The sequence below is a fragment of the Tursiops truncatus genome, chromosome 3 (assembly GCF_011762595.2).
Source record: "Tursiops truncatus isolate mTurTru1 chromosome 3, mTurTru1.mat.Y, whole genome shotgun sequence".
Taxonomy (NCBI): Eukaryota; Metazoa; Chordata; class Mammalia; order Artiodactyla; family Delphinidae; genus Tursiops; species Tursiops truncatus.
Window position 1 is genome coordinate 69,950,385 of NC_047036.1, and position 144,179 is coordinate 70,094,563.

Here is a 144,179-nt window from a genome sequence, read left to right on the forward strand (position 1 = left end):
ACATACATGTGTTAATACATGATATTCATTTTTCTCTTTCTGACTTACTTCACCCTGTATGACAGTCTCTAGATCCATCCACATCTCAACAAATGACCCAATTTCATTCCTTTTTATGGCTGAGTAATATTCCATTGTATATATGTACCACATCTTCTTTATCCATTCATCTGTTGATGGGCATTTAGGTTGCTTTCATGACCTGGCTATTGTAAATAGTGCTGCAACGAACATTGGGGTGCATGTGTTTTTTTGAATTATGGTTTTCTCTGGGTATATGGCCAGTAGTGGGATTGCTGGGTCATATGGTAATACTATTTTTAGCTTTTTAGGGAACCTCCATACTGTTCTCCATAGTGGCTGTATCAATTTACATTCCCACCAACAGTGCAAGAGGGTTCCCTTTTCTCCACACCCTCTCCAACATTTCTTGTTTGTAGATTTTCTGATGATTCCCATTCTAACAGGTGTGAGGTGATACCTCATTGTAATTTTGATTTGCATTTCTCTAATAATTAGTGATGTTGAGCAGCTTCTCATGTGCTTCTTGGCCATCGGTATGTCTTCCTTGGAGAAATGTCTATTTAGGTCTTCTGCCCATTTTGGGATTGGGTTGTTTGTTTTTTTAATATTGAGCTGCATGAGCTGTTTATATATTTTGGAGATTAATCCTTTGTCCGCTGATTCATTTGCAAATATTTTCTCCTATTCTGAGGGTGGTCTTTTTGTCTTGTTTATGGTTTCCTTTGTGTAAAAGCTTTGAAGTTTCATTAGGTCTCATTTGTTTATTTTTGTTTTTATTTCCATTATTCTAGGAGGTAGATCAAAAAAGATCTTGCTGTGATTTATATCAAAGAGTGTTCTTCCTAAGTTTTCCTCTAAGAGTTTTATAGTGTCTGGCCTTACATTTAGGTCTCTAATCCATTTTGAGTTTATTTTTGTGTATGGTGTTAGGGAGTGTTCTACTTTCATTCTTTTACATGTAGCTGTCCAGTTTTCCCAGCACCACTTATTGAAGAGACTGTCTTTTCTCCATTGTATATACTTGCCTCTTTGTCATAGATTAGTTAACCATAGGTGCCTGGGTTTATCTCTGGGCTTTCTATCCTGTTCCATTGATCTACATTTCTGTTTTAGTGCCAGTACCATATTATCTTGATTACTGTAGCTTTATAGTGTTGTCTGAAGTCAGGGAGTCTGATTCCTCGAGCTCCATTTTCTTCCCTCAAGACTGCTTTGGCTATTTGGGGTCTTTTGTATCTCCATACAAATTTTAAGATTTTTTGTTCTAGTTCAATTCCTTTAGCATTTGTTGTAGAGCTGGTTTGATGGTGCTGAATTCTCTTAGCTTTTGGTTGTCTGTAAAGCTTTTGATTTCTCCAACAAATCTGAATGAGATCCTTGCCGGGTGGAGTAATCTTCGTTGTAGGTGCTTCCCTTTCATCACTTTAAGTATATCATGCCACTCCCTTCTGACTTGTAGAGTTTCTGTTGAGAAATCAGCTGTTAACCTTATGGGAGTTCCATTGTATATTATTTGTCATTTTTCCCTTGCTGCTTTTAATAATTTTTCTTTGTCTCTAATTTTTGCCAATTTGATTACTATGTGTCTCGGCGTGTTTCTCCTTGGGTTTATCCTGTATGAGACTCTCTGCACTTCCTGGAGTTGGGTGGCTATTTCCTTTCCCATGTTAGGGAAGTTTTTGACTATAATCTCTTCAAATATTTTCTCTGGTCCTTTCTCTCTCTCTTCTCCTTCTGGGACCCCTATAATGCGAATGTTGTTGCATTTAATGTTGTCCCAGAGGTCTCTTAGGCTGTCTTCATTTCTTTTCATTCTTTCTTCTTTAGTCTGTTACACAGCAGTGAATTCCACCATTCTGTCTTCCAGGTCACTTATCCGTTCTTCTGCCTCAGTTATTCTGCTATTGATTCCTTCCAGTGTAGTTTTCATTTCAGTTATTGTATTGTTCATCTTTGTTTGTTTGTTCTTAATTCTTCTAGGTCTTTGTTAAACATTTCTTGCATCTTCTCCATCTTTGCCTCCATTCTTTTTCCGAGGTCCTGGATCATCGTCACTACCATTATTCTGAATTCTTTTCCTGGAAAGTTGCCTATCTCCACTTCATTTAGTTGTTTTTCAGGGGTTTTATCTTGTTCCTTCATCTGGTACATAGCCCTCTGCCCTTTCATCTTGTCTATCTTTCTGTGAATGTGGTTTTTGTTCCACAGCCTGCAGGATTGTAGTTCTCCTTGCTTCTGCTGTCTGCCTTTGGTGGATGAAGCTATCTAAGAGGCTTATGCAAGTTTCCTGATGGGAGGGACTGGTCGTGGGTAGAGCTGACTGCTGCTCTGGTGGGCGGAGCTCAGTAAAACTTTAATCCACTTGACTGCTAATAGGTGGCGCTGGGTTCCCTCCCTGTTGGTTGTTTGGCCTGAGGCAACCCAACACTGGAGCCTACCTGGGCTCTTTGGTGGAGCTAATGGTGGACTCTGGAAGGTCTCACACCAAAGAGTACTTCCCAGAACTTCTGCTGCCAGTGTCCTTGTCCCCACAGTGGGCCACAGCCACCCCCCACCTGTGCAAGAGATCCCCCAACTCTAGCAGGTAGGTCTGGTTCAGTCTCCCCTGGGGAGTCTCCTTCCTCTGGGTCCCGATGTGCACACCACTTTGTGTGTGCCCTCCAAAAGTGGAGTCTGTTTTCCCCAGTTCTGTCGAAGTCCTGCAATCAAATCCCAGTAGCCTTCAAAGTCTGATTCTCTAGGAATTCCTCCTCCCATTGCTGGACCCCCAGGTTGGGAAGCCTGACGTGGGGCTCAGAACCTTCACTCCAGTGGGTGAACTTCTGTGGTATAGGTGTTCTCCAGTCTGTGAGTCACCCACCTAGCAGTTATGGGACTTGATTTTACTGTGATTGCACCCCTCCTACCATCTCACTGTGGCTTCTCCTTTGTCCTTGGACATGGGGTATCTTTTTTGGTGAGTTCCAGTGTCCTTCTGTCGACGATTGTCCAGCAGTTAGTTGTGATCCTGGTGCTCTCCCAAGAGGGAGTGACAGACGTCCTTCTGGATGCTGAATTTCATCAAAAGTTTCTTCTGCATCTATTGAGATGATCATATAGTTTTTAATCTTCTATTTGTTAATGTGGTATATCACATTGATTGATTTGTGGATATTGAAAAATCCTTGCATCTCTGGGATAAATCTCACTTGATCATGATGTATGATCCTTTTAATGTATTGTTGGATTCAGTTTGCTAGTATTTTGTTGAGGATTTTTGCATCTATGTTCATCAGTGATATTGGCCTGTAATTTTCTTTTTTTGTGATATCTTTGTCTGGTTTGATATCAGGGTGATGCTGGCCTTAAAGAGTGAGTTTGCTACCTGAGGAGACAAAAGACCTGTATGCAGAAAACTGTAAGGCACTGATGAAATAAATTAAAGATGATACAAACAGATAGAGAGATATACCACGTTCTTGGATTGGAAGAATCAACATTGTGAAAATGACTATACTACCCAAAGCAATCTACAGATTCAACGCAATCCCTATCAAACTACCACAGGCATTTTTCACAGAACTAGAACAAGAAATTTCACAATTTGTATGGAAACACAAAAGACTCCAAATAGCCAAAGCAATCTTCAGAAAGAAAAACAGAGCTGGAGGAGTCAGGCTACTGGACTTCAGACTATACTACAAAGCTACAGTAATCAAGACACTATGGTACTGGCACAAAAACAGAAATAGATCAATGGAACCGGATAGAAAGCCCAGAGATAAACCCACGTACCTATGGTCACCTTATTTTTGATAAAGGAGGCAAGAATATACAATGGAGAAAGGACAGCCTCTTCAAAGTGGTGCTGGGAAAACTGGACAGCTACATGTAAAAGAATGAAATTAGAACACTCCCTAACACCATACAAAAAAATAAACTCAAAATGGATTAAAGACCTAAATGTAAGGCCAGACACTATAAAACTCTTAGAGAAAAACATAAGCAGAACACTCTATGACATAAATCACAGCAAGATCCTTTTTGACTCACCTCCTAGAGAAATGGAAATAAAAGCAAAAATAAACAAATGGGACCTAATGAAACTTCAAAGCTTTTGCACAGCAAAAGAAACCATAAACAAGACGAAAAGACCACCCTCAGAATGGGAGAATATATTTGCAAATGAAGCAACTGACAAAGGATTAATCTCCAAAATTTACAAGCAATTCATGTAGCTCAATATCAAAAAAAACAAAGAAACCAGTCCAAAACTGGGCAGAAGACCTAAATAGACATTTCTCCAAAGAAGATATACAGATTGCCAACAAACACGTGAAAGGATGCTCAACATCACTAATCATTAGAGAAATGCAGATCAAAACTACAGTGAGGTATCACCTCACACCATTCTGAATGGCCATCATCAAAAAATCTACAAATGCTGGAGAGGGTGTGAAGAAAAGGGAAACATCTTGTACTGTTGGTGGGATCGTAAATTGATACAGACACTATGGAGAACAGTATGGAGGTTCCTTAAAAAACTAAAAATAGAACTATCATACAACCCAGCAATCCCACTATTGGGCATATACCCTGAGAAAACCAAAATTCAAAAAGTGTCATGTAGCACAATGTTCACTGCAGCTCTATTTACAATAGCCAGGACATGGAAGCAACCTAAGTGTCCATCCACAGATGAATGGATAAAGAAGATGTGGCACATATATACAATGGAATATTACTCAGCCATAAAAAGAAACGAAATTGAGTTATTTGTAGTGAGGTGGATGGACCTAGAGTCTGTCATACAGAGTGAAGTAAGTCAGAAAGAGAAAAACAAATACCATATGCTAACACATATATATGGAATCTTAAAAAAAAAAAAGGTTCTGAAGAACCTAGGGCAGGACAGGAATAAAGACACAGACGTAGAGAATGGTCTTGAGGACACAGGGAGGGGGAAGGGTAAGCTGGAACGAAGTAAGAGTGTGGCATGGATATATATACACTACCAAATGTAAAATAGATAGCTAGTGGGAAGCAGCCACATAGCACAGGGAGATCAGCTCGGTGCTTTGTGACCACCTAGAGGGGTGGGGTAGGGAGGGTGGGAGGGATGCAAGTGGGAGGAGATATGAGGATATATGTATGTGTATAGCTGATTCACTTTGTTAAAAGCAGAAACTAACACACCATTGTAAAGCAATTATACTCGAATCAAGTTGTTAAAAAATAAAAAATTAGAAGTTAAAGAAAAAAGAGTGAGTTTGTAAGTGTTCCTTCCTCTGCAATTTTTTGAGATAGTTTGAGAAGGGTAGGTGTTAACTCTTCATTAAATGTTTGATAGAATTCACTTGTGAAGCCATATGGTCCTGGACTTTTGCTTATTGGGAGTTTTAAAATTATTGATTCAATTTTATTACTGGTAATTGATCTGTAATAAAATAGAAGAAAAGTAATAAAATAGAGGAAAATAGAAAAAATATTTTCTATTTCTTCCTGGTTCAGTCTTGGAAGATTGTACCTTTCTAAGGATTTGTCCATTTCTTCCAGATTGTCCATTTTATTGGCATATAGTTGTTTGTGGTAGTCTCTTATGATCCTTTGTATTTCCGTGGTGTCAGTTGTAACTTCTTTTTCATTTCTGATTTTATTGATTTGGGTCCTCTCCCTTTTTTTCCTTGATGAGTCTGGCTAATGGTTTATCAATTTTGTTTATCTTTTCAAAGAACCAGCCTTTAGTTTCATTGATTTTTTTTTTTTTTTTAGTCTCTTTCATTTTTTCTGCTCTGATCTTTATGATTTCTTTCCTTCTTCTAACTTTGGGTTTTGTTTGTTCTTCCTTCTCTAGTTCTTTAGGTGTGAGGTTAGGTTGTTTATTTGATATTTTTCTTGTGTCCTGAGGTAAGCTTTTATCACTATAAACTTCCCTCTTAGAACTGCTTTTGCTGTGTCCCATAGGTTTTGGATCATTGTGTTTTTGTCATCATTTGTCTCTAGGTATTTTTTTATTTCCCCTTTGATTACTTCAGTGATCCATTGGTTGTTTAGTAGCACATTGTTTAGCCTCCACGTGTTTGTGTTCTTTGCAGTTTTTTCTTGTAGTGATTGAAAATAAGGAAACACAAAAGACCCTGAATAGCCAAAACAATCATAAGAAAGAAGAACAGAGCTGGAGGAATCACACTCCCTGACTTCAGACTATACTACAAAGCTACAGTAATCAAATCAGCATGGTACTGTGACAAAAACAGACACATAGATCAATGGAACAGGATAAAAAGCCCAGAAATACACCCACACACTTATGGTCAATTAATCTATGACAAAGGAAGGAAGAATAAACAACGGAGGAAAGGCAGTCTGCTCAATAAGTGGTTCTGGGAAAACTGGACAGCTACAGTACGTGTAAAAGAATGAAATTAGAATATTCTCTAATATCATATACAAAAATACACTCAAAATGCATTAAAGACCTAAATGTAAGACCAGATACTATAAAACTCCTAGAGGAAAACATAGGCAGAACACCCTTTGACAATCACAGCAATATTTTTTTGGATCTGTCTCCTAAAGTAAACAAAATAAAAGCAAAAATAAACGAACAGGACCTAATAAACTTAAAAGCTTTTGCACAGCAAAGGAAACCATTAACAAAACGAAAAGACAACCTACTGAATGGGAGACAACATTTGCAAATGATACGACCAATAAGGGATTAATATCCAACATATATAAACAGGTCATACAACTCAACATCAAAAAAACAAACAACCCAATTTAAAAATGGGCAGAAGCATTGAATAGAGACATTTTTCCAAAGAGGAAATGCAGATGATCAACAGGCACATGAAAAGATGCTCAACATCACTAATTATCAAGGAATGCAAATCAAAACAACCATGAGAGGGACTTCACTGGTGGCACAGTGGTTAAGAATCCACCTGCCAATGCAGGGGACACAGGTTCGAGCCCTGGTCCAGGAAGATCCCACATGCCGTGGCGCAACTAAGCCCGTATGCCACAACTACTGATGCCCATGCACCTAGAGCCCATGCTCTGCAACAAGAGAAGCCACCACAGTGAGAAGCCCACACACCACAACAAAGAGTAGCCCCTGTTCACTGCAACTAGAGAAAGCCTGTGCACAGTAATGAAGACCCAATATAGCCAAAAATAAACAAACTAATTAATTATTTTTTTAAAAGTCTGGGAGTTAAAACTTCATCAGGGACCAAAATTAAAAACAAAAAACAAAAAAACAACACCATGAGATATCACCTCATACCTGTCAAAGTGGCTATCATCAAAAAGAACAGAAGTAACAAATGTTGGCAAGGATGGGGAGAAAATGGAACCCTTGTACACTGTTGATGGGAATGTAAATTGGTACAGCCACTATGGAAAACAGTATGGAGGTTTCTCAAAAAACTAAAAATTGAACTTCCATATGACCCAGCAATTCCACACCTGGGTATAGATCTGAAATAAAAAAAACAAAAAACACTAATTCGAAAAGATACATGCACCCCAACGTTCAGAGCAGCATTATTTACAATAGCCAAGATATGGAAACAACCTAAGTGTCCATCAACAGATGAGTGGATTAAGAAGATGTGGTATATGTACACAATGGAATACTACTTAGCCATCAAAAAGAACAAAATTTTGCCATTTGCAGCAACATGGATGGACTTGGAGGGCACTATGCTAAATGAAATAAGTCAGAGAACGACAAATACTGTATGACATCACATATGTGGAATCTAAAAAAATATAACAAACTAGTGAATATAACGAAAAAGCAGACTCACAGATAAAGAGAAAAAACTAGTAGTTACCATAGAAGGGGGACAATATAGGGATGGGGGAGTGGGAGGTAAAAACTATTGAGTGTAAGATAGGCTCAGAGATGTCTATTGTACAACATGGGGAATATAGCCAATATTTTGTAATAACTGTAAACGGAAAGTAACCTTTAAAAATTGTATAAAAATTAAAATTTTTTAAATTATATAAAATGTGTAAAAGCTTCAGTACTTTTCATGTATTCAGAGAGAATTGTCTTTTGAATAGTCCTGTTGAAAAGCCTTCCCATATTTCTCTATGTCCCCTCATCCTTCTAATTCTTTTTTTTTTTTTAAGGGAAATAAACATTACTCATAGAGCAAAAACCCCTATGGTTAAAGGATCCCTCTCCCCTCAGGGGTAACCTGCATCCCGAAATTGGCATGCATCCTTCCCTGACATGTTTTTATACTTTTACGATGTAGTTATGTACCAACAACTTTTGCGTTTGCAGAGCTTTTTAAAAGAGATTAACATTACATTAATATCACATTTCATTTGCAATTTGTTTTTTTCATCCAACATTGCTTTCAAAACAATCCATTCATTTTTAACTGTTGTAGAGTATTTCATTGTAGGAATATGCCAGTATATTAATTCATTGTAGTCCAGACAGATATTTATGTTGTTTCCACAGCCCGTGTTACACTGTACCACATTTATCTGTTATATCTCTTCTCCCTGCAAGATCATGAGCAACTCTAGGACAGAAAACTTCCAGAATTCCTGTTCCTCTCCCTAACTTCCAGTACACCTGAGAATCACGGTGCACATAATGTGCTTTGCATGTAAGACGATGCTGTGTACCTGGCATGGAATAAGCACTCCGTATAAATGTGTTCAATGAATAAATGCTGACAAGATATTATTTCATCTTGTGCTCTGTACTTACCTCTCCACAGTGTTAGATTTGAGGGGGAAGTGACTCAGTTTTCACTAGAAATTCGTGTCGAAGTAGACATCTATGAAACAAAGTCACTTCACAATTATCCTGCTTTCGCATTAGAGGATCTCAAAGCACTACATAAACCGCGATTTCCTCCAGTGACACTTCCCTTCAATGTGCCTCAAGGTCAGTTCAGAGCAGTATTCAAAGCCTGAATACCCTTTTCCGGTGGCTGGCTGGCTGGCTGTAAAAGACCGGTAAATCAGAGTCTGGATGTAAGTTAACAGTAACAACCTACTACTCCCAGGTCTTGTTTTTTCTTCGAAGATTTGGTTTTTCTTTTCATGGGTCTTGTTTGCGCTCTAAGCGCTCAGCTGTGCCACTGGAGGCGCTGACTTTAAATGGCACACCTCAGCAGGCCTTGCGCCCCCAAGCCCTCTCCTCCACGCGCCCGCCTCTCACTCTCCCTGATTCTACTAAGCAGCTCTAACGCTGTTTGATCTCACCTCCAATTCTTTGCGGTTTAAGGAGCTGTGTAGCCTTGATGCACAAGACAAATACGCACTGTAGCTCTGGACTTACAGAATCATCTATCATTCTGCCTTTGGACATAACCAGTACATTGTGTGTTTCACAGAAATTAATCTGGTGCTTAGGAGGAGAAAGGCATTTCAAAATCAGTCTGCGTGCAGAACCTTCCTGCAGACCCTGCAGAGGCATTTTCAACGCCTTTCGCCCCGCCCCGGCTCAGCAAGTCTCAAACTTGACCTTCGAGAGGATTTCAAGGGTAGTGCTTTCCTCCCTTTCCCTCGTAGGCCTCCTTCTGGGAAACAGCTGCCCGGGACCAGAGCTCTGAGAACCGCCCGTCTAGGCGCTGGGACACGGCAGGGAAACCAGAGGAGGGGCGGGCGGGAGGTGGGGAGGGGACTGAGTTGGGGGAGGAGGACGTTGGGGGGCTGGAGAAGATGGAGGGAGGAGGAAGATCATCTGCATATGCATGAGGCACCCAGCACTGCCCTCTTCCCCGGCAGCTGCTCGGGGCGGGAGCGGAGGAGGGAGGGGGTGGAGAGAGGAAGAATGAGGCGGGGGCGGGGCGGCAAGAGTAGCGGCTGAGGCGGACTCAGGTTTGGAGAACGGAAGAGGTGATTTGCATGGAGCCTGGTGATTGGCTGTGGGCTGGAGGTTGGGCCTGAGAGGCGGCTCCTGAATGGTTTAACGGACAAATTACAGGATTCATTTGGCTACAGAAAAGCCGGAGAGGGCCAGGTCTGCGCAATATGAAGCCTGGCCGCGAGGGGGCGAGATGTCCCATCTTTGTTCTAGTTAAAGGCTCCTTTTCTCTCCTCCCCACAAGCCCTCCGCCCATCCGTGTCCCCACCCCCCACACACACAGACACGCAGAAAGTGCAGAGAAATCCTGTGATCCAGTCAACTGGCTCTGCCCCGTCTATTAAGAAAGATGAAAACTCCTTTCTCTTCCATCTCCTTCATGGGAGACCACTTTTCATTTCAGACTATCACAGCAATAAATATTCCTCAAGGAATAAAAAAGGCACTTCGCCAAAAGATAAGAGAACATATATGAAACGGGTGGATTATAGAGACAGACAATTCATGTAGGCAGGGGAATAGGCACACGTATGTAAATATGCACATAATCACCCTCAGAACACAAAACATGGAGGGGGGCAGAGACATACAGGAGAGAACACACATCACTCACAAGGTGCTCACAGGTTGTACACACTCTCCCATACACCCACTGACCAGCACACCACCGCACACACACACACACACACACACACACACACACACACAGACACGGACCTCAGAAAAGGCATCCAAGTGAATTCACATGCAGTGGAAAGACTGCCGACAAAATATGAGAAGAATTTAAATGGCTCATCCCCTCCCCCTCCAAAAAATACTCAAGCGGAATGATTCTATTTGCATAATACTAATATACACAGGACGCAGACAGAGGCAACAACAAAAAAAGGCTCCATTTGAGGCACACACCAGAGAATGCGTGTACACACGCGCGCGCGCACGCACACGCCCGCGCAACTGTGGGCGGGACACACCCACAGCCTGTGTCCTCCGCCCACGGGCACAAGCAGAAGGCAGATGCCATCAACAGCGCTCAGTACAGTTTTCCAGAAAACACTAACGCGAGAAAAACGTAAGAAACCCACCCTGCTCAGCCACAGAAGCACCATTAGTGAACCCAGGTTTTCTAAATACACACACACACATACACGCTTGTCAGACGAGAATTGGGTTCAAAGAAATAGTGGATGCACAATAGATAACAGAGCTAGAGCATGTCATCAGGTTAAACAATACTTTGAAATTACTTCAGCCTGAGATGGCTTTCTGGGATGCTCCTGAAAAATCATACCTAAGAAAAATCAAACATTTTCATTTATTCTGCTTTTCCTTTATTCTCCTTTCCTTCTTATTTTTAAGACAGAATAGGAGAATCCCCCTTCCGCAAAGGAGGATAGCCCCTGTTTTTGTTTTGCGAGCTCCTGAGCTCTGCCGTTGATTTCCCTGGGAGGAGAGTGCTAGGGAGCTGTCCTCTCCGCAGCCTCCCAGCCAGACAGCACCACAAAAGGCATTATTACACATTCCAAATAACAAGAGCTGTCTATATATTTACAAATCTGTTCAAATATTTAACCTCTTAACTTGCTAAATATCCCCTCTTCTCCCTTTCTCTCTTGCGCTCTCCCCTCTCTCTCTCTTCCTTTTCCTTTCTCTTTCTAAACAGGCTGGAGACGGGGAAGTGCCCTTCTGGGGTCCAAAATGTGGCCAGGGGTGCTGGGCTTTACCTGACCCTCTATGAATGCCAATTTCGTTTCCAGGAAATTGCTCCTTTGCCTGCCAAAAGATCGGGTTCGAACCACCAGAGCTACCCTTTCTAAAGGACAAGTTTTGATGTTGCCTCTCAGTTTTTAAACTGCCGCCAAAAGACAACTCCTAAATAGGAGGGATTTTCCTGACCCTTTGGAGTTGCCAGTGCCTCCAATCTGGGAAGTTTTCCTCTACACTGTACCTCAAACCCATCGAGGAACTGGTTAGTAGAGGGGCAACTTGTATAATCCAGAACCTTCTAAAGACAGCCAGGGAGTTTCAACAGTATTTGGTGACCCAACCAAGGCCAGGGTTTAGGCACATGCCTCTTGCAGGAACCAAACTGGAATGCCACCGTTGAGAATTTCTTACTGCCCAAATCTTTCTTCATGGGGCTGATAAACTCACTCATGAGGGCCAATGTAGAATGTAAAGTTGTATAGTAGTGGGCCTTTAATGCAGCATAAACCTTAGATTAAACCAAAATCCAGGTGTTCTTACTTTGATGCATAAAGGGAAAAGAAAAGTTGTGTGTGAGCTCAGCGGGAAAGGAGCAGGCGACCCGCTGGGGCAGGGACGCTGTTCACGCCCTACCCTCCAGGCAGGTGACCTGGGTAGACTTGCCTTTGAAGGACCCACAAGTACCCTTACTCTGGAGTGTTCCGGCTTCATCCAGGACCCTGCTGTGACACAATTTAAAGTGCCCTAAGGGAGCTTCTCCGCGCCATTCTGGGGTTTTCTTTTCGTAAAAACAAAGAATTGCAAGGAAAATCCGGTGCCTTTAAAGTTGACAGCAAAAGGACCACTTCCTCTGGGCACATTTCCTCTGGCCTCAAATAACTTTTTTATGTATTTTGTTTGTTTGTATGGGGGTAATGCAAAAAGTGAAAGTGCAGTTTGGCGAGATAATGAGATGTATGTCTCCATGTCAGATTTGTTCGGTTGACCATATTTCAACTTCACCATCTTCAGACGTCTGTTCACCTCTGAGGCGCCCTACCCACCAGTGGCCAGAGAGCACCTTAGACAAACCAGCCTTCACCTCGGACCCTAGCCCTCAGCGGACTCAAGTTGGGGATACACCTCTGAGTGGTCCAAGAATTCCTTGCCCTGGGTATCTGCCAGTCGCTGACTCTCCCAAAAAGCTGAACCGCGCCCGCCTGCGCAGTAATGACCTTTGCTCGCTGCTGTCGCGGCTGGCATGCCGAGCCAGGGGCACTCAGGGCCGCCCAGGGCTTTGGCAAGGGGAAGGCGGAGGGAGGGAGAAACTAAGGTGTACTTTTGTTTTAAAGAAGTTTGCTGAAAATCTTTACAAATGCTAAATAAGAGAAGGAGAAGGCTGAGTTTTGTTCTTTTTGTTTTGTTTTGTTTTGTTTCTGAAAAGTATGCTTACTCTTTGTGCCACGCCAAACCCGGAGGAAAACGTTGGCACTGCATTATTATGCTGTGTATTCTGTAAAATGCCATCTATTTGCATGATCATGAGATGGTCAGGACATTTCTCCCCTACTGCACAAACCCCTTAGGAAAACTGTGGGCAGTTTAAGAGTTTTCTAGTTTTACCCTGATTGGAAAAGATATTCATCCAGAGACATTATCTAAATCTGCGAAAGAATGAGGGCTGCTTGTTATGCGTCCTTCGTCTCCAGTAACGTGTGCCACCCAATTAGAAGCAATTTAAGCAATCAAGGCCGTTATGAGAGAAGGGGGTGTTAAAAATAGGTTTTCTATAGCCTCAGCACTCTAATTCGTAAGAAAATCTAAAATTACATATGTATCATTTCTTATATGAAATAAATATATAATTCCAGTGTCTCCTGTTCGCTCTTTTTTCCTCCATGGTCCCTCCCCCATCGCCTGCCTTCCTTTTGGAAATTCATAACAGAAGCGAAATGTAAAGCTCCGATGAAGAAAAGGGACTAGGGTTTCTAAAAAGTCTTTCTGAGACCAAAAGAGAGGTTCTGGTTGGGTCTTGGCCCAGACTTTCCCCGGGCTCCTCGCTGTTGTAGCGCCCTTGGTAGTGGTTGCTCTCTGACTTCCAATCCGTGGTGAGCGGAAAAATCCCAGAAGTAATGCCCAGAGCGGAGGGATCCCACTCCTGGAATCGAGCTATATGACCCCAGGGCTCCCGGGGGTCAAGGGCTGGCCGACGGAGACGGTGCGCTCTGGTCACTCGAGGCAAATCAGGATAGATGCTGACACACGCGTACATCTTGGGCGTTAGGGGTGCAGAAAAAGGGCAAAGAGCGTGTGTTGGGATACAGAAGGTAAGTAAAACAGGTACATGTTTCCAAACAGAACGGGAAAAGTAGAAATCAAAAAAGTAAATCAAAACAAAAGATAGACCGCAAAGCAATGTCCTCTAGCAGACGCAAGAATGCAGAAGTAGGGTGTGCCACTTCCCACGCATTTCCCGCGTTCCCACCGGGCCTGCGCGGGAGGAGGGGGTCCCGGACCAGGGGCAGGTGCGGGAGTGGCTGACTCTCGCGCCTCTTCCCCACCCCCGCCGAACCTGGCCCTCCCAGCACTTCGATTTGAGAGGCAGTTTTATCCTCCCCAGCTCTCCCCAGAGAGCTTTAGAGAGCCAGAGAGAGCGGGTCAGGAAACGGACAGAAGCGAAGCTGTCAGAACTTCCAGGAAGCGAAGGGCCAGTCCCCGTGCTTCCTGCAGGCAATGGGTCCGGAGTTTTTTATACCTTTGGCCACGCGGGCCCTAAATTCTCTGCAGCGAGTTGTGCTCAAAGCCAAACGTCTAGGACCCGAACCCTGAAAGCCCTGGCAGGGTGTGGGGGGCGGAGAAGAGTAGCACCCTGAGCCTAGCTCTGGGCCCAGAGTGGCAGGAGGTCGCCCCTGCACTCAGGAGCGTACAACAGCTGTCTCCAGAGGGCTGAAGGCCTCCAGAGTGGGAATTAATCACGTGGTAGTAACACCCTTCAGAACCCAGTCTTCTGGAAGGAGCTTAAGGTCAAAATAACATTCCCTTTCCAAAACTTCTAAGGGTAGAACATGAGTGAAATGCGGACGGTTCTTGTCTCAGAGGTGCCACTGTTTTCCAAAACAATAGAAGTTCCAGAGGAGGCAGCGATGCCTCAACAGGACAAGCTGAGGATCAATGTCTGGGTTTGTCAGAGTGTGAGCCACAGACCAACTACCACAAAAGCAGAGGCAGCCGCCAGGGCCCCTCTCCACCCGCGGGCGATTCTTCACAGAAGGTTCTCACACACAGCTATGAAACTACTGCAATATCAAAATCCTTCATAATAGCACCTAATTTATTTCCTATTTGTTCTGCTTGTTGGTATCTGTTTCATGAACCGAAACCATTTGATTTTTAGCAAATTGATCAATTTAATAATTCATAAATTATTTCTATTTTCAAATAATCTTCTCTGGAAAGTAATGATGAAAATTTTTTCTTGAACTTAAAGCTTCATGAAAATTTCTTTGAAAAAATAAATATACTCTATTTCTACATAATTGAATTAGAAATAGGTGACATTTTAAAATGTATAGATATTAAGAATATTTATGCTAATGAGGTTTTCTGATTTGATAAATATAGTTACAAGCATTTCTTCATTTAATTCTTCCTTTTGCTACCTAATGCCCTAATATGTTAGGGTAGAAATCAGAATAGATATTATTGACAAGTAATGGTACCCTTTAAAAAGTTAAATTTGTCCTTTAAATCTACTCTTTTCATATACCAGTTTGAAAGTTTAGTACACACATACACTTATATGCATAAAATATAGCATTTTCTCTGCTATAAACTAGCTGGGTGAACTTGATGAAGTCTTTTGTCCTTACTGGGTCTTGGCTTTGTTAATTTTGGGAGATTGAACTAAATAATCTACAGTTCAAAAACTGTAGAGTTTATGAAATATTTTACTTCAATATATTTTGCAGTTATATAAAATTATAGGACAATATTAATATCAAAATAAATATTTTCCTATTTTATACAAATAGTCTATATTTAAACTGTCTACTCTATGTAATACTCTATGTTTTAACTGTCTAAGAGAACTTTCTAACCTGATCCATCACCCCTAACAGTCTAAGGGTCCATGAATGTACAGGAAGGATCATAAAGAATTTTGTATCTTTATGCATATATCTACACTTCTGTAAATGAGGTCATATCTTCACTAAATTCCCAAAGTGATTCATGATTCTAAAAAGTTTATGAACAAGTGATCTATACTGGAAGATCTATACTGAACAAAAACACAACCACCACCCCAGCAATCCTTGCATATGCCTTCCTTTGCATGTACGAAAGGGTTGGTTCTTAAAGTAATTTATGGGCACCAAATGTTATGTGAACTTCTACAATAGCACCTGATCTAGTTGTGGAAATGAAGATCTCAGGAATGGTGTTATCTATAAGAATTGTATGCCCCTAAAAAGAGCTTAAATTTTTCCTCCAGCTATTAAGTTAGTGAATTAATACCTTTGATAATTTTACAACTTTCTCTGGAAGACAGCTAGTTTATTTCAGCAATTATGAGAATCAGAAACTATGCAGAGAATGTGGTCTCTGAGACTGTCCTTGAAATTTCTTTTTGTCCAATAATAAAGAATTTTTTCTCAGTTCTTTTCCTCCTCTCCCCCCATCCCTCCTCTATTCCCAATATCCAGTCCACATTTAGGACCATTTTTCCAGACTGACATGAGCTTATTTAGTCTGAGCAACATTTTCAGGGCTCATCAGCAGCAAATTACACCAACAAATTTTTTTTTTTTCAGTTTGGCCCCAAGTCTATGAAATTAATTTCTATGTCAACCATTACAACACTTCCCTTGGAAATATCAGTGACTGCACAAGCCACAGACAGATCAAGTGTAGGTGCTCCATCATCTGAATGGGGTTGGGTTATGTTTTCAATTGGAACAAGGTATTAAGTGATTAAACTGTGCCAGCAGACATAGCACTTTTATCAAGTCCTTTTCTTTCCAAGCAGGCACAGGGATAGTCAATCTCTGGCCCTGAAAGTCTCCAAGGAAAACTTGGAATGCTTCAGGAAATCATGTTTGCAATTAAAGCACGGCATTTTTCTCCTCATCACAGAATAAAAGCTGAATACCATTTTTGAAACTTTACCTTTTTTTTTTTTTTAATTTCAATAAGCTGCTTAAGATCCTCCTATTCATTGACAGGATTTTTGGCACCATTCTGCTGCACTAGTTCACAACCATTTAATTGCTAAATGTTAACAGATTACAAGTGACTTAACAGAGGCACATTCAGAATTCCAGACATCATTATCTTAATTCCTACCACAGCCATATTCACACAAGACAGAAGATTAAATACCAATTTGGGCACCATATTTTGCCTGCCCTTTTGTTGACAGAGGTAGAACGCTGGTATGTCTTCACCTTATTTCCATCAGCATACCTGGCACAAGGCTCAGAGAATAAGTGAATTAGTAAATGAATGAATGAATATGCAGGCTACGGACTTCCCTGGTGGCGCAGTGGTTAAGAATCTGCCTGCCATTGCAGGGGACAAGGGTTCGAGCCCTGGTCAGGGAAAATCCCTCATGCTGCAGAGCAACTAAGCCCATGTGCCACAACTACTGAGCCCATGTGCCACAACTACTGAAGCCAGCAAGCCCAGAGCCCATGCTCTGCAACAAGAGAAGCCACCGCAATGAGAAGCCCACGCACCGCAACAGAGAGTAGCCCCCGCTGGCTGCAACTAGAGAAAGTCCGTGTGCAGCAACAAACACCCAACGCAGCCAAAAAAAAAAAAAAAAAAAAAAAAAAAAAAAAAATACAGGATACCTAATGTCTATTTGACTACTTGGAACCATAGGAGAAGTGGCAGTTTTTTAGTGATTCCTATAATGGGTCCTTTATTATAAGTGCTCTTACATGAAAAATACAAAACGAACACAACAAAATACTAAATACATATCATAAATCTGAAATAAAATTGTTAAGCTGTTCATTATCATAAAATTCTTTTTAAGTCTTCCAACCGATGGAAATGGGGTAAGTAAAATCTAAACTTCCTTGGGAAGATCAGGAGGTTATAGTGTCAGGCATTGTTCTTAGTGCTTTGTGTGGATTATCTCATTCCATCTCCCAGGAAAACCTCTGAGATATGGACTATTATGACCATTTTACAGGTGAGGAAATTGAAGCCCAGAGCGGTTAACTTACTGCTCAGCATCGTATGATGCTGACGACTGGTCTATGTTGGAGCCAAGATTCAAATAGAGGCAGTTTGATTACAGAGACAGAGCTCTTAACCATTAGATGGTACCTAACACAAAACAGTGTTAAATTGATGCTCATATAATTTGTTGAAAGAAATATACAAACATGAGAACTAAATAAATACTCAGAAAAATAGCAGGTACTTGCTTCCAAGAATCCAAGGATTACACTTATATTGCTAATGGCAAATAGGTAGGTAGGTAGGTAGGTAGGTAGGTAGATAGACAGGCAGCATAGCATGGACTGGAGAGTCAGGTGAGCTGGGTTCACATCCTATACCCCCCATCCTCCCCACAGCATGTGGGATCTTAGTTACCCCCAGTGACTTAACCCATGCCCCCTGCAGTGGAAGTTCAGAGTCCTAACCATTGGACCACCAGGGAATACCCTGGATTCACATCCTTAACTCCCCATTTTTTGACTGTGAGACCTTGGGCCAGTTACCTAACTTCTCTGAGCCTCACTTTTTCAACTGTAAATTGGCATTAAAAATACCAAGCCCACGGAATTGTAATGAATAAACATAATGGATACAAAGTACTTGATATGAGTATATAATAAATGTCAGTTATTATTATGTAGACATAAAAGACTGAATTGTATCCTAATTGCAGCTCTATTTTGAAAATTGAAATGACAATATTCAGTTAGGTTAGGCTCCCCTAGCTACTTCTACAATATCCCATGTTTTTTTACATTCTGATATTTTCATAGAATGTTACACTTAATATGTTCTGTTACACTTAACATGAAACCAAACAGTTATGTTCTTTGTATGTCAGAGATAAATTTGCAAACAATCTCCCTGCCTCCTACTAAAAGTACTGTCTTGGAAGTGTTAAGAATATCTCATCTGGAAGAGGCCTGAAATATAAGGAAGATTTGTGCAAGGGCATGAAGGAGCTTGAAAGGAAAGTAGACAGTCTTCTTAATCTGGTCATTAATTTTCCTGTAAGAAGAGCTCTCTCTGCCCCTTATTTTTTTTATTATATTTATTTAATTATACAATACTTACTTATTTTATTTTTTATTTATTTATTTATTTATTTTTTGCGGTACGCGGGCCTCTCACTGTTGTGGCCTCTCCCGTTGCGGAGCACAGGCTCCGGACGCACAGGCTCAGCGGCCATGGCTCACGGGCCCAGCCACTCCGCAGCACGTGGGATCTTCCCGGACCGGGGCACGAACCCGCGTCCCCTGAATCGGCAGGCGGATGCTCAACCACTGCGCCACCAGGGAATCCCTATTTATTTATTTTTTTGCCATATGGCAGGGCTCGTGGGATCTTAGTTCCCTGACCAGGGATTGAACCCGGTCCCTTGGCAGTGAAAGTGCCGAGTCCTCACCACTGGACCACCGGGGAATTCCCATATTTTAAATTTTTAATCAAAGTAAAGCATATGCATGGTTTTAAAAAATAGTATATAAAATGAAAAGCCACAGTCTCCTGCACTAACTTTCTCTACTTCCATTATAGCCCCTCATAAAGAATAACTTTAAATATTTTAAGCTCTTTCTGGTTGTTCTTTTGCTGGTGATTACCACCATATTGTTAAATGTTTATACATCTACCATGGGAAATGTAGATATAGGTTACTATCCCACACCTTTTCCCAATATAGTTTCATCACTATTTTTTAGTTTCTACATTGTTTGCCTTTTAAATTCTAAATAATACATTTTCACCTGTATTTCTTGATACAACAACCTCAGACAATATCCTTTCATTTCACACGTTAGCTCTCCTCCCATCTTTCACAACCCAATTAGCATTCTTTGTATTTACCTTAACAAAATAGATGACATTACATTCTGCTTTTTTATTTTTTATTATTTTTTTATTTTGCAGTACACAGGCCTCTCACTGTTGTGGCCTCTCCCGTTGCGGAGCACAGGCTCCGGACGCGCAGGCTCAGCGGCCATGGCTCACGGGCCCAGCCGCTCCGCGGCATGTGGGATCTTCCCGGACCGGGGCACGAACCCACGTCCCCTGCATTGGCAGGCGGACTCTCAACAACTGCGCCACCAGGGAAGCCCTACATTCTGCTTTTTTAATTCATAAAATTAAGTTTATGAACATTCTTTTTTTTTTTGCGGTACGCGGGCCTCTCATTGTTGTGGCATCTCCCATTGCGGAGCACAGGCTCCGGACGTGCAGGCCCAGCGGCCATGGCTCACGTGCCCAGCCTATCCGCGGCATGTGGGATCTTCCCGGACCGGGGCACGAACCCGTGTCCCCTGCATCAGAAGGCGGACTCTCAACCACTGCACCACCAGGGAAGCCCTAATTGTCTTTTTCTGTTTCTGAAATTCCTATTTGTTGGGAAAAGATTAATTCTTTCTCCCTCACATTTTCATTATTTTTTTCCATTTATTTTTCTACTTGTTTTACTTTCTTTTAAATTAAATTTACTTAATTTTATTATTCAACCAATTGATTTTTTTTAGTCTGATAATCACATTTTTAGAATTTTTTAAATTTTTATTATTATTTATGTATTTATTTTTGGCTGCGTTGGGTCTTCGTTGCTGTGCGTGGGCTTTCTCTAGTTGCAGTGCACGGGCTTCTCATTGCAGTGGTTTCTCTTGTTGCAGAGCACGGGCTCTAGGCGCCGGGCTTCAGGAGTTGTGGCTCGCGGGCTCTGGAGCACAGGCTCAGTAGTTGTGGCTCACGGGCTTTGTTGCTCCGCGGCATGTGGGATCTTCCCTGACCAGGGCTGGAACCCGTGTCCCCTGCATTGGCAGGTGGATTCTTAACCACTGCGCCACCAGGGAAGCCCTGATAATCATATTTTTAAATAGCAAGAACACTAACTTGATCTATAATTTCTTTTTCATAGCATCCTATTCTTTTATGGATGCATTATGTTTTGTAATCTTTCCGTGGTATGAATTAGAATTTTTAAGGGTTTTTTTTGTGGCTTTTCTTCCTGAATTATCTGTTTCCTTCAGAATGTTGCCATCTCCCTGCCTGTTTCTCTTTTTTTTTAATGACTGGTTTTCTTGGCCTTTGTCACTTATATTGCTGGCTTTTCTCAAATGATTAGAGATACTTGTTTCTGTTTATTACTAGGAAATAGTAAAATGGCTCACTGGTAAGCTCTCTGAACACTGGTAGAACCCTTTTTACTAGCAGTTCAATAAATGAAATGTGATTGGGCAGCTGGCCATTTTATTGAAGAACACACTCTTGCCATAATTCAAAGGCCTTGTTCTGGGGTGTCACTGCCTGCACTTTGACAATTTCTCTTGTGGAGGCTCTTCATTGTATTTGCATGAGAAAGGTATAATTTCCTGTACTCTATACACTGGGGTGGGGGCTTTGATGGTATATATAATCAATTAAATGCCTGTTTTTAGTCACACATCTCACCCCCATCCTCCCTCACACCTGAATTTCTGAGTTCTGAGCCTTCCAGGGTTCCACAGGGCAGACTGGCCCCATCTTTGCCTGATTCACTTCAGCATATATTCTAGGTAGTGGATGCTTCTTTCCTGGTACATCAGTTGCCACTCCTGCATCTGTTTTTCAGATTCTAGAACATTTCAAAATCTCTCTTTTGCTATTAGACTCTTATGTTCTTTAGTTTATACTTTTAAAGATGATTTTCTATAATTTATTAATGTTTTAGGAGGGTTAGACTGCCATACTGAGTCAGAAGCTTATGTTTAAAAAGTTAAAAGCTTTTTTATATTGCTTATACTTATTTCATACTACACCTGATTTATTGCTTTTTATTGGCAGTTTCTATTTAATCATGAACCCGAGTTTAATTTACAGTATAAATTGGAAAGAAAGTTAGTTCTAAGACACAATCTCTGATGATTTAAATGACCAAACATAACTCTTTCTTTTTCAAATTTATGCTTCATAATATAAAATGGATATGAAATATTTATTTCTAGGGGGTCCTATGTTAGTGTTAAGAGCCTAGAAAAGACAATGTTGGATTTATTGAAATTTAGTTATACCACACATATTTCAAAAGCTACTTAAAGAAACTAGAAAATCCTACTTGTAGCAAAAGCATACACACCAACAGTTGGCATTCCATTACTAGACAGATGTAAGTCTGCTTATCAACAAACAGAGAATACTGGATCCTTCCTCAAAAGTAACTTCAGTACCATGACAATGGTCACAGCAGTTTACTTGATACTACAAATGACACACATTCTTTGATCCTCATTCACTTATTCACTTTATAGATCAGTTCCACAGGGATTGTGGTCACATCTATTTTTCACTTGTGCATCTGCAGTGCCTAGCACAGCTCTTGCACATTGTGGTCAATTGATAAACATGCATCAAGTAAACGATGAATGAACTATGTGTCCAGATGAGATCCTAAAACTGACAATCCGTTTTGGGAAACTAGATGTATTAAGATGTATTAGGAATAAGAGTCTGCAGTGTGTGATATATGTTATAAGGGTCACCTGAGCAAGTGCAATAATAGGCATTCAAAGAAGGGAAAGATTGCTTTAAGCCAGGATGATTGCAATATCAAGCAGAAAATGAGGGATAGGATTTTGATAGGTAGAAATAAGAAGGGAAGAGCTTTACATGGAATAAAGGGTTTAAGTCAAAATAATATCTAGCTTATAAAATGTTTGTAGTCATTCAATATATTTAACTTAAAAAACAAAAGCCTGACTTACAGAATTCAAAAGTAATAGTTTCATAAAGAAGCACTGAATACAGATCAGATTTTCTTTCTTAGATCAAAGTTACTGAATCGACATTTAGACATAATCATCTTGGTATATAAAACCACATTCCTGAGGCAAGGTTAAAGAGCTTCATACCACATCTGCTTGGCTTTGGGGCCGAATTAAAATATACTGCTAATTCAATATGCAAATGTCCCTTATAGTTTTTTTGTCTGCTTTTGAAAGAAGGACAAAATCTCTCATTCCTGATTATTTTACTAAGTTTTGGCAGTTTCAATTTGTAGCTCTTAAATTTTCTTAATGAAAACAGAATGCCTGGATATTTTAATATTTGTTTACAAACATCCAGGTGCTTGCACGTTAATCATATAAAACAGAGTGGATCAGGCAGAACTAAATGAATCTGGCTGAAATTCCTCAACCAAGCACTGCCCACAACAGACTGTGACGTTCAGCTGGGTGGGTGCACACACTTGCAACAGTATTTATGATCTGGGGCCCATCTGGAGCAGAGTTGGGAGTCACCATCAATTTTGATTTTCTGATAAGAGAAAGCACATCTCAAAAAAGCTATATTCTAACATGTTAAGTCCTCTCCTAAAAGGAGTACATCATGCTTTTAAATAAAATGAATGATCAACAGTGTGGTGGTAAAAAGCATACTGGTGAGATAAGTCTTGAAAATGTGGACTCTAACCTCAGCTCTGGCAAGAATCACCTATGTGAGGTAACCAAGATTTTTCAAGCACTCTTAATGTTACCAACTACTCACATACTAGACAGCTACCAAAGGCCACCCTCCCCCCATCCCACTGCTGAACTGGTTATGCCTTGGAACTCACTTCTCTGCATTTAGTTTTTCCGGATTTAAGATTACCTTCTCCTTAATGAACTAGCTGAGTTCTATCAATACAACTCTAGCTCTAAATAAATTAAATGTTGTCCCATTTACAGCCATCACATGGAGAAGTCATGTACTTTTCAGGACACCTCAGCTGTGTAAATCCATTTTAAAAGGCAGAATTATACACGTGCTTTAGCGGAACCCCACATTACAAGTCAACATCTAAAGCACCTGGTCATTTTAAATTTCAAAGATTATGCCTATTTTTCCTATTTTACATAAGCAGGGCTTACTGTTGCTCTAAGCATGTAAATCAAAGTCCAGCAAAATAGTGTAAGCTAATGGCAAAGCAGAAAATTATCATTAAAACCTGCTATTACAAAGTTACTGACTCTCTCAAAAGTACCAACTATTTAAACATTAGTCTCCATGCGCCTCAAAGGGACTAAAAAGGTCATCTTCTCATCTTTCAGTGTCTCAGCCACCTTGCCCACTCTTATCCCGCTTATTTTCCACTCCACATATACCTACACCCATTCAGACACTAGTATTCCAGTAGTTTTTTAGACCAACAGTTTATAATTCTGGCAAAGCCATAAAACAACAGAAGGCTGCTCTGGAGTTTGCAGCACTGCCAAAATGACACCCATGTGTGAGCTCTTCTTTTGTGGCATGCAAGTCTCCAGAACAGAGGCTCTGCTGCTGTTAGCAATGCAGTATCTCTGGGGGGAACACTCAGAGCCCCCAAGTGTAAAGGAGCTACACCTGGGAAGATTATGAGAGCATTTGGAGGCTGTGCATAGTACTAAAAGCTCTGCCGAATTGTTCCACTGCAGCTGCAGTCAGCAACAAATTGAAGCACTTTATAAAATTTGTAGCTCTTCAATAATTTTGAATCACTTTAAAGTGCTCATGCTCCAAACCATAAAGTCTTTCTTAACCATTGCAAGCTTATGAAAGGCACATCATCAAAATGACAGTAATCAACTCCTTCAATTTTAGGTGTGAAATTGTTCTATGTTTTTTCTCCTTGTTTTCGTTGTTCACCAAGTGCCAAAAGAAAAAAAAAAATGGTCATAAGGACACAATGTAAAAAATCTCCATTTTTCAACAGCACCAAGTAATCAAAATTCTAAGAAGTTCTCAGATTAAGAAATATTCAATTTTAGGTAAGATCCCTAAGGGGGGAGAAAGAGAGACAGAGAGAGAATTATATCTGTCCAGGATCCTAAATGAACAGAAAGAGGCAATTCACAGGTACAAAGAAGACTGTTGATGCAAGTTTTGGGGAATGCCCTTGAAATAACATGCTCCATTTGTCAGGGAAAGTAAGAGGTGGGATGACAAAGGAAATGGATTATGCACTTTATAGTGTATGAGTTTCTTCTTGAGTTAAAATAAATTTCCTATGGCTTAAACCACCAACTGAAGAACACTAAAACTCATGTTGACGCAATTTTCTAGTTTGCTTTTGTCTTTAAATTATTGAATTGATCCCATTCAGATTACGTCCTTCTAGATAATGGATTATATCAGCCCTGGTTCAAACTTGTTCACTACCAAACCAAGTAAATCCACACATTACTTTCTAAGTGAAGGTGTTGCACCAGACTAGTGTAATAATGTCTTCCATTTCCTGGGACAGCTAGAAATTATCTTAGAAACATTCTATGTCCAGTTTCAGCACAACTCAAATTTAGTTCACTTGAAAGCATGTATTAAAATGAACATATCCTTACAAATATGAGGTTGCAGTGACACATCACTTCTGCTCACTACTCTAGCTCACCCTAGTTGGCAGAACGAGTCACATGGCCCTGCCTAACTGCCAGAGAGCTGGGGAGTATGGGAGAGCACTTACATAGTTGAGAAGCAGTAAATATCTCTGCCATGGGTTCTACCCAAAACAGAGCAGATGTACCCTACTAATTTTTAAAATCATACCAAGTTTTTATACAGAGCTTACTCTCAAGTCTAAGATGACCTTTTTTTTTTTTTTCCAAACATAACATTTGTTGAACCTTATTTTTCCTTCCTTTATTTATATAGTTGGTGGAACTAGGAGCAGATTCTTTCTCATCTAAACAAGAGCTCAAATTCATTAAGGGCAAAACACAAGCAACTTTTATTCTTTTGAGTCCCAGTGTGCAATGGACTAACTATGTCCTTCCCCAATTTTATGTAGAAATCCTAACCCCCAATGTGATAGGAGGTGAGGCTTTCGGGAGGTGGTGATTAGGTCCTGAGAGTGGAACCCTCATGAATGGGATTAGTGCCCTTATAAAAAAGATCCCGGAGAGCTCTCTTGTCCATTTCCTCCCAAGTGTGTGCTAGGACACAACTCAAAGACAGCTGTTTGCAACACAATGTGGGCATTCTGATCTCAGACTACCAGCCTCCAGAACCAAGAGAAATAAATTTCTGTTGTTTATATATGGCCACCCAGTCTATGGCATTCTGTTATAGCAGCCCAAACAAACTAAGACACAGTGGGAAAGAAACAGATCTCTAGCTGAAGGGTCTGGCCTCTTCCCACTGCACGTCGGCTGGTGTTCACACCAGTGGTAAGAAAGGGCGATGAACTTCTTCCACAGCCTGTGGAGCCTGAGAGAACATGACCCTTCCTTGTCTAATCAGGGAAAGAGTACTGCCTTCAGCACATCAGCAGGTATGACAGGCTTGGGCCACCAAGGAAAGAGGGCCCTCAAACCTTCTCTATTTACAAGCCTACTGAGTATAGCTCTGGCTCTTAACTAGAAGTTGATTTGCCCAAACCCAAGTAATCTACCACTGCTATGAAAATATATAGCTAACAAGCCAATAACACATATTATATATACAGTATTGGGGCCTTAATTTAAACTAATAACCCAGTTGCTTCAGACAGCTTTGTATTTATGACTTGACATATTTCAATTAATTTAAGATACATTTCAACAACAGAAGAAAACCTCTTTTCAAAGCAGCGTTTGGATTTGGGCCTCCGAACCCCCCAAAAAATCAACAGCCGACATTTACCAACCCAAAAGCATGTAATTTTTTTTATCAAAAAATAACATTGATTTGACAAGGCTAACACACTTGAGTAGAACAGACTGATGTAGTAAAACTGTTCCATGTAAGTGAGTTTTCATGTGAATTAGTGTGAACCTAAGAATGTAGTGGGAAACAGCTACTATACAAGTTGCAAAGAGCTCCAGGGGTTCTCAACTACGGGAAGGGTGCCTTCCTAGGAGGCAGCTAGAAACATATAGGAGTTCTTTGTTTTTTGCTCTTCAGTTATCCCAAGTTTTTTTTTTTAGCAGGGGACCTTCAGTGGCAATAGTGAGTGGGGAGTCAGGGATACCAAATATCTTGCAGTGTGTGGACAGTCCTACAATAAAGCATTTCCTGCCAAAAATACTGAGCTAAACAAATGCAAAAACTTAGGATAAAAGAAATCAAGCATGGACTCTTTTATATTCTTCTTCCAATGAAGCAGAACTCTCCCTATCACATACCCAGAGAAATGCAGATTAGTCTCGAAAAAGATAAAACGCATCAAGAGATTGGAGAAATGTGAGACAAAAGTTAATAACATCTTAAGTTAGTTTTTATTCAGACATTTAAAAAGTAATCTTTGATCCCCTCCTCTTCTCGAATGTGAAGCATTAGGTGGGCTGAGCAAGACAGACATCCATGCTGGGAAGACGGGGCTCTGCCATTGTCAGTATATATCAAAAATAAATGAAAATAAATATAATTGCATTTGTGTATATACGTTTTTGTGTCTGTGTGTGTGCGCGCACTCATACTCCTATATTCCATAGCTCTATCCATTGTCCACTGAGAGGGCTTGGGAACGACGACAATCCAACAGCAATAAACACAACTAAATGCTCATCTCATGGTTTCTAAATACCATTCCCCACCAAAATAAACCAGGATTTCTTAGAGAAATGATTGATACCAGAGTAGGGAAAGTATGAGTCTGGTATATCTTCCTGCGCCAGAGTGTAAGGGAGCTCAAAGAATGATGCGGACGTGTCAAAGGTCAGAGAAGCTAGCTTGAAGAAAATTTCACTGGCAACATCTGGGACAATGAGTATCAAAATATGTAACAGATAATGAGTGGCTCACTTAATAAACATGAGTCTATATGATTTAAATAATTAATGAATTATAAGTTTGGTGAGGACCAGGATATTTATAATGTTTCAAGGTACCTCTCCACAAAATACTTATTAATTACAAAAGGATAAAAACATCTTTACAGTGGCAGATATCACCTTAAGGGATTACAGAGAAAATCATCAGGAACTATGTGTCAGCTGATAGGCAAGACTCCACTTTTCTCATAATCCTGCCAAAGTTGAATAACCTGAATTTACTCATAAGGAAACATCAGACAAATCCAAACTGAAGGTCCTTATATAACCTAACTGGCGAATGATCTTCAAAATGGTTAAGGCCATGAAAGCTAAGAAAAGATTAAGGAGCTATTTCAGACTAAAGGGATGACAACTAAACTCAGTGGATGATTCTGCACTGGATTACATACAGGACATCATTGGGACAAGGGGCAAAACTGACTGTGGTCTAAAGTTTAGATAGAAGTCACATATCAATATCAAATTCCTGATTCTGATGGTTGTATTGTTATATAGGAGAATGTCTTTGGCAAAGAAACACACTAAAGTATTAGTGAGTGAGGGGGCATTTTGTGAGCAATTTACTACGAAATAGTTCAGCAAATTAAGAAAAAACAAAACAAAACATGCCCTTTGTTCTGTACTCAAAACTGTGATGTAAATTTAAGAGTCTCAAAATAACTAACAGTAATAATAACCTTTCTTTTTTAAAGGGTTTGTTATAAATCAGGCTATTTGCTAAGTCCTAGGAATAATACAGGAGCAGGAAAAAAACCCTCAGTTCCCGCCACTTAGTGCTTATAGTCTGGCAGGGAAAGCAAGAGTTGAACAAGTAATTATAAGTGCAAGAGAGGAAGCTGTTCAACTGTAGAGACTGAAGGAAGGTCCCCCCTAAGAAGGTGATCTTTATGCTAAGGATATAATGATGTACAGGATTAGCTGGGTGATGGGTGAAATGTGTACTGTGGGGCATGAAAATTTTGGACTTTGGCAACAGGTATCACTGGTATGATATAGCTGTGTAAAAATCACCAGACATGCAGTGAAACTGATTATTTACAATGTTCACCATCAATACCAAAGGACTTTAAAGTGTAGAAACCAATAATTTAAGCTCTTCAATAAATGATTAAAATGAATTTGAGATACGATTATTGTTTAACAATAATGTAACAATAATGTGTAAAGAGTAGATTAAATTTTAAAAGAAAAATATGCTATAACATCTTGATTTTAAATAGCTCCTGCCCTCAAAGGAATTCAACATATTTTCACTTATTAGTCAAATTTTAAGCATTATTGTTAGGGAGTGGTTTATCTATACTATTTTACACTTGGGGAAACTGAGGCAAATGACTTTCTCAAATTCATATCATTTATCAGTTGTAGGGCAAGGACTATGTCCTTAATTTTTAAACTCCTACTCTAATGCTTTTTTAAATTACTTGCATTGAAAATATATTAGCCATATTATCATGGCATAAAAAAGAAGAAAATATTTTATACTTTTCATCATAGAACCAAATATATTTACAAACTAAGAATAGTGCTGAGTACTCAGTACAAATATAGAATTACTTTAATCAATGTCAATTTGATTATTTTCTCCACTATAAGCCTCACTCTCTTCTGTCCCAGCTCTTTTCTTTTTGATGACTATTCTAGAGAATTTCAGACTTTTCCCTTTGCAACTCATTCTCAAACAGAAATGAGCTCCTTCTTCAATGATTCTTAACCTATTTTTAGCCACAGATTTCTTTGAGAATTTGCCAAAAGTTATGAACTACTTTCTCCTCAAAATGTTCACACACAGAAACATTTGCATGAAATTTTAAGGAGTTTGCTGAGCATTCTCCCTTCTCAAGGTCATTCATGTACCTCAGATCATGTGTCAGTCACTGATTATTTCAACTTTATTTTCGTGACAACCCTGCATGGAAGGTATTGTTATCCTCATAATACAGAAGAGGAAACTGGGCCATATGAAGCTGTATAGCTGGAATTGGAATCAATGTGTCTTTCCTTCCCTAGGTCCTTTCACCTACATATTCTTACCTACAAAATAGGCCTCAAAACTCACCCAACTAAATCTAAAGTCTTACATTCAGCCTTCACCCATACAATAAGCTTCCTCCGCATGCCAAATATTTTAACCATTTTGCCACTCATCTGAGAAAAATCAAGTCTAGGAAAGCTGCCAAACCTCTCAAGAGGTTTACAGAATTATTATTTTAATGGTTATCCTCATGCTACGTGGTCTCTGGAGGCTGCTTCCTAAAAACCAGTCTAACTTCTAGGGTCCCGGGAAGCTAGTTTTAAAAGCTGCCCAGTGAGGAAGGTTCCTTTGTCCACAGCTTCTATTTATAACTACCATGCTGACGATAACTAGGGATATGGCTTGGCTTGGCTTTCTAAGTACTCAGCCTCCACCTTCTGACCTGTTAATCTCCTTGGTGACAAAGTGCCCTCATCTCTAGGACCATTCCTGCACCTCTCATCCTCTCTCAGTATTAAACAAAGACGGAACTATATGGCACTCAGGCAGCATTCTGGAATAATTGGCTACACATAACTGAAACTCAAGTAGGTGAAAACACTACTTCAACCAGGCAGTTACTTTTTAAAAATTTGCATGTGTAAATGTGAAATAAAAATGTTACCTTCTTGTACTTCTGTGCTTTAACAGGCAGAGAGACAAATTATTGTTGTTTGATTGACTGACTACTAGAGCAGAAGAGTGAATGAGCTGAAGTCCCATAAATGAATTTAACATGGGTAGATTCAGGTTTTGTGGATCCTGAAGCATAAACAATTTGGGGGACTTTCTTTAAGAAAAATACATAATTATGTATAAAAAATTAGGTTAAAAAGTGAAGTTACTGGGAATGAAAAATCACATCAAATCACAATTATTACAACCTTGAAAATAACACAAATGTCAAAAAATCCAGAAAAATAACATAATATTTTTATTAGGTGACATACCTCTGGCCCATCTCATGACATGATGCTGGATGAGTCAGCATAGTGGGAGTTAGGCATATTCTAGAAGTCAGCCCTATACTTTGATGGCCAGCAATAATTATACATGGAAGTGACAGAAAGCCACATAAACATACCCCACTAAACCTGAAGGACACGTATCTGTAATTCAGCTCCCCCTTTAATGGATGTCCCAGACACTCCAACACCATCCAACCTCAGGAACAGTGTAACAAGGGGAAGTCTGAGTTTGAGCCAACCATCTTAAACAACTGCATATTTTGCAGAGAATGTTTAACTTTGGAAGAAATACAGGAAAACAAGCTGCTACAACTTGAATTTTGTCTATTAGAAAATAATTGTCTTCATTTCAGACCATCACATGACCTTTGCCTTGGCAATGAATGTAGAAAGACACTCTGCTGTTAGATTGCCCCTCTCTCCTCTGCAGGACAGAAGTCATCCCTTTCCCTACTGTCCCTAATCTGAATCCCAAACCTAGGCTCCATTATCTTTGTCTCTGGACAAATGTATGCCCTATACATTTAGTGTTTTCTGCTTTTTCATTAGCAACTACAAAGATAAAGAGATTTATTGACTTTTCTCATGGAAATAGAACCAAAAATCCTAAAATTTATATGGAACCACAGGACTCTTTTTTTTTTTTTCTTTTTGGCTACATGGCACAGCATGCGGGGGAATCTTACTTCCCCGACCTGGGAAGGAACCTGCGCCCCCTGCAGTGGAAGTGTGGAGTCTTAACCACTGGGACCACACCATAAAGCTGGAGGTATCATACTCCTTGATTTCAACAAAACAGCATGGTATTGGCAGAAAGATGGACACACAGATCAATGGAACAAAATTGAGAGCCAGAAATAAACCCACACATATACAGTCCATTAATTTAGGACAAAAGAGCAAAGAAGATACAATGGAGAAAGGATAGTCTCTTCAATAAATGGTAATGGAAAAACTGGACAGCCACATAAAAAAGAATGAAACTACACCACTATCTTACACCACACACTAAAATTAACTCAAAATGGTCTAAGACCTGAAACCATAAAAATACTAGACTAAAACATAGGCAGTATGCTCTTTGATATCAGTCTCAGCAATATCTATTTGTATATGTCTCCTCAGGCAAGGGAAACAAAAGCAAAAATAAACATATGGGACTACATCAAATTAAAAAGGTTCGGCACAGCAAAGGAAACCATGAACAAAGTGAAAAACAACTTACTGAATGAGAAGATACTTGCAAATCATGTATCTGATAAGAGCTTAATATCCAAAATATATACAGAACTGATATAACTCAACAACAAACCACCCAATTAAAAAATGGCCAGAGGATCTGAAGAGACATTTTTCCAGAGAAGACATACAAATGGCCAAACACATACATGAAAAGATGTTGATCATCATCAGAGAAATGAAAATCAAAACCACAAGGAGATATCACCTCACACCAGTTAGATGACTATTATAAAAAAAGCAAGAAACAACAAGTGTTGGAGAGGATGTGGAGAAGAGGAAACCAACATACACTGTTGGTGGGAATGTAAATTGGTGCAGCTACTATGGAAAACAGTATGGAGATTCCTCAAGAAATTAAGAATATAACTACCGTATAATCCAGCTATTCCACTTCTGGGTTTTTAACCAAAGAATACAAAAACACTAATTTGAAAGACATATACACCCCTATGATCATCACAGTGTTATTTACAACAGCCAAGATATGGACAAGCCTAAGTGCCCATTGATGGGTGAATAAAGAAGATGTGGTATATAAATATGGGGTACTACTCAGCCATAAGAAAAGATGAAATCTTGCCATTCATGACAACATGCCTGAAACTTGAGGGTATTGTGCTAAGTAAAACAAGTCAGACAGAGTAAGACAAACACTGTATTAATTCACTCATATGTGGACTAATAATAAAAAATAAACAAACCAAAAAAAACCAAAAATAAACACAGATACAGAGAACAGAGTAGTGATTACCAGCAGGGAAAGGGTGTCAGGGGAGAGTGAAATGGTTAAAGGGGGTCCACTGTATGGTGACAGATGGAAACTAAACTTTCAGTGATGAGCATGCTGTAGTATATACAGAAGTTGAAATAAAATGTTGTACAAATGAAACTTACATAATGTTATAAACCAATGTTACCTCAATTTAAAAATAAAAATAAAATAAATAAAATTGATAAATTAGGGAAAAAAAGGAGTTTTAGGAGAGGGATTCTGAGATAGACCGTCTCTTCTTTCCTCTTCATTCATAAGCATTTCTGCTCAAAGCAAATTGATAATTCATATTCCCAGACTTCTAAAATAGTTTAAACAGTATTTCATATTGTTATCCCCATCTGTGATTCTAGAATATATCTTTTCCTTTCAATATTACGCCAACTGCTAAGTTTGAGGCTTCTGCCTTGATTGCTCTTAACATTAAGAGTATTGATAATTCTTAACATCTTGATTTTCTTAATATTTAGCAATTTAGCCACACAAACTCCAACTTTCAAAGCAGCTTTTGTCCTTCATGAAGTTTTCACCAAACTTACATTAATCCTTAACAAAACACTTACCATCCTATATGGCAATCATGTCTCTCAACTAGATTAGGAGCCACTTCAAGGCAAAGAATGTCTTGTTCACATTTACCTGCACATCACACATTACAGTGGCAAACAGTAACCACTAAATGTTTGCTCGGTAAACTAATGCACATCTGACTGAAGGATACACATCACTAAAACATACACTTAGTTTATAGAGGTATGACTATCAATGAGAACACCTGAAATCTTGCCTTGCTTTTTTAATTTGCTATTGCCACACAAGGTAATAGCAGTTGTAGTAGTTGATGGAGGTTTAAATTATTATCAGATAACCTCCAAATATTAGTCAGCGGAACTTCCAACTCTTGTAATCTAAGAAGAAAAAAAACCCTAGCTCACTACATCCTAAAATCCAGACTAAAAACCCATGATTAACATTTTTTGGGTTTCATTATGGAGAGTTTTCTAGCACTCACCTTCTGAATCCATTGCCCCGAGATGCCACACTCTCTAGGGCCTTCATTTCCTACCTCACTGATGAGTTGATAAGAGCTCTTTTCTTGGATTCTGAACTTTGGAAGATCCTGGCATTTCCTTTCACTGCCGAATGCCAGATGAGGTTGCAGGAACTCTTTGCTTTTATTTGGTTCTTCTGCTTTTATTTCCTTTGCTCAAGAGCACCAGAAAGTATCAGAAACCTATATAGACTCTTAAAAATATGTACGGGTAGATGTAAGATAAACACCATAAAGCAATAGTATTTTGGCTGCTCTACTCAGGAGGAGGAGCAAACTTCTGTAAGAGTTTTCAGGAACTGAACTGGTAAAGTCTATGGCTCTCAGACTCTTATTTCAGGGACTAATAAACTTTTTATTGTGGTAGTATAATAGTAGACCAAATCTGCTATCAGTATCATTTCAAAGCAAAAGATATTTTAACATCTCAAACTCTAGAAACAATCTTAAAATAAATAATAGTCCTTTAAATTGTATCAACTTAGCTTCATGAAAAACAGATTACATCGTCCATTACATTCAGAAACCCAACTACGAGCTCTGTGCTTACCCACTTGGCATTACTGGAGTCTAATATTTACGTATTTTAAAACATTTAAATTTTAGAGCAATTTTAGATTTACAGAAACATTTCAAAGATAGTACAGAGAGCTCTACATACCTTATAACCAGTTGCTCCTATTATTAACATCTTACATTAGTATGGTACATTTCTCACAATTAATGAATCAATACCATACACTGTCATTACCCAGAAGTCTAGACTTTGTTCAGATTTTCTTAGTTTTTACCTAACGTCCTTTTTCTTTTCCAGGATACCAACTAGGATACCACATTTCATTTATTCGTTATGTCTCTTTAGTCTTCTCTTGGCTCTAACAGTTTCTCAAAATTTCCTTGGTTTTGATATTCTTGAAAGTTCTGAGACATAATGGTTAGGTATTTTGCAGAAGAATCCTCATTTGGGATTTTTGTGATGTTCTTCTCATGATTAGACTAATGTTAGGGATTTTAGGGAGAAATGCCAAGAGGTATACATGCCATTCTCATCACATTAAGGATACATACTACTAACTTATTGTTGATGCTAACCTTGATCACTAGGCTAAGGTGATGTTTATCTGGTTTCTCCACTGACAAGTTAGCTTTTTTCCCCTTTCCATACAGTAGTCTTTGTAAGGAAATCACTTTGCATGTATTACTACTCATTACTCTGCTGAGTAGTATTGCATTGTACAAATATACCAATGTGTTTATCTATTCTACTATTGATGGATACCTGGGCTGTTTCTAGTTGGGGCTATTATGATTAAAGCCGCTATGAATTTTCTTATCAAGTTTTTTTGTGAGTGTGTTTTTATTTCTCTTGGGTAAACACTTAAGTGTAGAATTGCTGGACTGCTGGGTAGCTGTGTTTTTAGTTTTATAAAACACTACCAGAACTTTTTATAAAGTGGTTGTATCACTTCCAATGTGGCTGCACCACAAAGTATCAATATGAAAGTTCCAGTTGCTTCATATTCTTATGCCCATTTAGTGGTGTCAGAGTTTTAAATTTTAATCATTTCAGTGGATACATTCTGGTATCTCGTGGTTTTTTAATTAGCATTTCCCTAATGACAAGTGATGTTGAGTGATACATCTTTTAAAATAATATATGAATGGAAGGCTGTCTCTGAACAGACTCTTGGTGGGGTAGAAAAGGTCCCCAGTAAAAAACTAAAACTTAGAAGCTGGGGCCTTTCACTTCCAGCCAAGGTGAAGTTAATAGAGAGCAGATGCACTTTTTAATTTTACAGAACTAAAAAACTGAACAAAATACATGAAACAACAGTTTTCAGATACTGAACAGGGAGCACAGGACAGTGATTCCTGAGGGAAAAAAAAATTACAAGGTGAATTCTGCTCCAGCTTACTGACTGAAGCGTTCAAGCCACAGCTCTGGGGGGGGGGGGGGGGGGGGAACAAAACAAAAAAACAAAACCTTAAACTGAGCCCAGTTGTCTCCGTGAGTTGTGAGAACCCGGTGAGGCAACTAGAAATCATAGAAGAGTATCAGAAAGGAGAGCTGTAAAGAGAATGAGCTCTAGAGATTGGCAGTTCCTTTACATCTTCAGCTGAGTTCTGATCAATAGATGCATTTGAGGAAATCACGCAATGTTGGGGGAAGAATCACCAGAAAGGAACAGGCACAAAAATCCTTAGGACTCAAAAAGGGGTAGGGATAGTTCCTGTTCCCACCAGCCAAAGTGAGAAAACTTTGCAACACATGGGGCATTGGTGGAATACTCAGAAGAGTATTTCCTCAGTAACGGGTAAAAATTAACACTAAATTAAAAGCTGCTCTCATTTTAAAAGCAAGCCTCAAAGAGTCAAAACTGTCTCCTAGGTTTCCAAGTAACTTAGCCACATTCCAGAACAAAGCTCAGAAATATTTAAAGAAATACAAAAATATCTAGTACCCAACAAGGCAAATTTCAGTGTCTGGCTTCTAGTCCAAGATTTTCAGGAATGCAAACAAGCAAGAAAATATGAACCACAATGAGAAGAAAAATCAATCAACAGGCACAAGGTTCAAAGTGATACAGAAGATGACATTAGTAGACACAGACACTGAGTTAACTGTTATAAATATATTCTATATGTTCAAGAAAGTACAGTATAAACATGTTAAGGAGAGACATGGAGAAAATAAAAATGACCCAAATTGAACCTCTAGAGATAAAAAATACACTGGATGAGTTAAATACCATATTAGACACTGAAAAAAAAAAAGAAAAAAAAAAGTAGTGAACTTCAAGACATAGCAATAAAAACTATCCAAAATGAAACAGAGGGGGGAAAAAGAACTAGAAAAAAATGAACAGGGTATCAATGAGTTGTGGGACAAATTCAACTTTTTTTTAATAACAGACAAAAAATGTTTTATTGTTCTGCAAGCCAGTTAAGTAAGTACAAACACCATACTTCCAAATTCTCAAGTAAAGTGACAAGACCAGAGAGTGGTCTTCCATTAAAATGCTAAAACTGAAATCTACTACTTCTGCCAAGAACTTTAATATTCTCAAGCAGAATCAATACTTTAAAAGGCAAAGAAAACTATTATCAAATTTACTGCATATGTCTGATCATATAATTGAAAAGCCTTTTGTGGCTGACCCAGGTAGTACTATTAATATTTTATGTAACCATCCTAACTTTTAAAGATCTAACACTCTTTTCTTTCAACACTTTCTTCTGCAGAAAAAGCTACCAAAAAATTATTGTAAAATCCAACAGTGCATTGCAACTGTGTTCCTACTTCTTTCCTCAGGATGGAAAAATTAGTCAGTCTTTAACTTGACCTGAGATAAAAACCTAGTGATCTAAGAACCTCAATGAACTCAGTGCAATAAATATAAGAAACTGTAATAAGGACTACCATATTAAAATTGCTAGAGATTAAGCACTTTTCCATGTGCTTTTTTGTTAACTGTGAAGTATCTATATTTCTTGCCCATCCTTTGTTTTGTTTTTTTTAAATCGTTCTTCATTTACCTTGAACATTAGTCCATTGTCTCACATTTTGCAAATATTTTATCAAACTATGACATGTTTATTTTCTTAACAGGTTTTTTGATGAGCAGAAACTTTTAATTTCTTTGAAATTTTATTTGGGCTGGCTAAAAATTTGTTTCGGTTTTTCCATTAACATCTTACAGAAAACCCGAACAAACTTTTTGGCCAGCCCCAATAGCACTAAAATAAACTTTCTGGTTAAAATGGTTTGTGTCCTAAGAAACTTTTGCCTACCCCTAAAAGTATCAAACTATTCTCTTATGACTTCCTCTAAAAACTTTATAGTTTTAGCTTTTACAATGAAAAATATGGTCCCTCCCTCTTGAATTAATTTTTGTGTGTAGTATGAGATAGGGATTGAGGTTCATTTTTCTAAATGTGGATGCCCAATTACTCTAGTGCCAATAGTTGAAATGACTGTTTTCCCCACTGTTGCAATGTTGCTCTTTTAAGATTTTACTACTAAATTTAAAAAACTGTTATTAAAATTTTTTAAATAAAATTTTGTTTTTTTCTATAATTCAATTCTTTTTTTTTTTTTTTTGCGGTACGCGGGCCTCTCTGTTGTGGCCTCTCCCATTGTGGAGCACAGGCTCCGGACGCACAGGCTCAGTGGCCATGGCTCATGGGCCCAGCCGCTCTGGGATGCCGGATCTTCCCGGACCGGGGCACGAACACATGTCCCCTGCATCGGCAGGCAGACTCTCAACCACTGCGCCACCAGGGAAGCCCTCTATAATTCAATTCTTTCTCTGATGTAGCTATTCCATTTCAACAGACAATTAAGTTGACAGACTATCAAGTTGACAGACTATCAACTTTAGACATCAGCCACTTGTCCAAAACAGGTACACAGACCATCTCCTATAATGATGGAAATTTAAATACGTGGAAAAAAATTACATTTCACGCTCTAAGGAATTGTTAAAAATAGAAAAGACAGAATGAGCTTACACATATAGGGTAAACAAAACACTATTACAATAATTCCTATATCTTATCATTACTACTTACTCAAAGTAGCCCTACTAACACAGTTTCATTTGTTTATTAGTCTTTTGAAATTTCCTATTCATAAGTACAAATTGTTTCACTGTAGAATTACAGAAAGAAAATACATTCCAAACAAACTAAATAGATTTTAAAGCTAATTTTTGTATAGAGCACTATTTTAGAAATATATATCTCCCTCATATTTAATACTTCAGCAATGGGTACTTAATATATTCAAACTGTGCTATATATGTATTTAAATTTTTGATAAGATGTTATTAATCCAAATTCGTCCTCAGCTATGCTACCCTTTGCATAATTACATTTGTGTAACAGATTATCTGACAGATAAAGAACTATGGGTAAAATCTGTCTGCCATATACATATCATATTGTCTGCCAAATGGACATATCTTCAACTCTTTTGCAACCCTTTGAGTCTTTAAAAGTTCTACTGAAATAAAATGTAAAAATGTCCAAATTAAGTTAAAAAGCACTCGACAGAAAAGCTATAAAAAGGAGACTCAAGAGATTATACTTATTGCATATTTTAGTTCATTAGTAAAGAAGCAGCATTTAATTCAATGGCTATAATCCTTCCTATACAATGCACCAACTGAAAAGGGGAATATACAATATTGTCCATTTCTTAAAACATTTCTTTAGTGACCTCACACTTAGCAAAGTCCAAGTAATCAGGGTGTTTTGCTGACCAACGAACCACAGTGATATTAGAAGAAACCCTATGATGGTACTCATTTTCTTCAAAACATTATTCAGAAATCATCTTCTCAGTGAGGCTTTCCCTCAATGCTCCATTTAAAATTTTATCCCTACCCTCCAACTTCATTTTCCCCCTTCCCTGATGCCCCCCCATCCCCTGCCTATTAGATCTTATCACTATCTAACCTATCCCACATGTGATTCATATTCATCATTGCTTAGTGCCTGCATTTGCCCACTAGACTCTTAGCTCCTGGAGAGCAGGGATTTTGATATGTTGTTTACTGCTGTATGTAGGGCAGTTTCTGGAATATTATAGGCACTCAATACATATTTATTAAACAAATAATTGAGTACAAACCAAAATACTCCCGGAGAAAATGTTCTTTGTAAAGTCATTCTCAACTAACAATAAATAAATGTCCTCTAACTAACATGATCTGTAACCATTCCTGAAGCCAAAAACAGCTATTCATTTTTCTCATGCTAACATAAACAGAAATAAATATCAGATTTGGAAATGTATAGCCGTACATTTAATGTAAACTATTTATTTTATTTTACATGTGATAAACCTGAGGTCAATAGTGATGGTAATTCAGTTTTGTTTAATTAGTATCAGTTAACGCCTAGTAAGTGCAAAAAAAACAGATAATTGCAGGAAGAAATGGGATGAGAAGAAATGCTTCCTGATTCTTAGATCAACATTCTTGCCAGAAAATTGTGCTGCTACTTCATTTATAAAATGGGTAGGCTTTTGCCAAATGGGAGAAAGGAGGGGAGTAGCTACGTACAGGGAGTTATAAGGAAAAGGAAAAAAGAAAAAAACAAAAAAAACAACAATAGGATAGAAAAATACAAACTCTCTGAATCATTAAAGATAGGCCCTTCCAATGTAATCTTCTGTAGCTAAAAAGGAGATCAATGGTAACAAAATAGAATCATATGAACAGGCTGTATCTGGTTTTCCTTTTTCTTAGGTACAAAATAAGTAAAGTGTTTACCATTTTAAAGAAGGGAAAGGTTACTAACACAACATTGTAAATCAACTATACGCCAATGAAAATTTTAAAAAAGAAGGGAAAGGTTGACATTAGCTCTTTGATCATCCTTAATGCCCATGTCAGAGTTTTCAGGGCGTATAACCAGCTCATCTATAAACTCAGGGTATAGACATAACGCGACAAATGGGAATTAAAAGATGAGATTGTATGACTATTTGAGACACTGAGTTCAAGCTCTAGGATCATAATCTGATTCTTTAAGCCACCTAAAGCTCTGTGAAGACAAAGGATGATCCACACTCAAAAATCACTTAGTTTTATTTTGCTGAATAGAGCCATATACCACGACAGACCATTTTCAATTATGTGATGGCTCAGAAAGTGTGTATGAATTCAGAGAATGTTGGGACCCCATGCTTTACAATACTGAGAAGTTAATCTTTCATTTGAAAGAATAAATCTATCCAGTGAAGTTCCAATTACAGATTTCATAATGAATTCTACTTATTGCTTCCTGGACCTATCAATTCCATTAATAGATGAATATCTCTTCTGAATCAAAACTCAAGAAGAAATGTCACTATTTTACCAATGATATTTATATTAGAAACAGTAAGACAATGAGCCCACACTGCATGGATGCACTGGTCATTTATGCATAACACTGAAATTCTAGGGAAAATACCAAAGATAATCAAAATGCATGCGGTATTAAGACAAAATTATATGCTTTTCATTTCAGACAAATCAATGGGAGTAGGAAGGAGAATAAGCTCTAATTTTTATAGTGCAATGGGCGGGGGTGGGGGTGGGGGGGTGGGGGGGTGGGGGGGTGGGGAGGGCTGGAACCAACAAGTTGTCAAGCAATATTCTACAGATCATAGTAAAAGCAAGATTTTACGGGTTCCTAGTTGACTTGGCAAAAATATAAAATAAAAATAACTGACTTCTGAAGCATTTATACTGACTAAAGCCCAATATAAAAAACAAAAGATCTACTGGCCTAATTTGGGGTATTCAAAAATATTATTTGCAATCATTTTGCAACATATACATGTATCAAAAATCATTATGTTGTACACCTAAAACTAATACAACATTATATATCAATTATATCTCAATTTAAAAAATATTACTTGGTTTACATAAAGTACAAACCCTTTTGCACTTAACATAATTCTTGGTACAAACACAACATGCTTAGATAAAAGTTAGTAGTCGTAACTATCATTCTCTCAAAATTTGCTTTAAAAGGCTAAAAAAACCTAAACCAACTCATCACTTCAGTTAACAAGCAGTTTGTGTAAGTTCATAATATACTTAGGGAGAATTCAAGTTTAAAAAGAGTCAATCAACAGTATTTCAAAAATACGTTATTCCATCCAATAATGAATTCTATTCCTTTCCCTCCATATTACTCCACTATACAATCACTGAAAATCAAAATAATAACTTTAATTATAACTTTCACAGTATAGCTTTTTAATAAGAATGGTTATAAATACCAGGTGAGATTTTTTGCAACTCCAACATGTAAGAACTTTCATAAACAAAATAAATGTCACACTTCACTGTAATCTTGTTATAAGATACTTATTTTAGTGATGCTGATATCTCAAGATATATTTGGAATGCTGCTTTTGGAAATACACATGAACTATCATTCTATATTATATTCACAATTCATTTCAACCAAAGAGTTTTATCCAACTTAAGCATTTACTTTATCACTCAGTCTTATTTAAAATATCATCTATTTTCAAAATATTTAACCTACACCAAAAGACAAGAACTTGCTGTACTGAGATTATTCAAATGAATATGAACCACAAGCCTTCAAAGTAATTCCAAAAGAAGAGTTTCAAAATTGCTTTCAATAGTGACAGTAGCACTGAAACATAATACATAGCCTCTCAAGACAGTTATATGAAAGAATATTTACCAGTAAATTCTATTCATTTGGGAAAAAACCCAACAAAACTGTTTATCTCTTATATTCATTCCCTATGGAAAAAAGCATCCCCAAAATTTACTTTTTTTCCCCATTTCATTTGAATTTTTCATTCGAATTACTTTAATTTCTGCCCTATAAAGTAAAAACACTACAAATAAAATAAATAAAAAATAAAATACAAACACTACAAATTAAAACAAGTCCTATTTAACATAGGTTTAAATAATACTGGTAAATCTGTCAAAAGGTTCTAATTATTTTTAAATGACAGAAAAAGAATTTTAATTTGGCAGCAACCACCTAAGTATTTATAAAATCGGAAGTACTCTCACACATAGGCAATACAAATAAATCGCTTGCTCAGATGAATTTTCAAAATGTATTTTAATCTCGTTCCAGAAAGAAAGAAAATTTCTAGATACAAATACATCTCATTCAGTCACATTTTAAAATACATTCAGCAACTTAAAATATTATAAGAACCCAATATTTTCATCTTTTATAATCTCAATATATTATATATTTAATATATAATATATATGTACAATACATACAGGTAGTCAGCAGGATTACAAAGTAATTTTTTAAAAGTTTGATCAATATTGATAAATATCTTTAGACTATTAAAAAGAACTATATTTAGGATCATAGAATAAAATAAAATATGGGCAGTCCAAACCTAATGGCAAGACTGCAAATGTTCATGTAGCCAATTATTTTAAAAGATCCCTCAAGTTGGCTAGAATGCATTTTAAAACAATATTCTTGCTACTCTCAAGCAGCAGTACTTGTAGATATTAAGCATGTACAACTCCATTAAATTTAAAATTACTATGCAGCTTTCTTTACTGTAATATACAGTAGCTATTCCTTTCTGTTGGATTTTGCTGTTGTTGCTGTTTGAAGGGTGACTCGCATAGTACCAACAGAAGTGACTTTAGCTTCTTTCCCTCCTCTAAAGCATGGCTCAGTTTGAAGATTGTTCTATAGGCAGCCATTATGAATATTAACAGTACCTTAATACCATTAAGAGCAACCAATCAATAACTGGAGTCATATGAGAAGTTTCAAAGACTGATGGAGGTTTCTGTAAACCAAGGTCATCAGAAGTATTACACTTGTAGATAGCTCTCTCACATCCATTAATACAAGGAGTTAAAATTCCAACGCCACAGTATAGCAGTTAACAATCTATTCTATAATTTTAAATATTAATACCATTAATCCACCCTGAGAATACAGAGGAAGTATTTGAAACAAGATATTCTGATATGGTTTTCCTTCCTTTGTATTTGCTTTCTTCTGGTTTTTGTCAGACCTTCAAGGTACGAGTATCTGAATTCAGAGTGTGACTTCGATATCCTTTTTTGTTAACTGAGATTCACGCCACAGTGAGATACTGGTGATAGAAAAGCCCAAAAAGGCTTGTAGAAAAGAGACAAGCAGCAATCCACCAGGTCAGAAAAGACAGAAGTCCTCGAAAAAGCAGAGGAGTGAAAATGTTTTTTAAGCTGCTCAGTGCCACTGTTATTTGTGTAACAGTTACCTTCATCTTCCCATCAGCAGATGGTAATTCAGAGTAAACAGAATTGGAGGGTGGACTATTATCCACTGGCAAGGTAGAGATAGATTCTGGATAAATCCCCCAGGAATGATTACCTAGAAAATTCAAGATGCAAATAAAACGTGAAAAGTAATTCCAAAGCTCGTTATTTAGAAAAAATAAATTCTTTAACTTATATTTAAAATTAAGAACAAAAAGTTTAGTGGCACAACAAATTATTCAATGTTGAAAATAAAGTAAAATAATAATCTTTCTACACACCTGGGGAAAATTCACTTAACTTGACCAGATTATAATCTAACCTTATCAGTAGAGGTGCACATAAAAGCTAAAATCTAATTTACTTTTAATTAACTGCACTAAAATCTGGTAAAATAACAAAAACATTTTTTTTTCTTGTATAATCTATGAATCAACTACCTCTAATGGAGTGACAAGGACAGACTCTATAACTTCTTAGAATCTTTTCTACCTCTAGAATATCAGAATAAATTCTTTCTCAGAAACTCTCTCTGATGTCAATGTGAGAGATTATTAATAGCTTCCAGAAATATTTTTATCATATACTTTCCTATTTTGGATAGAAGATGTGTCACAGAATTTACAACTGAGCTACTCTTTTATGTTCCATAGAGTCCTGAAGGACATTTACAGTTCTACTAAAGCATCTATAAGCCCACCCAATAATGCTTTTAGTTCCTTTGGCTTCTAAACCCCCAACACTGGCAGACTGCCTGACCTAAGCAAAGAAATGATCAATACAACAATAGATTCTTGAGTAACACCACAGATGGGCTGGATTGCTTAGTGAACAGACTTACAGAAGAACTTTGTTCTGCCACTGAGAAATCTTTACTCTATCAACGTAAGTTATCTGAAGCAGAACTCACCAAAGGGTTCTGTAATTCATAAGTTTACAAGTACCTTGTAATAATTTAAATGTTATGCACTAACAAAATCTTAAATCACTCTCTTACAACATAAAATATTAAGACAAAAAGTGCTCACTCCAGTTACTCAGAATTAACCTTTAGCAAACAATTCTTTTAACATTGTAAAACGATATGGGCCTGAATTTTCAAAATCAAGATGATCAATCAATGAATCAACTTCCACAGCTTAAAATTTCGTATGTATCCTCTTAAAATTTTTAAAGAGAAAAACAATTTTAAGAGGATTATTTCTTTGTAGGTAACAAAAAGCATTATTAACTGTAGGTAGAAAGTAAAGCAACAAGTTTCCCAGTTGTCAGGGTATGCCTACCTAGAGTTTTCAAAAGCAGGGTTGTGTGAAGCAGCATGACCAGAGGAGCCACATACTGCAGTGCAATGACACAAAGGTAATAAAAGACTCGAGCGACCTGCAACCAACAACATTCTTAAGTTTCTAACACGGTTGACATGTTATGAATGAATTAAACTTTCATATAATTGTCAAACTGAATTGCTTAAGAGATGAATAATCCTTTCATGAGAAGAAAGCTAAATGGTAATAAATTTGTACTTCATTATAAATGCCACCAGACTGACTTCAGAAAGGCTCAGTTCGAAGGTTCTTTAAAATGTGAAAATATTAAAATAAATTCCTTAAAAATATTTCTTAAGTGATTAATACAAATTGGAGAAACAAAACCACTAAAATTCAAATTGCTTATATTCACTTACTATTTCACATATAAAACAAAATGCTAAAATCTCTAAAGACAGACACCTAAAATATCAAACTAAATAACAATAACACTCATATATGAGCATAAATAAAAACATTAATCCCCATTTATATTCGACTGAGGTAAAACTACAAAGTATGAAAATACATGAAAGGTAAAACATAAAAAAAGTTGTTTGAATCTTGATAGATACTTCTTACAATGAAATTTCGAGATTAAAAAACAGAGGACCCAACACCACATTTCTTCAAAAAGACACGATCAGGTTATAGGTCCAGTCCATTATAATGGTAGATGGATTCCTAGCACCTTCCTTCTCTGGAATCCCCATTAAGTTAAATTTTATGCTTCATGTTCAAGTACTTGGAATAATGTTAAAAGGAATACATTTAGTCACTAAAACTAATATTTCCTACTCTTTAAGTCATAAAGGCTATACAATATATTGTGATGTCTTTCAAATCAATTAGGGGAGTCCCATTTACCAAAAGTAGATATACCACAGCTTTGCAACCCAAACTGTATGATACTTAATGTACTTAAGGCAAGAAGGGAATTGAAATCCTTTCTTCACCTAGCACCAAAATCAGATCAAAGTCTCTGACATGTCAGTCTAAGATTATCCCATCTATTTATAGTCATTTACAACTCAGTATTTGCTATTTTTCATTTTGACTGCAGTATAAAACTTACCATTTTCTGAAGCTCAACCGTGCTTATTCGCCCTGCTTCTTTCTTCATCTGATCCACACATTTCTGGGCTAAGTTTAAGTAAGCTTGCAGGTGACTACGCATCATGGCCAACCGCAAAGCACACAGCAGGATTATTAACCAGAGTCGCAGAGTATCGAATGTAGCTTCTGTCATTCTACAGATCAAAAAGTTGATATGGTGCTCTCAAAGACCAAAATATGCTAGCATGCTAGTTATATGTGTTAATGTTCATCATTTAAGATATAGGGAAATCTAGACTTAGCTACAGATGGAGATATAAAAAGTATCCCACTCTACCACAGACTTACCTGCATGATACTTTCACTTGCTTAACAGATAAATGTATCATGAAATAAAACAGTACGAGATAAATCTAGCAGAACAAAGTAGAGCAACACTTGGGATTCTTTTCTCTAACTACGCTCCTCCATGGGGGGGAAAACGGCTATAAAACGAAAAGGGAAGTTGGGTGCTCTTAAACTGGAGACTATGAGAAAGAAGGAAGGAAACCAGAGGAGCTTGCGGAACTATCAAGTTATCAACCCATCTATTTCTGGCTAGAGTTTTGTTTGGTTATATAAATACCTGAGTAGGATCTTTCACTCTGCTGAATTCCTGATTGGGATCAAGAATTCTGATATACTGACAAAATCAGATGTTCCCTAAAGGACTTTAGAAAGAAGACGTAAATTCTGATGTCCTTTTGGGGTCCACAGTTTCTGCTTTGATAAAAGATAACATTGTAATTTGAAAATAATGCCTACCCCATGCCTGACTCTATTCAAAGCTCTAGCACACATCAGGCGCTTAATATGTGACTGTTGAAATGTGTGAAATGTGTGATCTGCCAGACAGGATCTGGAATTTATAGGCGTCTCCCCCAAATTCTTAAGACCACGAGGGTAGTATGGATGGCTATAAAGAAGACCAAGTGGAAAAAGATAAAAAACCTTACAACACTTTGCTCCAAAATAGGCTCCATTATCACCCCTTCCTTCTGTCCAGTGTAAGCACCTAGGAAAGGGACTAAAACTACAATATAGAAGTTGCCTGTGGAAATAAAGTTGAAGAACAGTACAGGAAACAGAAAAGGCAGAGAAGATGTGAAAGTGTATAGTTTGGTTTGAACTACTTATGAAGTGGAGGGAAAATAGGGATGGAACAAAGGCTTTATTATGTATGTTCTCTTTTGGTTTCCTTTTTACAAGGTCATGAGTGAACATGGACATAAAGCTCCAATAGAGATGTACTGTTGGTTAGGAAGCATAAAGGCATAACTTTTTTTTTTTTTTTTTTTTTGCGGTACGCGGGCCTCTCACTGTTGTGGCCTCTCCCGTTGCAGAGCACAGGCTCCGGACGCACAGGCTCACGGCCATGGCTCACGGGCCCAGCCGCTCCGTGGCATGTGGGACCTTCCCGGACCGGGGCACGAACCCGTGTCCCCTGCATCGGCAGGTGGACTCTCAACCACTGCGCCACCAGGGAAGCCCAAGGCATAACTTTTTATCAATACATTTACACTGTAATGAACAATGAGATTAAGGTATCAGTCATGTGAGACTGACAGTACACAAAAGTCAAGACCATCCACAGCCTTGAACCTTTCCAGGGGCTTACAGACAATACTGTGCTCCCTGGTGTGGTATAACCAGGAGGCTTGACTGGCAGTATTCTGAAGACAGCTATTACGCATGCTTTGAGGGAGACAGATAACAGGAATGAAGTGAATGGTATAAGGCAGTGAATCAAAACATATCTGCTCTGTTTATGAGGAGTTCAGGATTTAGATAACAGTCCCTAATTAAATAGTACTGCTAACTCAGATTATTTAACCAACTTCATAAGGATTTGGTAAGTTGAAATGATGGGGTATCTCAAGAAAGAGTCTGAGCTGGGACAAAATATACAGGTAAAGAACAGGCAGAAGAAATTTCTCCAAATTCCTGAAGCCATTCTAGGGTTCACCACATATGTTCTCTTCTGGTTTTCTTCTCCCAAGGTTACCCACATATGGACTCTGCTTGCTCACATTTTATTTTTTTGATGCCGAAGCAGAACACATGGGTGGATGAGTTTAAATATATTTCCAGATTGAAACTGCATTCTATCCATTTTTGCTTCTGACTACAAATAAAGGCCTTTAACAAACCATTTAATCCACATGACAGACGAAGAACCTGGGATGACGGGCAGCCATTTCTAACATGGACTTTGGAGTTTAAACAAAAATTAAAAATCACCTGTCTAATCACTTAATGTAATGATCTGACAAATAAAAAAAGAATAAAATGGAGCAGAGATATGACTGTAATTCTGTTTCATTTATGAAGGTCAGAAAAGGGAATGGGACAAAGGAAATAAAGCTATAGGAAGAGGACTCTAGGTCTTCATGTGCAACAAAATTTTTCCTGTTAATTTAACATACCAAGGGGAAAATTCCTTCTTCCTACTTCCTTTAAGCATAGTATTCACTACTAATCTGTACATAGTTTTGTAGGCTACAAGTGGGGAAATGAATATTGGTATAACTACTAAATGCTTTACATACACCAGATCTGGCTGAATAACCTTAGCCAAATTATTTAACCTCTGAGTCTGTTATTTCATCTATAAAATGGAATGAGAACAGCGATCATAAATAGAGAATTACTGTAAGAATGAATGAGATAAAATATGTAAAATATCAATACCCAGCATAATAACTGGTATATGTCACAAATGCTAGTTTCCTTGTTTTCTTAATTAAACTAAGGCAAATATAAAATCAGAAAACATAATTACAGAAGTATAAAATCCAACTTCCATGATCACACTTCAAGGAAGGACTAGGAATGCTTTCAGCATCAAAGATGTGGGTTAAAAGTTTATCTGAGATTTGGTCTGGAACCCTACGATCCTTGGGATTACTTTTAAATACTCAGTGAACCTGTCAAGTTAAAATTACCATTAAAGCTTACTTGTGTGGGGGAAAAAATGTTATGACTTCAATGTATACTTTCTTAGTTCAATAAGATTAGGTGTTAAAAAAAAAATCATGGTCATCACCGATTCTACACTTCAAGACAAATTTGTACCAGGATCTAAAAGAAATACATAATATAAAATGCATACTGTGGAATCATTGACTAGTCAAGATTTTCTATTTTAATTTTGATGAGGCAAAGCAGTGAAAGGAACATTTATTAAGCACTTACTTCCAGCTGGTTGCATTACATGTGTTCTTTCATTTAATTCCAATGATAACCTTGTGAGGTGGATACTATTATCTTCATTTTCCAGATGGGGAAACAGAGGTTCAGTGAAGTAAAATAATCTCCCTCAAATGACAGTTTTAGTGAGGATCAGAACTGGGGTTTGAACCAGCTCTGCCTGAATCTTTTTATTACTCTAACATAGTTCCATAAGGCTAATGAGTTAACATATCAAGTATAGTTATTAATGCCTTTTAATAAATTGTTTCTATGTTACCTTCCTCTGTTAAAATACAGTTGTCTAATTGGGGAAATACGACCTAATATTTGATTAAAATGTTAAGGTTTTATTTTTAATTTTAATAGCTATGATGATAATATTGTCATGTAGAAAAATATCCTTATTTTTTAGAGATGCATACTAAAGTTCTTAGGGGTAAAAATGTTATGCCTCTAATTTACTTGCAAAACTACTTCATCAAAAAACAAAGCAAAAAACAGTGAAGCAAATATGGAAAATGTTAACAACTCTTAAGGGGCTAAATATATGAATTTCCATTTATACTACTCATTTTTTCCTCCATAATTTTCACAATTAAGAAAACAGTAGGAGAAATGTAGTGTCTTAAAAAAAGCAGAAAAACTTACAACTGTACAAGATAATATTAGTGCAGAGTAATAATCATCCAAAACCATTAATGAAGATCACAAAAGGTAAAATGATGACTTATAGTTTCTATTTTATAATATATTTTTAAACATTTCTATTCATGTTTTAAAAATAGTGTCCTAATGTTATCATTAAAAAATGTAAACACAGTAAATAACATTTTAGAAAAGTTTTGATTATATAATGAAATAAAAATTAGCCCCCAAATACCCATACTTACAAAGGGACACTTTCTTTACCCAATGGTGGGTTCATAATGTAGTCTTTGGTGATTGGTTTTACCCAGAGCAGAACCATAAATAAAGGTGCCAAGAAGTTGATATGAAGTAATGTTCTGAAAGTATTTAAGAAATAAACATAAAAATCCAGAAACAAAATACACTAATAAACTACAGAACCTTGGGACTTAAAAAATGAAGGTAGGAACTTATTTTCAGTATTCTATATTAAGGTACTATTGTCACCATTATTTTATATTTATCACTACTACTTAACACTGATTTGAGCCCTTGTAAAAATACCTCATTATTTTAATTGTTCAGAAGAGAACATTCAGATTGAGGAAAGTTAAATGACTTGCTCATGGCAATATTACAGGTTAGAAGGAGATCTAGCACTAAAATCTAAATCTGTTCACTCCTATTCTAGTGTTCTTTAACAATCTCCTACTGTATCCCTGATTTAATACACTGGTACTTAAATGATTCTCTAACTTTGCACAATCAATGAATCCAATGGATTTTCAGTATAGGAGTCATCTTTTGATACTTTTCAGTCCAGCTAAAACAAAGTGCCTTCTCATTATTTACAAGCAAGAGACAGTGATTAGCAAGGTCCATAACACTAGAAGGCATATGGCAGACGGAAGCTACTGCAGCAACTTACTTATAAATGAGAAAACTTTCAATATGTAATGAACATGTAAAAGGTCTTAATTACATTGTTAAAATCATAAATGACTCACATTTTTATTTCTTCCTGAAGCATTATGAACATACCTGAAATTAATTTCCCTATCCTATAAAAACCAAGGAAATTTATATTTCTCCTACAAGGCAAAATACCCAATACAGCAAAAGGTTTCAGGTGTGAGATGTAATGTCATTGTTAATTGTCGTCCCAAGTTTGTATCCTACAGAGATAGATGACTGGTAAAGACTGTCCTTATTTCAGAAAGACAAAATTCTTCAGACTATTTTATTACCATGTACTGCTTTTATTACCAACCATGCTGGGGGAGCTAAACTGGAGGGTTTAAAATACACACACACACACACACACACACACACACACACACACACACACACATTAAAATACCACTACAGTGCAAGTGATTTATGTGAGCAAATGGCCAGATCAGGAAACCATGAACACCTGACAGGGAGAGGTGGAACTCTGGTTCTAAGCTCTGGCACTAAAACAAGTACTACTGCCTGGCCATGGGGGTAAAGAGAATGCTGCTCTTTGTGCCAGTCATGCTGCTCTCACAACAAAACTAGCTTCCCACACCCTGTATCCGGGCAGGTGTGTGTGTGTGTGTGTGTGGCAGGGGGGCGTGGGGTTGGGGAGTTTGCAATACACTGCATCCGGGCAGAGGTGTGTGTGTGTGTGTGTGTGTGTGTGTGTGTGTGTGTGTGTGTGTGTGTGTGTGTGTGTGTGTGTGTGTGTGTGTGTGTGTGTGTGTGTGTGGCAGGGGGGCGTGGGGTTGGGGAGTTTGCAATACACTGCATCCGGGCGTGTGTGTGTGTGTGTGTGTGTGTGTGTGTGTGTGTGTCGGGGGGCGTGGGGTTGGGGAGTTTGCAATACACTGCATCCGGGCAGGGGTGGGGGGGGGGGGGGGCGTGGGGGCGTGGGGTTGGGGAGTTTGCAATACACTGAAAATAAAACTCCAAATTCCCAAAGGGAAAAATCTTAAGAAGCCACATTTTACTGAGAAGGAAACTAAAATGTGCCCCCAACCCCAAACCACCACTAAATGCTTTAAATGTTTTTATAAAGTGATTCTTTCATCCCACAGCCTGGGTAAACCATCGGGTGCAGGGGAAGAAAGCAGCAGTATTAGGTATGCAGTGTTGCTAGGGAACACTCTAGTATCAAGGAGCAGCCCACAGCGGTTTCAGTAGCTGGTGAAGGGCTCCCCTCCACCCACTCTTTCAGCTTATTTAAATCATAACACTGGGGTTAGTGGACTGAAGTGTGTGTGTAGAGAGGAGGGGGAGAATCAGGTTTTGTTTTAAAAGGAGCCATTAGAGAGACGGATGGTGGGAGAAAGGCAGGATGTAGCCAACAGCATGCTGAGTAAAAGGAGTGGAAAAAAGGGATGAAGGAGTGTGTACTGGGAGGTAAGAATAAATAAATACACACACAAAGCAAATAAAGAAAAATGGAGGTAAGGAAAAACACAAAAAACTTTCAAAATTAAAATAAAGGAAAATGACATAGGTAAGAGATAAGAATGTGAAAAGCCTAGAGAATCAGCATCATTAAATATCGGCTTTTAAAGAACAGAAATGTTAGGAAATATGATTACTCAGAGAAACTTAATGACTATAAATACATATAACAAAATGGAATATTCTCAACTTAGGCTTCTACTGCAAAACAAAAAGAGGACTTGGAAATTTGGATCTGGATATGAAATGAAGATAAAAATCTGTCACTCTGCCAAGGTGTCCACACCACCAACAACAAAAAATCTGTGACAACCACAAATAAGATAGTAAATGGGCTCTGAACAATATGCAGAGATTCGAATACGATTTCTCCATTTGAAAACTAAAATAGTAATCTATGATATTTAACACTGTACGGTATTAGCCATCCCGAACTAAAATAATCTTGCAAACAGATCAATAATATAAGGAAAACAAAACATTCCTTATGTATACAGATTTACTTTCAAAACATTTTTAAATAGAATACTTTAAATAAAAAATATTAAATTATTTAAATAAAATTATATGAAATTTAAATAAGTATTTTTAACTTAAAAATTCTGATTTAAAGAAATTTCCATAGATCCTTAGATTAGTGGCAAAGATTATAATATCATAAACATTCATCTCTGAGTTCAAAAGAACTAACATAAATACTGATATTTCCATTTTAACAGATAAAAGAGAAATTTAATAATTTAGTGGGGTTTTTTTACATAGGACTTAAAATTTAGAAGTGAATGAAAGAAGCTTGCTTATAGTAGAAAGAGGAAGAAGTGTGACATCAAATGATTATTAATTTTCAATACAATAATTTATGATTTCATTACAATAATATACCTTCATTAAGATGAAAAACATATATTTATCTGCATGTGCTTATGTACATTTTCCGCTTACTGTGTAATTTTTTCTGTTGCCAAATTCAGGGCATCCAGATGCATTTGAGCCAGCCGTAATCCAGGAAATGTCAAAAAAGCCCCAATGAGCGAACAGAAAATAGCCAGGAAAAATTTGAAAGTAAGTTTTGAAACAGGACCCCTAAAAATAAAATTTTTAAAAAAGCTGATAAACTTTTGAAGTTAACTTTCTAGAAATTTCCATTCTTCTAATCAATTACTTTACAAACCACAATAATAACAGTAATACAAACAAAGTAAACTCCTACAAAAAGACTGCTCTTATTCAATCATCCATAAAGGATTTTGATGAAGTATAAAGTAAATCAGACATCTCTTAAGCCACAGTTTTAACAATCTAACCTACATGTTCAACATAGAAAATAACATGCGATTCATAAATTTCATTTAATCTCTAGTAGAAGAGGAATTAAGTTAAATAAGAGCAAATTCAAATGAGAATTCTATAAAAGATACTTTATACAAATGTAAAAAACATGAGTAAGAATATTGCTAAAAAAGAGACAGTCCTACTTAAAAAAGAACTCCTTTCACTGATTAAAAACAAAGAACCACTTATAGTAAATGCTATTTTACCAAAAATGGAAAAAATTAAATCTGAATAATAATTAAAAACTTACTGAGATTCTAAACCTTGCTTTTCAAGAAACTGCATCGCACTGTCTGAAAAATTTGTAAACCCTGTAGGGGGAAAAAATTTACTCTTATCATAGGGGTAACACAGAATCTTTGGAAATAAAATGCTAGAAAACAGAACATCTTAAATTTTGAAATGATGAGCATAGCTCTTTTATGTGCTAATTAGTATGTCATAATGCAATAAAATTTAGTTATTAGGAGAAATAGTCTTTGAAAACATCCCTTTGATATTTGTACATTCCATGAGTATGCATAAAATTTGCATCTTTATCTGTGTGCATCTTTATCTAACATTAGCATTGGTGAAACTTATTTAACTTTAAGGAAAAAATGGGAACAGCATTTTTGGAAAAAGGTAGCAAAAGCTTAGCTAAAAAAATAAACAAAAAAAAGATCTTAAGAATAATAAAGGTTAATTATTTAGAACATTACAGAACATACGCCTCAAACCTAATTTTAAAAACTTAACAGATATGAAATTATTACCTGTTTCGAGTCCAAATTCCAGATAGTTTTCTGTTACAATCAAGACTGCCATTGCTTTCACAAAGAAAAAAAATCCAAAGGTAACACAGACTGATCTTTCACCACCATCTTCTACTTTAAAATAGTGTGTAGTTAATGAAAATAGAACTTTGCTGCAGAAGGAAAAGTTCAGGAAAAACCACAAATAACTTTGTGGAACTTAAACACAACCATCTTTACAGGGCCTGAACTCCAATAAAATTTGACTACAACATTCATTTTGATGCTACAACATGCTTATCTACAAAGTGCCGTTTGGAAGTAAGTGAAAAACTAATTAAAATCTGAATAGTCTTCCAGAAAATAAGACATAAAAACAAAGCAAATCTAAGTGAAGTTTATAACATTTTTAAATTAATAAAAAGTGTACATATATATACTAAGCTGTAATTAGGGAAAGAATGTATTTCTACTTTATCTAACTCAAATTTACTAAGAGGTTATTACAATAATTTTATGAAATAGGTTCTCAGTGAAACTATTATGAAATAGTTCTCAGAAAAGCCAAGGTACCAGTTATCTTAGGGAACTACCTTTTATTGGGTATATTTGTCAAGTAGTTTATATTTAGAATTAAACACACATCATAGGAATCATCTGTAAATCATCCACTAATTCAAATTTGAGAATTACTAATAGCCAATGTGTAAGCTGTGGCACAAAAACTAAATAAGCATCTAGGATCAGCATTTCACAGTATGATAAAACAAAATACTTTAAACAAGTTCCTGTTGAGTACTCAAAAACAACCAAAGGCTCAACATGCTCACCTATTTTTAAATATTTAAATTTTATATGAAAGTACTAAAGAGACTATTTTATCTGAGCCTTTCCCCCCTTAGTAATTAATCAAATCAAGAGCAAATCAGTGGATGATCCATAGCTAGAATCCAGATTTCCATTATACCAAATTGTTCTCCTTGAAAGCATAAACCCACCAACCAAAATAAGGTGCTTGGCCAAAAAAATCTAGAAAAGCAACTTTTACATTAATTATATATCAAGCATAGGAAGTAACAGCAGCTGTCATTTAGTACTTGCCAAGTGCTAAGCATTACCAATTAACTCATTTCATCCTTACATTAGCCAACTATTATCATTACTTTTCCAGACTTTAAAAAACTATGGCACAGATAGGTTAAATAGCTTGCTCAAGATCACACAGCTAGATCAGAGGCAGTTGGGATTTAAATCTAGGCACTCTGCATCCAGAGTATGTTCAGCTAACAACTTAGTATACTGCCTCTAAGATACTGTATACAGCACCTAAGCTATGTGGTAGTTAGCAGCAACACATGAAATCATTTTCAAAATAGAGCTGCCTTGACAGAAGTAAATAGTTCAAACATCCTCACAATCAGAAGTATTCTTTTTTTTTTTTTTTTTTTTTTTTTGCGGTACGCGGGCCTCTCACGGTTGTGGCGTCTCCCGTTGCGGAGCAACAGGCTCCGGACGCGCAGGCTTCAGCGACCATGGCCCACCGGCGCAGCCGCTCCGCGGCATGTGGGATCTTCCCGGGCCGGGGCACGAACCCGTGTCCCCTGCAGCGGCAGGTGGACTCTCAACCACTGCGCCACCAGGGAAGCCCAGAAGTATTCTTATTAAGGAATGGATGGGCAAGGATAAGGACGCTCGTCCTTGCTCTTTAAAAGGAAGATGTCCTTTGCTGCCTATTTAAAATATGCTAATATAGTTATTACCCAGTCTCTATTAAGATCCTACCTAGGATACTGGATATTAATGTAGAGTCCCAGCTGCTCTAAAGCTTACGGGCACCTACCCTAAGTACGCCAACATGAAGGTAATACAGACAGATGACTTTCTTGCATCTTTCAAATGCAACTTGAAATAAATCTCTACTAGAATGTAAACTCCATATCAAGGATTCTTGTCTCTTGCGCACTAGTTAGAGCACCAAAAGAAGTGCCTGGCACATAGTAGGTACTCAAACAATCAGTGAACAAATTTTGCCATAGAAATAATGTTTTACATGGTAGTTTAGGTAACCTGAAACTATTAATTCTATGCTTTAACGGTAAATAGACCTTTTGAAGAATGAGATAAAAACAATTCTTTCTCTGGGATAAGATACTCAAAGTAAAAAAATAATATAGAAAAAGTTTTAATCTAAGATCTGTTTTTATCAGTGGTAATAACAAAAATAAAAATTATTTACCACTCAGGGTTATAAATTTAAAGGATGTTCTAAGTTTTATAAAGGCTTAGGCTTTGTTTTCTTAAGGCTTATTTAGAAGATAGTTCCCTCTTTTAAATGTCAAAAAATAAAATGAAGTATAAGAATAGCTCATTTTTATCCACCTATTCCTGGGGCAACGAGGCCCTCAGAAGTGTGTGATGGGAAGTGTCTTTATTAACCTCCTTTAGTCAAGCACCTCATTTTTCAATGAGTATCATCCCCCTTCCTGACTTTCACTGTTCTCACCTCAATTAATCCCACTCTAGCTAATCTCCCTTTCACACAAACCTCTCTGCTCTTTCTCAAATTCCATGATTCAAGATAAATACTCGCTAAAATTTATTTTCCTAATTACTTACTAGCAATAGAATTATTTTCTTTGGAAAAATATGTGGTCTTGTGTGCTAATTATAGATCAAATGAACTTTCATGGGCTAATCTGAAAGGAGATGCCATTTATAGCATTATTTCTCTAAAAAGAAGATTATTTTATTTCCAAGCATTTCAGAATACAATCTACATGCAAGGTGAAGGTACAATCTAAAAATTGCTGTATTAGGAATTTATTTCAACTTCTTAATATATTTCTTTACAGACTACTATAATATTACTTATAATGCTACATTCTATAAATTAAGTACCTGATTTCCTTTTAAGACAAACAAAACCAGATCATGAAAAGCTAGATGATACCCTATTAAGTTTTTGATTAAAAAGACCTCTGCATGTTTTCATATTTTCTATAACAAATACATGCTTTAGGATCCATATAACCAGAAATACTATAGAACTTAGGCATACACCTGAAGACATTTACCAGGCATGTTACTTTCATTCTAAATGTCTTCTTAAATCAACTATACTCCAATGAAAATTTTTTAAAAATCAATACCTTTGTTATTACGTTTAGAGAGAACTATCTTTTTTAAGAGATTTGGAAATTAAAAATCCATATAGTTGGGGCTTCCCTGGTGACACAGTGGTTAAGAATCCACCTGCCAATGCAGGGGACACGAGTTCGAGCCCTGGCCCGGGAAGATCCCACATGCCATGGAGCAACTAAGACCATGCGCCACAACTACTGAGCCTGTGCTCTAGAGCCCACAAGCCACAACTACGGAGCCCACGAGCCTAGAGCCCATGCTCCTCAACAAGAGAAGCCCCCACTATGAGAAGCCTGCGCACCACAACGAAGAGTAGCCCCCGCTCGCTGCAACCAGAGAAAGCCCGCGCACAGCAACGAAGACCCAACACAGCCAAAAATAAATTAAATTTTTAAAAAATCTATATAGTTGAAAAAAATAAAAATGAATGTCTTCTTATATTTACCATAACTCAGGTTACACAGTCAAGTATTTGAACAAATTACTTCTTTTTTAATTAATTTTTTTATTGGAGTATAGTTGATTTACAATGTGTCTTTCAGGTGTACAGCAAAGTGAGTTATACATATACATATATCCTCTCTTTTTTAGATTCTATTCCCATATAGGTCATTACAGAGTACTGAATAGAGTTCCCTGTGCTATGCAGTATGTTCTTATTAACAAATTACTGCTCTAATGTAAAAATTAAAACTAATAAACATGGAAATGCCACTGGTTTACATTATTTCCTCCACCAAATATTCAGCACCCTGACACAAGGTTATCTTGCTCAATTTAACTCTGCAGTACTCTGGTTATAGAGTACTGCAATACGCAGATATCTGAAACTCTACTGAAGTAAAAGAGCTAATCCACATAATAATAGATGTCAGTTTTTCTATGATATTGAACATCAGGGGAAAAGGGAAGCTAAATTATTTTACAACAAGGGAAATAAATCCTCAATTCTTATATATCTGTAAAACCAACAATCTTTGCAAATTATAGTAAGAATTTAAAGAGTGATATTTACACTCCAGTTCTTACTTTGTAATGAAGAATTTTGTGGTATTTCCATGTCTTATTCCTTCGAAATTCTTTCTAAAATCACCTAACATTATTGTTCAAGTTTTCCCTAAACATAGTTGTCAATCCTCTTCCTATTTTGGCTAACAACTACTAAATCATTTATAAGCAATAAGACTATACTACATCACTGCAGAAGTTGGCATGATTTTGTTATATTAAGCTTAAGTAGGGCTGTCAAATTGATAGGATGTCAATTTCAATTAAAATGATTGATGGGGGTTTAACAAAGCACATTTAGTTTCCATGTCATTTTAAGATGTGATGTGAATTTTTTAAACTTTTCTATAACTTTATCATTGCATATATCCTACCACTATTTTCTCCTCCTTCTCTGTAAGAATATCATTTACTTCAGACTTTTTGCATTTATGCTCTCACATCAAAGACACTGGTAGTCTACAGTTGCTTAAAGTAAAAAGACTTTACAGGGAAAAAAAACTGAGAAGACTATGTATCCAGGTCAGAACTCTGACAGTAATCAACAGGCTCCAGCTAGGGGAGATAAAGGCAGGACCTGCCCCACCATCAGCACACACCCATCCCATTAACCTGGGTGAAGATATATTGTTTGTAATGAAAGTTGCCTCTGAGAGGAGTCAGCTGTGTGTGCAGGTAGGAAAAAAAAAAAAAAAAAGGTTACAAAGCATAACTCTAAACCATCTTGCATAAACTAAGCTCTTGGAAGAGTTTTCTAATTAACCAAAGTAATAAACACATTGTAGTTTAAATTTACATTATGAATAATTTTTTTAGTAGTTCAATTAATAAAGAAAAACTACAAAGTTAAGACTTCCCTGGTTAATCTTCTGAACTTCTCCTTATAGGAGAGAACAGCATTATAAGAGTCTATAATACAATTATTTTTAAAATTATGTAATTTTAAAAGCATAACCTAATTATATTTATGATTAATAAGTGATATTAATCACTTCAGTAAGAGTTAAGCCAGGTTAAGTGTAAACAATACAAAAGCAAATAACAGAAAAAAATCTGATTTTTAAATAAAGAGGACTACTGGAGCTTTTCCCCATGCAAATAGTAGTTTTTCTTATAATCAAGTAGAGTACCAAGTTTTCTAAGACAGCAAGTTAAGAACAATATTACAAGTCTTAAAAGAAACTTCATCTAACTTTCAACACTCACGATGCAGTTTTATGAAACACGAAACACTGTTTTAAGAGTGGTGATAAGATTCTAGAATACAGATGCTCAAACTTTTCTCTCCAGGATATTCTGAATCCCATGCTCCTTACTCATCTATCTCTTCTCTGAAACTTAAAAATAAAAGAAACAAAGCTAGTAGTTCATTTTACTACTATCAAACACTACAGGTCCATCTCTTTCTTGGCATTCTAACGAAGAGCTTACATATTAGGAGATAACAAGGAAAAAGGAAAAAGATTTAAAAACAAAACATAAAAACTCCAATACCACAAATGAAATGCTTTTGAGATTTAGCTATGATCTCTCTCATTGCCTGAGGGCCCCAAGCCCAGGTTGGAAAAACAGTGCTTCTTTTTACTGAAAATGGATACTAGCGTCTATAAAGATACAATTTCCAACTCCTTCACTTACACTAAAAAGCAAAATAACACCTTTAGCCAAAAGTGGTATCAAATGACCAAAATGAAATTTTTCAAAGATTATACCTACTGCCAAATTTTGTTACCACAGATTTATTAAATAAATTACAAAATATGTCAACACTAAAGGAAAAAAAAAACAAAATTAGATGCAACCAAACCCAGGTTATAATGCCTACATCTTGAATTCATACTAAAGAGTAGATAAATCTTAAAACCAACTACTTATTGAGCTCTATGTTGGAACAAAACCTTCCCATAACCCACAGTGTAAACACACAAACAATATTCTGATATGTAATACTATGATCTAACTACGCCCATATGTTCAAGCTTTCATTCAATAGTCCCCAAACCTCCACTTAAATCAGAACAGTGTATTTACCGTTGCCTAAATGTAACAGTTATACTGTCTTGGATCATAACTTATTACCTGAACTACCCTCTTCCCTTCCCTCTAGCTAATCAAAGGCTCAGCTCAAGCTCCACATCCTTCACGAAGCTTACCATTTACCTCTTCTGCCCAGACCATTCCCTTCCTCTTTTGAACTCGCAGCACTTACTACTATAACTCACTTGCCAAGTACAAGCTACCTTGAACTGTAGTGTGACACAGATATAAGAAAGCAGAAAGGGTGATGAAATGATCAATCCAGGAGGCACAATATCCGACTAACAAAAGTGAGAGGGAGAAACAGAACAGGGGATGGGAGGATTACAGAAGGGAAAAAACTATCAGAGACATAGTACAAGATAATTTCCAAACTTGAAGTTTCCAAATTCAAAGAGCCTACCAAAAGCCCAGCACAAATAATGAAAAAAGATTCTCAAAAAGGCACATGATCATAAACCTTCAAAAACCAGACAAATAAAGAGAAGACTGTAAAAACCTTCTGAAAAGAAAAATAAAGCAAAACAAGTCATATGCAAAAGATTAAACATCATGACACTGTACTTCTTAACAGCAACTTTTGACACTGAGGACAATGGAGCAATGTCTGCAAAATTACGAAGAAAAATACTGACAACCCAGAATTCACTATTCAACCAAAATATCAATTAAATAAATGAGAGCAGAGAATTAAGACACTTCCAAAACTGCAAAGTCTAAAACTGGTTACCTCACATGTGCAAAAAGCTCCACCAAAACATTCGAACAAACCAAGAAAGAGAAAAACACTGATTCCTAGAAATGGCAAATTAAACTTGGGAGAAAGGCAAAGGGAATTCCTAGGATGACAACAAAAATAAGTCCCAGGATGACAGTTGTGTAGCAAGCCAAAAGTTCAACCAGTTCAGATAAAAGCCAGAGAACAGAGGTCTTTGGGAAGGGTTTCTCTATGGGGGTGGGGGGTGGGACGGAAGAGGAACTAATACAAATTATAAGTGACGTTGTGAAATAACTATATTGAAAAGCTAGTGGAATTAATAATAAACACACAGAAAAGTGAATTTAAAAAAATTAATTAATGAAAAAAACTGCAAAAGAAGATATAATACCTTATAATGCTCACATATGAACAATATTTATCTAGGTATAATAATCAGAGGGCTTCCCTGGTGGCGCAGTGGTTAAGAATCTGCCTGCCAATGCAGGGGACACGGGTTTGAGCCCTGGCCCGGGAACATCCCACATGGCGCGGAGCAACTAAGCCCGTGCGCCACAACTACTGAGCCTGTGCTCTAGAGCCTGCGCTCTAGAGCCTGTGCGCCACAATTACTGAAGCCCGAGCACCTAGAGCCCGTGCTCCGCAATAAGAGAAGCCACTGCAATGAGAAGCCCGTGCACCGCAACAGAGTAGCCCCCACTTGCCGCAACTAGAAAAAGAAGCAGCAACAAAGACCCAATGCAGCCAAGATAAATAAATAAATAAATTTTTAAAAATCACTGAACTGATTTCAGCAAAAATTGTAAAGTAACTATATTAAGAACATAAAAAAGAGAAAACACACAGGATGACAGTTTAAGAAAAATCCTCAACTATTACAAGTGATGAATTGTCAGTAGTATAAGCATTATATGTAGAAATATGAAAAAAATTTTAAAGCCTGAATAAACAGCTAAAACAGGACCAGAAGAAGTGGCAAGAAGGTAAGGGACTCTTGGTTTTTAATACAACACTTTTAGAACTTTTTGTCTCTATAAACAATGTATATATAGTATTTAATAAAAGTTAACATTTTGGAAGATTCAATCTAGATTTTAATAAAATCTTGATCTACAATGTACCCCCACTCTGGAAGAAAGTACATTATGTCCTAGAGTTTAACAGAACCTAAACTACACACAAATTCACAGTGTAAAAAACATATGCACTGAGATTATTTCCATGTCCTATGAATTAAAATAGTAAAATGTTAATGATGATTAACATTAACCAACTTTTAGAAAAGTTTCCCATGCTTGTTAAACACTATGATCATAAAAACCTTAAGATTTCAATACAGTCTAAGTCTTTCACTGGCAAAGATGTGACATACATACACCCAGGACAGAACACAACAAGTATTTGATCTATTTTATAGAGAAGTAAATAGGCAGCTTTTCTAACAGCTATACATTCCCTACAAAATAAGAAAAAAATCTGAGTATTTTCCAGCAACAACCCTTAACAGTTCATTCCTGGTCAAGAAGAAACTGGCCAAGAGTTACACAAAGATTTGCTGAACCAACTGAAGTCTATTCTCGGATTTTATTTTGTAGATGCTTCATTATGTTTCAATTCAAAACTCAACTGCTTATCCTACCAAATTTTTAGAGCAATGTGTATTTTATTCAATTAATACATAACAGACCCAAACAGTAGTACATGGTAGTAGACTAAACAAAAATCTCCTAAAAAGCAGACTTTTGTTAGCATTAGACATATCAGAATATAAATCTGGCTTTTTTTTTTTTTAAAGAGACAGGAGAAATAACTACATTATGGTACCACATTTAGTTCCTCACTAACAACTGTGGTAACTTTCTTTTGAGATCACTTATAGAGACTTTCTGTACTAGCTAAGAGATTAACAAAGTTTCTGGTTGAGATACTTACCAAATTTCTCGAATACTTACATAACAGATTGTTTCTAAATAGGAAGAAACATCCTTTTATTCTCTAATCCCATGAGTATGCTTATTAACAATAAGTTATTCATATAGAAAAATAAATAATAAACTACACATGAAATACTATAGAAATGGCTTTCAAAATAAAATTTCTCTAAGAGCTATTTCCTTTGATCTGATCTTTCTTCACTAATTGTCCACAATTTACAAGCAAATTAGATATAGTTATTTTTAACCCTTTTGTACACAAATACAACTCAATAATGTAAATAACATTATAATACCAAAATTAGGCTTCTATCAGTACATGTATAACAAAAAACACGTACTAGGTAAAAATATAACATTTATTTACTTATGACAATGGAAATAATGGCCAAGTACCTTCACTTGAGTAAATGCTTCTCCTTACTTTTATCTTGCTATTATTACTTTCATAGATCATCCTGTACATTAGACTTTCATAAAGAATATATTAGTAAATATTCAAAACTATAAATGCAAAACCATTGATGCAAATAGTCATTTTCTTTTCCGTTAATAATATTCCCCCTTGTTAATTAACCCCTCAGTCCTAGCTAAACGGGCCACCTACTTTGGTGCTAGCTTATTTTGCTTTATATTATAAAATCTCAACCCCTGAAATAAAGAGAATGTTAGGGAGGGAATATATTTTTTTCTGCCATGTGGCTGACATTTTTAATGTTCTAATTTAATGTCAATGTATTTCACAACTGGAATTAGCCCAAAATTTATAGATACAAAAATTACAACAGAAAAGAAAAATCAAGGACAGGTAGGAAGATTTACACGGTAGGAAGCATTTTAAATATATTTATCTTTGAGCTGGAGATAAGAGCTTTGAAATAGTGAACAGGCTTAATTTTTAGTTCTAAAAATGGCAAGTTTCCCTCAACTAGGATAACAACTTTAATAACATATACGTGTCAAAGCACTACGATGTTTTAACATAATTTATACTTACATTGCTTTAAAGACCCAATTTTCATATTAAGAAAATGTCTTCTACACTGTAACATCTTGAAATTATTCAAAGATATTTTATAAATACTCTTTTGAGAAGGAAAGAAATACAAAGAAATCGTATTCTGATAAGAAATGTTCCCAATTTTTTTGCCAATATACATATCTAGTGTATAGTAACCTAAGAAATAAACAGAGGATTCACAGACGTTTTTCAAAATTTTTTCACAAAATGTATAATTACCTTTTTAAAATAGATCACGTTTCCACTCAACTAAGCAATTTCCATGTAAACTGCAAGTTTTCTAATATGTGAAAAATTATATTGTTTTTGTGACCACTAACAAAAAAAATAAAACCCTAACTTTTTTCCTATTCAAATGATTAAACCTAACACATCTAGTTTTCCATAAGAAAAGGCAAATGAAATACTCAAAACATTAAACTTTGCATTCTTAAACTTTGCTGAAGAGAAACCTAGAAACTATACCAAGAATCTGCTACAGAATGGACATTAAAAACTAACAATAAAGTAATTCTTATGAGTTACCAAATAAAATCCTTGTCAAAATAATCTGATCCTGTCTTCAAATGTTAAAAAAACAAAACAAAATTTGGGTAATTTTTAACTAAAACATTTTTTCATGTTTTCTTGGAGGTGAAGGTTCGATTACTTTATTTTAGTTAAAATTCTCCCAGATATAAGCCAAAAACTACTATGCAACTTTAAAATCCATCCCACAAAACAGCTTACAGCCAGCCTCAACCTAACCAAATTATGGAAAGAAATGATGGCCAAAGATTTTTGAAAGCATAAAAACAAAGGCTTTATTAAAAAATAAAAGCAAACAAACAAAAAACTATTAATTAATCTTCTGATTAAAATAGAGCAAAACGATCAAACTTACACTTACATTTTTAGATTCAGAAGGAAAATTATCATTTCCTAGCTAAAAAAAAAAAGTCATACTTAACTATATATTAACAAACAGAAAAAGTCCTATCTCCCATGTAAGTTCTCTATGTAACGCTAGGTTTCTGACCTGAAAGGTGAATAATCTGACAGCACTAATGTCACAGAAGATCTCCAAAAGTTTGTTAAAGAATCAAGTTTTGACACAACACGCTATGTACAAATTTCCAAGACAAAAAAAGTACCTTGGCTCAAATTCAATAGCTTTGACTCTGTTCCCTTCTCACTAGGAAACATGATATCTTATGCAGTTCACTTCAGGGTTTAGTGTTTCATTTTTCTTATTAATCTAAAGCAGAACATTTTTGTAAAGAATACAGTAATTTAGAATCGTTTAAGGAATTCAGAAGAGGTGACTAAGTTGTACTACTTTGCTGTAGTTGTCTATTTCTTAGAGCAAACAAATACAGCATTTAATTTGTAGACCTTTAATTTACAAATCTACATATAGAACTGAATATTTAACACAGAAAACCTAAGAATTTATTTCAATTTAAACCATTCACAACTTTTTGCTTTGTATAAAATTTGCATGTCTGGCAACCAAGACAAATTAAAATTTTAAAACATAGCCTTAAAAACATACATAATAGGGTTTTGTACCTTAAACCATCCACATTGTAAAATACAAGCACTGTGGAAATGTGACTAATGATCCAGTCCTTTAAGCAAATATAATAGGACTACTGAGAAGCTTTATCATTCTTTGTAGAATAGCTTTCTTCTCACTCAAATTCACGTAATTGACTCAATATTACTCTACGATACAGCTTATTCATAAGAAAAGGTTCTTTTTTTAAAAGAAATCCATCAATTGTAGAATATTTTAATTTTTAAAAGTTTTACTTCCACCAAAGGACCTCTGGATTTTTTGCAAGCACCGTTTTTACCTTTTTACTTTTCTTTATTTATAAATGAAAATTACATGCTTCATATTAGGAAATCAGTAGACATTTCTCCAGTGACTCTAAGATGTTATGGGCCATCATACAGGAAAGACAATTACTACAACCTCTCCATCCTCATTATAAGGCTTTCTTTACCCCTTACCTTCTACATACCATGTAACTTGGCATAAGTGGAACCGGAACACACAGACTTGGACAAATAGGTGGTTAGAATTACAAATGGGCAAGGGAGTAGAGCTGAGAATTTTTATGGGTTTAGGAGTAAGACTGGAAGCAGGAGTCATAGCTTAGATGCATGTACAACTCAGTTGAAGCAGAAAGCAGAGCTGATGACAAGGGATGATGGGTCAGTTTTAGGTTCCAGGGTTCAAGATTTTAGTGTCACATGTTTTAAAAAATCATTCTTGTGCTTTTAAAACTTTCAAGATTATGTAAAAATTATAACTGTTGTCCGACACAAGAATGTCAAATAAAACTGATGGGGAAAATGACCACAAAAATAAAACCATTTTCTTCCTCACTTTGAAGTGAACCAATTATTTACGTTATATGTGTCTAATTTGGGGACCACTTTAACAAAGGACATTTCATCAGTAACAACTGCAGAGAATTTGAGTCAACTGATGTATGTGTGACTCTGGAATTAAGTGGAGCCATTGTCCTATGTAATCAATGGAGACATGTGTTTGACTAATAAGTAGGCACATACAATAAGAAAATAAAGAGAAGCCAGACAGAGGTCACTGCACCTAGACTGTTCATAGGGTGTGAAAGGCATACCAGATATGTTATAACTAAGATAAAAGATAGGCTATTAACAGACTCTTCCTTGGTGTTCATCTGGATATCTGGCATTTAATTCTGGTTTCCTGCACGCCACTGAAGGCAGCAGGTCATTTTCTCACATGCTACAAGTTCGAAAGAAAATCATACACACAATTCTACTTTCCTTCTTCTTCTCTACCCCCTTTGTGGAGGGTCAAAGTTGGCAGAAAATAGCTTGGATTATAAAGCCCTTCACCAGTTTCTGTCTTCTCTGGGATGGAGAGACAGCCAGCTACTAGATTCCCGCAGGGATGCTATTGTTTGGTGCCTTTCACGAGTGTGCTACTTAAAACTAAGCAGAGCCAGTTCAGTGCTGAAGACTGTTTGGGACCTCTGCTCTCATATTATTAGGCATTACTGAGTGAAATGAAAGATAAAAATTTATTCACATAAACAATAATTTGAGTAGTTATTAAGAAGTACGTTTTTCTAATTTCTCTGGTAAGTAGGTATTAAGGGCTGTATCACATTAAATAAAACTGGGTATCAAGATACACGTTTCTACACAAATATATCATAGCTACAAACCATGAAGAGAATGAAGCAAAAATGAGAATATTCCATAATAAACAATATTTCAGAGAACATAAACACTCAAAGTATGAAAAAAGTAGCAAGACATACATTCAGCTAGTGCTAATTATCAAGTTAAAATATTTTTAGTGTGTTTCATATGATGATGTCTAGGGATGGTCTTTATTCTGACTGATATTTTCATATATTTAATACTATAGAACTAAATAGTAATATTTTAAATACTTGAATTTAATCTGCTCTTTAATCTGCTCTTGAATAAGTACAACACTGAATATCTGGGGATATTTCTCAACTGACACGCATGATCAGTATTTCTACCCAGTACAATATAAACCTTGTGAAGACATCAACTCTTAAGGCTTTGTTCTGGCTCTTCTACTCTAAATTATACCTAAATCAATCCAAAACAGTCAGTAGAGAGATAGCACAGTGGTGTCAAATGTCAAATCATATCATGTATTTTAAATGGTATCCACTAACAGCTTTTTTTTTTTTTTTTTTTTTTTGTGGTACGCGGGCCTCTCACTGTTGTGGCCTCTCCTGTTGCGGAGCACAGGCTCCGGAAGCGCAGGCTCAGCGGCCATGGCTCACGGGCCCAGCCACTCCGCGGCATGTGGGATCTTCCCAGACCGGGGCACGAACCCGTGTTCCCTGCATCGGCAGGCGGACTCTCAACCACTGCGCCACCAGGGAAGCCCCACTAACAGCTTTAAAAGACTGTTCAGCAGTCTCTGGTTGAAAATAAAAGATATAAGATATGTATTAATTCTGCTTACTCCCAAAATCTGACTAAATAAACTACACAGGAAGGAAAGTAAAACTCCTCAAAACAAAGAATAGGAAAAGAGATGACAGTAGAAAAAAATTTTCAACAAATTTTGGAAGACATGAAATAGATGGACAAGCAGTAATTGATTTAGGTTTCAGTTTTCTCTACTATGCTGGATCTACAAGGTGAGGAACCCAGTGAGAAGAAAGCCAATTAATTCATAACACATGATACAAACAAAAGTCAGGAATTGCAAAAGTCAGACAGCAGGTACCTCTGAAGGTAGGGTTGCAAAATGTATGAAAACAAGATGATTGGCTGAATGTCTGTATTAGTGTGATTAGACTTCCCAGATCTTCTGTCTTGCCTAATTATAGAGATTTGATGATGGCTTTTCCCCAATTCTGGCAAAACCCAGAAGAATTAATTTTTAAAGATATTAAACCAGAGAAGATTGGGCTTGGGGGTATTATGTAAAACTTAGGGTGACAATGAAGAGCTGAAAACAAATGGTAGGGGGAGGACTCAGACATGCAGTTAAATTAACGCCTGCACAATGAATGTTGAGTCTCAAAGCCTTCTTCCCCAATCAGCTCTCTTAACACTGTTAGATCCCACAGATGGGAGAATGGACAATTCTTCTCTGGAGACAACGATAGGCCCAACAACCAGCAGACGCTGATATTTAGAGGTTCCCGAAGAATGCTTCCAGGTCTCTATTCAATCATCCACTAAAAAGTCTACCAATCAACAAGCTCCAGCCACATGCACAAAACTTCCAGTTTTTAACCCCTCCTTCTTGAATATAAACAGATACTCAAAGACCACAAGACATTCAAGAACAATCTTTAATACAGTAGAGATTGAAACAAAAAAGGGGGAGGAGGGAGACTCAGAAAATAAACAATGCAAGGTGCAAATTTAAACTTAAAAGCCATTAATATTCTTAAAAATAAAAAGATATTACACATCCATGATACAAGAGTGCTATGAAAATGGAACTTTTAAAAGAAAAAGTCTTTTAAAAAATGACATAAAAATTCAACAGAAGGCTTAAAAGAGAAAACTGAGAAAAATCAAGAAAATAGTGCAAAATAAATGGAAAGGGGAGATAAAAATTAAAGAATCATTCAAAGATATCCAACATCTCACTAACCAGAGTTCCTAAAAACAAAGATAAAAAACAGAGAATCTTACCAAAGAGATACTATAATACTTCTGAATAGAAATAGCATATTGAGCATATCCACTTAATATTTGCCTCTCCCTAATTCCCACCAAAATGACAGTAAAGGAATTTGTTTTTAAGTACAGAAATACAGTGAATAGGAAGAGAAAAAGCAGTAAAAATCTGAAGCAAAAAGCAGGCAGATAAGTGGTAAATGACTAAAGAGAATTAGGAAGCTCAATCAGAAAGTCAAGAATGCAACCTGCAGAACTCTGAGAAAGGATAAAGAACTGGTCAGATACCAAGTAATTATCTACGTTGGGGTGAAAGTGCGAATATGTGTGTTGGAACAGGAGATAGTAAAACTAAGTACCTACTAAAGGGATAGTAAAACTAAGTACTTACTAGAAGGAAGTACTTTTAAAAAGTAACCAGTTCAAACTGTCCCCTCCTAAAAGAAGACTGGAGATTTATGCTTTGGAGAGGTTAAAAAAGATGATCTCTGGCCTATCAAGATTATCCAACAACTTGCCTCACCATATGCTCAGAGCTTCCATTCATCCTTTTAGTGCCTCACACTTAAATATAAACAGGCAAATATCGATCACCGGATCTCTCTAAGTCTTTAATATGAAAGACAGTGACCAAACCAAAGAAACTAAATCAACTCAGAGCAAAAAGATACTTGGTAGAAGGAAAACTTTTACAAAATCTATCAATATCTCAAATATACATGAGAAGATAATGTAATCTTAAAACAAGTATGGGACTTCCCTGATGGTGCAGTGGTTAAGAATCCACCTGCCAATGCAGGGGACACAGGTTAAAGCCCTGGTCCAGGAACATCCCACATGCCGCGGAGCAACAAAGCCCATGTGCCACAACTACTGAGCCTGCACTCTAGAGCCCGTGAGCCAGAACTACTGAGCCCACATGCCACAACTACTGAAGCCCGCACGCCTAGAGCCTGTGCTCCGCAACAAGAGAAGCCACTGCAATGAGAAGTCTGTGCACCACAACAAAGAGTAGCCCCTACTCGCCGCAACTAGAGAAAGCCCGCACGCAGCAGTGAAGACCCAACACAACCAAAAATAAATAAATAAATAAAATTTTTTTTTTAAAAAAAGTATGATCCCGTGAGGGGTGGGGGATAGAAACGGAAGAAAAAGACGACTTGAAAATTAAAAATTATAGCAGAAATTAAAAACAAAAATTCAATTAAAGGGTTGGAAAGGTTGGAAAAAACTCCTAGAAAATTAAAATATAAAAATATAAACATTTTTTGAGAGACAGAAGATAAGCACCTTAGAGAACAAGTCTAGGAAATCTAATATCTGAACAATAAGCATTCAGAAACAGAGAAAATGAAGAAAAGGAAATCACAAATAAAATAATTCTAGAAAAATTTCTAGAAGTCAAGAATATGAGTTTCCAGATTGGTGAAGTCCCAGCACAATGGATGAAAACAGATCCTCAACAGAAGGCGTATCTTCATAAAATTTCAACATACCAGGCAGCCAAAGAAAGAACAGTAAAGATTCCATAGAGGGGGAAAATATTGGACATATGAAAAATCAGAAAGGCAACTGGAATCCTTGAAGAGCAAGAATGGAACTTCAAAGACAGAAAAATAATGCCTTCAAAACTATAAAGAGAATGATGTAAACCTGGAATTGCATTCTCAATCAAAGGATCGATTAATTTTCAGGCAGGGTAAAAATATTTTCAGGTGCGCGAAGTCACAAAAAATGCATTTCCCACACAACCTTTCTGAAGATAATACTGAAGGATACGCTCCACCAAAGTGAGAAAGTAAACCAAGTAAGAGGCAGACATGGAATATAAGAAAAGGAGTCCCAGTCTGAGACATGTAAAGAGAATCCCTAAGAAGATAATAACTGGTGCTTCCAGGGGAATAGCTGTGCATCAGTTGGGAAACTTAACCAATCCAGAACAGGGCCTATCTGAGGGCTCCTGAAGAACTCTCTCCAGGAAGATGAAACTGACATACCACCTGATGCTTCTGAACATACTGAGCTTGCAGTTGAATTAACAATATGTACAAAGAAAACAATGCAAATGAAAAGGCAAGTATTTATCTGTGAATAGCATTTACATGATCATAACATAAATAATGAATATTTCCTTAAAATATGACATTACTATAGTCAGAAGATAAGGTGAATGGGAAATGATCAATGGTAGGTGACAACCCAGGCAGATGTTCTAAGTCCTCATTTCCAGAGTGAAATGACAATATTTAAAGCCTAAAATTAAAATCAGGCAGTGGCCTTGTATGCATATGGAAATATGGATATAAACATCAAACAGAAAGGAGCTAGAAAAAGTTGCCTCCAGACAGGTGGAAATTTAAGAGAGAATGTTTAATTTCAATAAAAAATTTTTTTAAATATAACAAAAATATTGCCCAGTATTAAAGGAAATGAGTTTCCAGTTGAAAAGCTAAACCTAGAACTTAACACAATTAATGATGAAGTTTCAGAATACCGTAAGGATTCCGGTGAAAGAGAAAAAGCTTCTGGAGGGTGAATGTGAGTGGGGGGGAGGGGAGGCATATGCCAAGAGCAAGACGGCATCCAATTGCTCAAGAGCCTTCAAAACTCTGAGGAAAAACTATTTCTTTCTTAGAATTTGTACTGAGCCAAAATATAAACTGAATATAGGAAAAAAAATAAAGATAACTCAGGCATGCAAGATTTCCAAAAATAAAAAATATACCACACTTTCTAAAGACACTATAGGAGAATGCACTCTGCCAAAACAAGAGAGTAAACCAAAGAGGAGATGATGTTATCCAAAAAGGGGCACAGGGAATTCTTGGGAAGATAGTGAAGGAAATCCCAGGATAACAGATACACAGGAAGCTGAGAGAACTGAGGGCTCTAGGAGGATATTTCCATGGAAAAACAGAATAGAAATGATGCTATCTGGCAGCCACTATGGAAAACAGTATGGAGGTTCCTCAGAAAACTAGAACTACCATATGAACCAGTAATTCCACTCCTGGATATACATCCAGAAAAAACAAAGACACTAATTCAAAAAGATAAGTACATCCCACTGTTCATAGCAGCACTATCTACAGTAGCCGAGATATGGAAGCAATCCAAATGCCTATCAACAGACAAATGGATAAAGAAGAGGTAGTATACATATATACATACATATACATATACACACACACAAAATGGAGCATTACTTGGTCAAAAAAAGAATGAAACTCTGACATTTGCAGCACTGTGGACGGACCTAAAGAATATTATGCTTAGTGAAATGAGTTAGACAGAGAAAGACAAATACTGTATGAGATCACGTATATGTGGAATCTAAAAAATAATACAAAAAGGGAATTCCCTGGCGATCCAGTGGTTAGGACTCCGAGTTTCCGCTGCAGGGGGTGTGGGTTCGATCCCTGGTCGGGGAACTAAGATCCTGCATGTCGAGCAGCATGACCAAAAAAAACAAAAACAAAAACCAATGAATGTATTATGTAAAACAGAAACAGACTCACACATATAGAAAACTAGTGGTTACCAAAGGGGAGAAGGAAGGGAAGAGGAGCAAATTACAGGTATGGGATTAAGAAATACAAACTACTATGTATAAAATAGATAAGCAATAAGCATATACTGTATAGCACAGGAATGGAGTATAACCTGTAAAAAATGCTGTACATCTGAAACTAATAGAATACTGTAGATCTACTATACCTCAATTTAAAAAAAAAGAAAGAAATGATGTATCTGAACTACTGAGATTTAGAATTCTGTGGGAGAGTTTAGCTTCGATACCAGAAGAATAGAAAATTGTTCAAGGAGGGTAATGATACTACAATGCTTAACTATCAATAATATTTTCATAGGTGTAACTAAAACCAACTACTGATTTAAGTAAAAAGCTGTCTCCTTAGTATTTGGAAAGAAAAGAAGGAAAGGAAAAGGAAGAGGGAGAAAGATGCAATAATACCTAAAATTAAGGAAATACCATTATCACGTAAGATTTAAACATATGGAAGGAAATCTCAAAAGAAATACCTAAAAGAGGTAAAAGTGGCTCCTCTGTGACATGAGTCAGACAGGAAAGGGAAGGCAGGGAACTGGTATCTTTCCTTGTATTTCACTTTTGAAACTATTTACCTCTATTTTGAAAATTTTTTTCAACTAAATAAAGAGAATTTCAACAAAGAAAAATTCTCTAATGATCTAAAATCCTTTTTAAATCACAGACGAGATCTAATGGTGTTAGCTGTAAAAGGAAAACAAATTCATAAATTAATATTAATGATGTTTTGAAGGATACATTGCAAAAGACAAAACAAGCAGGCACCAGACTAAGCTGATATTCATTTCCTGTGTGGGCTTCATAAAATTGTAGTAGACTTCAGTTACTAGATACACAACTGTAGCAGCCACTGTGAAATCCACCAGCCACTGATATTCTGGAAAGTAATGCAATGCTGAAAAATAAAGGTGTAAGAAAGAAAGCTTTACTTAACCTTTCATAAACAGCTTAGGAGGATTTATCTATAATTAACTTCAAACATGTTAGATTTTATTCTGTTTGATGATTTGCAATGTAAGGTTTGCAAATACGAGAATCTAAAAATGCAGGAAATAGATCAAGAATGCTGGCATCCAAAACTAAATTTTAATACCTCATAAATTAAATAATTAAAATAAACCTGAAATGATTACCAAAAATTATTTAAATTGTTGTTAAAAATAAATGATTGAAAAATGAGTTGGTATTTTTTAACTACTCAGCTTCTACAGAAATTATAAATCACGATTTTTTTAAAAGAATCTGAGCTATAATATTTTAGCTTTAGAATACAACTTGATGTAGAACACTACAGGTTTATTTATATTCATTTCTGTGAAGCAAGAGAGTTGAACATTATGTCACATTTATTAACCATACTAACGGAGGATTAGTAATTTTGTGAGTTACTGCAGATTAAAATAATAAATTAAATAAATGTACGTTTTATTCTCTCTTCTACTCCTACAAGAAAAGCTGATGAAATGCCTGTCAATTTTCCATATAGCCATACTACTTCAACAAACTATTCACTGACATTAAAATTAGCATTGTCTGAAAGTAAGTATAATTCCATCCCCTTTTCTTCTCAGATATGCTGGTTTACTTCTGCCAGGGAGCAGTCTAAAATATCAACATCATTTTGTAGAAGGCCTCCTAAAAATGTGGAAATATATCACATACTAAAATAGCATTTCCTACATTCTCACTGGCACATAATAAAATGATCTACATTGCTTTGGAAAAATTTTAGTTGTAAAATGTAACACCTGAGGATATTTTGAAATCAGAATTTACAGAAAAAATGTTTTAAAAATAAAATACCACTCAAAATAAGACTTATTTAAAATATCAAAACAAACTAACCAAACTTACATTTCTATGAGGTGACAGCAAAAATTCCAAATCCTTTTATAATTGGGTAAATTATTTGTTTGCTTCAACTTAATTTAACAACACTTAATTTGCCTTCAAGTTATTTTAACTGCTTTAGCTTTTTTGCTGTATTACACCTAATAGCTTCTGAACATCACTCTGAAAGATTTACCCTACAGTGGTTGCAAATTCCTACTCTGTAGACCTCCCTCCTCCCCTCTAAAGTCACTCAGTGGAGCTTTTTAAATAACTTTCTGGAAGGATAGCAGAGAAATGGATGGAACAGACAGACAAATATCTGTTTAACTAAAAGTTTTCAGTTTTTATTAACAAAAGTTAAAGTAAATGTTCTAATTCTCCATGCCTGCCCGCACTCACACAGGCTTCCCTCAGGGAACTCATTCACAGCAAACAGCCAAGTGACATTCAAATGTTCTTACATTCTTTAAGAGGTTCTTGTAATAGAGAGCTAATACAAATTGAGAGACTATAAGATAGTTATTCAGATATCAATAATATAAACATTCAACAAAAGAACAAATTATATATTCTTGGCTATACATTTAACTCAAGTATTATATTCTTCTTCCTGTATTCAATAATGTAATTATATACATGCTTCTCATAGAATATTGGAATACAAAAAAAACTGAGAGTTCATCAATCCCAGTGGTTTGCACTAACCTTCTGAGAGTCCCTAAAGTTCAGGCAGAAAACCTTCTACTTTTACCTAAACACAGACACAGAGCATGCAATCATGGATGATTACATAAATATAAATAAAAATCTCGCTGTTATTCTGATTAACTACAATGATCTTAATGTTATGTGATCAGTTGTTTAACTAGTACCATTTGCAGTTAGTTCTCAAAATTGTAAAAGTAAAACAAAATACTGAATAAGCTGAAACCACATTACCCCTAACTTCAATTTTTTAAGTTTATTTAAATAGCCTAATTCTCACTAAATGGCTCTACCACATTCAGTGTGTAACCCTGGTCAAGTTATTTAACTCCTCTAACTAATGAGCTAAAAAAAAAAAGTCAATAACAGTTACATACCTCATAGAACTGTGAGGGCAAGTTTATACAAATAAAGTACTTATAACAATGTCTGATAAGTACTCAATTTAAACTATTATTAAGGTTAATTAGCTGATAACTATTCAATAAACATTAATTAGTAAAAATAACAAAAAATTGTCTTAGAAATCAAGAAACGTGTATAAGTATTCTTGTACAAGTAAGCACACATATAGGATTAATAAAACAAATGGGACAACTAATCAGAAAGTTCAAGTGCTTTTACATGTTTTAAATTTTGCATGAAAAATAGTTAAAAAGAAAAAAGAGGATGACATAACCAGTCTCAACAGTCTGAATGACACCAGACAACTGATTTATATTGTTCCTCACTGACATTTTCTAGGACACCCTTTCCATATATATACATACAATCTTTGTAAATGTAGAATCGACTTTCAAATGTATTGAAGCCACCTTGTATCACAAAATAATTCTTTATGAGATGCTTAAATGAATCTATTAAGGTTTTTCTGAGGTGGTATCATTTAACCCAAGAAGGACCAAATTACATAATGATACATTACACAACATTACCAAAATTACTTTTTTAAATGTGTTATTTTAATTCCTCACTTATCATGTAAACCATTAGTTCTCAAACCTGGTCAAAAAAAATCAGAACCACGTGGAACATTTTAAAAAATACAAATTCCCAGAAGCCAGTCTAGATTTACTGAATCTCCAAGGGTAGGTATGGGGGTATCTTTATTTTTAAAGAACTGCTTAGGTGATTCTGACATTCAGCCAGGTTTGAAAACTAGTGTTCTAAACAATATCACCTTAGATGCCTTTCTCTTCTAGGATCTGGATAATTTCATATAAATTTCATTTTAAATTTAAAGTCATCATAGTTATTATACAATTATAAACACTGATATACAGGAAAAAAATTGAATGACTTATTCAGAGATATCCAATGGGTAAAAATAAATCTTGAATAAAGTTTTCTATTCCTAATTCCTAATCTAATTCATCATACTAAAACCACTTTCCTTTCCACTAAATGCAGCATAAAGTTGAACTGTTGTAAATACTGGTAGTTTAATACAAACATACAAATGCATTTCTGCAAGCAACACTATAAAACAAATAAACTGGTATAGATGACAATTTAGAATAGAATTTGAGATACTGAAAACTGACTGTAATCTCAACATAAACAAAAACTGTGTAACAAACTTGTGTAAGACAGCCTCTTCTAAAAAATGGGAAAAATAAGGCTTACTACAAGTTAGGTGGATAGAAAGACAAATTCAATTCAGATGAAGTCATTCTGAGCTTCTAAAGCTCTGAGAAAGATTTCAGTCTATATAATGGACTTAATGATTAGGAAAACAAACAAAAAAATCTAACAACAATAGATAAAGTACTTTCACTAGCATAATATAAAACTGAGATTTACAGAACACTTTACCCAGATTTCCCTTACCTAAAGTATCCACTTCTGTAACTGACTTTGTTTCTAGATGGAGATCAATATCCTTTGGAATGGTTAGTGGCTTACTTTCAATGTGACCATTATATTTCCTATAAAAATCAGACAAGTGACACAGAAAACAAGTTACCCTCACTGTTATTCAAGTGTTTGTATCAAACTAACTACAAATGAGGTTATAAATTTCACAGTGAAAAAGAACTTCTAATATTTCATCAAAAAGGACGTAAGGCACTCAAAAGTAGTTTTTAAAAGGGGAACTACAAAATATGGATGTAAATTATTATGAGAATATACAGATTACCAATGAAAGAGTTACCTAAACTAGTGACAGAAACAAAACCTTGATTGCTAGCTTAGCACTGCACCCCATTTTTTCTGCTCTCTCTTCTGTAGATTTAAAGACAGCCCTAACATCTCTTTCCTTAGGCACAAGAGTAAAAGGAAATGAAGACAAAATGCATTTCACTTTGAAATTATACACGTATACACACACATACATATAAACAGACCCGTAGGTATAAACAAGTCAGAGCTGAAAAAATATATTAAGATTTATGTGCATGAGAAATCCTGAAATATGAAAGGCTAGCTCAGAGTTGCTTTTACTAAGAATCATGGATGGAGGAAAACAACAGAATTCTTCAGGTGCGTGTGTATTATTTCCAAATTTAATTTTTAAACACAATCAAACATAAATCAAAAGCAATAAGCTTTCAGTAACAATAATTATAATAACAAGAAACAATTTCGCATTTGTTCTTGATTAAGTATAAACTGGGAAAACCTCAGTAAAAATTTTAATTCACGTCAATAAATCAAATAATAATTATTGCTACTAAAACAGAATAGTGTTGTTAGTGCATCTTTCTGTAAACGTAAAGCATTTTCAACATATAAAAATTATTGTAAAAATAACAAAATTATTGACAAGGCATATAATAAGAATTTAAATGTTTATAGAATAAATACTGTACTACATAACTAAGTTTTACAAATGTTGACTATGGTAGCTGTGAAAAGGCAAATGTGGAATAGTTAAAAAGAAACACAGAAACTAAAAACTGACCTGGATTAAAATCCTGACTCCTAATAGTTAAGTGAACTTGAACAACTCATTTAATTTCTTTGATCAACAGCTTCCTCATTAGTAAAACATAAATTAAATTACAGTGACTATTTAGGGTTACTGTGTGGATTAAATAAGACTGTGTAAAAGTGTTTTGAAAATTATAATATTAGGCAGAAATACTTTATTAAAGAACATAACCACTGGAATACAGAGAAGGAGGATTTGCACTTAATATTCCATGAGCTTCAAGGTATATTTGTAATGATAAGTGAAAAAGAAAATGGTAGCAAGATCAGAAAAGACAGCCTTTTCAAACTTCCAATTTCATGTCAAATAATCATTAATCTTCAAAGAATTTTTTTTAGCATCCATAAATCCATTAGCCCACATTAATAGAATTTTTATGATATACATGAGGAATTTGGTGACAATATGTTGTCACTGACATTTTATAATATATTAGAATCACAGAATCAGAGCCTAAGAAGTCCTCCCCAGCTAAGGAAACTAAGGCCCATTTAGAGAGGCTAACGAACATGCACTTTCCTTGAAAATTCAATATAAATAGGGATACAAAATTTTAAAGCTAGAAGAATCTTTCACAGCTACTATGTTTGGTCCTTCTACTTCACAGATTAGGCTGCTGTGGTCTATTCAGTGAGGTTTATTAGCAGGCAGTTTTCTTCAGAAACTTTAAGTATAATATTCAAGAGCCTAATGGGACCTAAGAAGTTAATACTGTCTACCCCTTTTATTTAAAAAATGAGAAAACAGAGGTAAAAAGCAAATGAATTTGCCCAGTATCTGAGTGGTAGCAAAATCTGGAAAAGAACCCAGACCAACTGGTATCTTTAAATGAGTTGTAAAGACATGGGTTACAGGTCTCCCCTATTCAATCCCCCACTAACAATTCTTAAGTAAAATAGTCACTTTTTTGCTTATATATTAGATTAATACACATTGGGTGCTCTTAAAGGGTGATTCAATATTATTTTAGATCATGGATTTTGATCTCTGATTTACCAACTGTTTATAGCATAATCTGTAAATGTTCCTTTAACCAAAGTATCAAAATATATTTACATAAATTCTATTAAATATTTGACACCTTACAAGCTTGACAGTATAACTTACCTATCTTTCCTGCTTTTCCCTTTTTGCTGCTTTCCTGCAAGAATTCTTAATTCTTCTTCTGTAGGATGTTGATACCATCGCAAACTAAGAAAAAAGTAATTCTTTTAAATAAAGAATTAAGATCACCAGAATTATTCACTTATTCTACAAATATTTGAGTTTCCTAATTGTGAAGACACTGCAGGGAAATATCAGGTGAAAAACTCTAATCTGAAGCAGATACTACTGCTTAAGTCTTAAAAGGTTTAGATTCAAATACAGCAACCACTTACCAGCACTTACTAGATGCCAGACCCTGCAATGTTGTTTGTAGGTATTTTTCTTACAACTGACAGTGTATTAATATATATTAAGATCATACTGGCTTACTTTAACAAACCCTGCAGGCAAGCTGACAGAAGCACATTAGAATTCTCCACCCATTACACGGAAGGAATTGTTACTTGTATTAAAAAGAGAGTCCTTTGAATGCCCTCAAAACTACAAAGTAGTCTTTGCTTTCCTTTTCTTTCTTTCCTCCCTTTAATTTAGTTGGAGAATTCGCGAACTTTATGTGTATAAGGATTCAAGTGAATTGCTGTATTTACAAAACCCTTTACTCTTGGCTATAGCTAATCCTCTTCAGTTAGGGCTCCAAAAACAACTGACTGTATTTATTACCCCCACCAGCCAGTCAAAACAGCCAAACAAGTCATTGTTATTCCTTCCCAAGCCCCCACCTGGTCATTCTCAATTTCCTGTCTCACGTGAACTTTCTGCCGGCCACCTAAATTTGATATTTGGGTTTTACCTTCAATATGCCCTTTCCACATACTATCATTAATTTGGTTCTTTAACTCTTAAAATTCTAAACTTGCCTACTTCCCTGAAAGGACCTTAGTTCAGCTTATCTTCCTCTCTACCTCTGACTATGGCAAACCTCCCCTTCCTTTCCCCTGGACTAAAGGCATTCTGATCCCACCTTTATTTATTTTTTCATAATGCAAATCCTATCAAGGTATATATGCCTGCGTAAATCCTTTCCAAGACTCCTCAGAGTAAAGCAGTGAGTAAGGCAGTTAGGCAAGGACTCTGACCAAGGTCCTGCTGTTACTAAAAAGAAACAAGACACCTAGTGTTGATAGATCTTTCAAGTTTTCAACCACAAAAATCTAGATTTTTAAAGTGAAATACCCCAATTTTTAAAAAATGCTACTGCTGATTTGCTGTTTTAAAAATACTGCTGAACTGGCAATTTGAGTAATAACTGGATATTTAATGATGTAAAGAAATTATTGTTAAAAAATTTTTGCTGTTAATAATGGGATTACAGTAATTTTTAAAAAGCTCATATATTTTAGAGATATACACTGAAATATCTACAAATGAAATAATAATAATATTTGCTACAAAATAATGTTGGGGGGAAGCAGAGATGAAGGGGAGCATAGATGAAACAAACTGGCTACCAGCTATTGTGATGAATACACAGGAGCTTATTATATTTGTTATATATTCATGATATTATTCTGTCTATATTCGTTGTATACTTTTAAACGTTTGCATTAAAGCTAAAACACACATTACAAGGCCAAATATAGAGTTTGTGACCTCCTATTTTCACAGCCTTTTACAATCTGACTACTGTCTGCTTCACCAGACTCACCTTCAAGAATTCTCCTTTTGTACATGACATTCTACCTAGACTAAATGACCTTTATTCCACAAATTCTTTCATCCCTTGGCATTTCTGCATATATTCTTCTCTCTGCTTGTGAACACCTATGCTACTACTGGCAAACTCCTAATTTACCTTTGATGGTTTATAAGGCAGTCTCTCTGTGGTATAATAAAGAATATACCTGGTCATTGTCCCCATTTCTTGGCACAGAGTTTAAAAAGCCCTTGAAATTTTCTGACTGATAAAGGAGTCTTTGTTATGCTAATGTGGGGACTCAGGGGGGACCTCTAGATAGCTTCTGGAAGGGAGGCAGGTCACCAGAAATACCAACCACATGATTAGAGTTGGAACTCTCAGCCAGCTGACCTCCAAGAAGAGGAAGGGGGTTGAAGATTAAGTTCAATCACGTGGCCATTGATTAAAAATCATGCCTATGTAATGAAACTCCATAAAATCTCTGGACACAGAAGCTCAGAGGAGCTTCCTAGCTGTTAAACACACTAAAGTGCCTGAAGGGTGACATGCCCTGATTGCACAGGGACAGGACATGGAAACTGCTCCTTCCCAAACGCCATCCGATGTGTAATCTTTATAATAAAACTGTAATCACTGCACTTTCCTGAGTTCTAGTTGTTATACAGAATTATTGAACCTGAGGGGGTCATGGGAATGCCCTAATTGGTAGCCAGTAGCTGGTTGTCAGAGTATGGCCCAGGGATCCAAAGAACTTGCAGCTGGCATCTGAAGCAGCTGGCATTCTTATGGAGGACTTTGCCTTTAACCTGTGGGATCTGTGCTAACTCCAGGTAGTTAGTGTCAAAATTGATTTGCAATTGGTATCAGACCGGTTAGGTTAAAATGGAATATTCCCCTAGCTGACAGATTCTTGGAGTGAAGATTTTATGACTTACTTGTTTTTGTATACTTCAAAACTAGTACAGTGACTGGCATATAGTAAGTGCTCAAAAAGGATCAATGAATGAATTCAGTTCTCCTCTTAGTTTAAGGGTTTTAAAATAAAATATATATATCCCAACCCAAAATTCCCTAAACTATACTTAACACGGGTAAGGAGGCACTTCCTGAAATTTCGATTGAAGTCCAGAATTTTAACTTACAGTCGATTCTTGTTATTCGCGGTAGTTATGTTCTATAAAGTCGCCGCGAACACTGAACCATTGTTCCTAGGGGAAATACAGGGTTAGGTTCCCACGAGCCTCTGGTCACAACATCTTCATCAATCAATCAATACACACCCTTGTTTTATGTGTGTTTCTGTTTAAAGTACCTTATTTAATATATACTGTTGAATCACTAATACTAAATTCATGGCCAACAGTAATAAAACTCATGTGTGAGCAAAGCTTTTCTAATAACTGTAATCATAAGTATAGTATTTTCCTGATTTCTGTGAATATTTCTAGTGAATTTTCTCTATAAGGCACATCACAGCCTTCTTGTGCTTAGGAACACTAGATATCAAGCACTTCAGCACTACATGTGGGGGCCATTTTAAACAGCAAAGTCACAAACAAAAAGCAAAAGGATGAAAAACATGGCACTAAATAGACCAGAAAAAGGATACGTGTTTACAACATGAGAGGTACAACAAGAAGGCCTCAGCTAGGAACCTGGGCCTCAGCTGGGAACAGGCCACTCAAATTTTTTACCACTCTGCATATGTCTATAAATGACCTTGAAAGCACCACAAGTATGGGTTTTGGGGTTACAAATAAATTTTAGCAAGTAGGCAAATCACAAGTAGAGAATCTACAAATAATGAGGATTGACTGTATAACATTTAGGAGAACACATAAGCAATAACTCATTTATAAAGACTAAAATTAGTTGTTTATTTCTTTGAGAAATAATTATCAGTGAAAGACTCTTAGTACTATAGGAAAACTTAAGTTACATTTAGAGTCCTGTAATAATAAAATATTATAAGACCCTTACATTTTCTAGGACCCACTTTCTTTTAAAATATTCTCAAACTTGTTTAATCTTATTTTGTGAATCCATTTTCCTAAAATGAATTGCATTTATTATGTTCAGGTCATCTTCATTAGTAACAATTACTGTTCAAAGATAGAATCTAAAAGTACTGAGTGATCTCAGGGACACTTCCAGTCTGTTACTCATCTATCTATCCATCTACCCATTCATCCATCCACCCATTGATCTATCAGACATTTATGGAGCCCACTACGGTCAAGTACTCTGCCAGGCAATGGACATATAATCACCCATAACAAAGCCAAAGTCCCTGATTTCTTGATGTTTATATTTCAGTTGGGGCAGAATTTAACCAATATTTAAAAAGACAAACATCATATATACTGGATACTACACAAAAGAATCATATACTTAGTGAGAATGAGAGACAAGCCGTAAGGTATTAGGTTACAAAACCTCTCTGAGATGACATTTGCCCAGCAAACTAAAGAATAAGAATGGAGTGCGAGAGCATTCCAGGCAGAGAAGAGTATGTCCAAAAGCACAAAAGCATGAAACTCAGAACAATGCAGTAACCAAAAGGGCAAGGAGGCAGTAGCACCATGTACAAGGAGAAACACATGAGGAAGGCTGAAGAGATAACAGGGAACAGGTCATGCAAAGCCTCTTGGGTCCATACGGAGTGTAGATTTTATGCTAAAATAATGGTTTCAAAGCAAGAGAAATAACTTGATTTACATTTTAAGATTTCTTTTACTGCTCTGTGAATTAGAACAAGGCAAGAATAGCACGGAAATATATTTCAGAATCAACAGTTCTTGTAAGGTAAGGAATGGAAAGAAAGGATGGAATGAAGGATAATATTTACACTTCTGATTTGAGGAAGATGGTGGCACATTTTCTGACATGGAGTAGAGCAGGAAGAAATCAAGAATTTAAACATGCTGGGTTTTTAAGTACCTATGAGACATGAAGTGAAAATATCAAGAGGGCTACTGTATATTAGAATCAAGAGCTCACAGATAACCTGGGGCTATTACATAATTGTGGTATTTAAATCCACAGGCATGAATAAGGTCACCTAAGGGGAAAATAAAACATGGTAGAAGGCTAAATAGTTACTAAGGAAGTGGGAAAATCCAGTTCATGACAAGTATGTAACAAATTCAGCGTTGATGGAAAACAGGGAAATAGGCCCCAAACTAAGGAATAGATATGGGAGGGGCTTTGTTTTTTAAGAAGGAAGGGAGGCAGAGTTGTGACTCTTATTTGTTGTTGCTATTATTTTTAATGGGAGACCTTAAAAAAAAAAGTGTGCTAACAGGAATAATCCAACAGAAAGGAAGCAATTAATGGCAAAGAAGAGAGGAAAGGGCCAAAGAAAAAAAGTCAGGGTGAAGGTTAGAGGGAATGGGATATAGATCACAAATGCTGGAGTTAGGTCTTGATAGCAGGATACCTCCTCCATAGGCCAAAATTAAAATATATACACATTAAAAAAAAAAACAAAGAGAGGCTGCACGTGTAACAAGGGTTGTGGGTTTGATGGCATGAAGATGAGAGCAACAGGCTCCAGTTTCAAGAGCTTAGAGTGAGGCTGAGGCAGGCATGTATAAATGAAGAGAGGATTTGGGTTGAAAAAGCTGTCCGAGAAGTGGAACACACAAAGACTGCCAGGTAGCATGTAGTAGCCATCTAAGGACATGAATTCAAAGTAAAACCTAAAGGTACAGTTGCACAATTTTCTTCAACAGTCAATGCTTCATACACAGTTTGATTTCATATCATATGATTCCCATCTACTATACTTTAAGTTCTGGTCTCAATTTTTGGTCTTTTCCTTTGCAAAATGACTTGCAATCTGCTTGCCCCTGATGCACTAGGCCTTTCAAATATGGGCTTAGAAGACAGATATAGAAGTTTATCAGCCTTAGATTCGATGTTAAATAACGGTTACAAAACCACAATTAGAGAAAAATGCTTTATGTTAAGCAAAAGAAGCATGATGTAAAATTACACATGAAATAATCACATCCATGAGGGGAAAATATGAATAGAAAAAATTAGACGGAAATACAACAAAATTTACACAGAGATTGTCTTTAGCTGAGAGGAATATAGTTTGCTGCCTCTTATTTTTCCTTTTTATCAATTTACCATCTTTTTCTACATCATAGGCATGTATTGTGTTAGTAATAGAAAAAAATTTAAAAACAGTAAGTATTAATAGAATCTCACTACAAAACTGAACCTCTTACATTTAAGTTAAATTGTGTTTTATGACATTTGCTTTGGCTATTTTCACTTATATTCAGACTGTCAGCAGTGTCTCAGATAACAAAGCCAACTTGGTGTTATACTCCACTAAATCACTGAAATAATTTTTCAATAATTTTCTTGCATAAACCTTTTACACAAAGTAATATCAGGCTACAACCTTTCTTACTAAGGCAGTTCAAGAGCACTGAAAAAACATATACCAGAAAATACAGAATGTACTGACCTAGATTCTTTAAAAAAAATTTAAGCAGCGATGCCATTTCAAGCAAACTACTTAAAAATTTTTCAGAAGTAAAAATTTCAGAAATTTAAAATGAAAATCTGAACATGAACAAATATGGAAAAGCTTAGTATTGAGAGAAAGCTAAAAAAACTTTAACACATAAATAATCATACAAAACTCTTTCACAACATAGGCCACAACATAGTTTTAAATCTCTAAATAATAATTTAGAAGTGAAAAAAAAAAAGAACACTAAGGGAAAACAAACACCACCTAAAACCTAGAAAACCTTTCAGTACAAGTAACTAAAGTATCATTTATTATACATATACATTCTCTTGTTATTTATTGGAAACTTTACTAGAATATCATGACATTCTGGAGCTGGAAGTTAAGACAGCTAAGGGAGGAAAGCAAGGACTCAGGCATTCCATAAGGGTAGTAGCTTAAGGTTTAAACCTTTCCCTTAGGTCATAGGTCCCACCTACTGTGCATTTGAATAGTAGGTTTCTCTCACCAAAGGAAATTTGTAAATTCTTGGATCAGGCAACAGGCAAAAAGAGTTAAGAGCAATTGAATAGGGTGTTTTCACACCTTCTTTACCCAATATAGGATGAGACAAAATCAGAATAAATCCAACCGTAATATATTTTGAGTCAGGGACATATGAAGGGAAGTAGCTGACCAAAGTGAGAGCCTAGGGGAATAAAGGGGTAGAGAAAAATGCATAAGGTTTGAGCTGAACAATCAGGAAAATGGAAAGCAGGTTCAGCAAGGAAGCTATAAGGGAGAAAAAGCAAAATCCTACTCCTCATGCAAAACCCACTATTCAAATGTACAAAGAATGTAACCTATCACTTACCTCTCCATGAAAAGAGGGGCCAAGCAAACTTCAAAACAAAAACGAACTTTAATTACATTAGAAAGTAGAGAATACTTTGGCTACAAATCAGTGGTATGCTGGACATGATAAAGAGCTAACGTCTTTAGGCAACCTGAGCAATGGTTAGAACGAATGTTCCTTGCGTTAGGGAAAGCAATTCACAGTAAAGGTAAAGAGAAACCAACTTTCCACAATTTTTCTTTCCTTTGGGGAGGAAGGAGAGAGTAGAGCAACCTAAGAGCACTAGACTCTTTGCACCTGAGTTTTTCAAGGTCGGTAATACTTGCTCACAGGTTATGGCAAGAAAAATTTTGCTACTTAAATTCTTGTTAAAGCAGGAATGGCTCAACAGTCTGATAGTTATATAAAAAGGCATGTAAAACAAGGAGAACTAATAACATTTTCTAGAAGAAAAACATTTGTCTATTAAAAAAACTGGAAGAATGCAATACAAAATAATTATAATTTAGTAATGTGGAATAAATTTAATCTCAAATGGTGAGGAGAGGTATAATTGTAACAGATGATATTTCTTAAACTCTTCTTCACACTTAGCATGATTTTGGTAATCAGAAAAATGCTGATGTGCCTTTTAACTTAGAATAAAAGGTGACTGTAATCCTAGAGAAGCCAGAAGAATAAGTAAAGAGTAAGTAAGTAAAGAGAAACCATATACTGCTTATAACCTGAGGATATCTTCTAGAAGGCTAAGCACAGCTAGGGAAAAAAGGTAGAAAAGAAAACCTTCAATAAATTACTCTATAAACTGCCAGCAGAAGTCACAGTGGTTGTAGGAAAGTTCAACTCCACCAAATTCAAACCTTGGTTCAAGTATGTCTGTTCCAGGACAAGGGTCTGGAATTTGATGAGCAGCCATAAATCAAATAATTACTAGACTATGAATCAGACTTCCAGGGTAAAAGGCCTGGATCTGTTTCATTTTTCAGTATGTAAACAGGAGTAAAATTTTCTCGTCTGTAAAAATGGCGACATGGGCTTCCCTGGTGGCGCAGTGGTTGAGAGTCCGCCTGCCGATGCAGGGGACATGGGTTTGTTCCCCGGTCCAGGAAGATCCCACATGCCGTGGAGCGGCTGGGCCCGTGAGCCATGGCCGCTGAGCCTGCGCGTCTGGAGCCTGTGCTCTGCAACGGGAGAGGCCATAACAGTGGGAGGCCCGCGTACCGAAAAAAAAAAAAAAAAAAAAAAGTGGAGACAATATCACCTACAGCAAAGAAGGACTAGGCACTTACCAATCCTGCTTTTACTTCCTAGGTATAATGAAAAGTGTATTTCCCAACCTGTTGTGCACTTTGGCCTTAACCAGTCATAGGGCTCCAGACTATGTAATGTGGGCAAAAATGATATATCTACTTCTAAGCTTGGCCCCTAGAATCTCCTGAAAAATCCATAGCCCACTCTCTCTCTACTTGCCAACCGGCATAGCATCTAATAGAAGGACTCCAAGCAGCAGAAGGAACAAAGGAGCCACAAGACAGAAGAAGCCTAGAATCCCTAAGTAACCACCTGAAGGATAGCTGAATCCTTGAATCATCATTTTGTGAAGGATCTACACAGAGAGCTGCCTGACTGACCCCTCTCAGGTACCCCCATTTGACCCTGATTCCTGTCTGAGGAACTGAGTGAGAAACTTTTATTAAGTTCAGACACCAAGATTTCTGAGGTCATAACATATCCCAATACATCTCCTTCTTCCAAGTTCAGAGTGTAGAGATCCAAATGAGATAACAGAAATAAAAATTTTATCAGTACAAAGTTCTATAACACTGTAAAGGTAATATTAATGGAATTAAACCAGGCTAAAGACTATGCATTATTTTTTTGAAAACTAGATATCTACAATACTAATTACAATATATAAATGTTATTTAACAAGAGCTAGAAAACTACTCAATTTTTAACATAAAAAATCAGCAGGTTAATTTATCAGCAAAAACTGCTAATTCCTTCAAGGTACTGACTTCTTCAGGAAATTGGCAGGCTTACTCATTAAGTCAACATAAGTCAAACAGGTGCCACTTCACACCTTCCATTCTAAAAGAGACAGAGGTTGATGAGAGATATGGACAGAAACTAATTTACATGATAAAAAGAGAAGCCATAACTTTTAAGGAAAATATGAATACTTACAATTTGAAGATATACTAGTGGAATAAATATTAAGTCGACAGATACCGAAACTAAAAAGAAGTTTCTTCTGTCATACCCATGATTAACCTATCGTGGTATCTACACATCTATTCACTTGAATAGTTCTATTAAATAGCTATTCAATATAGTCACTCCCAAACCATCCTACACTATTCATAATTTTAAAAGTCCTCATAAGCCTCTCCCTTTAAATTTCTTCAAGTATTTTAGAGCCGATAATCTCAGAAGGCCCTCAGATCTTTCTCCTTCAACTCAGCCACATGGTTTAAAATGGTTTAAAATGCAAACTGTCGTTTCTGATCAATAATATTTTTACATAAGCAATTTAGCAGAGATTTTAGATTTTCTTAGTATTAAAACAGTATCATTTCATATCACAAAAGGTTGGCAAAACAATAATTATCCCAAAATGATAAAATCAATATTCTTATTCAACAGAGTTAGGCAACAACATGGAGCAATATAGCTTCATGACCTAAAAATTTCAGAATTAATATTAAAGAAAAATAGATGATCTTAAGAACACAGAGCAAAACAAACAAAAACAGAAAGGAAATGAAACTAACTACAGCAGAAGAGTAACTATTACTAGAAAATCCTGATTGGCATCCTTGGAACCTGATTTGGAATTAGAGACAGCATTAATTACCACTAAAGTTAATCTATTTATAAAAGCAAATCAAGATCACGAAAAACATCAACTTCACGTTTATTTTTGAAGGTTGAGCACCTCTTCAAATTAGCAATATATATACTTATGACACATACTTGTCAAATGAGTAAAGATTTTAAATATATTGTTCCAATATTAACAAAGAGAATCAGTTTTCAAGCTCTGAAGTTTTAGTTTTATAGAAACAAATGCAATGCAGATTATGTGAGAAAGTAGAAGTTGCCTATAGACTAAAAAGGCACATGACTGCAAAGATCTTTAAAGCCGAAAGAGACCTGGAAGTCTCCCTGGAGACTCATCATAAACAAAATCTACAAGTGTGCAATTCTTAGTAGAAAACAAGCTACCTTAATATGTATTTTACTTAGTTTATTAATTCAGATTCCTTTTATTTAGAATTAATGGTATTTTCCAGCAGATGTTCACCCTCTTTCATGATCTACGAAAAAGGGTTTTTGCTAAGCAAAAAAAGGAAGCAAGATTGCACAGGGCATAAACGTACACAGTTAAAAACTAGTCACAGATGATTTACTTTTTTCACTTATAAATAGCTTTGATGAAGCTTTTATTTAACTTTACTAAAACTTTAGTCATTATTTACTTTGCTAATAAAATACACATTTTTAAACTGCTGTTCTCTCACGCATTCCACACACGTGTGTGCCTATCAGTATTCAAAAAAACTTTTTAAGCAGTCTAAATAATATTTTCCTATTTAAACACTGATATGGAAAAAGTATAAAGCATTAGAGAAAAAGAATATACCTGAAACTAGAAAATAAATTTAAGCTTTATGGATAGAATTGCTTATTATTGGTCTTGCAATATATGAAATCATTACGAGGATAATAGCTATCCATTGCTTTCTAACTTCAAACGGTCTAATAAACAAAAGAAAACTGATATACAAATCAATAATAGAATTTGGTTATTTATTAGAGACAAATAATTGGAGTAAAACTATAGTCATGGTACCAAATCTATAATTTACCTTTCATAATTATACAAGATTGTGGCATGTATTTCTGTATGCAGAGTTTTACGGCTTTTGCCTCACTACGCCTCCTATATTTAACTTCTTTACTTTTGATTTTATTCTTTTATTGTACAAATTTCAGCAAGGTAACTTACCTCCTCTGCAGAAGGAGGGGACAGTAGTAAGCTTAAAGTGCAGTAAACAAAATTAAAATCCTACAAAACAACTTCATCGCCTCCTTACTAAATTAAAGTTTAAAATTATTTTCAGTAAAAAAAGGGCCCCTAATTCTCATAACTCTCAAGTAAGTCACCAATAATAGGATATGTGCTTTGAATCACTTTTTTCCAACAATGGTAAAAATATTTAAGCACTTCGATTTATAGTCTCTTCCTCTTGTTGACCAACTTTTGTTAAAGGTAACTAGAAAAGTCATGTGATAGTTCCAGTGGCCATGGACAGAAAGGGATAGAGAAGGAAGGGACTAAATTCTTGACCATGACCCAATTACCTTTGTACTAAACAGATAAACTACTAATATCTCAAGTAAGAGAAATAAGGAAGCTAGATTTTCCTCATTATTTTCTTTTTTCATGTTTTTAGAAAATTGGAATTAGCACTTAACTTCTAGGAAGTTAATCAGCCTGGTAAACTAAACAAAGATTTGAAAGTGCCAGTCAGAATCAGCCTATCCTTGCCTTACCTGCCATTACAGAGTAGCCATCGAGCAAGAGAATAGTGAGGTATAATCTTCTGCATGACACTGGCCATCACCATGGTAACAACCAGCTGTATACCTATCACACCCTGTGTAAAGAAACAAACAAACAAGTTTAACAATGAACGAATTTAGATTTGAGGACACTGCTGAAAAGCTTTCTATACATTTTGAAAATTATACTTTAAGAAAGATGGATTTACTACCAAAATACATATTATTCTGCCATTTAGGTATTCAAGACCACATATGTTTAAATTTAAAATACATGATCCCCTCTCATAATCCTCTACAAGTTAAAGTAGCATACACATTCAAAATCTATTCCCAAGAAACGTTCTCCATTACTTAAGTGTACCAAAATGAAGTGAAAAATGGTGATTTTGTTTTTTTCATCCTTCTCCAAAGTTACTCTATTCAACACACTTAAAACACTACCTTGGCTAGGTCTAAAAGCAGTATGCATTTTTTTAAATTCTAGGGTGGTAGTGAATGACTAAAGAGCATTAACTATAGTAAGTGTGATGGAAGAACTGGCCTGAAAGTCACTAGAAAAAAAATTTTAACTAATACTGTCATCACCAACTTCCAGTGGGTGGGCCTTCAACAAGGTCCAAAAATGCCCGTAGTTTGCTCTCATCAATCCCTCTCTTGTTCTCCGTAATACCTAATTCAAACCTTCTCCCATCTCCTCACACCTCCAACTTCCCTCAAACTTTTTTAAAAAATTCTTTTTATTGAAGTATAGTTGATTTACAATCACAGCAAAGTGATTCAGTTATACATACATACATATATACACACACGTATATTCTTTTTCATATTCTTTTCCATTATAGGTTATTTCAAGATATTGAATATAGTTCCCTGTGCTATACAATAGGACCTTGTTATTTACCTATTTTATATATAGTAACTTGTATCTGCTAATCCCTAACTCCTAATTTATCCGCCCCCCCAAACTTCTAACTCTCTACTCAGTAGAGAACACCTTCCAGTTCACAGAGAGAAAAACAACAGCATCAAATGAGAACTCTCACTTGCCATGGACAAGCTCACAATCACTTGCATCTGCACCCTTCTTCTTCCACACCCTCTAGAAATAACAGAGCATCTTCAGTATAAAGCAAATCCCTCTATCTATGCTTCAGAGCAAATCCTCTCATTGATTTTCAGGAAACTTAATCAATGAATAGCTTCCCTCCAGTATCTTCCTTAATCTCTTCTCTATTTAAATCCTTCCTATCAGCATTTTAACACCTTTCACCTTTCTAAAAAATACCAATAATTTTCTCTTATTCTACAGCCCTTCCCTTCTTCAAATACGTAGCCACTTTGCAAAAGACTTGTTTTCACTGTTTCTATGTTCTCATATGCCCACACAGTTCCCATCTGACTTCTGCTTCAGCCCATTCCATTAAAACACCTACAATCACAATCACTTCACCTTGCCAAATTATCCTTCCTTATCTTAAATCTCAGCAGAATCCCAACAAGGTCTACCAAATCCCTTGCTTTACTCCCACCTAGATGACCATTTCTTTATACTCCTCTTTGTTGGCTCTTCCTCTATCTAAGCAGTCCAAAAATAAAGTTGAATTCCTTCCTCAATGCCAAACAAGTGCATTTAAAAAAATGTTAAAATGTTTTTTAAAAAGTAGTATAGTTTATCTGGTTTAAGAGCATGGACTCTGGACCCAAACTGCCTGGGACAGAATCTGCCATCTACTGGCTGCATGCCTTCTGGACAGGTTATTCAAACATTCTGTACCTCTATTTCTCTTCTATAAAATGAAGCTAATAATTCAACCTACCTACTAATCAAGCTGTGGTTACTAATTGTGCCTGTTACAGAGTAAGCAGTCAATATGAATTAGTACTATTGTCATTATTATCACTACTATTGTGGGATAATTTTTTTTAATTTCAAGAATACAAGAGACTTTGCAAAAAATAACCAATGTTACTTCTATAAAAAATAAATTTAAAAAACAAAATAAATGGAATCATACCATAAAAAATGACATGTCTCCTAAGTGATAAAAGAACACAAAAAAATTTTGCAAACATCAGGTTTCATCAACTGTTCAATAGGTTGTACACCACTGTAACAAATGCACTATCATGATGTGGGATATTGATACTGGGGGAGGTTGCACACATGCCAGGACAGGGGATACGGAACCCTCTATACCTTCTGATCAGTTCTGCTACAAACCTAAAACTGCTCCAACAATATGAGATTTTAAGAAAAATCAAATCAAATTTATTCACAGAGAAACAATATAAACAATGTCAAAAGACTAACTGGGAAAAGGTATATGTAAATCATATCACAAAGGGATAATCCACTTGTTAGATATTATATAGAGTTCTTATAAATCAATTAGTAAAAGAACAAATGCCTAATTTAAAAAGAGAACAAAAATGTACTTACTGTTCTTTAAAAAAGTAAAATGGCTCTTAAACAGGACTGTTTTTAAAATGCCTTTGAAACCTGCCTCAACTCTGGTTTCACTGTGCATATTTTAATGCCTTAAATTCTATCAATTGGGTTAAGATTCAGACCATTTTTACATTCACCTAACATCAAAGGTTACATTTTTACCTTTTTTCTTTCACATTTCCTATCACTTGAATTTACTATCCTATTTTCTGTGTAGATTGTGATAGAAGTTCTGCAATCTCCATACAATGAATGCCGCTACAAAGAACTCTTTCAGGCAGAACAAGGCCAAGAAATACATTAGCAAGTAGGTCAGAAGGTTAGTCTATTTGAGATTATAGACTTAAAAGCAAAAGATAATTTTTTAGCCAGGGAAAGTTTTGTGGACAAAACTAGAACCTCAATCTAGCCTTGAAAGAAATGTGATAGTATCACAGTATCTTCAAGGTCATCTAGTACAATCTCTCATAAACATATATAACAATTTATTAAAGTGTAAACTCCTTAATAGCAGAAATCATATCTTAGTCACACCTAATAAATGTTACAGGTATTAAATGGCATTTCAGAAAGACTGATCTGGAAGATATATATATATGATGGACTGTGATGAACTGGGAAAAAGAGGCATCTTGCCAAACTCTCTCCTCTTACTCCAAATCACTAAGCATAAACTGCTGATAAACCCACTACTGAAGAATGTAAACCATGTGAAGGCAAAAACAATCAAAAATCAGCAAATTGGACTGACTAGAATTAAGAATAGCAACTAGGCTTCTGCAATGATCCAGACCAGAAATGATGACACTTTAAATTACTGTGGTTATCTCTGGTACTCAGAAGAAAAATGCATTTTAAGGATATTGTTGAAGAATTCAGAGACTGATGGTACATTGAGGCAAAGGAGGAACTAAAGAGATCAACCCCAAGAAAGGCAAACTCATTCTCAATGTTGTAGTTAATGTTTGACTAAAAAACATTCAATGGAAAAGTGTAACTTCACTCCATTCATTTACCTTACTATGCCATTTCCATCTTTTTAAATGAAAATACTTTCTCAAAACCTCATCTACATACTGGCTTAAATATATTGTATAATAGAAGTTTTCTTCCAACTTTCTAATAGAAGTCAATAAATCTTTCTGAGAATGAATCAGCTGTTAGGTGACTATATATGTGGTACTGAAAGAAAATATGTTGCTTTTTTCCCAATACAAGAATCTACCTAATTTTTTGGAGAAGTAATTTTTAAATTATATGGAATATATGTCCCCAAAGTTATTCCTTTTCATACATATTTAGAAAAGAGTCCTCGGAATATATTTTCAAAATGGCAACCATTTTATAGAATTATATGTTATCAATTTAATATATTATTAATACTAAACTTAGATCAATTTTTGAGACATTACTATACAATCGACAATTACAGTGTTCATGCCAGGGATTAACATATTAAAATATAAAGTACTCAATTCATTAACTAAGAGACACAATCATTTGAAATTTAAAAACAAGTCATTTAAATAACCTGCCTTCACTGACCAATTTAAATGTCTATGTATGTCTAAGTTTATACAAAACAGAATTTTTGAAATGTTTAAAAACCAAATTTCCTGAATATTTTTCATTATTTTTAATTAAAAGATAATGCTTAGGGGCTTCCCTGGTGGCGCAGTGGTTGAGTGTCCGCCTGCCGATGCAGGGGACACAGGTTCGTGCCCCGGTCCGGGAAGATCCCACATGCCGCGGAGCGGCTGGGCCCGTGAGCCATGGCTGCTGAGCCTGTGCGTCCGGAGCCTGTGCTCCGCAACGGGAGAGGCCACAACAGTGAGAGGCCCGCGTACCGCAACAACAACAAAAAGATAATGCTTAAGTAAATTTAAGCATAAACAAACATAAATTTCATAAGAAAAAACTATTAAACTGGGTAGATATGCGCTGAAACGATAAAGTCCATCATGGCTGAACTCTCAAACACACAACCATATGGGTCATTGACCCAAGTGGCCTTAATGGTTTTATTAGGGCCTCAAAACAATAACTTGACCAAAGAGATGGTTTCTGTCTGGATTCATTGCCCCTAGGCCCCAATTCTCTTGATAACCGGAACTGGGGAAAGTCAATTATGAAATAGCTCATAAGCACCCAAGTAGGGTGAAACACTGGGGCAACTTAGGTTTCAACCTTTCCACATCTATTAACCTGAGGCCATGAAGAGCAAGAAAAAGTTATTTGCCTTTAGTCTACAGAAGAATGATCATTTCAATTTTTGTTAGTAATCGTTTCTGGGTAGGTTAAAAAAATTCTTACCAAGGAAAATTAAACAATTCTCCAAGAAATAAAATATATCAAACAGCAGTATTTTACCTTGCTTGACAATAAAACTCCCCAAACTTAAAAACAAACATCTTGCAATTTATTTTTTAAGATTTTTTTTTGATGTGGACCATTTTTAAAGTCTTTATTGAATTTGTTACAATATTGCTTCTGTTTTATGTTTTGGTTTTTTGGCCGCAAGACATGTGGGATCTTAGCTCTCCGACCAGGGATCAAACACAGAAGTCCCAGCAATTTTAAAATTCAAACTTGGAACAATATTATGTCAACCTCGGCGGAGTTGACATTTTGTTTTGTTTCATTAAACTAGCTCTGCTGTTGACAACAGACTGAAACAAAGTATACATTGTTTAGCATCAGAAGGCAAATCAGCATACATACTTGGGACTCACACCACCCAAAGGGTTTTAATTATCACCCCCCTTGAATAAGTAAGAAGGGAAAAAAAAGAAAGAGGCTGTTACCCAATGATGTTGCTATTTTCGGTTTCTTAACTTTTTACATATTTTAGTGATAGCTAGACATGTTGAAACAGACTTCTTAGAGATGCTCAAATGATTTATACTGTAAAGAAGGGGCGAACTTTGTTATTTCAATCTAGATTCACATAAAACTTAGAATTCACACACTGAGCAGTTAAGCAAACCATCTCTGTACAATTTACAAATGAAGAAGTCAGGGTCCAAATAGCGAAGACCACAGAACTACTCAGTCACAGACTTATCCAGAACCCAGACCCCTAATTTCCAACCGAATGCACTAAGTCATTTCAGTGCATTCAATGAACATTTATCAAGTAACACACTTCAGGCACTGAACCACCTGCACACAATAGGGAGAAACAGCACAGTCCCTGACATCAATGAGCAACCAGTCCACTAACAGAGTAAATGGACCCTTACAATACAAAGTTATGAGACAACAGGTAGAGGATTCTATGAGAACACAGCAAGAGAGAAGAGAGAGAGAGAGTACTGAGGGCAAAAAGCTGTGAAAGGGGATTGTGGAAAGTAAAGCATGAGTCAAGACTCGGTGGAATCAGCTTGATGAACCATCAGTGATATCTGCTTCCCATAGGATGACAGTAGTCCAAAACCAGATACTAAAGCGCAAAACTTACAGGTTTAGAATTTAGCCTGGAAACAATAAGGAAACCCATGAAAAGTAATATAACCAGATCAGTATTTAAGAAAAGTTGCTCTGGATACCATGTAAAGACTGGATGAGGGATAACCCAGCAGCACTAAGACAACTGCCCAGGTATGAAAGGAGGAACTGCACTAAAGGTAGTAGCAGTACTGCAGGAAGGAGAGGTGCAGCCTCTCTTACGTTGGTGATAAGAACTATATAGAATCACTATATATTATAGTGACAAAGGAGTTAGGGTCTTGGCCAAACAATGTTAAAAATCTATAAATTCAAATTATGTCACTACAGAAATTATTTATTTATATCTATAAATGAGAAAAGCAAACAAAAATTTAATTAACAAATATAGGCTGTCTGCCTAACATACATCCAATATCTTACTGGCTATTATTAGAAACTTGGCAAAGGACTTCTGTGTTTCACTGACTATTATAACCCAAATACTCAGAGCAATGACATTTAGAATAATTCAACGTACATAGTAGGGTTGAAAGAATGAATGACACTACTACAAAACAATCTGTCTTAACAGAACTTAAAATCCAAGATTATCATATTAGGTAACAACAAATATTATTAAGACAATGTTGGAGCACAAAACTGCATAGTACTATGAAAAACAGTTACAAAAATTCAAAAAATTGAATACAAAAGTTTCATAGAGTGGATGAGTAAACTGAAATCAAGGAAGGGACTTCCAGGCTAAATGACAAATGTGAACAGAGTAACCATGGGACAGCAAAAAGCTTAACTCAACCAAAGCAGACTTTAATATATGACAAAGAATTGTGAGAAATCAGATGAAGACAGAATTTCAGATTGTTAAGAGTCTTAAAAACCAAGAGGAGGCATCGAGCTGAGGTGTCTATAAAGATCACCTTGGAAGGCTTTTTAAACAGTCAGGGGTAGGAAAATAAAATAATACAAGTAACATATAAGGAAAATTAGACACAGCAATATATTGAGCAATTAAAGAGAAAACCTAAGACTAAGGTAGAAACAGTTGAAACTAGGAAGGAAAGAACAAAACTAAAACTTGGTCAGTAGAAAACCAATCAGACTTTTGAGTGTGACTGACCACGAAGGAAAACACCTATAGAATAAAACAGGAATGTCTCAAAGGTTATTTCAGGATGTTTTAGTTTCAGTGACTGGCAGAATCCTAAAGCCACTGACAGAAAAGTTGTAGGCTGAAGGGAACTCAAGGAAGTGGACTAACAACCCTACCACAGGCCTCCCACCTTGGCTGTATCCTCAGCCATTCAGAACACACACAGAACATGTTTCTCTGGTGCAACCAATTCTACATCAGACAGACTGGCAATAATCAGATTTGTAAGAGTTCTAACAACTAATATACAGTGAAACATAAGCTATCAAGTGAATCAGATGCTCAAGTTCACTAAGTGCTCCACTCCATTACTGTCTTAATGATACACTGGAAGTCAAATTATAAACAGGCTGCTTGGTATGTAGTGATTCAGAGCAAAAGGCATCATTGAGGGATATTTCATTCACGTAGCAATGAAGTCTGAAGAAATACACAAAACAGCCCTCTAGAGTATAAAATACTCCAACACTAAATAGTTCTGGATAAGTATGTCCAATTCTGGCTATTTAAACTGCTTTTCTAGACTTTCAAACGACAAAACTACTTTCCAATCCTATTTCTTCAGGCGAAAACCTATCTAAAATTTTCTCTATCTTTTGACATGCAAATACCATTGATTTGGCTACAATCTAGTCTACCTTAGGTCTTGCAAACAATCCACATCTAAGATCAAGGTGAGAGGACAACTTATTTCTTCCATCACGTGTTGATTTTATCAAACTCTTAAAATGTTAACCACCCCTCATGCCACCTACAAATAACATGTGATAAGTGGTATGGTAGAGGTCAGTGCCCAGCGTCATGGGAGCATTCCAAGAAAGGGAGTGATTAAATCTACATTAGAGAACTGGGAAAGACTTGTTCACAGAGGTGACATCTAAACCAATGTCACAAGGTTAAAGTAGTATCCCAATGTCAGACAGGAAAAGAATACAAGTTTAGACAGATACACCTATTTGTACCAAGAATGTAAATGGCATGAGCTGAAATAATGAGCAGTTCCACACAGCTAGATTTTGGTATGGGTTGCCCAAAATGGACTCTTCTGCAGGTACTCAGAAATAAGTCAAGGATCCTAAGCCTGGAAGTAACTAAACCAAATATATTTTGGAAGGATAACTCTGCCACTACAGTGGAAAAATCAAGTGGAGGGAGGGTAAAAGTAATTGGAAGCAAAGAGCTAGATTAGATATCTGCTGAAATAGTCCAACCAACACCATAAAAGCCTAAACTAAAACAGCTTCAAAAACAAGAGCAAAATTAAGAACATTTTTTTAGAGGAAAAAAAAGGAATTAGGCATGAGGTTAATAATTATCTCTGCAAGAAAAGTATCAATAGGTAAAGATTAAACTTAAGTGATTATGTAAAGATAAAATGAGAATAATGGCCATAATTATTCCTTGGAAAAATTAAGCAGTAAGAGGAAAATATGACAGTTACTAGAAAGGTTCACATATAAAAATATACATTTGTAAGGGGGAAAGTACACATACTTAAGGCAAAAGGGAAGGAACCAATATAAGGGGGCTGCTAAATATTCTAAAAAGGAGTTAACTGTGGGTATTGCTTATGAATCATAAAGAGATGAGACTGAAGGCCTAAGTTGAAAGTAAAACTTTATGAGACCTTGTTCTACTGAACAGAAGCACAAAAGGTATAGAGACGTATTAAAGTGAAAAACTGAGGTCTTCAAAGGTTACATAACTTGGCTGGGGTGGGATAAGGAAAAACTAGGTCAAGACTTTTGATGTCCTGCTTTCCACTGGACATAGTCATTTTGGAAAACTCATTACATATCATTTCAAAGTCCTCAGATCATTCCCTAAAAACCATGATGGGGTGGGGAGTTGATCTGTAAACCAAAAGAGGGGAGGGGCAGCAAGTCGTGAGAATTTTGACATAAAAGTTAACGGAAGAATTGAATGAATAATTGCCAAGCAACTACAAGTCTGCATGACTCAGTAACTCAGGTACAACATCAGAGAAATGAAAGATGTGGAGTTAAAGGTTAAATCTGCAGGATAATTAAGTAGCTGGTCAAGAGAGCCAAAGAAATGACCAAAGTGGACAAAGTTTGAGAGATCTTGAAAAATAACCGCATCCAGGTCAAGATCTTGGCAATGTGACTGAGAGGATGTCCAGAAACTTAAGAAAGGTCTGATGAACTTATACATGTAGATGACTGACAAACCCAAGCTGCATTTTTAAAAACAATTACTTCCAGTAAGTTCTTTAATAGAATTGAGGGCTATCTAAATTTCACCCAGAAGAGAAATTCTTCCACATAATGCCAAAGCAAATAAAAGCATACAACAATCATGAATAGGCAGGGAGAATTCCTCCCCGCAGACCATCCCTAGAATCCCAGGGTTCATTATACAGGCTATCAATGGCCTTTATCTGGTTTTATATCATAGCTCCAGCCCTTACAGACACAGTAAACAGACCTGAAAATAAGGAGGCCTTTGCTAAACAAATGAAATGAAAATAAAAGGTTTTGGTAGGAAAGCAGTTAACGAATATGAATAAAGTCACCTATTGATATTTAACAGACATATTGATTGAATCATATGAAATCAGATATTTGTTTTGACCTACAAAACAGCAATTTCATATGGTTCAAATTGTTACTACAAACAGAATTATATACACATAATATATAGAAGGTAAATTGACAGAAAGGGAATTGGAAAACACAATCACCAACAACTATGATTTGAACTCAAACGACATGGGTTTTCAAATTTAAATGTTTACAGAATTAGTCTGGTTTGCCAACATCGATGTTTTGCACCACAAAATTTAATTTCTTTAGAGTAAAAAGTACAAGCAGAAATTTTTATTGTTTCCGAATTCAGAATAAGAAATTTAATGTACTTTAAAACTAAGGTCCAAAACCACAAACCTTCAATAAAATGCCTTGGTTCACCCTAAATATCTTAATTAGACCTACAACATAGTAGAATGCATGAATTTGACATAACTATATTCAGTAATAGCAGTCCAGATTTTCTGCTGAAGATGATGATAGAAAGCCGTTTTTCAGAATTTGATTAACCTCTGAAAAAAACTTTAGATATTTTTCTTATGATATAAATTGATAAGGCAAAGTGGGAGACCAACAAGAAATAGAGTGCAAAGGGGCTTCCCTGGTGGCACAGTGGTTGAGAGTCCGCCTGCCGATGCAGGGGACACGGGTTCGTGCCCCGGTCCGGGAAGATCCCACATGCCGCAGAGCAGCTAGGCCCGTGAGCCATGGCCGCTGAGCCTGCACGTCCGGAGCCTGTGCTCCGCAACAGGAGAGGCCACAACAGTGAGAGGCCCACATACCGGGGGGGGAAAAAAAAAAAAAAAGAAATAGAGTGCAAGGATCAAGATGCTTTTTCCCAAGAATACGGGACACTCTAATTAAATATAATTCATAAACCATTTTATTAATTTCAACATCATATGTGTTGAAATTAATAGTTGTTTATTTTATTTTTTTATAAATTTATTTATTTTGGCCTGCATTGGGTCTTCATTGCTGCAAGCGGCTTTCTCTAGTTGCATTGAGCGGGGGCTACTCTTCTCTGCAGCATGCAGGCTTTTCATTGTGGTGGCTTCTCTTGTTGCGGAGCACGGGCTCTAGGCGCGCCGGCTTCAGTACTTGTGGCATGTGGGCTCAGTAGTTGTGGCTTACGAGCTCTAGAGCGTAGGCTCAGTAGTTGTGGCTCGGGGGCTTAGTTGCTCCGCGGCACGTGGGATCTTCCCAGACCAGGGTTCGAATCTGTGTCCCCTGCATTGGCAGGCAGATTCTTAGCCACTGTGCCACCAGGGAAGTCCCTAGTTGTTTATTGTAAAAGATAACTTTCCAGTTACAGTAGGTTGAATAAATTATGCAATATCTCATGTGAAGCAATACCATAGTCATTAAAATGATGAAAACTTAAATATTTTTAAAGATGTTAACAAGCTACTTTATCTCTAAGCAAAACAGGCATAAATGTTTTATTATAATACTGATAAGTAAAATACAAAAGGTTTAATGTAAGACATCCCTAAATTCTGCCACTCTTCCTTAACTGTAAGAGTATTTTCTGACAATATAAAAAATGTCCCTACATATCTATACTCAAAAAAGCTATTAGTCAAAACTAATAAATTTATATTTGACATTTACAAATCATCTTGCTTGTTCTAACCAATTCCTCCTCATTCCTCAACATTCATTTCCTCTATAAAACCTTCCTGGCTACTAAAAAATATATGCATAACTCCAAAACAGACTTTATCATGCTGAGCTGTAATTTAAGGGTCTCTCCCCCACTAGAACTGTACTTAACTCATTTCTTAGCCCCAACCCCATTCCCAGGAAAGTGCCTTGCAAGACAGGCTTTCATTACAAGTCAAATATTTACTTTTTAGATGAAATAAAAGGATAAAACATAAATTTGCCCACTGTTCTTCACTATATTCAGTTTCCTATACATGCCAAACACTGAACTTTATTCACAATAAAGAAGAAAATAATTCACTTTAAGACTGAAAGACAATATATCATGCACTCTGCATACCTCAGAGTTAAGAGCTGTAGCTATTTTAGGGGTGGGATAGAGAGGGTGGGAGGGAGGGAGAAGCAAGAGGAAAGAGATATGGGGATATATGTATATGTATAGCTGAATCACTTTGTTATAAAGCAGAAACTAACACACCATTGTAAAGCAATTATACTCCAATAAAGATGTTAAAAAAAAAAACCGCGAAGAGTTGTAGCTATTTTTACAAGATAATCCTCTCAATTTAATGCAGTAAATATTGCAAATACTTTCAAACTTTGGTAAGTGTGCTAATAAAGCTTTATTAAACAATTCAAAATAAAAATTTCAGCTTACCTCTAAATTTTAAGCCAAATACAAAAGCCAAGAAAACTTAATGTGCACCCCTAATATTAACTGTTAGAAAAATTCATTCACTGTTAATATTTTAATATGTTGGATAATCAAACACTAGAATCGAGGTAGTTCTGTCACTAACTAGCATTAGTACAGCAATCAGAGAAGCCCTCTCTAGGACTCATTCCTTATCTACAAAATGACAGGAGTTGGCAAATGATCTCCAAAATCTTAAAAAAGCCTACTGATGATGACTGTAATACTTTAATTAAATAAACAACAGATTGTTGGCATTCACATATTTACCATTTCTTAAGCCACCATCAAAGCCTGTGATATGTGGTTATTGCTAATGGGAATGAATAATTTTCACTTCCTCATAAGAATTAAATGAGCTAATATTTATAGGAGACCTACATAGAAATCAGAGCTCCAAGTTAATGTAAAGGAGTACACCTAGCCCGCTGCCCAGCATTCTTACCTCAAATAGTGGTTTGCAGGAATTTCTCTTAGATTTGTGAACGCCAGAGGTTCTACAGTCCTTTTTTTTTTTTTTTTAAACTTAGCTACTTGGCCAGTTCTCTTATTAAATGATTCATTTTCTTTATGATTTGAAAAAATTTTTAGTGACTATCAAGAGAAAGAACTATGATGACCATAACTACTTCTGACAGTAATGATTGAGAAACTACTGAAGTCAAGAATAAGTACTCAATAAATGTTAGCTGAAATCAAATTAAAAAATAGTTTTAAAGAACTAATGTCTCAGTTAAAGTTACTATTTACACTACAATGAATTTTACCGAAGCTTTCTTATCTGTCCCTCCTGACTGGAATATATATTTCGTTGGCAATTCTAATTGCAGTTATCCAGATTCTTTTCAAATTCATTTTTGGCTTAAAATTGGACTAGGAAGGGCTTCCCTGGTGGAGCAGTGGTTGAGAGTTCGCCTGCCGATGTGGGGGACACGGGTTCGTGCCCCAGTCCGGGAAGATCCCACATGCCGCGGAGCGGCTGGGTCCGTGAGCCATGGCTGCTGGGCCTGCGCGTCCGGGGCCTGTGCTCCGCAACGGGAGAGGCTGCAGCGGTGAGAGGCCCGCGTACCGCAAAAAAAAAAAAAAAAGAAAAAGAAAGAAAAATGGCCATAGCCTTAGCAGTGCCTTATCTGTGACATTAACTGATGGCAGTCTACTATCATATATTTATAATATGGAGCTTGTTGAAGTTCCTACTTCCTAAGTAATTTCTACTGCTGGAGAAAAGTCTCCCTTTCTCTAACCAATGTCCCTTAGTATTTCCATCTCATCTCTTCTTCACAATCCAAACCTCTCTAATTCCAAAAATTTATTGCAAAGATTCATCATTATCATCTAGCACTTCTATTTTTTTCCCTAAAGGATCTTTATAATAAATATCTAGCTAGCTAGATAGATAATTAGTTCATGGTCTGTCAGAAGTTACATGGGGAGATAACTTTTACAAATTCTTCTAGCAGGAAAAACCTTTACTAGAGTGCTGAATGTCTGGGAGGGAAGGCAAAATACTCTACAAGACCACATTCTTCTTTGCAACTCAGGGAGGGAACAAAGTTCTAGTTGCAAGCAATAGGTAATCCAAGTGAAAAGAAAAGAAGCAAGCCAATCCTGAGAGCCCTCAGGAAAAGAAATGGGCTGTGAGACAGGCTTGGAACAAATGTGACACACTACATGCTTAAGCTGATAAGAAATTCCAATTCACCACAGGTCCTCATCCCCAGTTCTCTAATTGCTCCACACTTCATCAGTGTTACTAGTTCAACCCCAGGCCTAAGGGAAATTAATGCTTTGGCGTGAAGGAGTGCCAGTTAAGGTAAAAGGAATATGACAGAATCCTTATTGTGACTTACTGCAGCAGTGTCAGATGTATTTAGCATCTGAGGTAGAAATGCCAATCATTAGCGCTACACATGACAGTAATAATTAATTTCTCTAATACCATGAGATGTGATACTAGGTAGTAACTAAGTTGGGAAGGATTTTCTAGAAATATAATCACTAATTATAATATTACTTCTATAGGAAAATGTTTTTGAAATTCAATCCTTTCATAAGTTAAAACTTATCAAAGATAAACAATAAGATTGGCACAACAGTACAGTGGCCAAACAGCCTGATTTAGAAGTCAAATTCCACCACCAATAGATGTGATTTTGGATGAACTACTCTAATGTCGCTGTGCCTCCATTTCTACATCTGTAAAACAGAGGTTAAAAAAAAAAAGGAGGTAAAATACGGAGATTAAAAAAAAAAATAGTAGGAAGTTAAAAAAAAACCCAAGACTGAATAACTTTATAAGTATTTAGTTAAGTTAATATAAGTAGAGTAGATAAATATTAACTTTAAATAAATGCAGCTATTATTGCTATTGAGGAAAAGTAACACTCAATTTCTTATCTACCTGACATATTTCCACTTACGCTTAAAGACCTAGTCATTTGTGAAATCCTTCTTAAACTCCATACAAATTGAATATTCCCTCCTTTGTTCCCTCAATGTACATTTAACTAAAAGTACATCAATAATATTCACAAAATCACACATCCAGAATCACAGAACCTTGAAACAAACTATGGAGGTCATCTAGTTCTGGTTCAAGCAGACTTTCAATATCATATATTTATTGTATTCTTCCCAAAGTCATTTTTAAAGATACGCATGTTTGAGCAGTTGGTTTTTGTAACATCTTACAATTTTTAAAAAATAAATAAAACACTATAGTCAGATATTAAAATCCTGAGCTTCAACATCAAAGTATCAAAGGTGAAATTATTTCAGGTTTTCCTAAATCTTTGTTTATGGTCAAAACACAAAAGATATTTAATTTACTTTAACAAAAGAATTACTAAGTCTGTTTAATGTAAGTAAAGATACAATGTAAAATCAGAATACTTTGAGTGAATAAGTTATATTCTCCCAAGATCTGTAATAACTTAAAAGACTAAAAATATGTGTCATAAAAAATGTAATCTATTCAGTAAAATATAATATCATCTACTAATATACGATTTTAAAACACACATTTCTATTATTTTTCTGTTCACTGCATGGAAAGATGATAATACATGGCTTTATTGAAAGATTCCCACTATAGTTAAAGAAACTATGAGCTTTGTGCCTGACACTATAACACTTTTTTAGGGTGCAGTTCATAAACACATATTCAAAGATACCAGGTATACAGGCTGAATACATATATGAACTCAAATCTATTTCAATGTCACCTCCTCATTGTGGCTTTTCCTGAATGCCCTATCTAAAATAACCACCCCAATCATTTCCTTAACTCTGTTCTACCTTTCCTTATTGTATTTACCAAGACTAAAAAATATTACGTCTCATTTGATTATTGTCAGACTCTCTCAATAAAACATAAGGTCCATAAAGACAGGAATGTCTCTGTTTTATAAACAGTTATATTTCTGTTGCCGAGAACAGTACATGACATACAGATACTGCTTAACAGACAATGAATGAATGATTGAACAAATACTTTTGAAGTAAGAGCATGATTTTTAAGTGTTTGGTGAAACAAAAGACATAATCATTTCAGTTAAAAACAAGAGAATGTTCATCTCACCAGGACCTTAAAAAAATTTTTTTTTTCTGTAACTCAAGGGTAGGTGGTACAGAAAGAGTAGGAGGGCAGTGTACAAAACGGGTTTATTTCTTCAAAGTTCCTTTGGGGCAAGTTGGTGTTCATTCTTGACTTAGTAACATGGGAAAACCATGGCACAATAGTAAGAAAATAATAAATTCTCTCTTAAAAAATGAACACTTTAGAATATGTTCTCATTTTCTAAAATCAACTGTATTTGCTTTAAGCTTCTATCCCAGAGCAAACAAACGAATTAATTATCTAAAAAGTGGACAGAGCCCAAAGTATAAACCAGTCTTAAGAATCAACCTTGGGGCTTCCCTGGTGGCACAGTGGTTGAGAGTCCGCCTGCTGATGCAGAGGACGCGGGTTCATGCCCTGGTCCGGGAAGATCCCATATGCCACGGAGCGGCTGGGCACGTGAACCAAGGCCGCTGAGCCTGCGCGTCCAGAGCCTGTGTTCCGCAACAGGAGAGGCCACAACAGTGAGAGGCCCGCGTACCGCAAAAAAAAAAAAAAAAAAAACAGAATCAACCTTGAATCAACCAAATGCTAACCAAGAGAACAGTCTCTATGATTATTTGAACTAAGCCTCTTTTGGAAAGAATTAGTAAAGAAGAGGAAGAAAAGTCAGAGAACTGAGAAGAGGCCCAAATCTCTGCCACTAAGTGGCAAACTAATGAAACCTGACCAGAATCCATCCTTCAAACTGTACATTCTGGGCCATAAAACATTTAACTAATTAAAAGGATAGAAAACATACATTGTCTGCCCTCAGATCACAATGGGATTAAACTAGAAATCAGTAACAGAAAATAATTGGAATATCCCAAAATACATGGAGACTAAATAACACAGGGGTCAGAGAGGAAATCTCAAGAGAAATTAAAAACATTAATTTCTATGAACTAAATGAAAATGAAAACACAACTAATCAAATTTTATGGGATACAGCAAAAGCAGTGATTAGAGGGAAATTTACAGCATTGAATGCATATATTAGAAGAGATCTTAAATCAATCACCTAAGGCTCCACCTTACAAAACAAGAAAAAGAGCAAACTAAATCCAAAGTAAGCAAAAGCAAAGAAATAATGTGAATTATTTTTAATGAAATTGAAAAGAGGAAACCAACAGAGAAAAAATCAATAAAACCAAAAGCTGGTTCTTTGAAAAGATCAATAAAATCAATAAGCCTCTAGACAAGCCAAGTAAGAAAAAAAGAGAGGACACAAATTACTAATATCAGAAATGACAGAGGAGATATCACTACAGATCCATGGACATTAAAAGGATAATAAAGAAGCACTACGAACAAGTTTATGCCCATAGATTTTATAACCTGGATGAAATTAACCAATTTCTGAAAAATACAATTTGCCAAAACTGACACAAGAAATAGACAATCTGAATAGGCCTATATCTACTAAAGAAATTGAGCCAATAATTAATAACCTTCCAAAACAAAAAGCACCAGGCCCAGTAGGGTGGACTGGTGAATTCTACCAAACATTTAAGGAAGAAATTATACCAAGTCTCTACAATCTCTTTCAGAGGACAGAAGCAGAGGGAATACTTCCTAACTCATTCTATGAGGACAGCATTACCCTACTACCAAAACCAGGCAAAGGCATTACAAGAAAAACAAAAACTACAGACCAGTATCTGTCATGAACATAGATGCAAAAAGCCTAAACAAAATACCAGCAAATCAAATTCAACAGTGTATAAGAATTATACACCACAACAAACTGGAATTTATTCCAGGTATTTGAGGCTAGTTCAACACTCAAAAATCAATTAAAGTAATCCACCACATCAACAAACCACACATCTGATTATCACTCAGCACAAAAACTTCAATATCTCTATCAAAGTTTCTAATGTCTGCATTAGAGTTCCTTCAAAGTGCTTTAAGGACCACGAGTTTCAGACTTAACTGTAAAACTCATTAAAAATTAAATTCTCAGACTCCACCCCCTAATAATGGAGACCAGATAAGCATTTTTATCAAGCATCACAGGTGAATCCTATGTGAACTTAAGTTGAGAACTAGTGTCCTAATACACTTTTCAAAACTCAGTTGAAGTCACCTATTACATGACTCTCCCCCATTAGAATTAATTTCTTTTCTCTGTACTATTCTTTGAACACATTACATGTATTTCTCTTGTAACTTATACCACATTATCTCTTCCCAACAGCCCTCCCCATTCCCCAAAAAGAAAACTTTCTCATTAACTCTGATTAAGGCAGAGGTTAACAACCTTTTTTTCACAACTAACACACCACAGCACAATCCCACAGTAAAAGTTACTAGAGGATGTTACATAGATAAAATAAGCCATGCGATTCCTACAATTCCAGGACTTAGCTCTAATCTACTTTTCTCCCACAAATCAGCCTAAATGGTGTAAAGATCTATTTGATTAAAGTTGGTCTATAACTTTCAAAAAGGTAATAGTTTTATTCCTTTAGTAAATTTTCTATGGACTATCCATTCTCACAACATGAAAGCAAAAAAATTAAGAGTGAATACTCAGTATTCTTGGTCTGGATCATGAGTTTATATCGACTAAAACAAAAATAAAACCAAGGTATAAAATAAAAAAGACTTTGCTTTCCATTCCATAATTGTATTTAAAACAGTAGTAAATTACTTGATCAAACATATTGACAAAGATTCCAAGTATTACCAACCTGATATATTAAAAAATGAAAAGGTGAATGATTTAAAAAAAAAAGAAAATCAAACTTGAGGATGGGGGGACAGGACAGTGGAAATCAGACTAAATTTTACTTAATCAGAAACTTTCTGAAAATTCTGAAAAAAAGTCCTGGGTGAAGTCACAAAATCATAAATATTAGAGTTAAAAGGTGTTTTAATTCCTACCAAGTTCCACTTCTCTTATCTAGAAGGAAATTGGAATTCTTATCTATGTTGAGTGATTTTGCCCAATTCATATAATAATGGGCAGAATCTGGGTTTTCTGACTTCTGTGCCCTTTTCATTATATTAGGACCAAGCAGTGCACAAGACCTCAATTCAACTAAGCTGAATCCTAAACAAATTCAACCCTTGTTCACTTCATATAATAGCTAAACCCTTTCCTTTGAAGGATTCCAGGCAATGACCACACTTGCATATACAGACATTATCAATTTCATAGTTGGGGAAGGTAAAGCTGCAAGCTTAGTAATTAACTCAGAACTATAAGCAATAACAAAATGGAGAGTAAACTATCTGGCTCCTGGTGACATTCTCCAGGTGACATTCTCTTAAGTGGCATTTTGATAAACATCATGAGTTTACCTTAGCTTAAAACAAAACTACCTTTTTTTGAGCTGGCGGGGGAGAGGGGTTCTACTTCTATTACTACAGAATACTGACAAGTTCACATTCAGCTTCTTTGTGACAATTTAAAGTTTTTAATTACACCCTATCTTCAACTTTTCAGACCAAGATATCAAATACTAAGCTGAAATTTAAGAACTGGAGATTTGGGTTATAGTCCAGACTGTGCCAAACTATCACTACTTTAAGTAAATCACTGCCTATTTCTAGACGTCAGATCCTTCCCTCTATTAAATTGGGGTTGGGGGGAGGGGGGAAGGTGGTTACGGTAGTTATTATCTTTGGTGCCTTCCAGTTCTACTGTTCCTTATCTTTGTCTAATTTCATTGATACAAAAGGAGGAAAAAAAAACTGTTAATGATTACAAATTGTACCATTCACTGAGGTTTAAAGAAACAAACACACACACACACACACACACCGGTGCCCGAAAGAGTCAGAGGTTAGCTGGTAGAGAGCACCAGGAACCACATTATTTTGAAATTCTTTTGTTTCACAGTCAGTTAAGTTTCTATAAATCATTCAAACGTGAATCACCATACACAGCAGCTGAACAATGTCAACATTTGATCCTGAAAAAATATGGCAAACTCCAAATTCCAAGACAGAATGTCTTCAGATGAGGATTTGAAATCTTTTATATAGTCAAGTAACTGACAATTTTGAACATTACCAAATCCCTGTGATATTGGGAAACAGCAAAGGTTAAGAAATCCTCCCATTGCCACCCTTCTGTGATCTGGAAATGGCTTACTGCAAAGAACCAACAGTCCCCATAGGACTTAGGTGAGCAAGACTCAGGAATTACCCACCCACCTTGTTTACCTATAACAAGGGCAGACATAGCACCTGCAAATTCCCATTCTTTGCTTCAAAACTGACTAGTTGAACTGCTTGTCCCCATAGAGCAACCGGAACAAAATATTACCCAAATTCCAAGATCTCTTCCCCTAGGTTCCTGAACTTTGGCCCACCCTCAGTCTGAAACAGGATATAACCCCCCAACAGTTTTTCCTCAGAACAGGTTTGCGTGGGGGTAAAACTTTCTCTGATTTACAGTCCAATCGTACTACCCTTTCATCTCACTTCCCCACACCCAGTTCTTTCTAGCCTTGTTTCCTCCTGCCCTTTTTAAAGGAGAAGCTCTTTTTCCTAATCTTTGAGACTCTAGCAGATCTTATGGTCAGGGCACTCTCCCCACTCCAATAGTTCCCTCGCCCACACCCTTGCTATTCCTTTCGAATATAGACCCTGCTTATTAAGTCCAGATTTTTTATTTGACACCTTTTCCAACTCCACAAAGGCTGAGTTTGAAAGACAAACTGACTTTGCCGTTTCTTTACTTTGCCCTTTCTCTAAGTGACAGGTGCTAATCCTTTACAAGAAGGGAATGTACTGTGTCCACCTGGAAAGCCTATAGGCATTTATAAGATATGAACTTCTTGGCCACTGCCCTACAGCTGAGAGTAAAGGGAGGAGATCATCAACGAGGCAAGGTCAACTCTGGGACCACCTGGCCCACGGCCATACACAGTAAATGGGCCATGAACATTCTGACTACCTATTCCGTACTCCTGAACAGATCTCGCGGTTGGGCAGGACATATGCTGCTTCCTCTAGGGCCCCGGCGCCCCGAGGCAGGTGGTAGGTCCTGTCCTACCGCTCACCCCATTGCTCCCGCCCGCTCCATCCTCAGCTGGGCACCCGACCGGCTCCCTTCACAGGACTGACCTCCCGGCCCCTTCCTCCCGACTGTTGTTATTCCAGCCCTCACAGGAAGACTCACCATGGCGCCAAGGACAGGTCGTGGACCAGACGCCCAGGAGTCGCCGGGGCCGTCCAGGACCTACCCTCACCACTCTACAGCCGGGATCCACTCGACACCGCGAGAGAGAAGATCTTCCGGCTCTGCCGGAAGTTCAGCCTGAGCGGGACAGGAAGTCCCTCCCCTCTGCTGAACGCCGGCGACCCCACGCCACGCAGAGGTGAGGCTACGCAAGACGTCCTTCATTGCCACTTCCGTGAGCGCTAGGTTAGAGGCTGGGGGAGGTGCTGACCTTGAGAGCGCACGCGGGAGGCGCAGGCGCAGCACAGGTAGGTAGGTGGGCGGGAGGCGCGCCGCTGTTGCGCCTGTGAGGATCCAGAGGTGGGTTGGGTGGTGTTGGCAAGAGCGCACCCTCTCTCTACAAGGTGATAGAGATAAAGGTTGGTGAATGAGGTGGGAGCCGACTCAAGATCCAGCGGATTTCTTGCGGGAGAAAACCACAGTTAAGCCCCGCTCTTGCTGAGACAACACTGAAATTGCCTCAGCTCAGCCACGCCCTTTCTCTTTTTACCTTCTCGTTTTTCTAGCTGCCTTTTCTTGGAGACTTTCCTTACAGACCTGTCCCTCTGTCGTCTCTGCTCCCTGCTTTAGTGGCTCTTCCAGCTCTATCCTTCCTCAGGGCAGTGGAATTTGTTCGTGAGAAGTTTCTTCATTACAGGTACCAGCTAAAGCCAGAAGGACATCTACCAAGAGCAGAGAAACCGGCAAGAGAATTCTGCCTATTTAATACATTCCAGTATGGAGGGTTTCCATTTAGATTAAAAAGTATATGTCATCAGATGGAAAAAAGTCAAACTCCCGTATACCTTCTAATGTTGTGCTGTTTTTGTTTTTTTTTTTTCCCAAAAGACAACTCCCATATACCCTCAAAATGTTGTGTTGTTTTCTGTACCTATAAACTCTCTATTTGGTTATGCATAGTACTAATGGCAGGCTTGAAGTGCATTATACAGAGTACCTTTAACCCAGAAATTCATCTCACAATTTAGGGATCCTTGCTTAAGTCTCAACTGTATCTGCAATTTCATCTGTGGGATCTCTTTTTGCCATAGGGTCTAGTTTTGTCGTAAAGCTGGAATTGGAATGGGAGACTAGGAAGCTTCAGAAGAACTTAAGAAAATTGGGTTGGCAGGGGTGGTTAGAGATGTTAAGTTTTACCTTCCTTACCAAAGTACCTGAAGAGCACAGATACCCAAGCTATAAATGGTCGAAAGATCCTGAGAATCAGAGTTCCCAGCCATCTAAAAGAAGCATGCACAGGGCAGTTACTCTATATTAGTTTTCACTTTAAATTTTATTGGGAGATGCATAGTGTGACAGTTAAAAAAGATGTAAGAATCATAAGTACTAACACTGGAAACAGCTGGAGGTGGAGTGGGGCTGGGAAGTATTTTGTGAAACAGATCCTGCTGAGGTTGAATCCAGAACTTCGCTGAGGGTTCGTTCCACTTCTGCTGTATGGAACAAGGTTGGAAATTGACAAGCCCCAGGGCACTGCAGATGGTAACTGGGAGAGAGGAATTGGAGTCTGTCGGCAGGTGTGTCTGTGGAAAGCAGCTGAGATCCTTGAGGAAGAAAAAGTGGAGAAGGAAAGTGGCTATAAGTCTGTCAGTGACAACACATCCTGCTAAGTCTTACTCTCCTTTCTGACACTGTGGGTCTTACATCTGCCCTAGACCTGGCAGCCTCATTGAGGTTCACAAAGCATCTCCTATGTGGCAGTAAGACTGAAATTATTAGGTTGGAATCCATTCCTGCCAGAGTAAACGAAAGGAAATCACAGTGTTTGTTATCTGCTGATCATTTTAAATAGATCATGGGGTTCTGTGTTCCTTATTTGGTATATGGCAAGTTGATAAATAACTCTTGGTTAATATCCTTTAATGTTTCTGTTACAGTGTGAAAAATCTGTTATAAGTAATTTTTTTAAGATTAAAATGCATGCATGTTTTAAAGCTGCAACCTCCCAGTCTTTTTTTTAATCCCACAGAGTAATTATAATGTTGTGTAAGGTTACATGCCTTGAAGTAGAGGAATTTACCTATTTCCATTACTTAAAATAGATGAGAGTCTTAGACAAAGGTACAAAAAAAGGGGAAACTAATGAAAGGGGGGAGAAGATGTGGATGATGGAGATTAAGAAGAAATTTGGTTGTTTTTGTCAAGGGAGTTAGGAGTCAAATCTTTGATTTAAAAAAATCTTGGTTGCTCACTATTCAGGCTTTGTGATGAGTTGTCCTGAGTGAGAACTGTTCCCTAGTACTTAAGAACACTAACAAATAGTTACCTCGTCCTTCAGGACCTCCACCTATCTGGAACGTTTTCAACCATTAAGACCTATCACTTTCTTGAAGTCTAGCTCCATATTCTTTGCAAAATGTTTTCCAGATTAGCTCCCCTGATAAATTTCCACTGCTTTTTCTTACTTTAGTAAATATAATAACTTACGCTTTCTTGTGCAGTGCCTTTGTAATCCCCCCACCTCTGCGCAATGTATATTGTTTTCCTAATTAGACATAAATGCCTGGGACCTTCTTGTGTTGCCCACCCTCTTCCCCTTGAGAAATACCATTTAAAGGAATGTTGTGGACAAAAATCACTTCAGTTAAACTGCCCTTAAAATAATTTATGGACAAAAATGTTAGCCGTAGGAATACTTATCATCATAAAAAATCAGGAAAAATCTTTAACAATTAGAGATTGGTCAAATTCTATCATATATACTTAGTGGAATATTATCTAGCTATTTTTTAAAAGCCATTAAACTGGCCTTTCTAATGGAAAATGTGACCAGTATGATTGCTTTGACATGAAAAAACTAAGTATAGAACAAAGAGTAAAAAAGGAAGTAACAAAAATATATCAATCATCGTTACTGGAATTACCACTCTAAAACAACCTTTCTGTAAGGGGGTAATTTTTTTTTTTATTTTTTTTACTTAGGAGTAGATGAAAGGAGCTTTTTTTCCCCCCAAAAAATTTATGCTTTGTAACATCCACCTATATTACTCTCACCTTTCTAATTTGGGAAAAACATACAAACACACATGTTCTTCAGAAGTATATTGCAACTTTTTGATAGTTCAGTAGCCTCCCTCTGAAACTTTTCTCTATTGTTATTATAGTTATATCTAGGACTGTACTACATATCTGACTGGTGGAAAAACTCCTGCAAATTTTACACAAATTATACAGTGCACATTTTCAAGGATTACTAACGTACATAAATGAGATCTTGATATCATTTGATACCTTTTGGTATCAGGAAGGTCTTTAAACAGCCACCACGGAGAGCAATAAAACCGTTAGAAAAGTTTAAAACCTAAGTTAGCTTTATTCATTCTTTAAGTATTTGAGTATCTACTCTGTCCTAGTCACTGTTCTATAGTTGGGGAAACTGTGATAAATAGAGCAGACATGGTCCCTACTACATTTTAGTGATAACAGACCATAAATAAATAAACAAGAAAAATATAAGTTAGTAATAGTGCTAGGCAGAGAATTAACGTAGATGAATATTTTAGATTAGGTCACTAAGGAAAACTTCTAAAAGAGTGTTTTTATTTAAACTGCTATTTGACAGGAGAATCCAGCTTTGCAGAAATTGGGGAAACCGTTGCTTGCAGAGGGGACAAAAATGCAAAACCCTGAGGCATGAACTATCTTGGAATATTTTGGGAACGAAAAAAAGGCCTGCCTTGTTGGAGCATAGTGACTACAAGAAGAGTAAGTTTGGGGGTAGGAAAGAGCTAAATTATGGTTGCATTGAAAGCCAGGAAAGGGTTTAGATTTTATTCTAAGTGTGGTGGAAAAAGCATTTTAACCTGAGGAGTTATAGGCAAGAATATATTTTTAAAATCTACTTTAATGATATTTTTGTAATTGAAATGTTTAGTTGACTCACATGTAACACAATTACTAATATACATGGACATAAATCTATTATATTACAGTAAGTCCCCTACATACAAACCTTCAAGTTGTGAACTTTCAAATATGCGACCATGCATTCACATGTCCAGTCACATGTTAGTTCACGTGTCTGGCTTACATTGTCATGTGCGTGCATCCTCTACAAGTGGTTGTGCTTTTGTGTACTTTACTGTACAGTACTATATAGCTACCCAGACATCACTGGATTGTTTTTTAAAGAGAAAAAAGGATAGAATTGAATCTAGCAATGAACCAGAACTGTGCCATCAACGTCAGGCATGAGTGAAATTGCAGCTTGCCCTCTGTCTCCTATTGCCAATGATCCTTTAGCTCTACCATCTCCCACCTCTTCTCCCTCCTCCAGTCAGTAACTCTTCTTGCCTGTTCACTCAATGCCAGCCCCTGTATGCCGCTGTTGTACTGTACTACTGGACTTTTCAAGGTACTATACTGTAAGATTAAAAATGTTTTCTTTATTTTTTGTGTTTGTTTTTTATGTATTATTTGTGTGAAAAGTATTATAAATCTATTACAGTACAGTAATGTATAGACAATTGTGTTCATTGGGCACCCAGGCTAACTTTATTGGATTTAATGAATAAATTGGACTTAGGAATGTGCTCTCGGAACAGAACTCGTTCATATGTAGGGGACTTACTGTATTTGCTGTTTGTCCCATCTCTCCTATGTTCAGTTTCTCCTTTTTTGCCTTCTTTTAGATTGATTATTTTTAATCCATTTCTTCTACCCCATAAGCCTGACAGTTATGTATTATTTAGAAATTTATATTATACTCTTCCTGGACAATGTAAGGACCTGAGAACACATCAACTTAATTTACTGCCCCACTGCATGTTATATATATTGTGTTTACTTAATATATACTTCCTAATTCCTTAAGACATTATTATTTTTATACAATTAATGTGTGTTTATATTTACTCAAACATTTACTTTGTCTGTTGTACTTTATGATTCCTTGAGTTTCTAAGCTTCTATCTGGGATCTTATTTCTTCTTCCTGAAGAACATGCTCCAGTATTTCCTTTGTAGATGGCTGCTGGTAACAAATTCAGTTTTTGTATCCTGAAACTACTTATTTTGCCTTCATTTTCAAAGAACATTTTTGCTAAATGAGCAGCTATTGTATTTTATCATTCTGAAGATACATTCCATTGCTTTTGGCTTCCAATTTTTTTTGAGAAAAAATGTTGGTTTTATTTTTGCCCCCTTAAAGTGATCTGTTTTTTCCTTTGGCTGTTTATAAGATGTTCATAGTAAAATTGAAGCAGTTTTATTATGATGTAACTAAACGTTGTTTTCTTTGGTTTTTTATTAATTTGTTTTCTTTTTGAGGTTTGTAATGCTTCTTGCATCTGGGATCTCATATCTTACTCTGTTTTGGAAAGTTCTCAGCTCTTATCAGTTATTGTTTCTGCCCCACTCTCTGCCCTCTCCTCTCCTGGTACGCCACTTAAATGAATATTCAGTCATTTCAATTTATCCCTTATGTTCCATTTATTTGTCTCTGTATGGTTCATTCTGGATAATTCTTACCTTTCAGTTCACTCTCTTCTCTTTAATAGTCTCTAATCTCCTGTGAAACTTACCTGTTGAAGCATTTATTTCAGTTATGTTTTTGGTTGTTATCAGTTCAAGCATTTCTGTTTGGTTCTGTTTTATAGTTTCCAGTTAGCTATCCAGTTATCTGTCTCATTCTGATCTTTTATCTTTTCAAACATATTAAGCATAACTACTTTAAAACTCGTGTCTAGGGGCTTCCCTGGTGGCGCAGTGGTTGAGAGTCCGCCTGCCGATGCAGGGGACGCGGGTTCGTGCCCCGGTCCGGGAGATCCCACATGCCGCGGAGCGGCTGGGCCCATGAGCCATGGCCGCTGAGCCTGCGCGTCTGGAGCCTGTGCTCCGCATCGGGAGAGGCCACAACAGTGAGAGGCCCGCGTACCGCAAAAGAAAAAAAAAAGTGTCTAGTAGCTGTGGGGTCTGCTGTTGTCTGAAGCTTCCTTGTTTCTTTGTTGTGTTTGTTGTTTATCATATTATCTTACTTTTATGAGTTTTTGTTTATATTATTTTTATTTATAAAATTTTTGTTGATTTATGTTATGTTATTTTTGATTGAATGCCAGAACTGGTATATGAAATTATACTTTGAGGTCTAAAATGATGATAGAAAGGATTTATGTCTCCTGGCACGGGCTCTGGGCACTAGTAATCCAAAATCACCTTAATCTGGTCAGTGGCTGAGATGACTGGAAGTTCTACTTGTAGTTCAAACTTTTTCCTAAGGTATAGACCTTTGAGATCTCAACTTGAAGCCTGTAGAGTTAACAAAGGCAGGCTCTGAACTCCAGTTTTTGTCTTTTTGACTCACTGAGTTAGTCAGATGGTCTGTTCAGCTTCTCAGCTATCTTCTTCTCAGGAATCAGCAGGTAACCCCAGAAAAAAGCTATAGTAAATGCTGGGTTCAACAACTCTGGGTTTTTCTTCTTCTGGATTTTCTACTGCCTCATTGGCTCTCTCTAATGCCTTCAGATGTTTGTTTTATATTTTGTCTAGCTTTTCTAGTTCTCAGAAGAAGGAGTACAGGCATACCTTGGAGGTTTTGTGGGTTCAGTTCCAGACCACTGCAAGAAAGCAAATATCACAATGAGTCACATAAATTTTTTTGTTTCCCAGTGATTTAAAAGTTATGTTTACACTGTACTGTATTCTATTAAGTGTGAAATAGCATTGTCTAGAAAAAAGTACACTCCTTAATTTAAAAATAGTCTATTGCTAAAAAATGCTAACCTTCATCTGAGCCTTCAGTGAGTTGTAATCTTTTATCTGGTGGAGGGTTTGAAATACTTTGAGAATTACCAAATGTGACACAGAGACATGAAGTGAGCAAATGCTTTTGGAAAAATGGTGCCAATAGACTTGCTCAATGCCGCATTGCCACAAACTTTCAATTTGTAAAAAACACAGTATCTGTGAAGCACAATAAAGTGAAGCACAATAAAATGAAGTATGTCTGTACTGAAATACAGATTTAGAAATGGATTCACTCTTATAAGGGATATTGATTTAAGACAGATGACATTGTAGGCCAATGGGAAAAGCAAGAGCATTTCAATAAATGGTACTGGATATCCATATGGAAGAAAATTAAATTGGACCTCCCTAGTTAACACCATACAGAAAAGTCAGTTCCAGGTGAATTAAAGATTTAAATGTGAAAGGAAAACCTATTAAAACTTCAGAAGACAAGATAGTGAGATATCTTTATGCTCTTATAGTAGGTAAAACCTATAAAAAGAAAGAATTACATTCAAATATGTTTTTAAAATCTCTGTTCAAAAGATATCATAAGCCCTTGGAGTAATAGTTGATTTCATTTAGGTACAGGAAATGTACACAATGAGCCTGGAACATTTTGTTGTGCAGTTTAGCAAGGAAGCTGTCATAGGCTACTAGGATCATGTCAAATGGAGTCAGGAGCCAACTGAAAAGCATTCCTCTGGCCAAAGATGGAACACTTTGAGTATCAATAAGGACACACAGGTTCACAGAAATTCTGAAATCCCCTTGAGCACAAACTGGGACATACCAAATGCAATGGATTGGAACATCTGAAATTATCAAATGTCCTTATATTCATGAGTTCTTAATGATAATAAAACTAACAAAAAGCATCTAATTGATCAACACTGAAGGATGTTCTGGAATCATTATTTTGAAAACCAGTTTTTAAAAAGGTAATTATTTGTCCTGTCTTTCCTATATGAACTGTACCACAGGTAAGTAAATGAGGGGAAGTTTTTTATATAAATGTATTAATAAATGAAGAATGAATGATAAAATTAGAAAATTTTAAGATTCCTAATGAATAAATAGGTTTATTCATTGTATATCAACAGCTGCTAACATGACAAGTAAGGAAACTTTATATGCCTCTTAATGGAAAAACACACCATCACCTATTAAAAACTTGTGCCAAAAAAACTGAACCTGATATTAGGAAATACAGAGAATGTGTTAAACACAGTGGCTGTGCAATCAGAAATTTTTCATCTATGGAAATCATGGGACAAATTAACTTCAACAAATATGTTGCAGGAGGGAGAGAAGATGGAAACAAATGTAGATTAAAAAGAGACTCACCTAAAAGACACATGAAGCAATGTGTGAACTTGTATTAGTTATTTATTGCTGTATAACAAATTGCCCCAAGACTTAATTTAACAGCTTAAAACTAAAAATACTTACCTCTTACAGTTCCTGAGGGTCAGAATCCAGGAGTGGTTCAGCTAGGCCTCATGGCCCAGGGTCTCATGAGTTTGCAGTCAAGCTATTGGCTGGACTGCAGTCTTCTGAACACTTGACCTGGTCAGAGAGGATTCACCTCCAAGATGGTTCATTCACAGGGCTACCTGCATGTCCTCACAACATGGCACCTGGCCTTCCCCAGAGAAATTGATCCAAGAAAGAGACAAGCTAAAATTACTCAAAGTGATGCATTACTTGTCCTGTATTCTCTTAATCCCACAGATCATCCCTGATAAGAGTGTGGGAGGAAATTATGCAAAAGCATGAATATCAGGAACCCGGCTACCACAATTTGACCTCCAAAGAGTCACATTCTTCCAGTATGCCAAATATACTCATCCTCCACCTGAGCACCCCCAAACTCTCATGCCATTACAGCATTAACTCAAAGTCTAGAAATGTAAATCAATTCTAGGTGTAGATGAGGACTTGTGTGTGTACTTCCTTAAGCACAGGTCTTTAAATAGAGTTCCTCTTGATCTGAAGAGCTGTATACTGAAGACACACAGTATCTGCCTCCACACACTTAATTTAAAATAGGGCAACCACTATGGATGTGTGTTTAAAAGGAGGGAAATGAGGTACACATGTTCACAGAAATTCTGAAATCCACCTAGGAACAGGTTGGCAGTTTCTTCATTAAGATTCAAGGCCTGAGAGTAAATCTCCAGGTCTAACTCTACTTTAGTCACTTGGATCCACCCACTGAGTCATCCTTCATTTTCCACATTTACAGCTAGGTACTTGTCTCTGCCTATAGAAGCTTAGATATCCAAAAGCCTCTTTTGATTTGGTGCTCTGTCCCTTTCAGTTCTGGCGGGCAAACAACATACTAATATAATCCTCTTTTAAAAGTCTCTTTTAAAACATTATATTCTGCTCATATAATTCTTTTATAAACTTTGTGGATCTCCTCTGAATTTTATTTGAGTTCACGCCATTAGACAAATCAATACCCATAAATATCTTCCATATAAACCCTTCTCTACATTGGGCTTTTGATGCAGCACACCCTTAAAATTCTTAGAACCTATCACTTGAGAAGTTTCATCAGGTACATCCTTTATGTCTGAATAAAAATACTCTGAAATACCATGCTAGAGCTTTCTGAGGTCTTAAAGGGCTTTAAAACTACATCCTCAACTTCATATTTTCCTGTTAGTGCTTTGCATTTGTTCTTTCTTTTTTAAATAAATTTATTTATTTATTTATTTTTGGCTGCATTGTGTCTGTTGCTGCGCATGGGCTTTCTCTGGTTGCGGCGAGCGGGGGCTACTCTTTGTTGTGGTGCATGGGCTTCTCATTTCAGTGGCTTCTCTTGTTGCAGAGCATGGGCTCTAGGTGTGTGGGCTTCAGTAGTTGTGGCTTGTGGGCTCTAGAGCACAGGCTCAGTAGTTATGGCGCACAGGCTTACTTGCTCCACGGCATGTGGGATCGTCCCAGACCAGGGCTCGAACCTCTGTCCCCTGCATTGGCAGGCAGATTCTTAACCACTGCGCCACCAGTGAAGTCCCTGTATTTGTTCTTGTTCTGAGCCATTTACTAATTTTAACATCATCTGTCACCTAGAGAGACTGGGAATCTTCAAATCCCAAAAGTTCTGTCTCCTTTTTGTTTAACAGTTCTTGCTTTAACATCTCTTCCCTCTCACATTTTACTGTAAGCAACAATGAGAAACCAGGTGATGTTAAAGAAACATCTTTAACATTATTCTGGCTGGACATTGCCTTAACTAGATCACCCAGTTAGTTCATTAGGCATATTCTCTACTTTGCACATAACTTCAGGTGACAAATTTGCTAAATTATTGCCACTTTCCTCTAATTTCCAATAAGACTTTAAATCTGTAAGACCTCATCTGCAGCCTCCTCAAAGTTATCATGCATCTACAAACACTCTCCTCCAAGTCCTTCCAGCTTCTGCCCACTGCACTTTTTTTTTTTTTGGCGGCACTGTGCAGCATGCAGGATCTTAGCTCCCCCAACCAAGGATTGAACCCGCACCCCTTACAGTAGAAACGCAGAGTCTTAACCGCTGGACCACCAGGGAAGTCCCAGTCGCTCTTCAGTTTTAGGTTTTTGTTATGTCAGCACACCACTTCCAGGTGCCAAAATCTTTATTAGTTTTATATTGCTTTATAACTAACTACCCCCAAAACATAATTTTTAAAATAACAAACATTTCTAACTCATGCAGTATCTGAGGGTCAGAAATCGAGGAGTAGATTAGCTGAGTAGTTCTGGCTCACGGTCTCCTGTGAAGTAACAGTCAAAGCTGTCAGCTGGGGCAACAATAATTTAATGACTTAACTAGTGCTAGAGGATCCACTTCCAAGATGGCTTACACACATTGGCAGGATGCCTCAGTTCTTCATTAGCTATCTGGCACAATACCTCAGTTTCTCACCATATGCCTCTCCAGAGAGCTGCCTGCCTCCCCCTTAAGCAAGTAATCCAAGAGAAAGAGACAGAAGCTACCACGCCTTTTATGTCTTTTTTGATCTACCCTCAAAAGTGGCATACATTACACAGATATGTGACCCACAGGTTGATCACAGGTATATCCGGAGAAAAGCATGGTCCGAGAGGACACATACACCCCAGTGTTCATTGCAGCACTGTTTACAATAGCCAAGACATGGAAGCAACCTAAATGTCCATCGACAGAGGAATGGATAAAGAAGATGTGGTATATATATACAATGGGATATTACTCAGCCATAAAAAAAAATGAAATAATGCCATTTTCAGCAACATTGATGGACCTAGAGATTGTCATACTGAGTGAATTAAGTCAGATAGATAAAGAGAAATATCATGTGATATTGCTACTGTGCAGAATCTGAAAAGAAATACAAATGAACTTATTTACAAAACAGAAACAGACTCACAGACTTAGAGAATGGATTTATGGTTACCTGGGGGTGAAGGGTAGAGAGAAGCAATAGTTAGGAAGTTTGGGATTGGCATGTACACACTGCTATATTTAAAAAGGATAACCAGAGATAGCCTCATCCACCACAGGGCAGACAGCAGAAGCAAGAAGAACTACAATCCTGCAGCCTGTGGAACAAAAACCACATTCACAGAAAGATAGACAAGATGAAAGGCAGAGGGCTATATACCAGATGAAGGAACAAGATAAAACCCCAGAAAAACAACTAAATGAAGTGGAGATAGGCAAGCTTCCAGAAAAAGAATTCAGAATAATGACAGTGTAGATGATCCAGGACCTCAGAAAAAGAATGGAGGCAAAGATGGGGAAGATGCAAGAAATATTTTAAAAAGACCTAGAAGAATTAAAGAAAAAACAAGCAGAGATGAACAATAAAATAACTGAAATGAAAAATACACTAGAGGGAATCAATAGCAGAATAACTGAGGCAGAAGAACGGATAAGTGACCCAGAAGACAGAATGGTGGAATTCACTGCTGTGGAACAGAAGAAATAAAAAAGAATGAAAAGAAATGAAGACAGCCTAAGAGGCCTCTGGGACAACATTAAATGCAACAACATTCGCATTATAGGGGTCCCAGAAGGAGGAGACAGAGAAAGGACCAGAGAAAATATTTGAAAGATTATAGTTGAAAACTTCCCTAACATGGGAAACGAAATAACCACCCAAGTCCAGGAAGAGCAAAGAGTCCCATACAGAATACACCCAAGGAGAAACACGCCAAGACATATAGTAATCAAATTGGGAAAAATTAAAGATAAAGAAAAAATTATTGAAAGCAGCAAGGGAAAAATGACAAATAACATACAAGGGAACTCCCATAAGGTTAACAGCTGATGTCTCAGCAGAAACACTACAAGCCAGAAAGGAGGGGCATGACATATTTAAAGTGATGAAAGGGAAGAATATACAACCAAGATTATGCTACCCAGCAAGGATCTCATTCAGATTCAATGGAGAAATCAAAAGCTTTACAGACAAGCAAAAGCTAAGAGAATTCAGCACCACCAAACCAGTGCTACAACAGATGCTAAAGGAACTTCTCTAAGTGGGAAACACAAGAGAAGAAAAGGACCTACAAAAACATACCCAAAACAATTAAGAAAATGGTAATAAGAACATACATATCAATAATTACCTTAAATGTGAATGGATTAAATGCTCCAACCAAAAGACACAGGCTCACTGAATGGACATAGAAACAAGACCCATATATATGCTGCTACAAAAGAACCACTTCAGACCTAGGGACACATACACACTGCAAGTGAGGGGATGGAAAAAGATATACCATGAAAATGGAAATCAAAAGAAACCTTGAGTAGCAATACTCATATCAGATAAAATAGACTTTGAAATAAAGAATGTTACAAGAGACAAGGAAGGACACTACATAATGATCAAGGGATCAATCCAAGAAGAAGATATAACAATTATAAATATATATGCACCCGACATAGGAACACCTCAATACATAAGGCAAATGCTAACAGCTCTAAAAGAGGAAATCGAGAGTAACACAATAATAGTGGAGGACTTTAACACCTCACTTACACCAATGGACAGATCATCCAAACAGAAAATTAATAAGGAAAGACAAGCTTTAAATGACACAATAGACCATATAGATTTAATTGATATTTATAGGACATTCCATGCAAAAACAGCAGATTACACTTTCTTCTCAAGTGTGCAGGGAACATTCTCCAGGATAGATCACATCTTGGGTCACAAATCAAGCCTCAGTAAATTTAATAAAATTGAAATCATATCAAGCATCTTTTCTGACCACAATGCTATGAGATTAGAAATCAATTACAGGGAAAAAAATGTAAAAAACACAAACACATGGAGGCTAAACAATACATTACTAAATAACCAAGAGATCACTGAAGAAATCAAAGAGGAAATAAAAAAATACCTAGAGACAAATGACAATGAAAACATGACAATCCAAAATCTATGGGATGCAGCAAAAGCAGTTCTAAGAGGGAAGTTTATAGCAGTACAATCCTACCTCAAGAAACAAGAAAAATCTCAAATAAACAATCTAACCTTACACCTAAAGGAACTAGAGAAAGAAGAAAACATAAAACCCAAAGTTAGTAGAATGAAAGAAATCATAAAGATCAGAGCAGATGTAAATGAAATAGAAACAAAGAAAACAGTTGCAAAGATCAATAAAACTAAAAGCTGGTTCTATGAGAAGATAAACAATATTGATAAAACATTAGCCAGACTCATCAAGAAAAAGAGGGAGAGGACTCAAATCAATAAAATTAGAAGTGAAAAAGGAGTAGTTACAACAGACACCACAGAAATACAAAGCATCCTAAGAGACTACTACAAGCAACTCTATGCCAATAAAATGGACAACCTGGAAGAAATGGACAAATCCTTACCAAGACTGAACCAGGAAGAAATAGAAAATAAGAAAAGACCAATCACAAGTAATGAAATTGAAACTGTGATGTTAAATCTTCCAACAAACAAAAGTCCAGGACCAGATGGCTTCACAGGTGAATTCTATCAAACATTTAGAGAAGAGCTAACACCCATCCTTCTCAAACTCTTCCAAAAAACTGCAGAGGAAGGAACACTCCCAAACTCATTCTATGAGGCCACCATCACCCTGATACTAAAACCAGATGAAGATATCACAAAAAAAGAAAATTACAGACCAAAATCACTCATGAATATAGCTGCAAATATCCTCAACAAGGGCTTCCCTGGTGGCGCAGTGGTTGAGAGCCTGCCTGCCGATGCAGGGGACACGGGTTCGCGCCCCGGTCCAGGAAGATCCCACATGCCACGGAGCTGCTAGGCCCATGAGCCATGGCCGCTGAGCCTGCACATCCGGAGCCTGTGCTCCGCAATGGGAGAGGCCACAACAGTGAGAGGCCCGTGTACCGAAAAAAAAAAAAATTCCTCAACAAAATACTAGCAAACAGAATCCAACAACACATTAAAAGGATCATACACCATGATCAAGTGGGATTTATCCCAGGGATGCAAGGATTCTTCAGTATATGCATATCAATCAATGTGATACACCATATTAACAAATTGAAGAATAAAAACCATATGATCATCTCAATAGAGGCAGAAAAAGCTTTTGACAAAATTCAACACCGATTTATGATAAAAACTCTCCAGAAAGTGGGCATAGAGGGAACCTACCTAAAGGCCATATATGACAAACCCACAGCAAACATCATTCTCAATGGTGAAAAACTGAAAGCATTTCCTCTAAGATCAGGAAGAAGACAAGAATGTCCACTCTCACCACTATTATTCAACATAGTTTTCAAAGTCCTGGCCACGGCAATCCAAGAAGAAAAAGAAATAAAAGGAATACAAATTGGAAAAGAAGTAAAACTGTCACTGTTTGCAGATGGCATGATACTATACATAGAGAATCCTAAAGATACCACCAGAAAACTACTAGAGCTAATCAATGAATGGGGTAAAGTTGCAGGACACAAAATTAATGCACAGAAATCTCTTCCATTCCTATACACTAATGATGAAAAATCCGAAAGAGAAATTAAGGAAACACTCCCATTTACCATTGCAACAAAAAGAATAAAATACCTAGGGATAACCCTACCTAGGGAGACAAAAGACCTGTATGCAGAAAACTCTAAAACACTGATGAAAGAAATTAAAGATGATACAAACAGATGAAGAGATATACTATGTTCTTGGATTGGAAGAATCAATATTGTGAAAATGACTATACTACCCAAAGCAATCTAAAGATTCAATGCAATCCCTATCAAATTACCAATGGCATTTTTTACAGAACTAGAACAAAAACTCTTAAAATTTCTATGGAGACACAAAAGACCCCGAATACCCAAAGCAGTCTTGAGGGAAAAAAACGGAGCTGGAGGAATCAGGTTCCCGGACTTCAGACTATACTACAAAGCCATAGTAATCAAGACAATATTGTACTGGCATGCAAACAGAAATATAGATCAATGGAAAAGGATAGAAAGCCCAGAGATAAACCTACACACGTATGGTCAACTAATCTATGACAAAGGAGGCAAGGATATACAATGGAGAAAAGAGAGTCTCTTCAATAGGTGGTGCTGGGAAAACTGGACAGCTACATGTAAAAGAATGAAAGTAGAACACTCCCTAACACCATACACAAAAATAAACTCAAAATGGATTAGAGACCTAAATATAAGACCAGACACTATCAAACTCTTAGAGGTTAACACAGGAAGAACACTCTTTGACATAAATCACAGCAAGATCTTTTTTGATCCACCTCCTAGAGAAATGGAAATAAAAACAAAAATAAACAAATGAGACCTAATGAAACTTAAAACTTTTGCACAGCAAAGGAAACTACAAACAAGATGAAAAGACAACCCTCAGAATGGGAGAAAATATTTGCAAACGAATCAATGGACAAAGGATTAATCTCCAAAATATGTAAACAGCTCATGCAGCTCAATACTAAAAAAACAAACAACCCAATCCAAAAATGGGCAGAAGACCTAAATAGACATTTCTCCAAAGAAGATATACAGATGGGCAAGAAGCACATGAGAAGCTGCTCAACATCACTAATTATTAGAGAAATGCAAATCAGAACTACAATGAGGTATCACCTCACACCAGTTAGAATGGGTATCATCAGAAAGTCTACAAACAACAAATGCTGGAGAGGGTGTGGAGTAAAGGGAACCCTCTTGCACTGTTGGTGGGAATGTAAATTGATACAGCCTCTATGGAGAACAGTATGGAGGTTCCTTAAAAAGCTAAAAGTAGAATTACCATATGACCCAGCAATCCCACTACTGGGCATATACCCAGAGAAAACCACAATTCAAAAAACCACATGCACCCCAATGTTCATTGCAGCACTATTTACAATAGCCAGGACAGGGAAGCAACCTTAATGCCCATCGACAGACGAATGGATAAAGAAGATGTGGTACATATATACAATGGAATATTACTCAGCCGTAAAAAGGAATGAAATTGGGTCATTTGTAGAGACGTGGATGGATCTAGAGACTGTCATACAGAGTAAAGTAAGTCGGAAAGAGATAAACAAATAGCATATATTAACACATATATGTGGAACCTAGAAAAATGGTACAGATGAACCAGTTTGCAGGGCAGAAATAGAGACACAGAGGTAGTGAACAAATGTATGGACACAAAGGGGGGAAAGTGGCAGGGGTGGTGGTAGTGGTGGGATGAATAAGGAGATTGGGATTGACATGTATACACTAATATGTATAAAATGGATAACTAATAAGAACCTGCTGTATAAAAAAAATAAATAAAATTCAAAAATTCAAAAAATATATAAAGAAAAAAAAAATAAAAAGGATAACCAGCAAGGATCTACTGTATAGCACAGGGAACTCTGCTCAATGTTATGTGGCATCCTGGATGGGAGGGGAGTCTGGGGGAGAATGGGTGCATGTATATATATGGTTGAGTCACTTTGCTGTGCACCCGAAACTATCACAACATTGTTAATCAGCTATACTCCAATATAAAATTAAAAGTTTAAAAAAATGCTTGATATGATTTGTTATCAACAATGTGAATATCAAAAAAACATTAAAAAAAAAGGTGACATACCATTACACAGATATGTGACCCACAGGTTGATCACACATAGGAGATTACACAAGCGTGTACATACCAGGGAGTAGGAATCATTGGGTACCATTTTGGAGGCCTGCTACCACAAGACTTTATCTGGATCATGATTCAAACTTTAAAACACACACACACGCTTAAGATGATTGGAAATTTGGATGCTTATTGAATATTTGATGATATTGGGGAAGTATTGTAAATTTTTTTGTGTGTTTATAATAGTAATTTTTAAAGATCCCTATTTTTTAGAGATGCATATTGAAATATTTAGAGATGTAATGATATAATGTCTGGGATATACTTTAAAATACTAAGAGATGGAGAAAGTGAGTGGTAGTATAAATGAAGCTGAATTGGTTATGAGTTGATAATCCTGAAGCTGGGTGATAGGTAAATCAGAGCTCATTATTCTATTCTGCATATTTTTATACTTTAATGTATGTTTAAAATTTTCCATAATAAAAAGTAAAAAAAAGAAAAAAAGACATCATAAGGAGAGTAGAAGACAAGATACAAACTGGGAGATTTTACAACCCATATTATTGGCAAAGGGATTAATACTTGTAATAATAATTGTGTAAAGAATGACTACAATTTAAATATTTTTAAAAATAGATAATGCTCTTAACTACCACACTATAAATAGGTAATTCATAATTACCTATTACCTATAAATAGGTAATTCATAGGTAATAGGTAATTCATAATTCATAAAGGAGGAAACCCGAAGAGATGTTCAACCACATGCTGAATATCATTTCACACCCACCACATAAGCAAAAATTTTTAAGTCTGACAATATCACCAGAACACTTATACGTTACTGGTTGGAGTATAAACTGATATATCCATTTGGAAAACAATTTGGCATTATCTAGTAAACTTGAAGTTGCATGTCTCTTATGGCCCAGGAGAAATGTGTATCAGGATATATGAGAAAGAAAATTCCTAATAGTATTATTCATAACAGTAAAAATTGGAAACAACCCAACTGTCTATCAACAGTAGAGTGGTTAAATATATTACGTATACTCATACAGTAGAATACAACAGTGGGAAAAATGAATCACAAATCCATGGACATGGATGAATCTCTAACAACACTGAGCAGAAAAGCAATTCACAAAAGAACAGTACAGTAGGATTTCACTTCTATAAATTAAAGAACCAGTAAAAGTAAACAATATTTTGTTTAAGAGACCAAACATAAGAAGTAAATCTATAAAGCAACAGGATCGTAACCACAAAATCAAGATAGTGATCTTCTCTAGCTGCAGAAAGAAGGGAATGGACTAAGGCAGGGGAACACAAGAAACATAAAAGTAGTGTGATTATACGTGTTAATTTAGTCAGAACAGTCCTGGTTTGCCTATATCCCTGGTGTAATAACTAATAGCACTCTCTTTTACTCTCAAAAGTGTCCTAGTTTGGATAGTAAATTAAATGTTCATCCTTTTTAAAGTATCTTTTTTCCCTTTAACAGGATGGAAGGCCTATGGATCTTCACTGTATAATTCTTCCTTACATCACACATGTATTTTACAAATATCCATTTGAAAATAGCCAATATTTTATAATGTAATTTTAGACAGTGACAACATGGTTAAAAAAAAGAAAATCTGTATGTAGAATAAATGTAAATAGGATTTGAATGAAACCCTTATCGTCTGGGTATATGTAGAGATAAATAACGTACTATATGCCTGGCATTGTGTTAAGCCATTTACAGATATTACTTCATCTTCATAGCAAGATTTTTGGGTAGGTATTATAATATTATCTTCATTTTACACATGAAGAATCTGAGGCACAAAATGTATGTGTAACGTAGCCAAAGTCATACCATGACAGAGCAGAATTTGAACCTAAGCAATGTGACACCAGACTACATGCTCTTAACGCAATGCCAGAATCCATAATAGATATTCTTAATCATTTTTTGTGCTACGGATCCCTTTGGCAGTCTGGTGAAGCCTATAAAGCCCTTTTTAGAATCATGTTTTTAAATGCATAAAATATGCATAGGATCATGAATGAAACCAATTATACTAAAATACAGTAATCAAGTTATTCAACAAAAGTGTGCTGTACATGTGCTTCTTTATTAACGTTGAAAAACAAAATCTAGCAGAGGGTCGAATAATATCTATAATTTTAAAGTAGTGAACACTAATTATATCTTGAGATTTCTACAACTATAGTAATGTGATGGGAAAATATTTGTGATTTTTATTGGTGAAAAAGTCAGCGGTACTTCAGTAACACTGGTTTGTTGCCTATGTTCACAATTGAAAGAAATGCTAAATTTCACTTAGAGGTTAGCAAAAATTAGGTTATAATATTTTTTTCATAGAAATTCACAGCCCTCTGTTTTGTGACCTTAATTCATAGACTTCCTAACATATGTTTTACTTCAGAGAGGTCATATTCCCCAGCCTATCTTCCACTTTCTGGTTTGGGATTATGCTCAAAATGAGATACACAAACTAGTTTACTAGAAATAAAAAGTATTTCTCCATGTGATAGACTTGAATGGGGAATGAGAAACAGGAATGTGTTAGAATGACTAGGTGTACACACAGACAATGGGAAGCTTGGAACTGCTTTAGAGTGTTTTATTTAAGAGGTTTTAAACTGGTTCCAAACATGTACTGTCACATGCAATTATTCATAAAAGAATTCATTATTGATACCACAATACCCTACAGTATACTATTTGTCAATACATGTAGCAATGCAACAATCAAAAAAGAAAATTCAAATAGCTGGACACCTCCTAAAAGTTTCATTGGGCTAAAAGCAAAACATCTGACAAGTTTTTGATTTGCCTTTCTCATGATTTGATGTCCCAGCAGAGCAACTAGGGAACCTAATTCTGACCAACAAGGAGGAATTGCTTGGCTAATTGGAAGTGACATAAACCTTGAGAGAAAACAACCACATACCAAGGATAATTATAAGAAGGTAACATGGGCCTTAAAGCATAGTCAAGAAATCTGAAGCTCCCAAATGAGGTGAGACTTGTAAAAAATGCTGAGAGGACAAAGAACGGGCTTTTTAAAATTCTCTTCAAAGGCAGATGATGAAGGAAGGGAAAAGCCCACTTACAGCTGCTGGTATAAGGTTAGATCTGAGAGAGAAAACAGAGTCCCTAAATATTATTTTCTTCATTCTCTACAAAGGAAACTTGAGAAGCAGCTTGACATAGTAGAAAGAACTATGTGTATTTGTGGGGTCAGGCAAACTTGGATTTAATTCTCTGTTTCAACACTTAATAGTTATATTACCCTGGGTCTCCTTTTCCCCATCTGTAAAATGGAGATAAGTATATCTTTCTCATAGGATTGTTCTGAGTAGTGGAAGTAACACATTCAAAACACTGAGCCAGGCTCATAGTATTGACTCAGTAAATAGGAACTTATTAATATTACTCAAAAGAGTAGTATAAATAGTGACAAGAAGCAATACTCTTCCCAAATAGAAGAAGGAATTCTAAGAAGTACCTAACAGTTCCAATTTAGAATCCATCATCTGATATGAATGGCTTATATCACAGGCTCTTGGCGGTGGAGGGGCAGGGAGTCCAAATGAAACTTGAGAATAGCTGTTCCCATCTTTGAGGAATTATGGGAAACAGAATAGGTGCTAGAACACTAAACATGGGCAAATGTCTGCCTTCAAGGTGAAAAGTGGAAATATAAAACCTGGAATTATTTGGGATGTTTCCTCCCACTGGTGTAATATTCATTTGCCCAGGGAAGGGGAAATTCCAGAAAAAAAGAAGCAACTGAAACAAAGGCGTAGATTGAATTTTCCAAAGTGCTCAATGTGAAGATGCAGTCTTGAAAGCTAAGGTGATGAAGAAAGAAGAGGTTTCTTGAATTTCCTCAAAGCTTCAAGAGGTAAAGCTTAAAAGAAGAAGGAAAAAATGGTATGCTTAAGCAAAATGTAGTGGGTTGAATAGTAGCACCCAAAAAGATATGTCTATGTCTCAATCCCTGGAATGTGTGAATGTTACCTTATTTGAAAAAAGGGTCTTTGCAGATGTAATTAAGTTAAGGATCTGGACGTGAAGAGATCAACCACCCTGGATTGTCTGCTCAGCCATAAATCCAATGACAAGTATCTTTATGTGACAGACTGAAGAGAAGACAGAGAAGAGGAGGCAGTGTGACAACGAGGCTAAGATTGGAGTAATACAGCCACAAGTGAAGGAATACTGACCAGCTCTACCAGACGCCGGGGGAAACAAAAATCAGATTCTCCCCTAGGTCCTCCAAAACTGCGGCCCTGCTGACGCCTTAATTTCAGACTTCTGGCCTCAGAACTGTAAGAGAATACATTTCTGTTGTTTTAAGCCACCAGTTTGTGGTAATTTGTTACAGCAGCCCTATGAAGTTAATACACAGATTTTAAAGAGAATTTCAAGATTAGACTTCCCTGGGTTGAAGGGAATGGGGGATTGTGAAATGGATGGTGGAGGGTGAAGAAGGTCTGAAGGACTCCTTGGAGGAAATATGTGAACCAGGGTGGAGTTAGCAAATTACAGACCCCACAGTCTTTGCTTTGACAGAGATTGTTAGAGTTTAGAAGACACCTGACAGGGTTACCATGCACTGCCAGAACCAGAAAGCCATGTGGCAGCCAATCTAATATTCAGAGTTCCCTCAAAGAGTATTTCATATCATCAAAAAGAGTTTCTGTTTGACTGACAAATGCTTTTCACTCCCCACGCCCTTGATCTGTAGCAGGAGTAACAGCTGTCTGTATGCCAATAGTTTTTGCAATCCTATCCAAACTACCCATAGGAAAAGGTACTTTTTCATTAGTCCCTGGCAGTCTCAAACACTCAGAATCAGAGAAAAGATCATGGACAACTAAAGGGGTTCCAGTGATATAGAATGGAAATCCATATCATTTGGAAACCTTCCCTTCAATCTTTACTTGATTGGGACTTTAATCATTCAATTGAGAGTCCCTTACACCTCTAACCCTCCACCAGGACTACTTTGATTTTAGGCAAGAATCTAAAAGGAATTATTAAAAGGATGCTCTGGGAGCATCTATAAGAGAAAGCAGTAATCAATCAAATACAGTATGGGTTTACCAACCAGAATCTGTCTAATTTTATTTTCTTCCTGACAGGGATACTAGACCAGTATGCCAATAAAATGCAGTAGGCAATATTTATCTGTGCCCAACAGGCATTATTGACACTTTTCATCATTTACTTACAAGTAAATTGGGGAGGAAAAAAGGCTAGATGATAGTACCTTCAGGCAATGACTTAATACCCAACGGGTACTGACTCCTGGAGGGCAGTTAGCCTCTCCAGTGGTTTTTAGGGTAGAACAACGGTCCCTATATGGGTCAACACTGTATTTCACTGACTTGAGAAAACACATATTTATCAAATTTTTACCTGATTCGAAGTTGGAAAGGGTAGGGGGTTTAACAAACCTTAGAACAGCTTAATGTTGACTCTGGGCTAAATCCTAGATAGCCATAATTAGAATTCAAAAAATTTGGGGAATCTGTAACCATACAAGCAGAATCCAACAAACTAATAGGGATTTTTAAGTTTATTCACTCATTTATATATCATAAATTTAGGGAACATCTATTCTCTGTAAATGTCTATGTTAAGCTTTAGAAAGATGATTAAGGTATTGTCCTTGAATTGCACTAGTTTAAAATATGGTAGGTGAAACAGACTTGTAAAGAGACAAGATATATTACAATATAAATGTTCACTGTAATGCCTTATATTTAGCAAAAAAAATTTTTAATTAACTACATTTAATTGTTTGGGATGGCCTGGCATTAGCATATGTAAAACGCCTTTAAGAGTTTGATAAGCTGAACAAAATAATATTTGTTAAGAATATTGAGAGTGGGCTGATATTCTAGCTCATACAAATCGATCTTCTAAAAATTAACAAGGACTTAAACACCCTAAGGAGGAAATACAAATAACCAATAGAGATATAAAAACGTATTTTAAAATTCATTCTCAATTATAAGCAAATCAGGAGAACAAATTTGAAAAAAAACATCAATAAACAGTAGTATTCCAAGCTTGCAGAGGTGTGGTGAAATGGATGCATAAACTGCCGGTGTATATTAATAAACATTTTATGTGTATTAAATGGTAACTGTGGAAAGTTATAGTAAGACAAGTCATACTATGCAATGCAGCTATTTTCTTCTAGGAGTCTACTTTAAGAAATAATCTAAAATATACATAAGGCAATCCATAACAGCAGTTTTAATAATACTAATAAAAAATTAAGATGAATAATTTTTTTAAAGGTACAACCATATGATGGAATGTATAATCAGAATTATGTGCTTAAAAAGAGGATATCTGCAATATTATATTACATTGCATTATATATATTTATTATATTATATTATTATTCAACTAGAAGTCTAGGGATCACGACTTTTCACTGTTAACCTTCTTAAATGGTTTGAGTTTTGTGCCATTTGCATTGCAATACATCCAAAAAAGAAATGCAATTTAAAAATAAAAGTATTCAGCATAAAATTTTAAAAATACACTTACGAATATTGTCTAACGATGTAAGGAAATACACTAAGGGAAAATAAAATTTTATTATTTCCTGTAGTGAATTCATATAACTGGAGAATGTATATAATTCTGGTTGTGTTACAAAAAATATTTTGTTTGGTATTTTTCACCATAAGAAACCTAGGACCAGTTTACATACAAGCAAGAAGGATGGTAAACAAGCTCATCTAAGAATGATTGGAGGAAAATGTGAATGTTTGACCTGTAGTATATATGTGAGAGCATGATGGCTGTCTTCAAGTATCTGAAGTACTGTCGTATGGAAAAGGGTCCATGCTTCCTCAGGAAAGTCTCAGAGGATGAAACTAGACCCACTGGCAAGAGCTATAGTAAGCCATTTCAGTTCAATGTCAAAACATTTACAGACTTGTTTATTTGTTTATAGGCCATTTCAGCTCAATGTCAGGAAACACTTTCTAATGGAATGGGGCAAGGAATGAGTGAATTTCCAGTCACTTGAAGAATTCAAGCATAAATTGTCACCTACTTGACTGGACATAGAAGAGATTCAAGCATCAGAAGTATGACTTTTGGTATGATTCCAGCTGTGTGAGAAGTCATTTAACCTTTCTGGGACACAGTTCTCTAAAATGGGGAAGTTTGACTAAATTACCTCCATGTTCCTTTTGAGTTTTAAATTGTTTTGATTCTGCATTGGTGTAATTACGTTTGGTTGATTTTTCCGGATTTACTTGATATCAGCCTCTTATCACTTGAAATACATCACACTATACTTGTGAGAATTAATTTAGATGTTTAAAAAAGTATTTGTAAAAATGCAAAACTTTATGTAAGATTTTGTTATAGTTCAACATCATTGGCCATTAGGAAAATGCAAATTAACACCACAATGAAGTACCACTACACACCTATTAGAATGGCTAAAATAAAAAAATACTGATAATACCAAGTGCTGAAAAGATATGGAGCAACTGTATCTCTCATACTTTGCTGAGGAAAATGTAAAATGGGACAGCCACTCTAGAAAACAGTTGGTAGTTTTTTATAAAGTTAAATATATACTTATCGTAAAACCCAGATATCCATCTACTGGATATTTACTCTAGAGAAATGAAAACTTACATTCACTCAAAAATCTGTACATAAATGTTCAAATCAGCTTTATCTGTGATAGCCAAAAATGAAACAACCCAATACCCTCCAATGGATGAATGAATAAACTGTAGTACATCCATAACATGGAATACTACTCAGCAATAAAAAGGAACGAATTTGATACATGCAACAATTTGCATGGATCTCAAGGCCACTGTGTTGATGAGAAACTAATCTCAAAAAGTTACATATGGTATGATTCCATTTACATAACATTCTCAAAATGGCAAAATTATAGTGATAGAGAAAAAATAAGTGGTGCAAGGAGTTAGGGTTGGGGGGAGGGTATGACTATAAAAGGGTAACATGAGGAAGTTACTTTGGGGTAATGGAATAATTAATAATTTCATATCCTAATTGTGGTGATCACTACATTAATCTATTACATGCGATAAAATTTTATAGAACTATACACCAAAAAAAATTACATTTATCTTCAAGGTTCTGGAAAGCAAGAAAATTTTCATTATTCACTTTTTTGTTTACATGGACTTTTTATGTTTAGCTTTGGACTGTCTTATAATCAATAATATAGAATGTTTTTCATATGAAACTTTTTTATTGAAGAGTGCTGTAGAAATAGGGTGTAAGGTGTATTTACTTAACAGTAATTTTATTCTTTTTCTTTAAAGGAATAAATGGTCAAATGTGAAAGTAAATTCAGGTAAAGCTCACTTTTATTGATATTTTATTCTTATTTTTAAATTTTACTATCCCATTTTTAAGGAAGCCCCTGGAAAATATTTTTATATAAATTTTCACAGCTCACTCAAATGTGATCTATATTTTATTTATCATATGACTTAAGAGATTGTCCACACCTTGCCAGGTTCTACTTTAGCTGCTGATTCTATTTATACTGAACTAAATTTACATCCAATCAAATTGCATAATAAACACAGAAGCTTAAAATTAATTCCTATCCTAGGATAAGATCTACACAGAGTTTGTCCCAAAAGTGAATTTCTCTTATAAGTTGATCCTTACAAATACTAAAATATTAGTGTCTCTCAGACAGTATAATACTGTTCTTGTGGCTAACATTACCAATGCTCAATATTTTCAATTCTCTTTTTTTCTCTGGATATGCAAAAGCTTACATTTCTTAGCTCTACAAGTTAAGCAGCACTGTGTAACTAGTTCTACTAATGAACAGTGACCCGAGCTGATGTGTTACTTCCAGACCAAAGCATTTACAAGTCTGTGCATGATTCACCATGCTGTCTTTCCTGGCACAGAGAACCCTGAGGTATCATTCAGATGGAGTTACCAGAAGAAGGAAGCAATCTGGAATGTTGAGCCACTACATGAAGGGCTGCCCTGGAGAAACTCCTGGACTCTTAGCAGATTTGCCTGAGTAAGAAACTTTTATGTGATAAGCCTCTGAAATTTTGGCATAGTTTATTACTGCAGCATTCCCTAGCCTAACCTGACAAATAGAATCTGTATACTAACTTTGCCTATGTTAAAGGTTTTCATGGCCTTTTGTGTTTTCCATAGTCAGATGATAGTTATATGTTACAGCTTTTCCAATAATATTTAATATAATTAGCATTTTAATTAATAACCTATTCTATTAGTCTCTACCACCAACTTAAGATCTCAAATTTTGAATCTAAATGAACAATATTTTAAATTATATATACCTATATCTCAAACTTACACCCTGTGCTAATCATTACCAACCAATAAAGAAGGATACATTTGTTTATGCAGTATTTTAATTCATTAAATAACCATTGATGTTTCTAGTCATGTTCCCTGGGAAGTAGACCCTGAGATAGAGATTTGCATGCAGGAAAACTTATTAGGGGGTTGTCTTGGAATTAATACTTGTGGTGAAATGCAGGATTGGATAGAGGAGAAGCCGGGCTGTGAAATAGTTATAACAAAGCCTAAACCAACCCTACCCTAAGCGTGGCTCTGAAGCTAGGGTGGCCCTTCAGAAGTGTTCCAAGTTGAGACAAGGGTACTGGGCCCTTGTATACCCATCAATGATCAGTCATTGGATAAAGACTGCTCCCAGGAAGTAGGTGTGACCTTGGGTAAGGCAATTTCTGGATGGAGCTGACATCTTGACAGCTGTGAGCCACAGCATTCCCAGCAGCTGGGCAAACAAGTCCTGAAGAGGAATGTGGTGTCAGTGGAATCTACCCCAGTGTCCAGTACACCTGATAATCATGATGAGGCATTATCTATCTGTTGGATGATCACCACCACCATCATCACTATCATATTTACAGACAATTTTACTATGTGCCAGGCACGTCTTAAGTGCTCTGAAATTATTAACTCATGTAATTCCCCAAATAACCCTATAATATAATCTTAAATGCTTTGCCTTCAAAAATGAAAATCAGGGCTTCTCTGGTGGCACAGTGGTTGAGAGTCCACCTGCCGATGCAGGGGACACGGGTTCGTGCCCCGGTCCGGGAAGATCCCACATGCCGCGGAGCGGCTGGGCCCGTGAGCCATGGCCGCTGAGCCTGTGTGTCCGGAGCCTGTGCTCCGCAACGGGATAGGCCACAACAGTGAGAGGCCCGCGTACTGCCCAAAAAAAAAAAAAAAAAAATGAAAATCAATATAGGTGTTTTCTGCAACATGCCCCAATCCCAGAAATGCTTTGCTAATGACCATTCAGTAATCTCCATTGTAAGTTACTCTATCTAATATGAGCAGTCCCATTCAGTAACTGTCATTGGCCAAGATAGTTACTCTTTTCATGGACTGCATCTTCTAAATCATGATGGCATTATGATGTCTCTAATTTACTTTAAAAAAAATTGAGCATGGATAATGTGATATTATGTGTGAATATATATGTGTGTTAATTTAGGCTACATCATAAGTGCTGTTGCTTGCCCTAATTAGGAGCTCACACTCCCAGGTATGGTCAGCTGATATTTAGCCATAAGGCCATACTCCAGAGGAAGCTACGACAAGTGCTTTAGTCATCCTTATCTCAACCAACACCAGAATTTTGCTAATTAGCATAATAAATATTAGCAATCAGTTTTCATTGGTGAAATTAGTGTTGTTCAAGTTATATGGATTGGCTAATATATTTTAGACATTCCACTTTTGCTGAATAGGGTATAAAAATCTAGCAAGCACCGTAATCTGTATCTTTAGGAAAGGTACCAATATTTGATCCCTAAAATGTCCTGTATCCAGCTATTGTTTCATTGGACTCTGGTTGCCTGAATCCTGTCTCTAAACATTACTGCATCTACCTTAAGTGAACCTTTCATGCATGTTGTAGTCATAGATGGTAGCCAGTCTTCAAACAGATCCTTAATGCCCTTAATACCAATGATTCTTAGTATTTATCCCTTTCTGTAGTTCCCCCACACTGAATAGAGATGACGTGTGAATAAGATATTCTGGAAATGAAGACAGTGCCATCCAAGGATAAGTCTTAAAAGATATTGCAGACCCTGCATTTTTCTCTCTTGGATTATCTATTCTGAAGGAAGTCAGCCACCATGCTGTGAAGCTGTTACGGAGAGATCCATGTGGGGAGGAACTCAGGTCTCCTGCTGGTAGTCAACTAACTTGCCAGCTTTGTGAGCGACTCGTCTTAGAAGTAGATTCTCCAGGCCTAGTCAAGCCTTTGGGTAACAACAGCCCCAGCCAACATCTTGACTCATGAGAGACCCCGAACAAAAACTACCCAGCCAATTTGATTTATCCCTAATCTACAGAAACTATGAGGTAATAAATATTTATTGTTACTTTAAGTCACTAGGTTTTGAGGTAATTTGTTATGTAGCAATAGATATCTAATACATCATAGTACATAAAAGGACAGAGAGCTGGAACTTAATTGAACTTATAGAAGAGATTGTATGAACTGTTGCGTGTAAGCCTCCTTGTTAATTACTTTTTAAAATGTCTGTTTATATGACGGAATTTGGTCTAATACTTGCTTGCACTGTGACTTAGTAAAAAAGCTATGTCAGAGGAACCACCCCCTTCACTTATGTCAAAAATTGGTGGCTACTTTTATCTGTCAAAAAGAACAAAATAGTTGTGCGTGACCAAATTGACTTAGCTAATTTTGCAAGACAGGCCTATTGATTTTTCTGCCTACTACAGCTTGGCTCTATCCATTTCTCTTTATCACCACCATCAGTCCAGTCCAGACTACCTTCATGTCTCACCCTGGACCACTATAACAACCTTCTCACTCATCTAGTCATACCCATTGATCCTCTTCCATCCCACCGTCAATATTAAAGTTAAAGTGATCCTTTTAAAACACAAATCTATTCAAGTAATTCCACCACCACCCCTGCCCTTATTTAAAACCTTTTAGGACTCAGAGAAGATCATAAGACAAAGACATAGCCTAACATAGCCTACCAAACTCCTGCCCGATCTGGTCCTGCCAACCCTTTGAGTGTTGTCTTGAACTCTTCTCACTCTTGCTCTCTTTGATTGCCCGTCACTGGCCTTCCTTCAATTACTAGTACTTTTCCTGTTCCTACTCACAACAGAGAATTTGTATGTGGTGTTTCCTCTGCCTTGAAATCTCTTCCTTTTCCTGTCTAGTTCAAGTCTGCCTATCCTTCATATCTAGTGCATGTGTCAGTTCTTCAGCAAAACTTCCCCCAATCTCCCTGACTGACTCTCATACATTCCCATCATACATTCCCTCCTTTGTGTACCTGTCACATTGCAATTTTACATTTGTTTGTGTAATTATTTGATTAATGTTTGTGTTTACTGCTATACATTCTCTAAGAGCAGGTACCATATATAGTTTAACTCATTTATGTATGCCCTGGAGCCCAAGAACATACTGTGTATTTGATAAATATTTGATTAAAGACTTAATAACTGATTAACTAATTGAATGAACTCAGGTGGGTATAAATGTTGCTTCAGAGCCAGAGTGCCTACGTTCAAATTCTGGCAGTTCCTAACTATGTAATGTTAAAAAGATTTTACCTCACTGATCTTTAGATTTGTCCTCTGTAAATTGGGAATAATAATTACCTTATAGGGTATTGCAGGGAATAAATGAGTTAATATACATTGAGGGTTTAAAGCCATTCCCAACACATTAAGTGCTATGTATGGCAAGTGCAATTATTATTATTATTGTTATTAACATGCTTAGTCATTTTGTCATGCTAGTTCCTTAGGCCATGGCTACCAGTTCCTTGGATAAGTTCATTCTTTTCTTACAGATAACAAATTCCAAGTGTCTATGTAAAAACAAGAAGCTATGTAAAAGACACAAACTGAGGGCAGAGCTTATAAATCTTTTTGAGCTGTCCAGTTTTGACTTAGGTATAAGGATACTAATATTAACCCCCTTATCACTGGTGTTTCTTTGGTAATTTCCAATTTATACAAAAAGACAAAGCAGTGCTTAAATGAGAATTTCAAAGAGTTCTATAGCTGTCTTTTACTAGGGCACCAAAAAGAATTGATCCCACCGTCTCTCTGAGTTTTTTGCATTGGTTACCTACTTGTAGTTCAAATAATGGCAAGATATTAACATAATATGTAATATTATTGATCTCTTTGGATTATAGACCTTCTATACTTTGAGGCACTGACTTTAAAATGTTAAAGCTACAGGTTTGTAACTTTTGAACACCATATGTTATAAACTGTTGAAATGATGTCTCCCTACTTGATAGTGGAAATGTTCATGCTTAGTGCAAAGGCAGCAATGGTTGGATCTTGTTTAGCTGCTAATGCTTCTTATAGAAGTTGTGAATGCTTGCACTTTATTATATTCAGGGTCCCCACCTACAGATAGGTCTCTTGTAAGCTGCCATTAATTTGGACAATAGGTCATAAACTGAAGGGTTGTTTTAGGTAAGTATTGCAAATGATGTGTTCTGTTCTTTGTTTACTACCAACCATGAAAAACAACACTGTACTTTCCAGAGAAACTGAGATCACCCAGTCCTTGCAACTTAGGTCATTTTCGTTTGGGAGGGGAAAAAAAAAGAATTCTTTTCAACTCCTTGCCAGTTCCTCCTTGCTTTTTGAGAAGGCGATACCTCTGAAAGAAAATAGATCAAAGATACATGGGGCTAAGGGCAGATCAGATAGCTATACTTTGTAGTCTGTTGAAAACAGAGCTAGCTTTACTGGAAAAGAGATTATGTGTTATAGTTATAAGGAACAGAGGAAAGGTTAGAGGGGTTACTAACCTAAAAAACCAACCCCCAGTCCTCTACCACCTTGTCAGAACTTAAAATTCCACCATTAGAAATTCATTTGTTTGCATTTTAAACAGTAATTCCTTAAAGCAGTTACCTGTGGAAAAAAGTGAATTCTCTATCAATTATTTTTCCTGAAAGTGAATTTTGAAAGCACTGAGACCAAGAGGTAACACTAACTCCTGAAAACTCTGATTTGACTGTAGGACTGCTATGGAGAGAAAAGGTTGGAAGAGTACAGGTTACGTTTGAAGAGAAGCTAGAGGGAAATCTGTGGCCATAGAAAACAGTGATTATAATGTGTGATGACTGTGAGGAGAAAGAGAAAAAAGAAGTGGATTTCTTTTTTGATTTGTTGCTCTGGGCATCTACAATAGAAGAAAGAAAATATATTACTATATGATGAGATACAATGAAAATGACACAGACAAAACAGGAGAGTCATGCCTAGAATGTGAGAGCAACTGAACTTTCTTAAATAGCCTGGTCATTAGCTTTTTTATGACCATAATCATGCTAAATTCATTCCCTACTTGTAGAGTAATTAGTATATATTGAGCATCTTGAGAGTAAGACAAAATTTTTAAGTTTTCTGTTTCTGAGAAGCTCTCCATATGTCCTCTCTCCAGTAATTCACTCATCAATGCATAAACTGTTTACCTATTAAACTGAATGTGACAGATTGAGACCCCATCCACTAAAAAGTGAGGAAACACAGGTCCCTTTGTCTTGCAACAAGGAACCAAGGAACATACAAAAAGTAAAGGTAAGATGAATAGATAAGGAAGGAGGCTGGTACAGATTTATACAATTAACTATTATTATGTGCTTAATATTTGCCAGTTGAGCTGGAAAGGAAAAACTATGTGTGAGAAAAATCTATCACCTTGTGATGAGCAAAGAAATTTTTGGCAGGATGAGAATTTGCTGGTGGGTATAGGGAAGATGGAAACAGTAGGAGAAAAGGAGTTGTCCCAATTTACACTCCACCAGCAATGTACAAGAGTAGTAGTATCTGATTCTGAAAATTTTAGTATGTAGTGGTACCTGATTATGGTTTTAATTTACATTTCCCTCATAAATAATGATACTCAATCTTTTTACATATGCTTGTTGATCATTTAGATATCTAGATTTATGAAATATATATTCAAATCTTTTGCCCGTTTTTCAAAAAAATTGAGTTCTTTGTCTTATTGATTTATAATGGTGCCTTATATAGCTTGGATGTAAGTTTTTTGTCAATAGTCATTTTATATTTTTCTTTTCCTACTCTGTGTATCGTTTTCTCATTCTCTTAAAAATGTCTTTTGATAAATGAAAGTTCTTAATTTAATGAAGTCTATTTTATCAGTCTCTTTTTTCATGGTTTGTGCTTTTGTATTTAAGAAAACATTGCCTATCTTAAGGTCATGAAGGTATTTCCCTATGTTTTCTTCTAGAAGTTTCATTGTTTTACCCTTTACATTAGATCTTTGATCTATTTTGAGTTAATATTATGTATAATGTGAGGAAGGGGTCAGGTTAAATTTTTTCCATATAAATATTCAATTGATCCATAACAGTTTATTCAAAAGATTATCCTTTCCTCCACTGACTTGCACCTTTGTCATAAATCACATAATTCGTAATGTGTGATGATTTCCCCTAACTATTCTATTAAATGTATTATTTGAGTGAACAATACATTCAATTGGTAAGAAAATCAAAACAAATTAATGAAGAAACTAAATTCAAAAAGGTACAAAAATGCAAATGGTGAAGAGCAGAAATAAATGTACCTTCTATTCTGTTCGTCTGTACTCTATTTCTTTCTCCAGAAGCAATGACAAGTGTCAGTGCCCAGATATGCCAACAACTCTGCTTAACTTTCTAGGGTCCTGAATAGAGAAAGCCCTTTATCCCAAAGTCCACCCCCTGATTCTAATATAATGACTTCTCTA

At 36.4% G+C, this 144,179-nt stretch overlaps 1 protein-coding gene across 9 annotated transcripts; it reads right to left on the reverse strand.

Annotated features, from left to right (window-relative positions):
* Positions 1 to 42,141: 42,141 nt before the first annotated feature.
* On the reverse strand, positions 42,142 to 111,582 carry TMEM161B (transmembrane protein 161B). Of its 9 annotated transcripts, none has more exons than XM_073802281.1 (14): positions 111,451 to 111,470; positions 90,741 to 90,844; positions 81,996 to 82,061; positions 79,218 to 79,301; positions 77,006 to 77,103; positions 75,176 to 75,221; positions 73,376 to 73,532; positions 54,063 to 54,176; positions 53,558 to 53,618; positions 52,918 to 53,058; positions 49,803 to 49,916; positions 45,701 to 45,875; positions 44,602 to 44,698; positions 42,142 to 43,433 (listed from the first exon to the last, which is right to left on the reverse strand). In XM_073802281.1, exons 8-14 carry the CDS (start codon positions 54,112 to 54,114, stop codon positions 43,156 to 43,158), a joined length of 918 nt encoding a protein of 305 aa, XP_073658382.1. In that variant the 5' UTR covers positions 54,115 to 54,176; positions 73,376 to 73,532; positions 75,176 to 75,221; positions 77,006 to 77,103; positions 79,218 to 79,301; positions 81,996 to 82,061; positions 90,741 to 90,844; positions 111,451 to 111,470; the 3' UTR covers positions 42,142 to 43,155. The 9 variants fall into 9 exon arrangements, with proteins under 9 accessions (XP_073658382.1, XP_033708881.1, XP_073658381.1 ...); XM_033852990.2 differs by having other exon boundaries at positions 54,063 to 54,214; positions 111,451 to 111,469; XM_073802280.1 differs by lacking the exon at positions 75,176 to 75,221 and having other exon boundaries at positions 54,063 to 54,214; positions 111,451 to 111,469.
* Positions 111,583 to 144,179: the final 32,597 nt, after the last annotated feature.

Excerpts from the sequence above, each read along its gene's own strand:
- TMEM161B (XM_004321549.3), bottom strand. Across the intron at positions 77,104-79,217 it reads GGGAAAAGCAGGAAAGATAG|GAAATATAATGGTCACATTG; the intron begins GTAAGTTATACT and ends TGATTTTTATAG. Across the intron at positions 53,059-53,557 it reads AAGCAAGGTTTAGAATCTCA|GGGTCCTGTTTCAAAACTTA; the intron begins GTAAGTTTTTAA and ends TTTTATTTTTAG.